This window comes from Pseudophryne corroboree, chromosome 9, assembly GCF_028390025.1.
Source record: "Pseudophryne corroboree isolate aPseCor3 chromosome 9, aPseCor3.hap2, whole genome shotgun sequence".
NCBI classification, from domain to species: Eukaryota; Metazoa; Chordata; class Amphibia; order Anura; family Myobatrachidae; genus Pseudophryne; species Pseudophryne corroboree.
This window is the reverse complement of record NC_086452.1, coordinates 470,779,954-470,924,132: the sequence shown is the minus strand read 5'-3', so window position 1 is coordinate 470,924,132 and position 144,179 is coordinate 470,779,954. Positions and strand designations below refer to the sequence as shown.

The 144,179-nt window shown below is 49.5% G+C and overlaps 3 protein-coding genes across 6 annotated transcripts in view; 1 reads left to right on the top strand and 2 right to left on the bottom strand.

Annotated features, from left to right (window-relative positions):
- DNAH1 (dynein axonemal heavy chain 1) overlaps window positions 1-881 on the bottom strand; it is a 240,603-nt gene extending 239,722 nt beyond the window's left edge. For 2 of the 3 annotated variants that reach the window (XM_063941354.1, XM_063941356.1), the window contains exon 1: window positions 781-881. The gene's annotated coding sequence lies outside the window, so the exon portion shown is untranslated. Of the gene's footprint in view, window positions 1-697 lie in introns of all 3 variants that reach the window. The other variant, XM_063941355.1, reaches the window with a different exon arrangement.
- An 82,443-nt stretch (window positions 882-83,324) lies between these two features.
- On the bottom strand, window positions 83,325-126,644 carry GLYCTK (glycerate kinase). Of its 2 annotated transcripts, XM_063941352.1 has the most exons (6): window positions 126,539-126,644; window positions 124,478-124,715; window positions 109,183-109,563; window positions 102,290-102,441; window positions 84,635-84,810; window positions 83,325-84,313 (listed from the first exon to the last, which is right to left on the bottom strand). In XM_063941352.1, the coding sequence occupies exons 3-6, from the start codon at window positions 109,545-109,547 to the stop codon at window positions 83,438-83,440; spliced, it is 1,569 nt and encodes a 522-aa protein (XP_063797422.1). In that variant the 5' UTR covers window positions 109,548-109,563; window positions 124,478-124,715; window positions 126,539-126,644; the 3' UTR covers window positions 83,325-83,437. The 2 variants fall into 2 exon arrangements, with proteins under 2 accessions (XP_063797422.1, XP_063797421.1); XM_063941351.1 differs by lacking the exons at window positions 124,478-124,715; window positions 126,539-126,644 and adding an exon at window positions 112,065-112,223.
- Window positions 126,645-126,722: 78 nt separating this feature from the next.
- On the top strand, window positions 126,723-140,177 carry WDR82 (WD repeat domain 82). The gene is given in 10 exon segments (XM_063941353.1): window positions 126,723-127,487; window positions 128,460-128,557; window positions 129,049-129,115; window positions 129,897-129,996; window positions 130,083-130,199; window positions 135,596-135,751; window positions 135,836-135,880; window positions 135,882-135,906; window positions 135,982-136,124; window positions 138,762-140,177. Coding segments are annotated over 10 exon segments (942 nt in total). The 5' UTR covers window positions 126,723-127,326; the 3' UTR covers window positions 138,792-140,177.
- Window positions 140,178-144,179: the final 4,002 nt, after the last annotated feature.

The window sequence follows — 144,179 nt, the reverse complement described above, 5'->3', positions numbered from 1 at the left end:
CGGTGCACACAGGAGCTCACACTCTATGGGGGGGAGATCTATGAAGCGTGCAGGGAAGAGAAGGTGCAGCCCCCGGTGCACACAGGAGCTCACACTCTATGGGGTGGAGATCTATGAAGCGTGCAGGGAAGAGAAGGTTCAGCCGCCGGTGCACACAGGAGCTCACACTCTATGGTGGGGAGATGTATGAAGCATGCAAGGAAGCGAAGGTGCAGCCGCCGGTGCACACAGGAGCTCACACTCTATAGGGGGGAGATGTATGAAGCGTGCAGGGAAGAGAAGGTTCAGCCGCCGGAACGCACGGGTGCTCACACTCTATGGGGGGGGGGGGGGGGGGGGGTGATGTATGAAGCGTGCAGGGAAGAGAAGGTTCAGCCGCTGGCGCGCACAGGAGCTTACACTCTATGGGGGGAGATGTATTGAAGCGTGCAGGAGAGAGAAGGTGCAGCCCCCGGTGCACACAGGAGCTCGCACTCTATGGGGGGGAGATGTATGAAGTGTGCAGGGAAGAGAAGGTTCAGCCGCCGGTGCGCACAGGAGCTCGCACTCTGGGCCTAATTTAGACCTGATTGCAGCAGCAGATTTGTTAGCAGTTGGGCAAAACCATGTGGAGTGCAGGTGGGGCAGATGTAACATATGCAGAGAGAGTTAGATTTGGGTTGCCATGGGCAACTTCTCTGTTACCACAGCTTCGTACCTCTCCCCCTGTGTGCCCTGAGACAGGAGGTGCCGCGCAGGGAGCACCGGGACTGTATACCGGGAGCAGTGACTGTACGTTACCTGCACCCGCCGCCGCCGCTGTGTCCGTATCCCGGCAGGAGGACGCTGAGCGTTGCTAGGGAGGTACCACGTGCGCCCGCCCCGGGGGAGGAGTCACCACTACCGCTCCACCCCCTGCACACGTGTTTGGTAGCGCTCACCCTACTGCCCCCTATTCTCCTGTGTGACCGAGCTCTGCCTCATAGTACATAGCAGCAGCCGCGTACTACAGGAGCTGACGGGACCAGCGGCCACTGCCCGGCGTCTTCACCTCACACGCTGCCCGGACTCCACCAGCCTCCCACCCCGGACCCAGCCTCATCCCGCCACCTCAGGACCCAGCCTCATCCCGCCACCTCAGGACCCAGCCTCATCCCGCCACCTCAGGACCCAGCCTCATCCCGCCACCTCAGGACCCAGCCTCATCCCGCCACCTCAGGACCCAGCCTCAGCCCCCAGCCTCAGCCCCTCACCCTGGAATCCAGTCTCAGCCCGCCACTCTGAGGACCCTGCCTCTGCCCCAGGACCTAGCCTCTGTCCACCATCCCGAGGACTCAACATCAGCCCCTCATCCCGTGACCCTGCCTCAGCCTACCACCCTCAGGACCCAACCTCTGCCCACCACCCTGTGGATCCAACCTTATCTCCTCAACCCGGTACCCAGCCTCAGCCCGCCACCCCAAAGACCCAACCTCATCCCACCACCCCAAGGACCCAACCTCAGCCTGCCACCCCAAGGACCCAGCCTCAGCGGACCCAGCCGCAGCCTCTCACACCGGGACCCAGCCTCAGTTGACCCAGCCGCAGCCTCTCACCCCGGGACCCAGCCGCAGCCTCTCACCCCGGGACCCAGCCGCAGCCTCTCACCCCGGGACCCAGCCGCAGCCTCTCACCCCGGGACCCAGCCGCAGCCTCTCACCCCGGGACCCAGCCGCAGCCTCTCACCCCAGGACCAAGCCGCAGCCTCTCACACTGGTACCCAGCCGCAGCTCCTCCACCGTGGGATCCATCCTCAGCCCACCACTCTGAGCTCTGCCCACCATCCCGAGGACCCAGTCTCAGCCTCTCACCCCGGGACCCAGTCTCAGCCTCTCACCCCGGGACCCAGCCGCAGCCTCTCACCCCAGGACCAAGCCGCAGCCTCTCACCCTGGTACCCAGCCGCAGCTCCTCCACCGTGGGATCCACCCTCAGCCCACCACCCTGAGCTCTGCCCACCATCCCGAGGACCCAGTCTCAGCAACAGCCTCTCACCCCGGGACACAGCCTCAGCCTGCTACCTCGTGGACCCAACCTCCGCCCTCCACCGTGGGATCCAGCCTCAGCCCACCATCCCAAGGACTCAACCTCAGCCCCTCACCCAGGGACCCAGCCTTAGCCTGCTACCCTGAGGACCCAATTACATCCTGCCTTCCCGTGGGCCCAACCTCTGGCAGCGATCCCGTGGACCCAACCTTGGCCCTTTACCTTGGTAGCCAACCTCAGCCCGCCACCCCAAGGACACAACCTCAGCCCGCCACCCCAAGGACACAACCTCAGCCCGCCACCCCAAGGACACAACCTCAGCCCCCCACCCCAAGGACACAACCTCAGCCCCCCACCCCAAGGACACAACCTCAGCCCCCCACCCCAAGGACACAACCTCAACCCCCCACCCCAAGGACACAACCTCAACCCCCCACCCCAAGGACACAACCTCAACCCCCCACCCCAAGGTTAGCAAACTCGGCAGAGTTCATTGAAGAATGTCTGATTATAAGGAGACTTCAGTGGTTGCTGCATGTAAGATCACAAGTGACCACTGTGTTACAACAGCTTCTCCAGGAACACTAAGCGCACCCACAGGAGCCGGAGGCAGGGACCTAGGTGACAATGATGGCAGAAAACAAGCTTCCCCTTCAACTAGTAGTACTGACAAGGATGGATGTGGAACTCTGCAGGCAATTGTCCCCTCCAGAAGTGCCCCTGTCCCAATATGGATGGTGCTACACCAACTTCCAAAGTTTGATGGATATAACATGAAGGTGTGGGATTGGCAAGATAGTGTACAAAGACTAGCTAACCTGTGCCAGGTAACAGAGGAAATGCAGGCAGATTTTGTGCTGTATGCCCTCGAGGGAGAAGCTCGCAGGACTGTGGTGCTGAGTCCAATGGAGCAACGAGACACGATGGAGAAGATCTTCAAGATTCTTAAAATCTATGGGATCCAGTCATCGATTGCAGTGCTGCGAATGAAATTCTTCACCCGAGTGCAGCGAGATAGTGAGACCGCTTGTGAGTTCGGCAGCGCACTGCGGGAACTGATGGAGGAGATTGAGTGGAGGGGCGATAAAGGACTCCAGGCAATGGGAGACATGGATAGCTTACTGCGGGATCAATTCACCATGGGCCTCCGCAATGTGTACCTACGGAATTTACTGCTTGCCGACCAATACAAAGATCCGGCTCAAACTTTTGTCCGTGCGTGGGTAAGGGTAAAAGATATAGAAAGAGATGACGATGACCCCTACATGGTGGCACAGCAGTGCCCACAAACACCGGCCAAAGCCACCAAGGAAGAGCCATGTTCTCTGGAAAGTTATGTGAGGAACTTGAGGGATTCGCTGCTGGCATTGAAAGAGGAGGTTACACAACTGAAGCAGGAAGTGAAGTCATTGAGTAAAGGACACGGTGTTGATAAAGACCCTCAAAGGCGAGAGGCAGAGAAAACTCGCTGTTGGAGATGTGGGCACTTCGGTCACTTTTCCCGGCACTGCCAGGAGATGTAAACTAGGATCTCTCATGGCCATGGGACAATCCGTGAGCAAAGGACGAGTGAGGCCCACAATAAATAAGGTTACTGCTATTCGAGGATAGAAAACGCCCAGCACTGTTACAGAATTAGGGGTTTCCTTTGCCTGGATGTCTATTATCAGGGGTGCTGCTGCAGCTATAAATGGAACTATGGGGAACTAAGCAAAGAAAACTTCCGCTCATTGCTGTCTTACTTTGAGAAAACATTCATGCCCTCCACACATGGGAATCTTTTGAGTATTGAGAGCTGTTCTTGCCCAAGTGTGAGATGGAAAGGAACTGGTTATTGCATCTTGCAGTCAACGACTAAGAAATGGAACAGAGTACAAATGACCACAGTTCATTCAAGCTGTAACTGTGCTAAATCGTTAGGTCTGTGATGGAGAAGGTCTCCCGTACTGTTAGAAATTGTCACCAACAACCTTTCTCTACCCTACCAAGAGACTCCATAGCCTCTAAGGCCTGATTCCTAAGCCTTGCTTCAGTCCTGGGCCTCACCAAGCCCATATCCTTGTTGGCTCACACAGCATTATGAGTTGCCTCCAGCCTCGCACCGTCAGCTTCAGACTACAGCCACACATCCTCATTCATCTTATGCCCACTCAAACCTATGTCTCGCTAGTCCCCAGTCTTAACTTTCAGGCCTTTTGAGCCATAGACCTCCATTTTATTGGTTTATCCCTACTCCCTGTGTTATATTGTTATTCTTGTGAGTGTTACAATGTTACTGTGCATTTCTGTACCATGTTCATGTTTTAAGACCCTCATATAGCTGGCACCCCGATCAGCGGCCAACATTGATTGGGGAAATTTAGCATTTTAAAAATGTAAGATTCCCCAATCCTGGTACTGATTGGGGGATCGGTATTATTAAACTTGTTTAATATTCCCGATTTTCCAACCAGACATTGGACCGTTGCCCCAATACATCTATGATGTATGGTCGCCTTGAGCTGGTTGCTTATGTAGGACAGTTGTCAGGCTCTGCACAAGCAGTACCAGAGCTTATTGGCCAAGTTAGCATAGGGATAGATCAGGTAGAAAGGGGTGTTTTAGTTGCTTACCGATTATAGTTTGTTGAGGCACGTTCACGGTGGTGCCCTCGTCTCGCGGAACTGCCTTCCCACTTTCACTACAGCAACATGAGCCCCAGTGTGCGAGACAAGGGTCCTCATCTCTTACCTCCTCAGGGTAGCTCAGACATCCCCCCCCCCCCCCCTCCCCTGGCTCAGATGCTGGAGGATGTTTGTGTTATATTGAACTTAATTAGTACTTTACTGTTGTATTTGTGACTGTAAATTTATTTTACATGGTAAATGCTACATTTGTATTAATAACTCTGTCCATAGACAAACTGTCTTATGTATATGACAATTAAAGTACTATTTTTTTGTGTAAGAATTGCGCAGTCGCTTTAGCATTTAGCACTAACACTACCTGGCGCATATACTGCTGCTTTCTCCCGATATAACCCAGGCACATATACTACTGCTCTCTCCTGGTGTAACTCGGGCACATATACTACTGCTCTCTCTCAGTGTAACCCAGGCACATATACTACTGCTCTCTCCCGGTGTAGCCCAGGCACATATACTACTGCTCTCTCCCGGTGTAGCCCAGGCACATATACTACTGCTCTCTCCCGGTGTAACCCAGGCACATATACTACTGCTCTCTCTTGGTGTAACCCAGGCACATATACTACTGCTCTCTCCCGGTGTAGCCCAGGCACATATGCTACTGCTCTCTCCTCGTGTCACCCAGGCACATATACTACTGCGCTCTCCCGCTGTAGCCAGGCACATATACTACTGCTCTCTCCCGGTGTAACCCAGGCACATATACTACTGCTCTCTCCCGGTGTAACCCAGGCACATATACTACTGTTCTCTCCCGGTGTAACCCAGGCACATATACTACTGCTCTCTCCCGGTGTAACCCAGGCACATATACTACTGCTCTCTCCCGGTGTAACCCAGGTACATATACTACTGCTCTTTCCCGGTGTAACCCAGGTACATATACTACTGTTCTCTCCTGGTGTAACCCAGGCACATATACCATTCCTCCCAACTGTCCCGATTTTTGCGGGACAGTCCCGTTTTTTTGGGACTGTCCCATGTTCCACCCGCGGGCTGCAGTGTCCGCGGTGTGGAAGAGGAAGTTGGGAGGCTCCTGTCATCGCTGCCAGCGGTGAATAGACGCTGTGCGCATGCGCACAGCGTCTATTCAGTGAAGACGGGGAGAGGGGGCATGCCAGCGGCTCACAGAGCGCTGGTCATGCCCCCTTTAGTGATGAAAAACGGGGGCGTGACTCGCGATCGCGGCAGTGCCGTGAGGCCACGCCCCCTCTTTGAGCCCACAGAATGTTGGGAGGTATGCATATATTACTGTTCTCTCCTCGTGTAACCCAGGCACATATACTACTGCTCTCTCCCGGTGTAACCCAGGCACATATACTACTGCTCTCTCCCGGTGTAACCCAGGCACATATACTACTGTTCTCTCCCGGTGTAACCCAGGCACATATACTACTGTTCTCTCCCGGTGTAACCCAGGCACATATACTACTGTTCTCTCCCGGTGTAACCCAGGCACATATACTACTGTTCTCTCCCGGTGTAACCCAGGCACATATACTACTGTTCTCTCCCGGTGTAACCCAGGCACATATACTACTGTTCTCTCCTCGTGTAACCCAGGCACATATACTACTGTTCTCTCCTCGTGTAACCCAGGCACACATACTACTGTTCTCTCCTCGTGTAACCCAGCCACATATACTACTGTTCTCTCCTCGTGTAACCCAGCCACATATACTACTGTTCTCTCCTCGTGTAACCCAGGCACATATACTACTGCTCTCTCCTTGTGTAACCCAGCCACATATACTACTGTTCTCTCCTCGTGTAACCCAGACACATATACTACTGTTCTCTCCTCGTGTAACCCAGGCACATATACTACTGCTCTCTCCTTGTGTAACCCAGGTGCAAATTCTATGGTCCAGCACATTTTATGCCTGTGTTTTTGGTGCAAAATGACTGTTAATAATAATAATTTTATTTCTCTGACGTCCTAGTGGATGCTGGGGACTCCGTAAGGACCATGGGGAATAGACGGCTCCGCAGGAGACTGGGCACATCTAAAGAAAGCTTTAGGACTATCTGGTGTGCACTGGCTCCTCCCCCTATGACCCTCCTCCAAGCCTCAGTTAGATTTCTGTGCCCGGCCGAGCTGGATGCACACTAGGGGCTCTCCTGAGCTCCTAGAAAGAAAGTATATGTTAGGTTTTTTATTTTACAGTGAGACCTGCTGGCAACAGGCTCACTGCAGCGAGGGACTAAGGGGAGAAGAAGCGAACCTACCTAAGTGGTGGTAGCTTGGGCTTCTTAGGCTACTGGACACCATTAGCTCCAGAGGGATCGAACACAGGACCCGACCTCGTCGTCCGTTCCCGGAGCCGCGCCGCCGTCCCCCTTACAGAGCCAGAAGCAAGCAGGTCCGGAAAATCGGCGGCTGAAGACTTCTGTCTTCTCCAAGGTAGCGCACAGCACTGCAGCTGTGCGCCATTGCTCCTCATGCACACCACACACTGCGGTCACTGATGGGTGCAGGGCGCTGGGGGGGGGGGCGCCCTGAGCAGCAATATTAACACCTTGGCTGGCAAACTGACACCATATATAACCCCAGAGGCTATATAGGTGTATATTAACCCCTGCCAGATATATTAAAATAGCGGGAGAAAGCCCGCCGAAAAAGGGGCTAAGCCATCTCCCTCAGCACACTGGCGCCATTTTCCCTCACAGTTTTGCTGGAGGGATCGCTCCCTGGCTCTCCCCTGCAGTCCTGCACTACAGAAAGGGTTAAAAAGAGAGGGGGGGCACAAAATTAGGCGCAGTATAGAATATATATGCAGCTATAAGGGAAAACACTCTCTATAGGTGATATCCCTGTGATATATAGCGCTCTGGTGTGTGCTGGCATACTCTCCCTCTGTCTCCCCAAAGGGCTTTGTGGGGTCCTGTCCTCTGTCAGAGCATTCCCTGTGTGTGTGCTGTGTGTCGGTACTGCTGTGTCGACATGTATGATGAGGATAATGATGTGGAGGCGGAGCAAATGCCTGTGAATGGGATGTCACCCCCTGCGGGGTCGACACCGGTGTGGATGGACTTATGGAAGGAATTACGTGACAGTGTCAACTCCTTATATAAAAGGTTTGACGACATAGGACAGCCGGCTACTCAGCTTGTGCCTGTCCAAGCGTCTCAAATGTCATCAGGGGCTCTAAAACGCCCGCTACCTCAGATGGCAGAAAACAGATGTTGACACGGATACCGACTCCAGTGTCGACGACGATGAGACTAGTGTACTTTCCAATAGGGCCACCCGTTACATGATTGAGGCAATGAAAAATTTATTACACATTTCTGATAATACCCCAGGTACCACAAAAAAGGGTATTATGTTTGGTGAGAGAAAACTACCAGTAGTTTTCCTGCATCTGAGGAATTGATATGAGGTGTGTGAGGAAGCGTGGACTTCCCCCGATAAGAAATTGATCATTTCTAAGCAGCGTACCCTTTCCCGCCAGAGGATAGGTCACGTTGGGAAATACCCCCTAGGGTAGATAAAGCGGTTACACGCTTATTAAAAAAGGTGGCACTACCGTCACGGATACGGCCGCCCTGAAGGACCTGCTGATAGAAAGCAGAAAACTACCCTTAAAGCTATATACACACACACGGGCATTATATTGAGACCTGCTATTGCCTCGGCATGGATGTGCAGTGCGGCAGCTGCGTGGTCAGATTCCCTGTCGGATAATATTTATACTATAGATAGGGACAATATTTTGCTGAAGATAGAGCATATAAAAGACGCTGTCTTATACATGCGTGATGCACAGAGGGATATTTGCCGACTGGCATCACAAATAAGTGCTATGTAAAACCATTGCCGCCAGGCGGGGGTTATGGACTCGGCAATGGTCGGGCGATGCCGATTCAAAACGGCACATGGAAGTTTGCCCTATAAGGGGGTGGAACTGTTTGGGGATGGTCTTTCAGACCTCGTTTCCACAGCTACGGCTGGGAAATCAAAACTTTTGCCACAAGCTACCCCACAGCAAAAGAAAGCACTGTATTATCAGGTACAGTCCCTTCGGCCCCAGAAAAGTAGAGGGCTAGAGGCTCATCTTTTCTGCCAAGAGGAAAAGGTAGAGGGAAAAAGCTGCAGCACACAGCTAGTTCCCAAGAGCAGAAGTCCTCCCCTGCGTCCGGTAAGTCCACAGCATGACGCTGGGGCTGCTCAGGCGGACCCGGGTACGGTGGGGGCCCGTCTCAGAAATTTCAGCGCACAGTGGGCTCTCTCACAGGTGGATCCCTGGGTTCTTCAAACAGTATCTCAGGGGTACAGGCTGGAATTCGAGACGTCTCCCCCCCGCCATTTCCTAAAATCTGCCGTACCGGCAACTCCCTCTGCCAGGGAGGCAGTGTTGGTGGCTGTCCAAAAACTGTATTCACAGCAAGTGATTATCAAGGTACCCCTCCTTCAACAGGAAAAGGGTTACTATTCCACAATATTTGTGGTACCGAAACCGGACGGTTCGGTGAGACCCATCTTAAATTTAAAATCCTTGAACACATATAACAAAAGATTCAAGTTCAAGATGGAATCGCTCAGGGCGATTATTGCGAACCTGGACGAGGGGGATTACAGGGTCTCTCTGGACATCAAGGATGCTTACCTACATGTCCCCATTTACCCTCCTCACCAGGAGTACCTCAGGGTTGTGGTACAGGACTGTCACTATCAGTTCCAGACGCTGCCGTTTGGATTATCCACGGCACCGAGGGTCTTTACCAGGGTAATGACCGAAATGATGATACTCCTTCGCAAGAAGGGAGTTTTAATTATCCCGTACTTGGACGATCTCCTGATAAGGGCAAGGTCCAAGGAGCAGTTGGTAGTGGGAGTAGCACTTTCTCGGGAAGTGCTGCAACAGCACGGCTGGATTCTTAATATTCCAAAGTCACAGCTGGTCCCGACGACACGTCTTCTGTTCCTGGGAATGATTCTGGAAACAGACCAGAAAAAAGTGTTTCTTCCAGTGGAAAAAGCCGAGGAGTTGTCATCTCTAGTCAGAAACCTCCTAAGACCGGGACAGGTGTCGGTACATCAATGCACACGAGTCCTGGGAAAAATGGTAGCTTCATACGAAGCAATTCCATTCGGAAAGTTCCACGCAAGGATTTTCCAGTGGGACCTGTTGGACAAATGGTCCGGGTCCCATCTCCAGATACAGCAGCGGATAACCCGGTCGGCAAGAGCCAGGGTGTCGTTGCGGTGGTGGCTGCAGAGGGCTCATCTACTAGAGGGCCGCAGATTCGGAATACAGGACTAGGTCCTGGTAAACACGGATGCCAGCCTTCGGGGCTGGAGTGCAGTCACACAGGGAGTAAAATTCCAAGGACTGTGGTCCAAACAGGAGATTTCACTTCACATAAATTTTCTGGAGCTAAGAGCCATTTACAAGGCCCTAAGCCAAACAAGGCCCCTGCTTCAAAACCAGCCGTACTGATCCAATCAGACAACATCACGGCGCTCGCCCATGTAAACAGGCAGGGCGGCACAAGAAGCAGGAGGGCAATGGCAGAAGCCACAAGGATTCCCCGTTGGGCGGAAAATCACGTGGTAGCACTGGCAGCAGTGTTTATTCCGGGAGTGGACAACTGGGAAGCAGACTTCCGCAGCAGACTCCACCCGGGAGAATAGGGACTTCATACAGAAGTCTTCCAAATGCTGGTAAACCGTTGGGAAAGACCACAGGTGGACATGATGGCGTCCCGCCTCAATAAAAAAGATATTGCGCCAGGTCAAGGGAACCTCAGGCGATCGCTGTGGACGCTCTAGTGACACCGCGGGTGTACCAGTCGGTTTATGTGTTCCCTCCTCTCCCTCTCATACCCAAGGTACTGAGGATAATAAGAAAAATAAGAATTTACTTACCGATAATTCTATTTCTCGTAGTCCGTAGTGGATGCTGGGACTTCCGTAAGGACCATGGGGAATAGCGGCTCCGCAGGAGACTGGGCACAAAGTAAAAGCTTTAGGACTAGCTGGTGTGCACTGGCTCCTCCCCCTATGACCCTCCTCCAAGCCTCAGTTAGGATACTGTGCCCGGACGAGCTTACACAATAAGGAAGGATTTTGAATCCCGGGTAAGACTCATACCAGCCACACCAATCACACCGTACAACCTGTGATCTGAACCCAGTTAACAGTATGATAAAACTTAGGAGCCTCTAAAAAGATGGCTCACAACAATAAACAACCCGATTTTTTGTAACAATAACTATATACAAGTATTGCAGACAATCCGCACTTGGGATGGGCGCCCAGCATCCACTACGGACTACGAGAAATAGAATTATCGGTAAGTAAATTCTTATTTTCTCTGACGTCCTAGTGGATGCTGGGACTTCCGTAAGGACCATGGGGATTATACCAAAGCTCCCAAACGGGCGGGAGAGTGCGGATGACTCTGCAGCACCGAATGAGAGAACTCCAGGTCCTCCTCAGCCAGGGTATCGAATTTGTAAAATTTTGCAAACGTGTTTGCCCCTGACCAAGTAGCTGCTCGGCAAAGTTGTAAAGCCGAGACCCCTCGGGCAGCCGCCCAAGATGAGCCCACTTTCCTTGTGGAATGGGCTTTAACAGATTTTGGCTGTGGCAGTCCTGCCACAGAATGTGCAAGCTGAATTGTACTACAAATCCAACGAGCAATCGTCTGCTTAGAAGCAGGAGCACCCAGCTTGTTGGGTGCATACAGGATAAACACCGAGTCAGATTTTCTGACTCCAGCCGTCCTGGAAACATATATTTTCAGGGCCCTGACTACGTCCAGTAACTTGGAGTCCTCCAAGTCCCTAGTAGCCGCAGGTACCACAATAGGTTGGTTCATGTGAAACGCTGAAACCACCTTAGGGAGAAATTGAGGACGAGTCCTCAATTCTGCCCTGTCTGAATGAAAAATTAGGTAAGGGCTTTTATATGATAAAGCCGCCAATTCTGAGACACGCCTGGCTGAAGCCAGGGCTAACAGCATTACCACTTTCCATGTGAGATATTTCAAGTCCACAGTGGTGAGTGGTTCAAACCAATGTGATTTTAGGAACCCTAAAACTACATTGAGATCCCAAGGTGCCACTGGTGGCACAAAAGGAGGCTGTATATGCAGTACCCCCTTGACAAACGTCTGAACTTCAGGCACTGAAGCCAGTTCTTTCTGGAAGAAGATCGACAGGGCCGAAATTTGAACCTTAATGGATCCTAATTTTAGGCCCATAGACAGTCCTGCTTGCAGGAAATGTAAGAAACGACCCAGTTGAAATTCCTCTGTGGGGGCCTTCTTGGCCTCACACCACGCAACATATTTTCGCCAAATGCGGTGATAATGTTTCGCGGTTACATCCTTCCTGGCTTTGATCAGGGTAGGGATGACTTCATCTGGAATGCCTTTTTCCATCAGGATCCGGCGTTCAACCGCCATGCCGTCAAACGCAGCCGCGGTAAGTCTTGGAACAGACAAGGTCCCTGCTGGAGCAGGTCCTTTCTTAGAGGTAGAGGCCACGGATCCTCCGTGAGCATCTCTTGCAGTTCCGGGTACCAAGTTCTTCTTGGCCAATCCGGAGCCACGAGTATAGTTCTTACTCCTCTCTTTCTTATGATTCTCAGTACTTTTGGTATGAGAGGCAGAGGAGGGAACACATACACCGACTGGTACACTCTGCTGAGGAAGTCTGCTTCCCAGTTGTCCACTCCCGGAATGAACACTGCTGACAGTGCTACCACATGATTTTCCGCCCAGCGGAGAATCCTTGCAGCTTCTGCCATTGCCCTCCTGCTTCTTGTGCCGCCCTGTCTGTTGACGTGGGCGACTGCCGTGATGTTGTCCGATTGGATCAATACCGACTGACCCTGAAGCAGAGGCCTTGCTTGACTTAGGGCATTGTAAATGGCCCTTAGTTCCAGGATATTTATGTGAAGAGACGTTTCCATGCTTGACCACAAGCCCTGGAAATTTCTTCCCTGTGTGACTGCTCCCCAGCCTCTCAGGCTGGCATCCGTGGTCACCAGCATCCAATCCTGAATGCCGGATCTGCGGCCCTCTAGAAGATGAGCCCTCTGTAACCACCACAGGAGAGACACCCTTGTCCTTGGAGATAGGGTAATCCGCTGATGCATCTGAAGATGCGATCCGGACCATTTGTCCAGCAGATCCCACTGAAACGTTCTTGCATGGAATCTTCCGAATGGAATCGCTTCGTAAGAAGCCACCATTTTTCCCAGGACTCTCGTGCATTGATGCACTGACACCTGGCCTGGTTTTAGGAGGTTCCTGACTAGCTCGGATAACTCCCTGGCCTTCTCCTCCGGGAGAAACACCTTTTTCTGGACTGTGTCCAGAATCATCCCCAGGAACAGTAGACGTGTTGTTGGAATCAGCTGTGATTTTGGGATATTTAGAATCCACCCGTGCTGACGTAACACTACCTGAGACAGTGCTACTCCGAACTCTAACTGTTCCCTGGACCTTGCCCTTATCAGGAGATCGTCCAAGTAAGGGATAATTAAGACGCCTTTTCTTCGAAGAAGAATCATCATTTCGGCCATTACCTTGGTAAAGACCCGGGGTGCCGTGGACAATCCAAACGGCAGCGTCTGAAACTGATAATGACAGTCTTGTACCACAAACCTGAGGTACCCTTGGTGAGAAGGGAAGATTGGGACATGGAGATAAGCATCTTTGATGTCCAGAGATACCATATAGTCCCCTTCTTCCAGATTCGCTATCACTGCTCTGAGTGATTCCATCTTGAACTTGAACCTTTTTATGTAAGTGTTCAAGGATTTTAGATTTAAAATTGGTCTCACCGAGCCGTCCGGCTTCGGTACCACAAACAGCGTGGAATAATACCCCTTTCCCTGTTGTAGGAGGGGTACCTTGATTATCACCTGCTGGGAATACAGCTTGTGAATAGCTTCCAATACTGCCTCCCTGTCGGAGGGAGACGTTGGTAGAGCAGACTTCAGGAATCTTCGAGGGGGAGACGTCTCGAATTCCAATTTGTACCCCTGTGATACTACCTGCAGGATCCAGGGGTCCACTTGCGAGTGAGCCCACTGCGCGTTGAAATTTTTGAGACGGGCCCCCACCGTGCCTGAGTCCGCTTGTAAAGCCCCAGCGTCATGCTGAAGACTTGGCAGAAGCGGGGGAGGGCTTCTGCTCCTGGGAAGAGGCTGCCTGGTGCAGTCTTTTTCCTCTTCCTCTGCCCCGGGGCAGAAATGAGTGGCCTTTTGCCCGCTTGTTCTTATGGGAACGAAAGGACTGAGTTTGAAAAGACGGTGTCTTTTTCTGCTGAGAGGTGACCTGGGGTAAAAAGGTGGACTTTCCAGCCGTTGCCGTGGCCACCAGGTCTGATAGACCGACCCCAAATAACTCCTCCCCTTTATACGGCAATACTTCCATATGTCGTTTGGAATCTGCATCACCTGACCACTGTCGCGTCCATAACGCCCTTCTGGCAGAAATGGACATCGCACTCACTCTTGATGCCAGGGTGCAAATATCCCTCTGTGCATCACGCATATATAGTAATGCATCCTTTAAATGCTCTATAGTTAATAATATACTGTCCCTATCCAGGGTATCAATATTTTCAGTCAGGGAATCCGACCAAGCCACTCCAGCGCTGCACATCCAGGCTGAGGCGATTGCTGGTCGCAGTATAACATCAGTATGTGTGTATATACCTTTTAGGATATTTTCCAGCCTTCTATCAGCTGGTTCCTTGAGGGCGGTCGTATCAGGAGACGGTAACGCCACTTGTTTTGATAAGCGTGTGAGCGCCTTATCTACCCTAGGGGGTGTTTCCCAACGTGCCCTAACCTCTGGCGGGAAAGGGTATAGTGCCAATAATTTGTTAGAAATCAGCAGTTTTTTATCGGGGGAAACCCACGCCTTATCACACACCTCATTTAATTCATCTGATTCAGGAAAAACTACTGGTAGTTTTTTCACACCCCACATAATACCCTTTTTTGTGGTACTTGTAGTGTCAGAAATGTTCAATGCCTCCTTCATCGCCGTGATCATGTAACGTGTGGCCCTACTGGACATTACGTTCGTCTCCTCACCGTCGACACTGGATTCAGTATCCGTGTCTGGGTCTGTGTCGACCATCTGAGGTAACGGGCATTTTAGCGCCCCTGACGGTGTCTGAGACGCCTGAATAGGCACTAACTGATTTGCCGGCTGTCTCATGTCGTCAACAGTTTTTTGCAAAGTGCTGACATTGTCACGTAATTCTTTAAATACAACCATCCAGTCAGGTGTCGACTCCCTAGGGGGTGACATCACTAACACAGGCAATTGCTCTGCTTCCACATCATTTTCCTCCTCATACATGTCGACACAATCGTACCGACACCCAGCACACACACAGGGAATGCTCTGACAGAGGATAGGACCCCACTAGCCCTTTGGGGAGACAGAGGGAGAGTTTGCCAGCACACACCAGAGCGCTATATATATTCAGGGATAACCTTATATAAGTGTTACTCCCTTTATAGCTGCTGTATTATATATTAGCTGCCAATAGTGCCCCCCTCTCTTGTTTTACCCTGTTTCTGTAGTGTAGTCTGCAGGGGAGAGTCAGGGAGCCGTCCTTCCAGCGGAGCTGTGAAAGAAAATGGCGCTTGTGTGCTGAGGAGATAGGCTCCGCCCCCTTCACGGCGGCCTTTTCTCCCGCTTTTTTCTGGAAAACTGGCAGGGGTTAAATGCATCCATATAGCCCAGGAGCTATATGTGATGCATTTCTTTAGCCACATAAGGTTTTTATCAAGTTTTATTGCGTCTCAGGGCGCTCCCCCCCAGCGCCCTGCACCCTCAGTGACCGGAGTGTGAAGTGTGCTGAGAGCAATGGCGCACAGCTGCAGTGCTGTGCGCTACCTTATCTGAAGACAGGAACGTCTTCTGCCGCCGCTTTCTCCGGACCTCTTCGCTCTTCTGGCTCTGTAAGGGGGCCGGCGGCGCGGCTCCGGGACCCATCCAGGCTGAACCTGTGATCGTCCCTCTGGAGCTAATGTCCAGTAGCCAAGAAGCCCAATCCACTCTGCACGCAGGTGAGTTCGCTTCTTCTCCCCTTAGTCCCGCGCTGCAGTGAGCCTGTTGCCAGCAGGACTCACTGAAAATAAAAAACCTAAGTATACTTTTACTTCTAAGCAGCTCAGGAGAGCCACCTAGATTGCACCCTTCTCCGCCGGGCACAAAATCTTAACTGAGGCTTGGAGGAGGGTCATAGGGGGAGGAGCCAGTGCACACCAGCTAGTCCTAAAGCTTTTACTTTGTGCCCAGTCTCCTGCGGAGCCGCTATTCCCCATGGTCCTTACGGAAGTCCCAGCATCCACTAGGACGTCAGAGAAAAGAGGAGTAAGAACTATACTCATTGTTCCGGATTGGCCAAGAAGGGCTTGGTACCCGGAACTTCAAGAAATGATCTCAGAGGACCCATGGCCTCTGCCACTCAGACAGGATCTGCTGCAGCAGGGGCCCTGTCTGTTCCAAGACTTACCGCGGCTGCGTTGACGGCATGGCGGTTGAACACCGGATCCTGAGTGAAAAAGGCATTCCGGAGGAAGTCATTCCTACCCTGATCAAAGCCAGGAAGGATGTCAGCCTGAAGTTCAGACGTTGTAAGGGAGTGCTGCATATTCAGCCCCTTTTTGTGCCCCCAGTGGCACCTTGGGATCTCAATGTGGTTTTGGAGTTCCTGGAATCACATTGGTTTGAGCCACTTAAAACCGTGGATTTGAAATATCTCACATGGAAAGTGGTCATGTGTTGGCTCTGGCTTCGGCCAGGCGTGTGTCAGAATTGGCAGCTTTGTCATGAAAAAGCCCTTACCTGACTTTCCATATGGATAGGGCAGAGTTGAGGACTCGTCCTCACTTTCTCCCTAAGGTGGTATCAGGTTTTCACTTGAACCAACCTATTGTGGTGCCTGCGGCTACTAGGGACTTGGAGGATTCCAAGTTACTGGACGTAGTCAGGGCCCTGAAAATGTATATTTCCAGGACGGCTGGAGTCAGGAAAACTGACTCGCTGTTTATCCTGAATGCACCCAACAAGCTGGGTGCTCCTGCTTCTAAGCAGACTATAGCGCGCTGGATTTGTAGCACTATTCATCTTGCGCATTCTGCGGTGGGACTACCGCAGCCTAAATCTGTAAAAGCCCATTCCACAAGGAAGGTGGGCTCATCTTGGGCGGCTGCCCGAGGGGTCTCGGCTTTATAACTTGGCCGAGCTGCTACTTGGTCAGGGGCAAACACGTTTGCAAAATTATAAAAATTTGATACCCTGGCTGAGGAGGACCTGGAGTTCTCTCATTCGGTGCTGCAGAGTCATCTGCACTCTCCCGCCCGTTTGGGAGCTTTGGTATAATCCCCATGGTCCTTACGGAGTCCCCAGCATCCACTAGGACGTCAGAGAAAATAAGATTTTACTCACCGGTAAATCTATTTCTCGTAGTCCGTAGTGGATGCTGGGCGCCCATCCCAAGTGCGGATTGTCTGCAATACTTGTAAATAGTTATTGTTACACAAATCGGGTTGTTATTGCGAACCATCTATTCAGAGGTTCCATTGTTATCATACTGTAAACCGGGGTTCCTATCACGAGTTATATGGTGTGATTGGTGTGGCTGGTATGAGTCTTACCCGGGATTCAAAATCCTTCCTTATTGTGTCAGCTCTTCCGGGCACAGCGTCCTAACTGAGGCTTGGAGAAGGGTCATAGGGGGAGGAGCCAGTGCACACCAGATAGTCCTAAAGCTTTCTTTAGATGTTCCCTGTCTCCTGCGGAGCCGTCTATTCCCCATGGTCCTTACGGAGTCCCCAGCATCCACTACGGACTACGAGAAATAGATTTACCGTTGAGTAAAATCTTATTTTATATAGCGCTCTTTCTGCAAAAGGATGTTCACGCCAGGATTTTTTTTGGACAGGGTATTGATCACTGATGGAACATTTTAATTTACATTTTTAATTTTAATTTCAAGGGGCAAAAAATGGGTTGTATATTATGAATTGTGGGCAGTAATGTGTGGCACAGGACTGTATGTAAGATTTCAACTTTTCCTACCCAACCATCATGCTGTTCTAGATAGAAAAATTGCTGAATAAAGTATAATGTAATTAGTCTTTTTAGGATTAAAGGAAAGGGAAATTGTTACATTAAAAATATCAGCTAGGAAATGATCAATGCTTAGAAATGATTTAAGCATAGTAAATATATATGTCTAATATATATTTCTCTGACGTCCTAGTGGATGCTGGGAACTCCGTAAGGACCATGGGGAATAGCGGCTCCGCAGGAGACTGGGCACAACTAAAGAAAGCTTTAGGACTACCTGGTATGCACTGGCTCCTCCCACTATGACCCTCCTCCAGACCTCAGTTAGAATCTTGTGCCCGGCTGAGCTGGATGCACACTAGGGGCTCTCCTGAGCTCCTAGAAAGAAAGTATATTTTAGGTTTTTTTATTTTACAGTGAGATCTGCTGGCAACAGACTCACTGCAGCGAGGGACTAAGGGGAGAAGAAGCGAACCTACCTAACTGGTGGTAGTTTGGGCTTCTTAGGCTACTGGACACCATTAGCTCCAGAGGGATCGACCGCAGGACCCGACCTTGGTGTTCGTTCCCGGAGCCGCGCCGCCGTCCCCCTTACAGAGCCAGAAGCATGAAGATGGGCCCTCATTCCGAGTTGATCGGTCGCAAGGCGATTTTAGCAGAGTTACACACGCTAAGCCGCCGCCTACTGGGAGTGAATCTTAGTTTCTTAAAATTGCGACCGACGTATGCGCAATATTGCGATTACTAACTACTTAGCAGTTTCAGAGTAGCTTCAGACTTACTCTGCCTGTGCGATCAGTTCAGTGCTTGTCGTTCCTGGTTGACGTCACAAACACACCCAGCGTTCGCCCAGGCACTCCCACCGTTTCTCCGGCCACTCCTGCGTTTTTTCCGGAAATGGTAGCGTTTTCAGCCACACGCCCCTGAAACGCCGTGTTTCCGCCCAGTAACACCCATTTCCTGTCAATCACATTACGATCGCCGGAGCGAAGAAAAAGCCGTGAGTAAAAATACTTTCATCATAGTAAAGTTACTTGGCGCAGTCGCAGTGCGAACATTGCGCATGCGTACTAAGCGGATTTTCACTGCGATGCGATGAAAAATACCGAGCGAACAACTCGGAATGAGGGCCATGGTCCGGAAAATCAGCGGCAGAAGACTTTGGTCTTCACCAAGGTAGCGCACAGCACTGCAACTGTGCGCCATTGCTCCTCATGTACACCTCACACTCCGGTCACTGATGGGTGCAGGGCGCTGGGGGGGGGGGGGGCGCCCTGAGGGCAATATTACACACCTTGGCTGGCAAATCTACACCATATATAGTCCCAGCGGCTATATAGGTGTAGATTAATACCCCTGCCAGAGTTATAAAAACGCGGGAGAAGTCTGCCGAAAAAGGGGCGGGGCTATCTCCCTCAGCACACTGGCGCCATTTCTCCCTCACAGTTCCGCTGGAAGGAAGCTCCCTGGCTCTCCCCTGCAGTCTACAACTACAGAAGGGCAAAAAAGAGAGGGGGGGCACTAAATTTAGGCGCAGTATATATATAGCAGCTATAAGGGGATATAATTCAGTTAGTCCCTGTATTATATAGCGCTCTGGTGTGTGCTGGCATGCTCTCTCTCTGTCTCCCCAAAGGGCTTTGTGGGGTCCTGTCCTCTGTCAGAGCATTCCCTGTGTGTGTGCTGTGTGTCGGTACGGCTGTGTCGACATGTTTGATGAGGAGACTTATGTGGAGGCGGAGCAGATGCCTATAAATGTGATGTCACCCCCTGCGGGGCGGACACCTGAGTGGATGGACTTATGGAAGGAATTACGTGAAAGTGTCGACTCCTTACATAAAAAATTTGACGAAATGCCAAATGCGGGACAGCCGGCTTCTCAGCTCGTGCCTGTCCAGGCGTCTCAAAGGCCATCAGGGGCTCTAAAACGCCCGCTACCTCAGATGGCAGACACAGATGTCGACACGGATACTGATACCAGTGTCGACGACGAAGAGACTAATGTAATGTCCAATAGGGCCACTCGTTACATGATTGAGGCAATGAAAAATGTATTACACATTTCTGATATTACCCCAGGTACCACAAAAAAGGGTATTATGTTTGGGGAGAAAAAACTACCAGTGGTTTTTCCCCCTTCTGAAGAATTAAATGAAGTGTGTGAAGAAGCGTGGGCTTCCCCCGATAGAAAATTGGTAATTTCTAAAAGGTTACTAATGGCGTACCCTTTCCCACCAGAGGATAGGTCACGTTGGGAGACACCCCATAGGGTGGATAAAGCGCTCACACGCTTGTCAAAGAAGGTGGCACTACCGTCTCCGGATACGGCCGCCCCAAAGGAGCCTGCTGATAGAAAGCAGGAGGCTATCCTGAAGTCTGTATATACACACTCAGGCATTATACTGAGACCAGCTATTGCTTCAGCATGGATGTGCAGTGCTGCAGCTGCGTGGTCAGATTCCCTGTCGGAAAATATTGACACCCTAGACAGGGACACTATATTGCTAACCATAGAGCATATAAAAGACGCAGTCTTATACATGAGAGATGCACAGAGGGATATTTGCCGGCTGGCATCTAAAATAAGTGCAATGTCCATTTCTGCCAGGAGAGGCTTATGGACTCGGCAGTGGACAGGGGATGCAGATTCCAAAAGGCAAAGGAAGTTTTGCCCTATAAGGGTGAGGAGTTATTCGGGGATGGTCTCTCAGACCTGGTTTCCACAGCAACAGCTGGGAAGTCAGCATTTTTGCCCCATGTTCCCTCATAGCCTAAGAAAGCACCGTATTATCAGGTACAGTCCTTTCGGCCCCAGAAAAGCAGGCGGGGAAAAGGTGGTAGGGCAGAGGTAGGGGGAAAAAGCTGCAACAAACAGCCGGTTCCCAGAAGCAAAAGTCCTCCCCCGCTTCCTCCAAGTCCGCCGCATGACGGTGGGGCTCCACAGGCAAAGCCAGGTTCGGTGGGGGCCGCCTCAAAATTTTCAGCGATCAGTGGGCTCGCTCACGGGTGGATCCCTGGATCTTTCAAGTAGTATCTCAGGGGTACAAGCTGGAATTCGAGATGTCTCCCCCCCCGCCGTTTCCTCAAATCTGCCTTGCCGACAACTCCCTCAGGCAGGGAGGCTGTGCTAGAGGCAATTCACAAGCTGTATTCCCAGCAGGTGATAGTCAAGGTGCCCCTACTTCAACAAGGACGGGGTTACTATTCCACAATGTTTGTGGTACCGAAACCGGACGGTTCGGTGAGACCCATTTTAAATTTGAAATCCTTGAACACATATATAAAAAAATTCAAGTTCAAGATGGAATCGCTCAGGGCGGTTATTGCAAGCCTGGACGAGGGGGATTACATGGTATCCCTGGACATCAAGGATGCTTACCTGCATGTCCCCATTTACCATCCTCACCAGGAGTACCTCAGATTTGTGGTACAGGATTGTCATTACCAATTCCAGACGCTGCCGTTTGGGCTGTCCACGGCACCGAGGGTATTTACCAAGGTAATGGGCGAAATGATGATACTCCTTTGAAAAAAGGGAGTTTTAATTATCCCGTACTTGGACGATCTCCTGATAAAGGCGAGGTCCAAGGAGCAGTTACTGGTCGGGGTAGCACTATCTCGGGAAGTGCTACAACAGCACGGTTGGATTCTAAACATTCCAAAGTCACAGCTGGTTCCTACGACACGTCTCCTGGGGGTGGTTCTGGACACAGACCAGAAAAAAGTGTTTCTCCCGGAGGAGAAAGCCAAGGAGCTGTCATCTCTAGTCAGAGGTCTCCTGAAACCAAAACAGGTATCGATGCATCACTGCACGCGAGTCCTGGGAAAAATGGTAGCTTCCTACGAAGCAATTCCATTCGGCAGGTTCCATGCAAGAACTTTTCAGTGGGACCTGTTGGACAAGTGGTCCGGATCGCATCTTCAGATGCATCGGCTGATAACCCTGTCTCCAAGGACCAGGGTGTCTCTGCTGTGGTGGCTGCAGAGTGCTCATCTTCTAGAGGGCCGCAGATTTGGCATACAGGACTGGGTCCTGGTGACCACGGATGCCAGCCTTCGAGGCTGGGGGGCAGTCACACAGGGAAGAAACTTCCAGGGACTATGGTCAAATCAGGAGTTTTCCCTACACATAAATATTCTGGAACTAAGGGCCATTTACAATGCCCTAAGTCATGCAAGACCCCTGCTTCAAAACCAGCCGGTACTGATTCAATCAGACAACATCACGGCAGTCGCCCATATAAATCGACAGGGCGGCACAAGAAGCAGGATGGCGATGGCAGAAGCCACAAAGATTCTCAGATGGGCGGAAAATCACGTGATAGCACTGTCAGCAGTGTTCATTCCTGGAGTGGACAACTGGGAAGCAGACTTCCTCAGCAGGCACGACCTCCACCCGGGAGAGTGGGGACTTCATCCAGAAGTCTTCCAAATGCTGGTAAACCGTTGGGAAAGGCCACAGGTGGACATGATGGTGTCTCGCCTCAACAAAAAGTTACAAAGATACTGCGCCAGGTCAAGGGACCCTCAGGCGATAGCTGTGGACGCTCTAGTGACACTGTGGGTGTACCAGTCGGTTTATGTGTTCCCTCCTCTGCCTCTCATACCAAAGGTACTGAGAATAATAAGAAGGCGAGGAGTAAGAACGATACTCGTGGTTCCGGATTGGCCAAGAAGAGCCTGGTACCCAGAACTTCAAGAAATGATATCAGACAGGATCTGCTACAGCAGGGGCCCTGTCTGTTCCAAGACTTACCGCGGCTGCGTTTGACGGCGTGGTGTTTGAACACCGGATCCTAAAAGAAAAGGGCATTCCGGAGGAAGTCATTCCTACGCTGATTAAAGCTAGGAAAGAAGTAACCGCAAACCATTATCAACGCATTTGGCGAAAATATGTTGCGTGGTGTGAGGCCAGGAAGGCCCCAACGGAGGAATTTCAGCTGGGTCGATTTCTGCACTTCCTACAGTCAGGAGTGACTATGGGCCTAAAATTGGGTTCCATTAAGGTCCAGATTTCGGCTCTGTCGATTTTCTTCCAGAAAGAACTGGCTTCACTGCCTGAAGTTCAGACTTTTGTAAAGGGAGTGCTGCATATTCAGCCCCCTTTAGTGCCTCCAGTGGCACCTTGGGATCTCAACGTGGTGTTGAGTTTCTTAAAATCACATTGGTTTGAGCCACTTAAAACCGTGGATTTAAAATATCTCACGTGGAAGGTGGTCATGCTATTGGCCTTGGCTTCGGCCAGGCGTGTGTCAGAATTGGCGGCTTTGTCGTGTAAAAGTCCTTATCTGATTTTCCATATGGATAGGGCAGAATTGAGGACTCGTCCACAGTTTCTCCCTAAGGTGGTATCAGCTTTTCATTTGAACCAACCTATTGTGGTGCCTGCGGCTACTAGGGACTTGGAGGATTCCAAGTTACTGGACGTAGTCAGGGCCTTGAAAATTTATGTTTCCAGGACGGCTGGAGTCAGGAAAACTGACTCGCTATTTATCCTGTATGCACCCAACAAGCTGGGTGCTCCTGCTTCTAAGCAGACTATTGCTCGCTGGATTTGTAGCACAATTCAGCTGGCGCATTCTGCGGATGGACTGCCGCATCCTAAATCTGTAAAAGCCCATTCCACGAGGAAGGTGGGCTCTTCTTGGGCGGCTGCCCGAGGGGTCTCGGCTTTACAACTTTGCCGAGCTGCTACTTGGTCAGGGGCAAACACGTTTGCAAAATTCTACAAATTTGATACCCTGGCTGAGGAGGACCTTGAGTTCTCTGATTCGGTGCTGCAGAGTCATCCGCACTCTCCCGCCCGTTTGGGAGCTTTGGTATAATCCCCATGGTCCTTACGGAGTTCCCAGCATCCACTAGGACGTCAGAGAAAATAAGATTTTACTCACCGGTAAATCTATTTCTCGTAGTCCGTAGTGGATGCTGGGCGCCGGGATGGGCGGATTGTCTGCAATACTTGTATATAGGTATTTTACTCACCGGTAAATCTATTTCTCGTAGTCCGTAGTGGATGCTGGGCGCCGGGATGTGCGGATTGTCTGCAATACTTGTATATAGTTATTGCCTAACTAAAGGGTTATTGTTGAGCCATCTGTTGAGAGGCTCAGTTATAGTTCATACTGTTAACTGGGTATAGTATCACGAGTTATACGGTGTGATTGGTGTGGCTGGTATGAGTCTTACCCGGGATTCAAAATCCTTCCTTATTGTGTCAGCTCTTCCGGCCACAATATCCTAACTGAGGTCTGGAGGAGGGTCATAGTGGGAGGAGCCAGTGCACACCAGGTAGTCCTAAAGCTTTCTTTAGTTGTGCCCAGTCTCCTGCGGAGCCGCTATTCCCCATGGTCCTTACGGAGTTCCCAGCATCCACTACGGACTACGAGAAATAGATTTACCGGTGAGTAAAATCTTATTTTCTCTAGCATCCATAAGGGATATTGGGGACAGAATTAGTACAGTGGGGTATAGATGGGTCAAAAGGAGCCAGTGCATTTTACATTTCTTCCACTGGGTGTGCTGGCCCCTCCCCTCTATGCCTCCTCCCACAGCTCAGTTTAGAAAAAAAGTGCCCTCAGGAGAGGATGCACAGTCTGAAGCTCCAGAGTTTTTTCGTCATTTTCTTTTTAAGTTTTTATTTATTTCGGTATGCTGTTTGGGTAACAGTATACTTGCGCCGTGGGAGTTAGGGAAGGCGGTCACCGGCCTCTTGAGGTGCAGAGCCGCTTCCCCGCTGCAGGACCAGCGTCCTGAGGGGCTATTTGTTCAGTGGGGCATGGCACCTTGGCTGTCGCAGCCTCAGCATGCCGCACACCCCTAATACTGCCTGAGGGTGATCATTGGTGGTGAGTACCAACCGGGGGACCTGCTAGGGGAGTCCCCAGGTTTACTGTGCGGCTGACAGCGCGGGTGTGAACGGGTCCCTCCTGGGGGGGGCCCGCTATGGCCTCCGCATGAGACTGGCTAATATGAGGTAAACCAAGCATTTACGTGAGGTTTTTACAACTTGGGAGACTTGGCCAATATAAGAAGTAGCTCCGGCGCCATGGAGGGGGGCGGAGCTACACGAGAGCGGGCTGAGTGGCATTTTGGCGCCTACCTCTGCATGGCAGCAGCAGCAGCCTCCACAGCTTCTCCACATATTCCCTGGATCACTGGTACCGGGTAGAGAGGGGGCGAGCCGCTATACTACTGCACAATAACAATCCCTCTGAGGGATTTTATCAGTAACAGTCTCACTGTGTTTACACATAAAGAACGCTGACAGCCTCACTGGGGTCCTCTCCTATGTCTCCTCCCACATGCAATAGGGCAGGCTTGCAATATATCAATATCAGGCTCTGTTGTATGTGTATTATACCTGTTTTTCTCATACGTCCTAGAGGATACTGGGGATGCTTCAAGAACCATGGGGTATAGACGGGATCCGCAGGAGACATGGGCACACTATAAGACTTTGAATGGGTGTGAACTGGCTCCTCCCTCTATGCCCCTCCTCCAGACTCCAGTTAGATTCTGTGCCCAGTGAGACTGGATGCACACTGAGGAGCTCTCCAGAGTTTCTCAGAAAAAGACTTTTATTAGGTTTATTATTTTCAGGAAGACCTGCTGGCAACAGGCTCCCTGCATCGTGGGACTGAGGGGAGAGAAGTCAGACCTACTTCTCTGAGTTCAAGGGCTCTGCTTCTTAGGGCTGTAACACACACTCCGGTTTTTCCCGGATGGCAAAAAGCCGGACAAAGTTTGTCCGGCTTTTTGCCATCCGGGAGAAACCGGCAGTGTCTGTCACACAGGACGGCTTTGAGCCGTGTGTGATGCTGTGCGCATGCGCAGCATCAGACACGGCTTCAGAAAAAACCATTGTGTGTGAAAGCTCCCCTTCACACACATGGTTTACTGGCTCCAAGGACGGCCCGGCGGCCGCCCGGCCGCCGGACCTTCCAGTGGTGAGACCCGGCTGCAACCCGGCAGCCGGGCCGGGGCCGTGCAGTGTGAAGGGACCCTACCCCTCACACTGTTAACTACAATGCCGGCACGGGAAAAAGCCGTCCGGCTTTTTCCCGGCCGGCAACAACCGTGTAGTGTGTTTTAGCCCTTAGGCTACTGGACACCATTAGCTCCAGAGGGTTCGATCACTTGGTGCGCCTAGCTGCTTGTTCCCGAAGCCGCACCGTCACCCCCCTCACAGAGCCAGAAGACAGAAGCTGAGTGAGTAAAGGAAGATCAGAAGACTTCAGTGACGGCAGAAGACGCCTTTTGAGGTACCGCGCAGCGGGCCCGCTGCGCGCCATGCTCCCACATGAGAACGGCACTGCAGGGTGCATGGCGCAGGGGGGGGGCGACCTGGGCAGCATAGGACCCTCAAATAGCACTGGCAGATGTGTAAACAGTGCCTAGGCACTAATTACGGACCCCCGCCAGTATAAATATGTGATTTAAGCGGGACTGAAGCGCGCCATGAAGGGGCGTGGCTTAGCCCTCAGCTCTGACCAGCGCCATTTTCTCTTCACAGAAGCTGCAGAGACGCTGAGCATGGCCTTCTACACTACTGTACAAGTAACGGTGCAAAACGGTGGGGGGGGCACAAGTGATTTGGTGCTAATTACTTATATATAAAAGCGCTAACAGGTCTGGGCAGTCTTTTACTCGCTTCAGTACCGGGATAGGCGCTGGGTTGAGAGCTGGCAGAACTCCCTCTGTGTCTCCCTTACAAGCTTTGTTGTGGGTCTGTCTCCTATAGCCCAGTGTGGTTGTGGGTGTCGGTACGTGTGTGTCGACATGTCTGAGGCTGAGTGCTCTTCCCAGGAGGAGCCTGGAGTGGAGACAGAAAAGACTGTGAGAGTGACCGTGTTGGCACCGCCGACGGATGATTGGGTAAATATGTTGAGTGTTTTGAATGCAAATGTGGCTCAGTTATCTAAGAGATTTGATAAATCTGAGTCTAAGAACTAGACATGGAGAAAATCCATGGAGGATGCATTGTCACAAACTCAGACCCCTTCGGGTCACAGAAACGTGCTTTTACCCAGATAGCAGATACAGATACCGACACGGACTCTGATTCCAGTGTCGACTATAGTGATGCCAGATTGAAGCCAAAACTGGCTAAGAGCATTCAGTACATGATTGTGGCGATAAAAGAAGTGTTGCATATTACAGAGGACCCTGCGGTTCCTGATTACTAGGGTCTGTATGTATAAAGGAAAGAAACCTGAGGTAACGTTTCCTCCCTCTCATGAACTGAACGCTCTTTTTGAAAAGGCTTGGGAAAATCCTGACAAGAAGATACAGGTTCCCAAAAGAATTCCAGTGACATATCCATTTCCATTTGGGGACAGGGAAAAGTGGGAGTCAACCCCCACGGTAGACAAAGCTTTATCGCGTCTGTCCAAAAAGGTGGCGCTTCCGTCTCCTGACACGGCATCCCTAAAGGATCCTGCAGATCGTAAGCAGGAAAATACACTAAAATGCATTTGTCACTACGGGTTCGCTACTCAGACCTGCAGTTGCTGCGGCATGGGTGAGTAGCGCTATTGAAAAGTGAGCAGATAACTTGTCATCTGAGATAGATACTCTGGACAGGGATAACGTGCTTTTGACTCTGGGTCACATCAGGGACGCTGCAGCATATTTAAAAGAAGCTGTAAGGGATATTGGCCTTTTGGGATCAAGGGCCAATGCCATGGCAGTCTCAGCTAGGAGAGCATTGTGGATTCATCAATGGAATGCTGATGCTGACTCTAAGAAGGCGATGGAGTCGTTACCGTTTAACGGTAGTGTCTTGTTTGGTGACGGCCTCACTGACCTGGTATCTACGGCTACCGCGGGTAAGTCGTCATTTTTACCTTATGTTCCTGCGCAACAGAAGAAAACGCCCCACTATCAGATGCAGTCCTTTCGGCCCAATAAATACAAAAAAGGACGAGGGTCCTCCTTCCTTGCTGCGAGAGGAAGAGGAAGGGGAAAAAGGTCACAGGCTGTGGCAAGTTCCCAAGAGCAGAAGTCCTCTCCGGCTTCTACCAAATCCACCGCATGACGCTGGGGCTCCTCTGCGGGAGTCCGCACCGGGGGGGCACGTCTCAAACTTTTCAGTCAGGTCTGGGTGCCCTCGGACCTGGATCCTTGGATATTAGAAATAGTAACCCAAGGATACAGATTACAGTTTCAAGACGTGCCCACTCACTGATTTTTCAAATCGGCCTTGCCAGCTTCTCTTCCAGAAAGGGAGATAGTATGCGCTGCAATACTAAAGCTGTGTCAAAATCAAGTTATTGTCACGGTACCCCCGTCACAACAGGGGGAAGGCTTTTAGTCGTCGAGCCTGTTCGTGGTCCCGAAGCCGGATGGCTCAGTCAGACCGGTTCTGAACCTAAAATCCCTCAATTTCTTTCTAAAAAAATTCAAATTCAAGATGGAATCTCTCCGAGCAGTGGTCTCCAGTCTGGAGGAGGAGGATTTAATGGTGTCGGTCGACATAAAGGATGCCTACTTACATGTCCCCATATATCCTGCACATCAGGCTTACCTGAGGTTTGCTGTTCAGAATTGTCATTACCAATTTCAGACGTTGCCGTTTGGTCTGTCCACGGCTCCGAGGATTTTCACCAAAGTAATGGCGGAAATGATGGTTCTCCTGCGCAAGCAGGGAATCACAATTATCCCGTACTTGGACAATCTCCTCATAAAGGTGAGATCCAAGGAGCAATTGCTGAAAAATGTTGCGCTCTCACTGACGATTCTGCAACAACATGGTTGGCTCCTAAACTTGCCAAAATCACAGTTGGTTCCGACGACACGGCTGTCGTTCCTGGGTATGATTCTGGATACAGAATTACAGAGAGTTTTTCTTCCAGTGGAAAAGGCTCTGGAAATACAGAACATGGTAAAACAGATTCTGAAACCAGCAAAGGTGTCTGTTCTTCAATGCACTAGGTTGCTGGGGAAGATGGTGGCGGCCTATGAGGCCATTCCGTATGGCAGGTTCCATGCCAGGGTGTTTCAGTGGGATCTGTTGGACAAGTGGTCCGGGTCTCACCTGGACATGCACCGGAAAATAATCCTATCTTCCAGGACCAGGATCTGCCTTCTGTGGTGGCTGCACAGTTCTCATCTTCTGGAGGGACGCAGGTTCGGGATTCAGGATTGGATCCTGGTGACCACAGATGCAAGTCTCCGAGGCTGGGGAGCAGTCACACAGAGGAAAAATTTTCAGGGAAAGTGGTCAAGCCAGGAGGCTTGTCTGCACATAAACATTCTGGAATTAAGGGCCATTTACAACGGCATTCTGCAAGCAGAACATCTTCTTCGCGGTCTGCCCGTCTTGATTCAGTCAGACAACGTAACAGCAGTGGCGTACATAAACCGCCAGGGCGGAAGAAGGAGCAGAGCGGCGATGGCCGAGGCCACGAAGATTCTTCGCTGGGCGGAAAGACATGCCAGCGCTCTGTCAGCAGTCTTCATTCCAGGAGTGGACAACTGGTAAGCAGACTTCCTCAGCAGACACTATCTCCATCCAGGAGAGTGGGGTCTTCATAGAGAGGTCTTTGCAGAAGTGACAAGTCATTGGGGAATTCCTCAAGTAGACATGATGGCGTCCTGCCTCAACAAGGAACTACAGAGATATTGTTCCAGGTCAAGGGACCCTCAAGCGATGGCGGTGGACGCCCTAGTGACACCGTGGGTATTTCCGTCGGTATATGTGTTCCCTCCACTTGCACTCATTCCAAAGGTGATAAAGATTATAAGAAGAACAAGGGTTCAGCCGATACTCATTGTTCCAGATTGGCCAAAAAGGGCTTGGTATCCAGATCTTCAGGAGTTGCTCATAGAAGATCCCTGGCCTCTTCCTCTTCGGGAGGACCTGTTGCAACAGGGACCGTGCGTGTATCAAGACTTATCGCGGCTGAGTTTGACGGCATGGTGGTTGAACGCCAAATCCTAGCCCGGAAGGGTATTCCCAGTGAAGTCATTCCCACTCTTCTTCAGGCTAGAAAAGAAGTAACGGCAAAGCATTACCACCGTATTTGGAGGAAATATGTGTCTTGGTGTGAATCCAAGAAGGCTCCTACGGAACAATTTCAACTGGGGCGTTTACTCCATTTTTTGCAAGCAGGTGTGGATGCGGGCCTAAAGTTAGGCTCCATTAAAGTACAGATTTCGGCCTTGTCGATATTTTTTTTTCAGAAAGAATTGGCCTCCCTTCCAGAAGTTCAGACCTTCGTGAAAGGCGTGCTACACATCCAACCTCCATTTGTGCCTCCTGTGGCACCGTGGGATCTTAATGTGGTATTGCAGTTCCTGCAATCGCATTGGTTTGAACCTTTGCGTAAGGTTGAGTTAAAATTCCTTACTTGGAAAGTAGTCATGTTGTTGGCCTTGGCATCCGCAAGGCGGGTGTCTGAGTTGGCGGCTTTGTCTCACAAAAGCCCCTATTTAATCTTCCATGCTGATAGAGCGGAGGTGAGAACTCGTCAGCAATTTCTGCCAAAAGTGGTTTCATCTTTTCACGTGAACCAGCCTATTGTGGTGCCTGTGGCTACTGACGCCCTGGCGGAATCAAAGTCTCTCGATGTGGTCAAAGCTTTGAAAATCTATGTCGCCAGGACGGCTCAGATTAGGAAAACAGAGGCTCTGTTTGTCCTGTGGGCTCCCAACAAGATTGGGGCTCCTGCTTCTAAGCAGACTATTGCACGCTGGATCTGTAATACGATTCAGCAGGCTCATTCTACGGCAGGATTGCCGTTACCGAAATCGGTGAAAGCCCATTCTACCAGAAAGGTGGGCTCATCCTGGGTGGCTGCTCGAGGGGTCTCGGCGTTACAACTTTGCCGAGCTGCTACTTGGTCGGGATCAAACACCTCTGCGAAGTTCTACAAGTTTGATACCCTGGCTGAGGAGGACCTCTTGTTTGGTCAATCGGTACTGCAGAGTCATCCGCACTCTCCCGCCCGTTCTAGAGCTTTGGTATAAACCACATGGTTCTTGAAGCATCCCCAGCATCCTCTAGGACGTATGAGAAAATAGGATTTTAATACCTACCGGTAAATCCTTTTTTCTTAGTCCGTAGAGGATGCTGGGCGCCCGTCCCAGTGCGGGCTGTATCTGCAGTTTGGTTATGGTTATGGTTACGCTCCTGTTGAGTTGAGTTCAGTCAGTCTGATGTTGCATGCATTGTTGTTGAATGCCATGTTATACGGCGTGTTTGAGGTGTGAGCTGGTATGTGTCTCACCTTAGTTTTAAAATAATTAAATAAATCCTTTTCCTCGAAATGTCCGTCTCCCTGGGCACAGTTCCTATAACTGGAGTCTGGAGGAGGGGCATAGAGGGAGGAGCCAGTTGACACCCATTCAAAGTCTTATAGTGTGCCCATGTCTCCTGCGGATCCCGTTTATACCCCATGCTTCTTGAAGCCTCCCCAGCATCCTCTAGGGACAAAGAGAAAAGGATTTACCGGTAGGTATTAAAATCCTATTTTCTGATTCACAATGGCAAAACAGAAGTCATGCTGTGTATATAATGCCAGATTCTCTCCTAGTTCATCTAGCTCCATATCATGTGAGCAGTGTAGTCAGCCATCTCTGAATGCTGATAACAATGTGGGGGAGAGTCCAGAGCCCTCCTGGTTGGGGGCTATCAAAACTACGATGTCTGATATGTCGTCTCAGCTCACTGCAAATGCCAATAAGACTCAGGAACTGCAACAAGCAGTGGAAAGTCTAACTGCCAAACATCCCCCCCTGTCTACTAAGGGTGCACATAAACGTGCTTTACCTGCACTCCTATCAGATACTGATGATGATATACAGGATGATGTGGACCCCATAAGTGGGGATTATTCCCCCACCCAGGGTATTGAGCCCCTTACATTGGCTATTAGGGATGTGTTAAAGCTCCCCCTGGAGGATGCTACTACTCAGCAGTCATTTTTCCTCCCACAGGATAATAGCAGTCACATTTCCTGATTCCAAGGAATTGGATGAATTATTTAAATTAGCCTGGAAGAATCCAGATAAAAAAATTTCAGGTGTCAAAACAGTTTTTGCATACTTTCCCCTTTGCCCCTGAAGGCAGAAAATTCTGGGAAGAGTCTCCAGCAGTAGACGTCTCAGTCTCTTGCCTTTCTAAAAAGGCGGTACTCCCTGCTCCGGGCTCCTTTACTGTAAAGGACCCGGCAGATAGAAAAATTGAGACCACTCAAATCTATTTACATTGCTGCAGGTGTTGCTCAAAGGCCGGTCATTGCAGGTTGCTGGATGACATACGCAATTCATTCCTGGGCTAATCAAATTAAGGAAGGTCTCTCGGGTGATATGACCTTAGTTAATACTGTTACTTTCCTAACTCACATTGAGGACACGGCAAGAGTCCTCTGTGACTCCCTTAAAGAGATTAACCCTCATTCCGAGTTGTTCGCTCGTTAGTTATTTTCGCAACGGAGCGATTAGCCGCAAACTGCGCATGGGCAATGTTCGCAGTGCGTCTGCGCCAAGTAAATTTGCAAAAAAGTTTGGTATTTTACTCACTGCTTAACGAAGAAATTTCATCGTTCTGGTGACCGGAGTGTGATTGACAGGAAGTGGGTGTTTCTGGGCGGAAACTGGACGTTTTTTGGGAGTGTGCGAAAAAACGCAGCCGTTTCTGGGAAAAACGCGGGAGTGGCTGGAGAAACGGGGGAGTGTCTGGGCGAACGCTGGGTGTGTTTGTGACGTCAAACCAGGAACGAAACTGACTGAACTGATCGCAGTGGCAGAGTAAGTCTCGAGCTACTCAGAAACTGCAAAGAAATTTCTTTTCGCAATTCTGCTATTCTTTCGTCCGCAATTCTGCAAAGCTAAGATTCACTCCCAGTAGGCGGCGGCTTAGCGTGTGCAAAGCTGCTAAAAGCAGCTAGCGAGCGACCAACTCGGAATGAGGGCCATTGGCAATATTAATGCTAGGACCACGGCTATGGCTGTGTCTGCACGCAGAGCCATATGGTTGCGTCAGTGGATTGCTGATGCTGACTCCAAACGTAATGTGGAATCTCTTCCCTACACAGGGGAATATCTCTTTGGAGGTGAATTTGACGCATGGATTTCCAAAGCTACTGCTGGAAAATCCATGTTTCTCCCTTTGGGGGCTCCACCTGCTAGACGTACCTATCCGGGACCGTCTACTCAGTCTTTTCGGTCCTCCAGATTTCATTCTAGGGCCAGAGGGGCCTCTAACGCAGCTAGAGGCTCCAAAGGAAAACCTAAAAAAACAGCCGTTGCTGGATCTCAGGACCAGAACACCAGTTCTGCTCCCGCTAAGACTTCAGCATGACAGTGCCCACCTACCCCGAGGAGATCTTGTGGTGGGAGCACGATTATGTCACTTCAGCCACATCTGGGACGGTTCCTGCCAAGATGCTTGGGTAAGGGACCTTATCTCTCAGGGTTACAAGCTTGAGTTCGACGGTACTCCTCCCCAACGATTTTTCAAATCAGGCTTACCAGCTTTGGAAAGTATGCGTGGTACGTCACTACTGGCCATAAACAAGTTGGTCCAGTCCCAGGTCATTGTTCCAGTACCCCTACTACAACAAGGACAGGGTTACTACTCCAGTCTGTTTGTAGTACCAAAACCAGACGGGTCTGTGAGACCCATTCTGAATCTGAAGTCCTTGAATCCTCACCTGAAGGTTTTCAATTTCAAGATGGAATCTTTGACAGCGGTGATCGCAGGCCTGGAACAACAGGAATTCCTAGTGTCCCTGGATATCAAGGACGCTTACCTGCATATCCCAATTTGGCCTCCTCATCAGGCCTATCTGAGGTTTGCCCTACTGAATGATCACTACCAGTTTTAGGCGTTACCTTTCGGCATGTCTACAGCTCCGAGGGTGTTCACGAAGGTGATGGCAGAAATGATATTTCAACTCAGAGTCCAGGGGGTCAATGTAGTCCCTTACCTGGACGATCTCCTGATAAAAGTAAGTTCCAGGGAGCTTCTATTGCTCCATATAGATCGCACTATCCAACTTCTGTCTCACCACGGGTGGATCCTCAATCTGCAGAAGTCCCACCTGGAACCGTCTCAGCGACTCCTGTTTCTGGGAATGCTACTGGTTACTGTAGTTGTCACTGACCTGGGCTGAGAGAATTGGGTACTCGGGGATTCTTCCAATGGTCGGGAAGAGGAACCGTAGCTGTTTCGCAATAAAGACGGACGGATGTAGGTTTTCCTCATGCAGCTTTATTAATAATAGATACTTGAGAACAATGCCAGAAACCACGGAAGGAAATGGGTGATAATGAATGAACAATGTTGGGATCACGAAATGAAGGATTGATGACTTGAAAGCAATGCTGAAGAACTCTGAATGAGGAAATGAAAGATGATTTGAGAACGAGGCTGAAGAATTCTGAAGAAAAGAATGATGATTTGAGAATGACGCTGAAGAACTCTGTATGGAGAAACGAATGATGATTGGAGAACGATGCTGAAGAACTCTGTCAGTGAGAACTGAAATCGCACTCACAATGCTGGGAGTCTGGGCATGCACTTACAGTGCTGGAGACTGGGAACACACTTGCAGTGCTGGAGACTGGGAACACACTTGCAGTGCTGGAGATTGGGAACACACTTGCAATGCTGGAGACTGGGAACACACTTGTAGTGCTGGAGACTGGGAGCACACTTGCAGTGCTGGAGACTGGGAGCACACTTGCAGTGCTGGAGACTGGGAGCACACTTGCAGTGCTGGAGACTGGGAACACACTTGCAGTGCTGGAGACTGGGAACACATTCGCAGTGCTGGAGACTGGGAACACACTTGCAGTGCTGGAGAATGGGAACACACTTGCAGTGCTGGAGACTGGGAACACACTTGTAGTGCTGGAGACTGGGAGCACACTTGCAGTGCTGGAGACTGGGAACACACTTGCAGTGCTGGAGACTGGGAACACATTCGCAGTGCTGGGGACTGGGAGCACACTTGCAGTGCTGGAGACTGGGAGCACACTTGCAGTGCTGGAGAGAGACTGGGAACACACTTGCAGTGCTGGAGACTGGGAACACACTTGCAGTGCTGGAGACTGGGAACACACTTGTAGTGCTGGAGACTGGGAACACACTTGTAGTGCTGGAGACTGGGAGCACACTTGCAGTGCTGGAGACTGGGGAGACTGGGAGCATACTTGCAGTGCTGGAGACTGGGAGCACACTTGCAGTGCTGGAGACTGGGGAGACTGAGAGCACACTTGCAGTGCTGGAGACTGGGAGCACACTTGCAGTGCTGGAGACTGGGAACACACTTGCAGTGCTGGAGATTGGAAACACACTTGCAGTGCTGGAGACTGGGAGCACACTTGTAGTGCTGGAGACTGGGAGCACACTTGCAGTGCTGGAGACTGGGAGCACACTTGCAGTGCTGGAGACTGGGAGCACACTTGCAGTGCTGGAGACTGGGAGCACACTTGCAGTGCTGGAGACTGGGAACACACTTGCAGTGCTGGAGACTGGGAGCACACTTGCAGTGCTGGAGACTGGGAACACACTTGCAGTGCTGGAGACTGGGAACACACTTGCAGTGCTGGAGACTGGGAACATATTTGCAGTGCTGGAGAATGGGAACACACTTGCAGTGCTGGAGACTGGGAACACACTTGCAGTGCTGGAGACTGGGAACACACTTGCAGTGCTGGAGACTGGGAACACACTTGCAGTGCTGGAGACTGGGAACACACTTGCATTGCTGGAGACTGGGAACACACTTGCAGTGCTGGAGACTGGGAACACACTTGTAGTGCTGGAGACTGGGAACACACTTGTAGTGCTGGAGACTGGGAGCACACTTGCAGTGCTGGAGACTGGGGAGACTGGGAGCACACTTGCAGTGCTGGAGACTGGGAGCACACTTGCAGTGCTGGAAACTGGGGAGACTGAGAGCACACTTGCAGTGCTGGAGACTGGGAGCACACTTGCAGTGCTGGAGACTGGGAACACACTTGCAGTGCTGGAGATTGGAAACACACTTGCAGTGCTGGAGACTGGGAGCACACTTGCAGTGCTGGAGACTGGGAGCACACTTGCAGTGCTGGAGACTGGGAGCACACTTGTAGTGCTGGAGACTGGGAGCACACTTGCAGTGCTGGAGACTGGGAGCACACTTGCAGTGCTGGAGACTGGGAGCACACTTGCAGTGCTGGAGACTGGGAGCACACTTGCAGTGCTGGAGACTGGGAACACACTTGCAGTGCTGGAGACTGGGAGCACACTTGCAGTGCTGGAGACTGGGAACACACTTGCAGTGCTGGAGACTGGGAACACACTTGCAGTGCTGGAGACTGGGAACACACTTGCAGTGCTGGAGAATGGGAACACACTTGCAGTGCTGGAGACTGGGAACACACTTGCAGTGCTGGAGACTGGGAACACACTTGCAGTGCTGGAGACTGGGAACACACTTGTAGTGCTGGAGACTGGGAGCACACTCGCAATGCTGGAGACTGGAAACACACTTGTAGTGCTGGAGACACACATAGGTCACACACACTGGGGCCAGTGGTGGCAGACTACACACATAGGACACACACACTGGGGCCAGTGGTGGCAGGCTACACACATAGGACACACACACTGCGGCCAGTGGTGGCAGGCTACACACATAGGACACACACACTGGGGGCAGTGATGGCAGGCTACACACATAGGACACCCACTGGGGCCAGTGGTGGCAGACTACACACATATGACACACACACTGGGGCCAGTGGTGGCAGGCTACACACATAGGACACACACACTGGGGCCAGTGATGGCAGGCTACACACATAGGACACACACACTGGGGCCAGTGATGGCAGGCTACACACATAGGACACACACACTGCGGCCAGTGGTGGCAGACTACACACATAGGACACACACACTGGGGCCAGTGGTGACAGACTACACACATAGGTCACAGACAGACACTCCTACCTTTTATCCTGCCTTTCCTCCGAGCTCCCAGCCACCTCTAAACTCACTCTTCCCACCAAAGCGCTTTGCCAGTACCCCCATCACTCCCCCTCCAAACTTCCAGCTGCTCCCAGTCCCGGTGTGCAGGGGTAGGGGGGCGGACAGGGGGAGTGATCCGCTGCAGCCACAGCAAAGTTGTCTTCATGTCTGCCCTGCACTGATTAATGTATACTATGCTCTGCGCCGCGGTTCTGCTGCCCACCCCGGCTCTCAAGCTCCGCCCCATTGTGTCTGGACTCCCGCATGCGCGGTAATGAGTACACTCAGGGCTGGGGAATTCCGGGGGACTGGGAGGGCTCTCCGGGGTAGCGGGACACTTACCGAGGAAACGAGAGCCTCCCGCAGAATGCGGGAGTGTCGGTAAGTATGGAGCACACTTGCAGTGCTGGAGACTGGGAACACACTCGCAGTGCTGGAGACTGGGAACACACTCGCAGTGCTGGAGACTGGGAACACATTCGCAGTGCTGGAGACTGGGAACACACTTGCAGTGCTGGAGACTGGGAACACACTTGCAGTGCTGGAGACTGGGAACACACGTGCAGTGCTGGAGACTGGGAACACACTTGCAGTGCTGGAGACTGGAAGCACACTTGCAGTGCTGGAGACTGGGAACACACTCGCAGTGCTGGAGACTGGGAACACATTCGCAGTGCTGGAGACTGGAAGCACACTTGCAGTGCTGGAGACTGGGAACACACTTGCAGTGCTGGAGACTGGGAACACACGTGCAGTGCTGGAGACTGGGAACACATTTGCAGTGCTGGAGACTGGGAACACACTCGCAGTGCTGGAGACTGGGAACACATTCGCAGTGCTGGAGACTGGAAGCACACTTGCAGTGCTGGAGACTGGGAACACACTTGCAGTGCTGGAGACTGGGAACACACGTGCAGTGCTGGAGACTGGGAACACACTTGCAGTGCTGGAGACTGGAAGCACACTTGCAGTGCTGGAGACTGGGAACACACTCGCAGTGCTGGAGACTGGGAACACATTCGCAGTGCTGGAGACTGGAAGCACACTTGCAGTGCTGGAGACTGGGAACACACTTGCAGTGCTGGAGACTGGGAACACACGTGCAGTGCTGGAGACCGGGAACACACTTGCAGTGCTGGAGACTGGAAGCACACTTGCAGTGCTGGAGACTGAGAACACACTCGCAGTGCTGGAGACTGGGAACACACTCGCAGTGCTGGAGAACGGGAACACACTTGCAGTGCTGGAGACTGGGAGCACACTTGCAGTGCTGGAGACTGGGAACACACTTGCAGTGCTGGAGACTGGGAACACACTTGCAGTGCTGGGAACACACTTGCAGTGCTGGAGACTGGGAACACATTCGCAGTGCTGGAGACTGGGAACACGTTCGCAGTGCTGGAGACTGGGAACACACTTGCAGTGCTGGAGACTGGGAACACACTTGCAGTGCTGGAGACTGGGAACACATTTGCAGTGCTGGAGACTGGGAGCACACTTGCAGTGCTGGAGACTGGGAGCACACTTGCAGTGCTGGAGACTGGGAACACAGTTGCAGTGCTGGAGACTGGGAACACAGTTGCAGTGCTGGAGACTGGGAACACACTTGCAGTGCTGGAGACTGGGAACACACTTGCAGTGCTGGAGACTGGGAACACACTTGCAGTGCTGGAGACTGGGAACACACTTGCAGTGCTGGAGACTTGGAACACACTTGCAGTGCTGGAGACTGGGAACACACTTGCAGTGCTGGAGACTGGGAACACACTTGCAGTGCTGGAGACTGGGAACACACTTGCAGTGCTGGAGACTGGGAACACACTTGCAGTGCTGGAGACTGGGAACACACTTGCAGTGCTGGAGACTGGGAACACACTTGCAGTGCTGGAGACTGGGAACACACTTGCAGTGCTGGAGACTGGGAACACACTTGCAGTGCTGGAGACTTGGAACACACTCGCAGTGCTGGAGACTGGGAACACACTCGCAGTGCTAGAGACTGGGAACACATTTGTAGTGCTGGAGACTGGGAACACGGAGGGCTAGGGAACACTCCTTCTTGAACTGCAGCATGAGCCTAGGGACAGCTGTGAAGCGACGATACTCAGGCACCAGAGCTTTGCCCGGCGTCTCCCTTTAAACTTCCTGCTCTGTTTCTATTGGCCGCTGCGGTCACTTGACGGCCGACACACATCCCTGGCCCAGCGACGGAGCACACAGCGGAGGGGTAAGCGCGGCGCCCGCCGCTGTCCCTTTGTGACAGTAGCATAGAAGGTGTTCCTCACAGAGGAAAAGGTGAGAACACTTCAAGAAATGGTTTGCATGGTACTCCGACCAGCTCGAGTCTCCATTCATCTTTGCATAAAAGTATTGGGAAAGATGGTGGCCTCGTACGAGGCAATTCAATTCAGAAGGTTTCATGCCAGACCGTTCCAATTGGACATCCTGAACAAGTGGTCCGGTTCCCATCTTCAGATGAACCGGATGATTCGGTTGTCACCCCAGGCCAGGATTTCCCTCCTGTGGTGACTACAGTCTTCCACCCTGCTGGAAGGATGACGCTTTGGAATTCAGGATTGGATCCTCCTCACGACGGATGCGAGTCTAAGAGGATGGGGAGCTGTCACCCAAGGGGCGCAGTTCCAGGGCAGGTGGTCTGCCCAAGAGGCCCTAATTCCAATCAACATTCTGGAACTCCGGGCTATCCACGGGGCTCTGCTTCAGGCGTCTCCTCTACTACGGGATCAGGCGATCCAGGTGCAGTCGGACAACGCCACGGTGGTGGCTTACATCAATCGACAAGGAGGGACAAAAAGCAGGGCCTGAATGCGCGAAGTGTCAAGAATACTCCTCTGGGAATAAAGAAATGCAAAAGCACTGTCCGCAATCTTCATTCCTGGAGTGGACAACTGGGAGGCGGACTTCCTAAGTCACCATAACCTCCGAGCAGGGGAGTGGGGACTACACCCTCAGGTGTTCCAACTGATCATTGACAGGTGGGGTTGCCCACAGATCGACTTGATGGCCTCTCGTCTCAACAAGAAGCTTCGCTGCTATTGCTCATGAACCAAGGACCCTCAGGCGAGCGCAGTGGATGTGCTGACTTTGCCTTGGCCTTACCAGCTGGTCTACTGTTTCTTCCGATTCCTCTGATGCCAAGGGTGCTCAAGCGGATCAGAAATCAAAGAGTGGAAGCAATCTTGATTGGCCCCGAAGAGCATGGTACACGGCTCTACTGGACTTGTCCGTAGAGGCCCCTTGGCCTCTACCACTAAGAATGGATCTTCTTCAACAAGGACCGTTCGTCTATCCGGACTTACGGCGGCTTCGTTTGACGGCATGGAAGTTGAGCGGAACATCCTAGCTCACAAAGGGCTTTCCAAAAAGGTCATTGCCACTATGGTGCAAGCCAGAAAACCTGTGATGTCAAAACACTATCCTCATATCTGGCGGAGATATGTCTCGTGGTGCGAGGAGCACAAATTTCCCTCTGCAGAATTCAACTTGGGAAGGTTTCTCCATTTCCTGTAGGCTGGAGTGGATAAAGGCTTGCGTCTGGGACCCATTAAGGTCTGTCACAACAGAGGGTCTGAGTTGACAGGAGGAAGCCTCAGTTGTAGGGGCTGAGATGAATTTAAACTTGGGAGGTTTAATCAGACCCCTGGACATGTAAGTGTTAGTGTAGAAGGATTGCCCAAAGGTGTGACCATGACAACCAGGATTTAAAAGTCAATAAAAGTTTTATTAACAAAACTTCGTATATACACAGCAGAGAGAAATGAGTAAAAATATGCAGTGATTAAATGAAACAGTTCCTGGATCACCATAAGCTTGGCTGGAGCCACAGGGTACTGGTAGGATAAGGTACAGATCTTAAAGTCCCAGTGATGGATTGTCCTTACCAGACCCGTCTGTAGTAGTGAGTGTAGCCAAGGAACACGTCAGCAGATGTAATACTTGGAGCTGGTAACACTGTAGCTGAGAAGACTGCTGTGGATGCTGGATGGAACCAGCCAGGTGATGGAGACACGGAGTGGATGCTGGATGGAACCAGCCATGTGGTGGAAACACGGAGTGGATGCTGGATGGAACCAGCCAGGTGGTAGAATGAAGCGAGGGAGCGTGGATACAGGAAAGATGATATGTGGATACCGGTGGTTTGTGGATACTGCTGGGATGTAGGTATCCGCTGGAACAACACCGGCACTTTAAGAAAGCTGGATACTGCTGGAAGCTGACCGCTGGAAGCAGATGGATCTGTAGCTGGAAGCTGGAGTAGTCACAGAGGACTGCAGAGTCAGGCTGCACCGCAAGGTGGTAGGCAGGTGCGGGTCTCTTAGTGGAGGCTGGAGACAGGAGCTGGAACCTGGAGAAACAATCACAGGAGAGAGACTGGAAACAAGGTTTGACAACCAAAGCACTGACGATTTCCTGGTTCAGGCACAGGATATTTATACCTGCAGCAAGGCAGGCATTGGCTGAGCAATTATGCAGATTCCAGTAGAGCAGCGGATTGGTGGAAACTGAGGCATGTGACTAAAACCAACATGGCTGCGCCCATGTTAGCACTTGGAGGGAAAGTCAGTTTGAGAAACCATGTGGAAATTCGGCAGCAATGGCGGCGCAGGCCGCAGAGGGCAGGAGACGCCACACTGGCAACTTGCATACTGAAACCACATGGATGACAGCGGAGGCCGCGGCAGACATGAGACGCCACACTGACAACCTGTAATCTGGAAACACAGGAGCGGCGGCGGAGGCCGCAGAGGGCTGGAGACGCCATTCAGAAATCAAACATGACGCCGCCGTGACAGCGTCTCAGAGTGACAGGAGGGAGATGCAGAGCGTGGACATGAGTAACACAGGTGAGATCCGGCCCTGGAACGCTGAGCCAGCCTCAGGAGACATCTGAATGGCAAATAATGGCGTCCAGATACCCGGATCGTGACAAGGTCCGGATTTCAGCTCTTTCCATCTTCTTTCACAAGAAGTTGGCTGTCTTGCCGGAAGTTCAGACTTTCTTGCAAGGGGTGCTTCACATACAACCTCCTTTTGTGCCGCCTACGGCACCTTGGGATCTGGATGTGGTGTTACGCTTTCTACAGTCCTCCTGGTTTGAACCTCTGACGACGGTAGAAGATAATTACCTCACGTGGAAAACGGAGATGATACTGGCCCTGGCTTCTGCTAGGCGTGTCTCAGAATTGGGGGCCTTGTCGTGCAAAAGTCCGTACTTGGTCTTTTATGAGAACAGAGCGGAGCTCAGGACTAGACAGCAGTTTCTGCCGAAGGTGATCTCCACGTTTCACTTGAATCAGCCTATTGTGATTCCGTCCGGTTCTGACACTTCTGCTCTTCCGGAGGCATTGGATGCAGTGCGAGCCTTGCAAATCTATGTCAAGAGGACGGCTCGGATCAGAAAGACGGATTCCTTGTTCGCGCTGTATGATGCGTGGAAAAAGGGTTCAAAGCAGTCCATTGCTCGTTGGATTAGGCTTACTATCCAACAAGCCTATGCGTCAGCAGCCTTACCGGTTCCACAGTCTCTGAAGGCCCACTCTACGAGATCGGTGGGTTCTTCCTGGGCAGCTGCTCGAGGAGTCTCGGCCCTGCAACTATGCTGAGCTGCTACCTGGTCAGGGACGAACACCTTTGTGAAGTTCTACAAGTTTGATACCCTGGCCAAAGAGGATACCCAGTTTGGGCAGGTGGTACTGCAGTTGTCTCCGCCCGTTCCAGCCCTTTCTGGAAGCTTTGGCACGTCCCCATCGTACTAATTCTGTCCCCAATATCCCTAATAGATGCTAGAGAAAATAGGATTTTAAATACCTACCAGTAAATCCTTTTCTCATAGTCCATAAGGGATATTGGGCGCCATCCTCTGTGCGGTGACTTTCTGCAGGTTCTCTGTTACGTGTTCCTGTTCAGCTGTTGCTGTTAACTTAGCCAGCAAAGTCTGGCAACATTGGGGGTAATTCAGAGGTGATCGGAGCAGCAAATTTGTTAGCAGTCGGACAAAACCATGTGCACTGCAGGGGAGGCAGATATAACATTTGCAGAGAGCGTTAGATTTGGGCGGGTTATATTGTTTCTGTGCAGGGTAAATACTGGCTGATTTATTTTTCCACTGCAATTTAGATTTCAGTTTGAACACACCACACCCAAATCTAACTCTCTCTGCACATGTTACATCTGCCCCACCTGCAGTGCACATGGTTTTGTCCGACTGCTAACAAATTTGCTGCTGCAATCAACTCTGAATTACCCCCATTATGTATTGGTGTGCTGGTGTGTGAATCTTACCACTCATTGTTATGTTAATGTTCCTTCTCTCAAGTATGTCCTTCCTCCTTCGGGCACTGTTTTACCTATAACTGCCTGTGGGAGGGGGCATAGAGGGGAGGAGCCAGCACACCCAGTGGAAGAAATTTAAAGTGCACTGGCTCCTTTGGACCCGTCTATACCCCATCGTACTAATTCTGTACCCAATATCCCTTATAGACTACGAGAAAAGGATTTACCGGTAGGTATTTAAAATCCTATTATCTATAAGCAAGAAGTTGTGTAGATACTGTGAGTTAAAATTAAGTAGGGTACATGCAGAAAGGTATTGTCATAGTTTTAATTATCAGATGTGAGTCAGGACCTGTGGACTGGGCTTGATGAATAATACTGGAATTAGGGTGAGTACCAGATGCTTACTCATGGAATAAAACTAGCCTGAGAAAACGACCTTGCATCATCAAAGAGGTCGGAAACCACTGGAGACCCCCCCTGTATGTACCTACTGTAGAACCAATTGAGAGGAACTTCCCCCCAGACTGAGTGCACAGGCAATGGTGCTGGAACCAGTACTTGAGAACTAAGGAGCAAAATAGGAGATAAACAGGTAACCAATAGCCCACCTGGAATCCACTTATGTATGATACACCCTGGATACCAGAGCTGGCTGCCTGGAGCCTAAACCCTCAGAGAGGGACAACGATCCACTTATGTACGATACACCCTGGATACCAGAGCTGGCTGCCTGGAGCCTAAACCCTCAGAGAGGGACAACGATCCACTTATGTACGATACACCCTGGATACCAGAGCTGGCTGCCTGGAGCCTAAACCCTCAGAGAGGGACAACGATCCACTTATGTACGATACACCCTGGATACCAGAGCTGGCTGCCTGGAGCCTAAACCCTCAGAGAGGGACAACGATCCACTTCCCAAGTCCCAGAGTTAACCACCCTAGTGGAAACTCCAAGTGAACCCCAACACTCAGGGGTGTATTTACTGCTAGACTCTGGTTGCTATGAGCAACATCTTCACTTCTAAAAATTCCAGACCTTAGTAAATATACCCCAATGTATCTGAACTCCTCAGGATACTGTGGTAATAGGTCAGGTAGAACAGCCTGGAGCAGGCTTGATCTGGACTGGAACTGGTGTAATAGAGTTGGTAGGACTGGACAGAAACTGGAGGAAGACAGGAGGTGGAACTGGAGTTGTGTAGCAGGCTGGACTGGAACCGGTGAGGTGGAGCAGGCTTTACCGGACTGGAACCAGAGTTGTGTAGCAAGCTGGACCAACTGGAGGCAGCAAACGGAAAACTGGCTGGAAGAGCAAGCGGACCACTGGCTGGAAACAGTAAACTAAACAGAGACTGGACCGGACTAGAACCGGAGGATGACAGCAGTGCTGAACACTGGATGGAAATAGCAGTCTGGGGTCCTTACTCAGGTTGGTTAGCAAACCAAAAAAACTTAGAAACTGGGCAAAACCATGTTGCACTGCAGGTGGAGCAGTTGTAACATGTGCAGAGAGAGAGTTAGATTTGGATGTGCAGAGAGAGTTAGATTTGGGTGGACTGTGTACAAACTTAAATCTAATTTGCAGTGTAAAAATAAAGCAGTTAGTATTTACCCTGCACAGAAACAATATAATCCACCCAAATCTCTCTCTCTCTGCACATGTTACATCTGCCCCCACCTGCAGTGCACATGGTTTTGTCCATTAACATTTTTTTTGCTGTGCTGCGATCAGATCTGAATTAGGTCCACAGTCATGGGGACAGATAGTGACTGGATATTCACGGATCACATTAATAAATCACCGCCTGACAGGGTATGAACATCTAAGTGCCAGATTTGTGACAGTTATCAAATAGGGATATAGGTAATTAAGTTTTGGATATGATAAAGTCCTATTCTGATTAAAACCACAGAAGTATTCTGTATAAGTTGTACAGGTTCTCCTGCTTAGACCATACAGTCATCAGATGGACAATGGCCCTCATTCCGAGTTGATCGGTCGCAAGGCGAATTTAGCAGAGTTACACACGCTAAGCCGCCGCCTACTGGGAGTGAATCTTAGCTTCTTAAAATTGCGACCGATGTATTCGCAATATTGCGATTACTAACTACTTAGCAGTTTCAGAGTAGCTTCAGACTTACTCTGCCTGTGCGATCAGTTCAGTGCTTGTCGTTCCTGGTTGACGTCACAAACACACCCAGCGTTCGCCCAGGCACTCCCACCGTTTCTCCGGCCACTCCTGCGTTTTTTCCGGAAACGGTAGCGTTTTCAGCCACACGCCCCTGAAACGCCGTGTTTCCGCCCAGTAACACCCATTTCCTGTCAATCACATTACGATCGCCGGAGCGAAGAAAAAGCCGTGAGTAAAAATACTTTCTTCATAGTAAAGTTACTTGGCGCAGTCGCAGTGCGAACATTGCGCATGCGTACTAAGCGGATTTTCACTGTGATGCGATGAAAAATACCGAGCGAACAACTCGGAATGAGGGCCCATGATCCAGTCTAGGCCAATTCAGCGGTCACTGTAACCATAGATTTACTATTTTCCTCATCATTGCAAATCTGCTTTTCACGTGTTGACCTCCTTACATTCAGAATAACAACCTGATCATTGACGTTTTATACTATGTATGTAAATCTGCTCCTGTACACGTGATACATGCTACCCCAGCTTGTATGTGGGGTCCGTATACTGAAACACAGGTATCCAGTAAGAAGGTCAATGTCAGGAATCAGCGTTTGGCACAGCGATACTTACCAGTGCGCTGGAGTGCAAGCCTGCAGAGGTCGGGAGGTCAGGCTGGTGACCAGTCATCAGAAGACCTTTGCTGCTCACAGTACATAATATCCTGTCCCTGCTGTGTTCCCGCCATCTCCAATGCATGGGCACCGCCATGACACCTGCGGTCAGCTGATTCCAGATCCTCCAACCATGAGCACTGCAATATTCAGCTGACTTAGTCTTCCAATCCCTGCGGACCAAGGGGGATAAAAGGGAAGATCTGCCAGACAGTAATTGCCTTGAACAACGCCGCTTACTAGAGCTACGTCTCCTGGCTCCAGTCCTCTGAGATTTTGCTGTCTATACAGCATTCCTGTGTCTTCACCTGTGTTGTGGAACTACAGACCTCAGCCTGCACCTGTGTCTTATAGGCCCTACACACTGGGCGATAATACTCAAAGATATGAACGATCTCGTTCATTAATGGATGAGATACCGTTCATATCTTTGAGTGTGGAGGCACCAGCGATGAACGATGCGTGGCCCCGCGCTCGTTCATCGCTGGTGCCACATTGGCTGTGCATGCAGGCCAATATGGACGATCTCGTCCATATTTGCCTGCACTTCTATGGAGCCATGTGAACTTCCCCTGTCCCCTATCACTGCCCCCCCCCCCCCTGCTGCCGGGCCGCCCGTCGGCTGTATCCGCCGTCGGGCTGCTCGGCGGCGGTTCGCTCAATGTGTAGGGCCCTTATGTCTTCTTGTGTTTGTACTAGCAGTGTGCAGTACTACTGGTGCAATGCTCATTACCTGCTTGCTTCTGCAATACTCCAGCTCTTGAGTGCAATCCATCTACGCTGAAACGCTCTGGTTTCCGACCACTCCTACTAAGTTGTTTCAGTTCCCCACTGTACTACTTCACACAGTTCACTAAGACCTTGGCTCTAATCTATACCTCAGAGTGTACCAGCGACCATCGGTTCCTAGATCGATATTCCAGAGTCTCCAGTTTCCAGACAGATATTCCAGCTACCATCGGTTCACAGACCGATATTCCAGAGTCTCCAGTTTCCAGATTGATATTCCAGCTACCATCGGTTCACAGACAGATATTCTAGAGTCTCCGATTATTACATCGATGTTCCAGCTACCATCGGTTCCCAGACCGTTATTCCAGACCATCGGTCCAGCTATTTTATCGTCATCTGCTGCAAGTCCTTTGACTCCATCCAGTTCCTTTATCAACTACTGTATTACGCCCAAGCCATACTACTGCTCATACACAGGAGTTATCGCAAACCACCCAGGTTCTTACATAAGACTTCCGCCACTGACTCACCAGCGCCACCTCCGGGAACACAAAGATCACCACCTGACAGTCAACAGTGACCATGTGGATACTTATAATGCTGATATGGTTCAAAATGTCAACATCTTCAAACTGTCGACTGGATCACAATGTCGATATCTGAAATGTCACCATTTTGAGGATGCAGATTGTTAGGGTCAGATGCTGCCAGGAGGATTAGGCTGTGTGTGGGAGGGGGGATTTAGGGTTAGGCATTAGTTGGACGGTTGGGGGGGGGGGGGGGAGTACTACTAAACGGAACACTGCTCCGGCGATCAGGCACCTGTGCTGGAATTGATGTTCACATGATTGTCGAGTCCTAGAAGAAGATGTTGGAACCACTGAAGCCACGAGACAAGGTAAGATACTGCTATACCACCAGGGAATGCTCGCCAACAGTTCATCATGTCTATATAACATCCATGGAGACTTGATAACTGTCAACCATTCATATCCAACCCCGAAACACCTTGTAGTGGTGCTGTCACAATCCCAATTAATTTTCATTAATGCACCAAGTGATTCCTCATGCCTTATCTCCTGTACTGCCGGGCTCCTTCAGCCTTACTACAGATTTCAGCTTCCATGCTCCTTTGCCTTCTGTGTAAGACTGTGTTACTGCTGCAGCACTTCCCAGACTGATTGTACACCTGTGTAGTCTCCAGATTGCATCAGTGATCTCAGATCAGCTAATAACTAGTGATACAAACTCCTGTGTGCAGTACTGTGTTCTGAACTTATAGAATGATGCCAGCATCCATTCCAAGATGTTTAGGCTTTAGTTCTTTCTCGGCCTGCTAGGCCACAATAACTTCAGAGCCTACCCTGGAGTACTGCCATGATAGGTCCTGGTCAGCTGTCTTTGCAAAGTCCAATCAGGTAGCTTTTCCCCGTCATGTGTTCCTTTCAGCCTATCACCGGAGAGCAAGGGGTATATATTCCAGCTCCAAGCACTGGGAAGCTGTCAGTGCTTTGTTGTCCTCAAGCCTGTAGAGAGTGCCTGCAATCTCCTGCTTAATGAGACAGTGCATTACCAACTTCAGCGCTTCCTGACTTCCATCTCCAGGATATCTGCAAACCTGCACTGCTAGTGATCTCATCTCCAGGATATCTGCAAACCTGCACCGCTGGTTATCTCATCTCCAGGATATCTGCAAACCTGCACCGCTGGATATCTCATCTCCAGAATATCTGCAAACCTGTACTGCTGGTTCAGTCCCAGCTTCCGGCTATCCTGTACTGCTGGTTCAGTCCCAGCTTCCAGCTATCCTGTACTGCTGGTTCAGTCCCAGCTTCCAGCTATCCTGTACTGCTGGTTCAGTCCCAGCTTCCAGCAATCCTGTACTGCTGGTTCAATCCCAGCTTCCAGCAATCCTGTACTGCTGGTTCAATCCCAGCTTCCAGCAATCCTGTACTGCTGGTTCAATCCCATCTTCCAGCAATCCTGTACTGCTGGTTCAATCCCAGCTTCCAGCAATCCTGTACTGCTGGTTCAATCCCAGCTTCCAGCTAACCAGCTATTCTGTACTGCTGGTCCTATCCCAGCTTCCAGCTATCCTGTACTGCTGGTTCAATCTCAGTTTCCAGCAATCCTGTACTGCTGGTTCAATCCCAGCTTCCAGCTATCCTGCACTGCTGGTTCAATCCCAGCTTCCAGCTAGCCTGTACTGCTGGTTCAATCCCAGCTTCCAGCTATCCTGCACTGCTGGTTCAATCCCATCTTCCAGCAATCCTGTACTGCTGGTTCAATCCCAGCTTCCAGCTATCCTGCACTGCTGGTTCAATCCCAGCTTCCGGCTATCCTGTACTGCTGGTTCAGTCCCAGCTTCCAGCTATCCTGCACTGCTGGTTCAATCCCAGCTTCCAGCTATCCTGCACTGCTGGTTCAATTCCAGCTTCCAGCTATCCTGCACTGCTGGTTCAATCCCAGCTTCCGGCTATCCTGTACTGCTGGCTCAATCCCAGCTTCCGGCTATCCTGCACTGCTGGTTCAATCCCAGCTTCCGGCTATCCTGTACTGCTGGTTCAATCCCAGCTTCCGGCTATCCTGTACTGCTGGTTCAATCCCAGCTTCCAGCAATCCTGTACTGCTGGTTCAATCCCAGCTTCCAGCAATCCTGTACTGCTGGTTCAATCCCAGCTTCCAGCAATCCTGTACTGCTGGTTCAATCCCAGCTTCCAGCAATCCTGTACTGCTGGTTCAATCCCAGCTTCCAGCAATCCTGTACTGCTGGTTCAATCCCAGCTTACAGCAATCCTGTACTGCTGGTTCAATCCCAGCTTCCAGCTATCCTGCACTGCTGGTTCAATCCCAGCTTCCAGCTATCCTGCACTGCTGGTTCAATCCCAGCTTCCAGCTAGCCTGTACTGCTGGTTCAATCCCAGCTTCCAGCTATCCTGCACTGCTGGTTCAATCCCAGCTTCCAGCTAGCCTGTACTGCTGGTTCAATCCCAGCTTCCACAAATCATCCTCTACCATAGGTGTCATCCAACTAACCATTGCACTGGTATCCCCAGTGTTCCAGCAACCCCATAGTTGTACTGACACCTGTGACCAGCCATAGACTCTAGCCAAACCTGCCATGAGCAGACCGTATATTGGCCCTCATTCCGAGTTGTTCGCTCGTTAGATTTTTTCGCAACATTGCGATTAGTCGCAAACTGCGCATGCGCATTGTTCGCAGTGCGCCTGCACCGAGTAAATTAGCACAAAAGTTTGTTATTTTACTCACGGCCTAACAAAGTTTTTTTCATCGTTCTGGTGATCGGAGTGTGATTGACAGGAAGTGGGTGTTTCTGGGCGGAAACTGTCCGTTTTATGGGAGTGCGCGGAAAAACGCGGGAGTGTCTGAAGAAACGGGAGAGTGTCTGGGCGAACGCTGGGTGTGTTTGTGATGTCAAACCAGGAACGAAACTGACTGAACTGATCACAGTGTAGGAGTAAGTCCCGAGCTACAAAGAAACTGCTAAGAAATTTCTATTCGCAATTCTGCTAATCTTTCGTTCGCAATTCTGCTAAGCTAAGATACACTCCCAGTAGGCGGCGGCCTAGCGTGTGCAATGCTGCTAAAAGCAGCTAGCGAGCGAATAACTCGGAATGAGGGCCATTACTGTAAGCCTGCACAGTTCTGTTCTCAGTTCTCCAGCCAACCAGTAACGAGACCGCGTCCTGTTCCACAAATAATAACAGCCGTGACCGGTGCCTCCTGATCATTTAATCTGGTCCTTGTGATGAGACAGGAGCCATAACTTTATATGCAATTATATGATTTGAAATTTCAGATATAAAGTTGTCTCTTAGATACTACTTGTGAATTAAATAGAAGAAATGGGTGACCTCTGGCGCAAAGATTGAGTCTGCCCAATCTAAATCCCTCAATTACCTTCCCCAACAGGCAACAAAATTAAATACAAACAAGTCAAAGATGCGGGATAGATCTAAGGCGCCACCAAAACAGACTAGACATATATGACAAGCCAATGCTATCAGAGGTTAATATAAATTAAGATATTACTGATTCCTCTTGTGTGTGTGATGTCCTTCAATATCTCTTCACTCATTGTTCACCAAAAGTCCACAAGGTCACATAAAATAAAGAAATAAGGTGCAATGTGTAGTATTATTTTACAATGCAGTATTCTCCATTCAGTGTCCAGAAACAGAGCCCTGACGTGATGTTCTGCTTATCAGATAAGAGGATAGGATCTCGCCACCATTCCGAATATAAAAATGAGCGTACCAAGGGGGTAATTCTGACCCAATCGCACGCTGCAGTTTTTCGCAGCGTAGCGATCGGGTCAGATCTGCGCATGCGCCGGCGCATGGCCGCCCGTCGCTACACTACGATCGCCTCTGCCTGATTGACAGGCAGAGGCGGTCGATGGGCGCAGGCGTGACCGGACCGTGCGGGGAGTGGCCAGCAGCGGCTGCCTGACGTCACACGCAGCCACAGCGGGCCAGGGAGTGAAGAGTAGCTCCCGGCCAGCACGCTAAAGCTGCGCTGGGCGAGCGCTACTCTTGCAGTGCAAAGGCATCGCCGCTGTGCGATGCCTTTGCACTTCTGCGGGGGGGGGGGGGGGGGGGAGCCGGCACTGACATGCGGGGTGTACTAGCCCTGTGCTGCAAAATCCTTAGCTCAGCTCTGCGTCACCCAGTTACAGTACTGCAGGTCCTGGTCATGTGATTGGTGGGACCAATCACTAGTTAAGGTGCTCTATTTAAAGCAGGAAGTCCTGGCAGTACACGGCCAGTACCAGAACTCTCACAGAGGCTTAGGGATACATTTCCTAAGAATCGTGTTTGTAGTCTCGGATGTGTTTGCCCATTTTTGCAAACTCACAGGTTACTCACAGCCAATCAGCAGCCTGTTATCATGATAGTGGCTACTGATTGGCTGGCAGCCAGTAACATTATCTGATAACTTTTTAAACCTCCCCTTCTGTTCCCTCCTATTAACCACTTTTCTCCTTCATCCACTAGGGTACACTTGAGCATATAGACCTGGGGTCAGGGAACTTTTTTACCTTTTACCCCAAAATATATTTAGATACGCCGACGTCACCCCCTTGATTTGAAAGGAAGGAAATCATATATTATTGTGCATATAAACTGGTTATCACTGTTTATATGGCATTTCTGAGATACTGAGTATAAATTCAGCAAAAATCGTTCCCCTGATGAAGTCCCCAGTGGACGAAACTCGTTGAGTTCTATGAACGATTTCATCTTTACTATTGAGTACAGATTCTTATCATGGATTAATATACATGCTATGTATGACATGTAATTGTACAATTTTAGATTTTAATAAATATATTTTATAAGGTTAACTTGTCTGCTGCTTAGAAATCCTAATTAATTGTAAAAACACTGTATTGTGCGCACCCTCAGAAAAACTGTTATATATATATATATATATATATAATATAATATATAAAATTATTATTATTATTATTATTATTAATTTTTTTTTTTTTGCCAATTATTTTTTGCCAATGAATGGGTTAATTGACACTTTCTCACCAAAACACCAGATTGAATGTGAGAAAGATGGATGAGGGGGGAGGGGGGGGACGACACACACACGACATTTAGGAGGCAGATGGTCACATCTTCACCTCAGTAATGTCAGTGGGAATTTCCCACTGTTATGTGGCCACTGTCTGATCCTGTGGAACTCCGTCAGCGGTCAGACACAGAACACTTCAAGTTCTGTGTGGGTTGGTGGGCCGCGGGCGGGAGGACAGGACAGCGCAGGACGGGCGGGCGTGAGGGAGCGCGGTGTGACGTCAGCACATCACATCGCGAGCCGGCCGGTGCTGGATGGGGCTGTGTCTCGGCAGCGCGACTGTCCATTACCCCCAGGAATTTCATTTTTACCCCATTTGGGGTAATTTACCCCTGTTCCCCGACCACTGATATAGACAAAGGGTATAGACGGGTGGATAACTGGCGCCTGGCACTTTATTTTTTTCAGGAAGTGTAGCTGGCTCCTCCCCCTCTATATCCCTCCGAGTCCAAGCCCAGTTTAGATCAGTGCCTGAAGGTTCCAGGTGCTACAAGGGAGTCTCCAGCCCTTTTTCCATTTTACTTTATTTCTTTTGCTTGATCTTTACTGAAGACTCAACAGGAAGGCCGTATGCCGCTGCAGGACTGTCTGCAACAGGGAAAGCCTCCGGGGGAACCCTTCACAGCTTACTGAAAAGCTTGTGTCCGGGTCTCCGGCCACAGGATACACTGACCCTGGGGACCCAACACAGCTTATTGAGGAATATGTGGTCAAAGAGAAGCAAGTCTTGTCCCTCACCACACAATGGCACCTAAGTACAACTTAAATTAATGTAATATTTATTTCTAAACATTTGACCTCGGGGCGCCGTGAAAACAATTCTGATACTCTGGGCATGATTCATAAAAGTTTGGGAACCACTGCACTATGGGGGTGATTCAGACCTGATCACTGTGCTGCTAATGTTGCTGACCTGCAATCGTATAGTCGCTGCCCAAGGGGGAGTGGAAATTCGCCCGTGCAAGTGTGCAATCGCATGCGGGCAGCTGCAAATCCGTTCACACCTTACTTAGTGTGTGCAGTCTCTGCGCAGCCCAGGACTTACTCCTATAGTGCGAGAAGGTGCAGCCGGCGGTGCACACAGGAGCTCACACTCTATGGGGGGAGATGTATGAAGCGTGCAGGGAAGAGAAGATGCAGCTGCCGGCGTACACAGGAGCTCACACGCTATGGGGGGAGAAGTATGTAGCGTGCAAGAAAGAGAAGGTGCAGCCGACGAACACAGGAGCTCACACTCTATGGGGGGAGAAGTATGAAGCGTGCAAGAAAGAGAAGGTGCAGCCGACGAACACAGGAGCTCACACTCTATGGGGGGAGATGTATGAAGCGTGCAAGAAAGAGAAGGTGCAGCCGACGAACACAGGAGCTCACACTCTATGGGGGGAGATGTATGAAGCATGCAGGGTAGAGAAGGTGCAGCCGCCGACGCGCACAGAAGCTCACACGCTATGGGGGGAGAAGTATGTAGCGTGCAAGAAAGAGAAGGTGCAGCCGACGAACACAGGATCTCACACTCTATGGGGGGAGAAGTATGAAGCGTGCAAGAAAGAGAAGGTGCAGCCGACGAACACAGGAGCTCACACTCTATGGGGGGAGATGTATGAAGCGTGCAAGAAAGAGAAGGTGCAGCCGACGAACACAAGAGCTCACACTCTATGGGGGGAGATGTATGAAGCATGCAGGGTAGAGAAGGTGCAGCCGCCGACGCGCACAGAAGCTCACACGCTATGGGGGGAGAAGTATGAAGCGTGCAAGAAAGAGAAGGTGCAGCCGACGAACACACAGAAGCTCACACTCTATGGGGGAAGATGTATGAAGCGTGCAGGGAAGAGAAGGTGCAGCCGCCGACGCACACAGGAGCTCACACTCTATGGGGGAAGATGTATGAAGCGTGCAGGGAAGAGAAGGTGCAGCCGCCGGTGCGCACAGGAGCTCACACTCTATGTGGGCAGATGCATGAAGCGTGCAGGGATGAGAAGGAGTAGTCGCCGGCGCGCAGAGGAGCTCACACTCTATGGGGGGAGATGTATGAAGCGTGCAGGGATGAGAAGGAGTAGTCGCCGGCGCGCACAGGAGCTCACACTCTATGGGGGGAAATGTATGAAGCGTGCAGGGATGAGAAGGTGTAGTCGCCGGCATGCACAGGAGCTCACACTCTATGGGGGGAGATGTATGAAGCATGCAGGGAAGAGAAGGTGCAGCCGTCGGTGCACACAGGAGCTCACACTCTATGGGGGGAGATGTATGAAGCGTGCAGGGAAGAGAAGATGCAGCTGCCGGCACGCACAGAAGCTCACACTCTATGGGGGGAGATGTATGAAGCGTGCAAGAAAGAGAAGGTGCAGCCGCAGACGTGCACAGGAGCTCACACTCTATGGGGGGAGATGTATGAAGCGTGCAGGGATGAGAAGGAGTAGTCGCCGGCGCGCACAGGAGCTCACACTCTATGGGGGGAGATGTATGAAGCATGCAGGGTAGAGAAGGTGCAGCCGCCGACGCGCACAGGAGCTCACACTCTATGGGGGAAGATGTATGAAGCATGCAGGAAAGAGAAGGTGCAGCCGCCGACGCACACAGGAGCTCACACTCTATGGGGGAAGATGTATGAAGCGTGCAGGGAAGAGAAGGTGCAGCCGCCGGTGCGCACAGGAGCTCACACTCTATGGGGGCAGATGCATGAAGCATGCAGGGATGAGAAGGAGTAGTCGCCGGCGCGCACAGGAGCTCACACTCTATGGGGGGAGATGTATGAAGCGTGCAGGGATGAGAAGGTGTAGTCGCCGGCACGCACAGGAGCTCACACTCTATGGGGGGAGATGTATGAAGCATGCAGGGAAGAGAAGGTGCAGCCGCCGGCGCGCACAGGAGCTCACACTCTATGGGGGGAGATGTATGAAGCGTGCAGGGTAGAGAAGGTGCAGCCGCCGACGCGCACAGGAGCTCACACTCTATGGGGGAAGATGTATGAAGCATGCAGGAAAGAGAAGGTGCAGCCGCCGACGCACACAGGAGCTCACACTCTATGGGGGAAGATGTATGAAGCGTGCAGGGAAGAGAAGGTGCAGCCGCCGGTGCGCACAGGAGCTCACACTCTATGGGGGCAGATGCATGAAGCATGCAGGGATGAGAAGGAGTAGTCGCCGGCGCGCACAGGAGCTCACACTCTATGGGGGGAGATGTATGAAGCGTGCAGGGATGAGAAGGTGTAGTCGCCGGCACGCACAGGAGCTCACACTCTATGGGGGGAGATGTATGAAGCGTGCAGGGAAGAGAAGGTGCAGCCGCCGGTGCACACAGGAGCTAACACTCTATGGGGGGAGATGTATGAGGCGTGCAGGGATGAGAAGGAGTAGTCGCTGGCGCGCACAGGAGCTCACACTCTATGGGGGGAGATGTATGAAGCGTGCAGGGAAGAGAAGGTGCAGCCGCCAGTGCACACAGGAGCTGACACTCTATGGGGGGAGATGTATGAAGCGTGCAGGGTAGAGAAGGTGCAGCCGCCGACGCGCACAGGAGCTCACACTCTATGGGGGAAGATGTATGAAGCATGCAGGAAAGAGAAGGTGCAGCCGCCGACGCACACAGGAGCTCACACTCTATGGGGGAAGATGTATGAAGCGTGCAGGGAAGAGAAGGTGCAGCCGCCGGTGCACACAGGAGCTCACACTCTATGGGGGGAGATGTATGAAGCGTGCAGGGATGAGAAGGTGTAGTCGCCGGCGCGCACAGGAGCTCACACTCTATGGGGGGAGATGTATGAAGCGTGCAGGGATGAGAAGGTGTAGTCGCCGGCGCGCACAGGAGCTCACACTCTATGGGGGGAGATGTATGAAGCGTGCAGGGAAGAGAAGGTGCAGCCGCCAGTGCACACAGGAGCTGACACTCTATGGGGGGAGATGTATGAAGCGTGCAGGGATGAGAAGGTGTAGTCGCCGGCACGCACAGGAGCTCACACTCTATGGGGGGAGATGTATGAAGCGTGCAGGGAAGAGAAGGTGCAGCCGCCGGTGCACACAGGAGCTGACACTCTATGGGGGGAGATGTATGAGGCGTGCAGGGATGAGAAGGAGTAGTCGCTGGCGCGCACAGGAGCTCACACTCTATGGGGGGAGATGTATGAAGCGTGCAGGGATGAGAAGGTGTAGTCGCCGGCACGCACAGGAGCTCACACTCTATGGGGGGAGATGTATGAAGCATGCAGGGAAGAGAAGGTGCAGCCGCCGGCGCGCACAGGAGCTCACACTCTATGGGGGGAGATGTATGAAGCGTGCAGGGTAGAGAAGGTGCAGCCGCCGACGCGCACAGGAGCTCACACTCTATGGGGGAAGATGTATGAAGCATGCAGGAAAGAGAAGGTGCAGCCGCCAACGCACACAGGAGCTCACACTCTATGGGGGAAGATGTATGAAGCGTGCAGGGAAGAGAAGGTGCAGCCGCCGGTGCACACAGGAGCTCACACTCTATGGGGGGAGATGTATGAAGCGTGCAGGGATGAGAAGGTGTAGTCGCCGGCGCGCACAGGAGCTCACACTCTATGGGGGGAGATGTATGAAGCGTGCAGGGATGAGGTGTAGTCGCCGGCGCGCACAGGAGCTCACACTCTATGGGGGGAGATGTATGAAGCGTGCAGGGAAGAGAAGGTGCAGCCGCCAGTGCACACAGGAGCTGACACTCTATGGGGGGAGATGTATGAGGCGTGCAGGGATGAGAAGGAGTAGTCGCCGGCGCCCACAGGAGCTCACACTCTATGGGGGAGATGTATGAAGCGTGCAGGGAAGAGAAGATGCAGCCACAGGCGTGCACAGGAGCTCACACTCTATGGGTTAGAGAAGCAGTGGAAATAGTGGAGAAGATGCCCATGGCAACCAATCAGCTGCTATGTATAATGTTATACACTGAAATGTTACTTCAAGCTGATTGGTTGCCATGGGCAACTTCACTGTTACCACTGCTTCATACCTCTCCCCCTGTAGTGGCAGCGGCCGGTGCAGGGTAGGGAGCCGCCATGTCCGTGTCCCGGCAGGAGGACGCTGAGCGTTGCTAGGTAGGTTCCACGTGTGCCCGCCCCGGGGGAGGAGTCACCGCCCCACTCCACCCCCTGCACACGTATGCCCCCCCCCCCTTTCCTTCCCGCACACGTGTTTGGTAGCGCTCACCCTGCTGCCCCCTGTGTGACCGAGCTCAGCTTCACAGTACAAAGCAGCAGCCGCGTACTACCGGAGCTAAAGGGGACCAGCGGCCACCACCCGGCGCCTCCACCTCACACGCTGCCCGGACTCCACCAGCCTCAGCCTCCCATCCCGGGACCCAACCGCAGCTCCTCACCCCGGGACCCAGCCTCAGCCCGCCACCTCAAGGACCCAGCCTCTGCCCTCCACCCTGGGATCCAGTCTCAGCCCGCCATTCTAAGGACCCTGCCTCTGACCCAGGACCCAGCCTCCCATCCCGGGACCCAACCGCAGCTCCTCACCCCGGGACCCAGCCTCACCCCTCCACCCCGGGACCCAGCCTCAGCCCCTCACCCCAGGACCCAGCCTCTTTCCTCCACCCTGGGATCCAGTCTCAGCCCGCCACTCTAAGGACCCTGCCTCTGACCCAGGACCCAGCCTCCCATCCCGGGACCCAACCGCAGCCGGGACCCAGCCTCACCCCTCCACCCCGGGACCCAGCCTCAGCCCCTCACCCCGGGACCCAGCCTCAGCCCCTCACCCCAGGTCCTAGCCTCTGCCCTCCACCCTGGGATCCAGTCTCAGCCCCTCACCCCAGCCCACCACCTCAAGGACCCAGCCTCTGCCCTCCACCCAGGGATCCAGTCTCAGCCCACCACTCTAAGGACCCTGCCTCTGACCCAGGACCTAGCCTCAGTCCACCATCCCGAGGACTCAACATCAGCCTCTCATCCCGGGACCCAGCCTCAGCCTACCACCCTCAGGACCCAACCTCTGCCCACCACCCTGTGGGCCTAACCTCTACCCGCCACCCCGTGGACCCAACCTTATCCCCTCAACCCGGTACCCAGCCTCAGCCCGCCACCCCAAAGACCCAACCTCAGCCTGCCACCCCAAGGACCCAACCTCAGCCTGCCACCCCAAGGACCCAACCTCAGCCCGCCACCCCAGGGACCCAACCTCCGCCCGCCACCCCAAGGTTAGCGAACTCGGCAGAGTTCATTGAAGAATGTCTGATTATAAGGAGACTTCAGTGGTTGCTGCATGTAAGATCACAAGCGACCACCGTGTTGGAACAGCTTCTCCAGGAACACTAAGCGCACCCACAGGAGCCGCAGGCAGGGACCTAGGTGACCATGATGGCAGAAAACAAGCTTCCCCTTCAACTAGTAGAACTGACATGGATGGACATGGAACTCTGCAGGCAATTGTCCCCTCCAGAAGTGCCCCTGTCCCAATATGGATGGTGTTACACCAACTTCCAAAGTTTGATGGATATAATATGAAGGTGTGGGATTGGCAGGATAGTGTACAGAGACTAGCTAACCTGTGCCAGGTAACAGAGGAAATGCAGGCAGATTTCGTGCGGTATGCCCTCGAGGGAGAAGCTCGCAGGACTGTAAGGGTGAGGCCAATGGAGCAACGAGACACGATGGAGAAGATCTTCAAAATTCTTAAAATCTATGGGATCCAGTCATCTGTTATAGAGCTGAAAAAGACATTCTTTACCCGAGTGCAGCATGATCACGAGACCACTCATGAGTTCGCCAGCGCACTGCAGGAACTGATGGTGGAAATTGAGTGGAGGGACCCTGGAGGACTCCAGTTTCTGGGAAAGGTAGATGCCTTACTGCGGGATCGTTTCACCATGGGCCTCCGCAGTGTGTACCTGCGGGATATACTGCTTGCCGACCAAGACAAAGATTCAGCGCAAACTTTTATTCATGCATGGACAAGGGTAAGAGCTATTGAAAGCGACGATGATGCCCTGTACATGGTGGCCCAGCAGTGCCCACGAACATCGGCCAAAGCCACCAAGGAAGAGCCATGTCCTCTGAAAAGTTGTTTGAGGGACTTGAGGGATTCGCTGGTGGCATTGAAAGAGGAGGTTACACAACTGAAGCAGGAAGTGAAGTCATTGAGTAAAGGACAAGGTGTTGATAAAGACCCTCAAAGGCGAGAGGCAGAGAAAACTCGCTGTTGGAGATGTGGGCAGCTTGGGCACTTTTCCCGGCACTGCCAGGAGCTTTAAACTAGGATCTCTCATGGCCATGGGACAACCCGTGAGCAAAGGATGACTGAGGCCCACAATAAATAAGGTTTCCACAATTCGAGGATAGAAAACGCCCAGTACTGTTACAGAATTAGGGGTTTCTTCTGCCTGGATGTCTATTATTAGGGGTGCTACTGCAGCTATAAATGGTATTGTGGGGAACTATGCCTAACAACTCCCCCAGTGCTGTCTTACTTTGAGAAACCATTCATGCCCTGTATACATGGGAATTTCTTGAGTATTGAGAGCTGTTCTTGCCTACGTATGAGATGGAAAGGAACTGGTTATTGCATCATCCAAAGCCTCTAGTAAATGGAACACAATAGAAATGACCACAGTTCATTCAAGCTGTAACTGTCCTAAATCGTTAGGTCTGTGATGGAGAAGGTCTCCCGTACTGTTTGAAATTGTCACCAACAACCTTTCTCTATCCTAATAAGAGACTCCATCGCCTCTAAGGCCTGATTCCTAAGCCTTGCTTCAGTCCTGGGCCCAAGCCTAACCAAAGCCCTATGCTTGAAGGCTCACACAGCATTATGGGTTGCCTCCAGCCTCGTCCCGTCAGCCTCAGACTACAGCCACATATCCTCATTCATCTAAGGCCCACTCATACCTAGTTCTTGCTAGTCCCCAGTCTTAACTCTTGGGCCTTCTGAGCTATAGACCTCCATTCTATTAGTTTATCCCTACTCCCTGTGTTATACTGTTATTCTTGTGAGTGTTACAATGTTACTGTGTATTTCTGTACCATGTCCATGTTTAATATTCCCGATCTTCCGACCCGACATTTGACCATTTGCAAAATACATTTATGACGTATGGTCGCCTTTAGCTTGTTGCTTATGTAGGATAGTTGTCAGCCCCTGTGCACAAGCAGTGCCAGAGCTTATTGTCCAAGTTGGAATAGGGCTAGATCGGGTAGAAAGGGGTGTTTTAGTTGCTTACCGATTTTAGTTTGTTGAGGCACGTTCACGGTGGTGCCCTCGTCTCGTGGAACTGCCTTTCCACTTTCACTACAGCAACATGAGCGACAGTGTGTGAGACAAGGGTCCTCATCAGACATACACCAACCCCCCAATCCCCTGCTTTGGCTCAGATGCTGGAGGATTTTTATGTTCTATTGAACTTAGGACCCTATTCAGTAAGGATTGCAAATTCAGCTTTTTAGCAGAATTTGCAATCCTTTGACTCGCATGCTGACCGTCGATCACCCCTCTGCGACCACGCATTATTTGCAAATGTACCACAATTAGTGCGTGGTCGCAGAAATTAGGGAAGCCTCCTGCTCCTACTCCCGTCGCCATCTTTTTGATTGGTGCGGCTGCAATAACACTGCCGCCATGCCCCAATCGCACCGCAAGGCCCCCGTTCCCTGCTACCACCCCCCACAAAGCGCCGTCTAAGCCTTGGAAATGGAGCGTTGCCGCCCCACAAAACGCCTCTGCCTGTCAGTCATGCAGAGGCGTTTGTAGTTACCGTGGGTCACCCGCAGTACAAGCGTGCGCATGTGCAGGACGGATTCAGCTCTTGCGTCCACGGGGCGAACACAAAAATTCTGGTTGGATCGCAATTTGCGATCCAACTTGAATTAGCCCCCTAGGGCCTAATTCAGACCTAATCGCTAAAGCAAAATCTTTCTCTAATGGGAAAAACCATGTGCACTGCAGGGGAGGCAGATGTAACATGTGCAGAGAGAGTTAGATTTGGGTGGGTTACATTGTTTCTGTGCAGGGTAAATACTGGCTGCTTTATTTTTCCACTGCAATTTAGATTTCAGTTTGAACACACCCCACCCAAATCTAACTCTCTCTGCACATGTTACATCTGCCCCAACAGCAGTGCACATGGTTTTGCCCATGAGATAAAAATGTTGCTGTTGTGATCAAGTCTGAATTAGGCCCTAAATTAGTACTTTACTGTTGTATTTGTGACTGTAAATGTATTTTACATGGTAAATGCTACATTTGTATTAATAACACTGTCCACAGACAAACTGTCTTATGTATATGACAATTAAAGTACTATTTTTTGTGTAAGAATTGTGCAGTCACTTTAGCATTTAGCACTAACACTTCTTGGCGGCGCATATACTGCTCTTTTCTCCTGGTGTAACCCATGCACATATACTACTGCTCTCTCCCTATGTAACCCAGACACATATACTACCGCTCTCTCCTGGTGTAACTCAGGCACATATACTACTGCTCTCTCCCTGTGTAACCCAGGCACATATACTACTGCTCTCTCCCGGAGTAACCCAGGCGCATATACTACTGCTCTCTCCCGGTGCAACCCAGGCGCATATACTACTGCTCTCTCCCTGTGTAACCCAGGCACATATACTACTGTCTCTCCAGGTGTAACCCAGGCACATATACTACTGTCTCTCTCCAGGTGTAACCCAGGCACATATACTACTGTCTCTCTCCAGGTGTAACCCAGGCACATATACTACTGTTCTCTCCCGGTGTAACCCAGGCACATATACTACTGCTCTCTCCCGGTGTAACCCAGGCACATATACTACTGCTCTCTCCCAGTGTAACCCAGGCACATATACTACTGCTCTCTCCCAGTGTAACCCAGGCACATATACTACTGCTCTCTCCCTGTGTAACCCAGGCACATATACTTCTGCTCTCTCCCGGTGTAACCCAGGCGCATATACTTCTGCTCTCTCCCGGTGTAACCCAGGCGCATATAATTCTGCTCTCTCCCGGTGTAACCCAGGCACATATACTACTGCTCTTCTCTCCCGATGTAACCCAGGCACATATACTACTGCTCTTCTCTCCCGGAGTACCCAGGCACATATACTACTGCTCTCTACCGGTGTAACCCAGGCACACCTCCTGGTGTAAATCAGGCACATATACTACTGCTCTCTCCCGATTTAAATCAGGCACATATACTACTGCTCTCTCCCGGTGTAATCCAGGCACATATACTACTGCTCTCTCCCGGTGTAAATCAGGCACATATACTACTGCTCTCTCCCGGTGTAATCCAGGCACATATACTACTGCTTTCTCCCGGTGTAAATCAGGCACATATACTACTGCTCTCTCCCGGTGTAATCCAGGCACATATACTACTACTCTCTCTCCCGGTGTAACCCAGGCACATATACTACTGCTCTCTCCCGGTGTAACCCAGGCACATATACTACTGCTCTTCTCTCCCGGTGTAACCCAGGCACATATACTACTGCTCTCTCCCGGTGTAACCCAGGCACATATACTACTGCTCTCTCCCGGTGTAACCCAAGCAAATATACTACTGCTCTCTCCCGGTGTAACCCAGGCACATATACTACTGCTCTCTCCCGGTGTAACCCAAGCAAATATACTACTGCTCTCTCCCGGTGTAACCCAGGCACATATACTACTGCTCTCTCTCCCTGTGTAACCCAAGCAAATATACTACTGCTCTCTCCCGGTGTAACCCAGGCACATATACTACTGCTCTTCTCTCCCGGTGTACCCAGGCACATATACTACTGCTCTCTCCCGGTGTAACCCAGGCATATATACTACTGCTCTCTCCCGGTGTAAATCAGGCACATATACTACTGCTCTCTCCCGGTGTAACCCAGGCGCATATACTACTGCTCTCTCCCGGTGTAACCTAGGCACATATACTACTTCTCTTCTCTCCCGATGTAACCCAGGCGCATATACTACTGCTCTCTCCCGGTGTAACCTAGGCACATATACTACTTCTCTTCTCTCCCGATGTAACCCAGGCACATATACTACTGCTCTTCTCTCCCGGTGTACCCAGGCACATATACTACTGCTCTCTCCCGGTGTAACCCAGGCACACCTCCCGGTGTAAATCAGGCACATATACTACTGCTCTCTCCCGGTGTAAATCAGGCACATATACTACTGCTCTTTCCCGGTGTAATCCAGGCACATATACTACTGCTCTGTCCCGGTGTAAATCAGGCACATATACTACTGCTCTCTCCCGGTGTAATCCAGGCACATATACTACTGCTCTCTCCCAGTGTAAATCAGACACATATACTACTGCTCTCTCCCGGTGTAATCCAGGCACATATACTACTACTCTCTCTCCCGGTGTAATCCAGGCACATATACTACTGCCCTCTCCCGGTGTAACCCAGGTACATATACTACTGCTCCCTCCAGGAGTAACCCAGGCGCAAATAGTATAGTCCAGCACATTTTATGCCTATGTTTTTGATGCAAAATTGATATTGATGTTCACGCCAGGATTTTTTTCGGACAGGGTATTGATCACTGAAGGAACATTTTAATTTCAAAGGGCAGAAAAAGGCTTGCGTATTATGAAATGTGGGCAGTAATGTGTGGCACAGTACTATATGTAAGATTTCAGTTTTTCCTATCCAACCATCATGCTGTTCCAGGTAGGAAATTGGCCAATAAAGTATTATTTCATAAGTAATTTTAAGATTAAACCATAGGGCAATTGTTACATAAAAATATAATCTGCTAGGAAATGATCAATGCTTAGAAATGATTTTAACCATAGTGAATAGCAGATGGCCTGTAATACAGAAGACTTGTTTGAAAGCAGACTGGAAACTTGACACTTGAAAGCACTAGAATAGTCAATATATCTGGACTCCTCAGGATACTGTGGTAACAGCTCAGGTAGAACCAGACTGTAACCGGAATGAAGGTAACAGACTGGATCAGGCTTGATCCGGACTGGAATTGGTGTAATACAGTTCGTATAACTGGACAGGAACTGGAGGAAGAAAGCAGGTGGAACTCGAGGTGTGTAGCAGGCTGGGCCAGACTGAAACCAGAGAGGTGGAGCAGGCTTTACCAGACTGGAACCAGAGGAGTGTTGCAAGCTGGACCGACTGGAGGCAGCAAACTGACCACTGGCTGGAAGAAGCAAGCGGACCACTGGCTGGAAACAGTAAGCTGAACAGAGGCTGGACCGGACTGGAACCAGAGGATAACCGCAGTGTTGAATACTGGATGGAAATGGCACACTGGGTCCCTGGAAATAGTGGTGAGCTACACGGTGGAGATAACAGCCTCACAGGTAACAGGGTGGAAGCAGGTCACTCAGATCCCAGGAGCAGAGGCGCAAGTTCAGGCATCAAATCAGGACAGGAGGCACACAAGAGAATGAGCACACATAGTTTTAAATAGGGGATAGGACACAGTCATGTGGACAGATAGTGACTGGATATTACACTCACCTGATCAGGACCATCATAGGGAAGCACTGACATCTGCTTGACACAGCACGGCTCACATTAATAAAGCACCGCCTGACAGGGTATGAATGTCTAAGTGCTAGGTTTGTGACCGTTATCAAATAGAGATTTAGGTAATAAGGTTTTTTGTATGTGTATATGATAAAGGTGGTCATTCCAAGTTGATCGCTAGCTGCTTTCGTTCGCTTTGCAGCGATGAGGCACACTCGCGTCGTACTAATGCAACGAACGATGTAGTTTCACACAAGGTTCTAGCGAAGCTTCTCAGTCGCACTGCTGGCCGCAGAGTGATTGACATGAAGTGGGCGTTTCTGGGTGTCAACTGACTGTTTTCAGGGAGTGTTCGGAAAAACGCAGGCGTGTCAGGAGAAACGCAGGCGTGGTTGGGCGAACGCAGGGCGTGTTCGTGACGTCAAAACAGGAACTGAACAGTCTGAAGTGATCGCAAGCGCTGAGTAGGTTTTGAGCTACTCTAAAACTGCACTAAAAAAGTTTGCTGCCGCTCTGCGATCCTTTTGTTCGCACTTCTGCTAAGCTAAAATACACTCCCAGTGGGAGGCGGCATAGCGTTTGCACGGCTGCTAAAAACTGCTAGCGAGCGATCAACTCGGAATGACCACCAAAGTCCTATTCTAAACCACATAACTATACTGTATAAGTTTGTACAGGTTCTCCTGACAATACATTCATCAGATGGACAATGATCCAGTCTAGGCCAGTCCAGCTGTCACTGTAACCATAGATTTACTATTTTCCCCACGATTTTCGGGTTAGGCTGTGGCTAAGGTTAGGTATACTCACCTCATCATTGCAAATCTGCTTTTCACATGTTGACCTCATTACATTCAGAATGACAACCTGAACACTAACGTTTTGTACCACACCCAATCATGTATTTAAATCTGCTCCTGTACACTTCATACATGCTACCCCAGCCTGTACGTGGGGTCCACATACTGAAACACAGGTATCCAGTAAGAAAGTCAATAGTAACCATCTGGATACTTATAATATCGATATGGTTCAAAATGTCAACATCCTCAAACTGTCGACGGATTCACAATGTTGATATCTGAAATGTCACCATTGTGAGGATGCACAGGGTTAGGTGTCGCTGGGAGGATTAGGCTGTGTGTGGGAGGGGGGATTTAGGGTTAGGGGGAGCACTACTTGCCGAAAATCTGCTCAGACATCTGTGCTTGAACTGATGCTCACAAGACCATTGGGTCCCAGAAGAAGGTGCTGGAAGCAATGCAGCCACCGGGACAAGGTAAGATACTGCTGTACCACCAGGGAATGCTCGCCAACAGTTCATCATGTCTATATCACATCCGTGGAGACTTGATAACGGTCAACCATTCATATCCAACCCCCAAAACACCTTGTAGTGGTGCCTCCTGATGATTCGGTCTGGTCTATGTGGTGAGACAGGAGCCATAACCTTATATGCAATTATATATGCCGTGTATGTCCTATACAGTGATTTCAATGTTGATTTAAAAGTTCAGATATAAAGTTGTCTCTTAAACACCATTTGTGAATTGGAGCATCCTTATTCCTCATCCAGGGTGGGATGTATTAACATACATCGCCGCCTATTGCAGCGATGTTGATCACTTATGTACTAACATATGCGATTAACATCGCAATACGGTGACGGAGGCCCCCGTGATACCTGTGAGGTGGTATGCGGGGGGTCTGCGTCACTTCCCTGGGGTCTCCAGCTGCTCACCTGCCAGGAAGCAGCAGCGGGCTGTCCGGGGTGCCGCCTCCTCCTGCGGCCGGAAGGGTTGCTAGGGGAAGGAGGAGCTTAGCTTCCGGGCCAGGGCTTCCTTGAAGAAGGTATGCCGGGGAAAGGGGGGTCGGCGATAAGAAGCCCATAGGCTTCTATAAGGTATCGCCATCCAAAGATGGCAAAAACGCAGCGGACGTGGGTTAGTACATACGAAAATGAGATAAAACGGGGGTTTTATCGCATTTTCCCTTTAGTACATCCCGCCCCCAGTGCATTCCAATGTTTTTACAGTATGTTATAAAAAAAAAAAAATTCTGCTGCAAAACCCTTAGTACAGCTCTGCGTCACCCAGCAGGTCCTGGTCATGTGATTGGTGAGACCAATCACTAGTCAAGGTGCCCTATTTAAAGCATGAAGTCCAGGCAGTACATGGCCAGTACCAGAACTCTCACAGAGGCTTAGTAGTAAATTTAGTAAGTATCGTGTTTGCACTCTCGGGTGGGTTTACCCATTTTTGCAAACTGTTGATAGACAGTCAGGCTACTCACAGCCAATCAGCAGCCTGTTACCATGATAGTGGCCAATGATTGGCTGGCAGCTATTGATAACCTTATCTGATAACTTTTTAAACCTTCCCTTCTGTTACCTCCTGTTAACCACTTATTCCTTTACATGTTTCATACTGTATGAACCAAGGCCAGTGTTTTTCTTCTTTTTTGCTTTTACCTTGTATTCAGAGAATTTGGAAAAATCTATCTATTCATCCTTCAGGCGTCAACCGAAGTAATACCCGAGATTGAAATCGGATCACACAAGCAGACCTCCGTGAAGGCTGGCCCAACACATACAGTACACTCAATCATTCATTCATACGATGGCCAACAAGGTTGTAAGTCTTTTAAATAAACAGTATGAGACATTATATAAATTATTGAAATGTCCAGTCAAGGTTTAGATAATAATAACTTATACATAACAATTCAAGAATATAAAATAAAGTAAAAAAACATACAAAGAAAATAAGATTTTACTCACCGGTAAATCTATTTCTCGTAGTCCGTAGTGGATGCTGGGAACTCCATAAGGACCATGGGGAATAGACGGGCTCCGCAGAAGACTGGGCACTCTAAAAGAAAGATTAGGTACTATCTGGTGTGCACTGGCTCCTCCCACTATGACCCTCCTCCAGACCTCAGTTAGGATACTGTGCCCGGAAGAGCTGACACAATAAGGAAGGATTTTGAATCCCGGGTAAGACTCCTACCAGCCACACCAATCACACCGTATAACTCGTGATACTATACCCAGTTAACAGTATGAAATATAACTGAGCCTCTCAACAGATGGCTCAACAATAACCCTTAGTTAGGCAATAACTACATACAAGTATTGCAGACAATCCGCACTTGGGATGGGCGCCCAGCATCCACTACGGACTACGAGAAATAGATTTACCGGTGAGTAAAATCTTATTTTCTCTGACGTCCTAGTGGATGCTGGGAACTCCGTAAGGACCATGGGGATTATACCAAAGCTCCCAAACGGGCGGGAGAGTGCGGATGACTCTGCAGCACCGAATGAGAGAACTCAAGGTCCTCCTCAGCCAGGGTATCAAATTTGTAGAATTTAGCAAACGTGTTTGCCCCTGACCAAGTTGCAGCTCGGCAAAGTTGTAAAGCCGAGACCCCTCGGGCAGCCGCCCAAAATGAGCCCACTTTCCTCGTGGAATGGGCTTTTACTGATTTAGGATGCGGCAATCCAGCCGCAGAATGCTCCAGCTGAATTGTGCTACAAATTCAGCGAGCAATAGTCTGCTTAAAAGCAGGAGCACCTATTTTGTTGGGTGCCTACAGGATAAAAAGCGAGTCAGTTTTCCTGACTCCAGCCGTCCTGGAAATATAAATTTTTAAGGCCCTGACTACGTCCAGTAACTTGGAATCTTCCAAGTCCCTAGTAGCCGCAGGCACTACAATAGGTTGGTTCAAGTGAAAAGCTGATACCACCTTAGGGAGAAACTGGGGACGAGTCCTCAATTCTGCCCTATCCATATGGAAAATCAGATAAGGGCTTTTACATGACAAAGCCGCCAATTCTGATACACGCCTGGCCGAAGCCAAGGCCAATAACATGACCACTTTCCACGTGAGATATTTCAAATCCACAGTTTAAAGTGGCTCAAACCAATGTGATTTTAGGAAACTCAACACCACGTTGAGATCCCAAGGTGCCACAGGAGGCACAAAAGGGGGCTGAATATGTAGCACTCCCTTTACAAATGTCTGAACTCCAGGCAGTGAAGCCAGTTCTTTCTGGAAGAAAATCGACAGAGCCGAAATCTGGACCTTAATGGAACCCAAGTTTAGGCCCATAGTCACTCCTGACTGTAGGAAGTGCAGAAAACGACCCAGCTGAAATTCCTCTGTTGGGGCCTTCCTGGCCTCACACCACGCAACATATTTTCCCCAAATACGGTGATAATGGTTTGCGGTTACTTCTTTCCTGGCTTTTATCAGCGTAGGAATGACTTCCTCCGGAATGCCCTTTTCCTTTAGGATCCGGAATTCAACCGCCATGCCGTCAAACGCAGCCGCGGTAAGTCTTGGAACAGACAGGGCCCCTGCTGTAGCAGATCCTGTCTGAGCGGTAGAGGCCATGGGTCCTCTGATATTATTTCTTGAAGTTCTGGGTACCAAGCTCTTCTTGGCCCATCCGGAACCACGAGTATCGTTCTTACTCCTCGTTTTCTTATTATTCTCAGTACCTTTGGTATGAGAGGCAGAGGAGGGAATACATAAACCGACTGGTACACCCACGGTGTCACTAGAGCATCCACAGCTATTGCCTGAGGGTCCCTTGACCTGGCGCAATATCTAGTTTTTTGTTTAGGGGGGACGCCATCATGTCCACCTGTGGCCTTTCCCAACGGTTTACCAACAGTTGGAAGACTTCTGGATGAAGTCCCCACTCTCCCGGGTGTAGGTCGTGTCTGCTGAGGAAGTCTGCTTCCCAGTTGTCCACTCCCGGAATGAACACTGCTGACAGTGCTAAGACGTGATTTTCCGCCCATCGGAGAATCCTTGTGGCTTCTGCCATCGCCATCCTGCTTCTTGTGCCGCCCTGACGGTTTACATGGGCGACTGCCGTGATGTTGTCTGATTGGATCAGTACCGGCTGGTTTTGAAGCAGAGGCCTTGCCAGACTTAGGGCATTGTAAATGGCCCTCAGTTCCAGAATACTTATGTGTAGGGACGACTCCTGACTTGACCAAAGACCTTGGAAATTTCTTCCCTGTGTGACTGCCCCCCAGCCTCGAAGGCTGGCATCCGTGGTTACCAGGACCCAGTCCTGTATGCCGAATCTGCGGCCCTCTTGAAGATGAGCACTCTGCAGCCACCACAGTAGAGATACCCTGGTCCTTGGAGACAGGGTTATCAGCCGATGCATCTGAAGATGCGATCCCGACCACTTGTCCAAGAGGTCCCACTGAAAGGTTCTTGCATGGAACCTGCCAAATGGAATTTTGCTTCGTAAGAAGCTACCATTTTTCCCAGGACTCGTGTGCAGTGATGCACCGATACCTGTTTTGGTTTCAGGAGGTCTCTGACTAGAGATACCAGCTCCTTGGCTTTCTCCTGCGGGAGAAACACTTTTTTCTGTTCTGTGTCCAGAACCATCCCCAGGAACAGTAGGCGTGTGGTAGGAACCAGCTGTGACTTTGGAATGTATAGAATCCATCCGTGCTGTTGTAGCACTTCCCGAGATAGTGCTACTCCGACCAACAACTGCTCCTTGGACCTCGCCTTTATAAGGAGATCGTCCAAGTACGGGATAATTAAAACTCCCTTTTTTCGAAGGAGTATCATCATTTCTGCCATTACCTTGGTAAAGACCCTCGGTGCCGTGGACAGTCCAAACGGCAGTGTTTGGAATTGGTAATGGCAATCCTGTACCACAAATCTGAGGTACTCCTGGTGAGGATGGTAAATGGGGACATGTAGGTAAGCATCCTTGATGTCCAGGGATACCATGTAGTCCCCCTCCTCCAGGCTTGCAATAACCTCCCTGAGCGATTCCATCTTGAACTTGAATTTTTTTATGTATGTGTTCAAGGATTTCAAATTTAAAATGGGTCTCACCGAACCGTCCGGTTTCGGTACCACAAACATTGTGGAGTAGTAACCCCGTCCTTGTTGAAGTAGGGGCACCTTGACTATCACCTGCTGGGAATACAGCTTGTGAATTGCCTCTAGTACAGCCTCCCTGCCTGAGGGAGTTGTCGGCAAGGCAGATTTGAGGAAACGGCGGGGGGGAGACGCCTCGAATTCCAGCTTGTAACCCTGAGATACTACTTGAAGGATCCAGGGATCCACCTGTGAGCGAGCCCACTGATCGCTGAAATTTTTGAGGCGGCCCCCCACCATACCTGGCTACGCCTGTGGAGCCCCCGCGTCATGCGGTGGACTCAGAGGAAGCGGGGGAAGAATTTTGATTCTGGGAACTGGCTGACTGGTGCAGCTTTTTCCCTCTTCCCTCGTCTCTGTGCAGAAAGGAAGCGCCTTTGACCCACTTGCTTTTCTGAAGCCGAAAGGACTGTACCTGATAATACAGTGCTTTCTTAGGCTGTGAGGAAACCTGAGGTAAAAAATTTTCTTCCCAGCTGTTGCTGTGGATACGAGGTCCCAGAGACCATCCCCAAACAATTCCTCACCCTTATAAGGCTCTATGTGCCTTTTAAAGTCAGCATCACCTGTCCAGTGTCGGGTCTCTAATACCCTCCTGACAGAATGGACATTGCATTAATTCTGGATGCCAGCCGGCAAAATATCCCTCTGTGCATCCCTCATATATAAGACGACGTCTTTAATATGCTCTTATGTTCGCAAAATAGTATCCCTGTTTGACAGGGTCACAGACCACGCTGCAGCAGCACTATCTGCAGGTCTCAGTCTAGTACCTGAGTGTGTAAATACAGACTTCAGGATAGCCTCCTGCTTTTTATCAGCAGGTACCTTCACAGTGGCCGTATCCTAAGACGGCAGTGCCACCTTTTTTGACAAACGTGTGAGCGCCTTATCCACCCTAGGGGATATCTCCCAGCGTAACTTATCCTCTGGCGGGAAAGGGTACGCCATCAGTAACTTTTTAGAAATTACCAGTTTCTTATCGGGGGAACCCACGCTTTTTCACACTTCATTCACTCATTTGATGGGGGAACAAAACACTGCCTGCTTTTTCTCCCCAAACATAAAACCCTTTTTTAGTGGTACTTGGGATAATGTCAGAAATGTGTAACACATTTTTTATTGCCGGGATCATGTAACGGATGTTCCTAGTGGATTGTGTATATGTCTCAACCTCGTCGACACTGGAGTCAGACTCCGTGTCGACATCTGTGTCTGCCATCTGAGGGAGCGGGCGTTTTTGAGCCCCTGATGGCCTTTGAAACGCCTGGGCAGGCGCGGGCTGAGAAGCCGGCTGTCCCACAGCTGTTACGTCATCCAGCCTTTTATGTAAGGAGTTGACACTGTCGGTTTATACCTTCCACCTATCCATCCACTCTGGTGTCGGCCCCACAGGGGGCGACATCACATTTATCGGCATCTGCTCTGCCACCACATAAGCCTCCTCATCAAACGTGTCGACACAGCCGTACCGACACACCGCACACACACAGGGAATGCTCTGACTGAGGACAGGACCCCACACAGCCCTTTGGGGAGACAGAGAGAGAGTATGCCAGCACACACCAGAGCGCTATATAATTTAGGGATTAACACTATATTGAGTGAATTTTTCCCAATAGCTGCTTGTATATACAATATTGCGCCTAAATTTAGTGCCCCCCCTCTCTTTTTAACCCTTTGAGCCTGCAAACTACAGGGGAGAGCCTGGGGAGCTGTCTTCCAGCTGCACTGTGAAGAGAAAATGGCGCCAGTGTGCTGAGGGAGATAGCTCCGCCCCTTTTTCGCTGACTTTTCTCCCGCTTTTTAATGGATTCTGGCAGGGGTATTTATCACATATATAGCCTCTGGGGCTATATATTGTGATATATTTGCCAGCCAAGGTGTTTTTATTGCTGCTCAGGGCGCCCCCCCCCAGCGCCCTGCACCCTCAGTGACCGGAGTGTGAGGTGTACATGAGGAGAAATGGCGCACAGCTGCAGTGCTGTGCGCTACCTTGGTGAAGACTGATGTCTTCTGCCGCCGATTTTCCGGACCTCTTCTTGCTTCTGGCTTTGTAAGGGGGATGGCGGCGCGGCTCCGGGAACGAACACCAAGGCCAGTTCCATGCGGTCGATCCCTCTGGAGCTAATGGTGTCCAGTAGCCTAAGAAGCCCAAGCTAGCTGCAAGCAGGTAGGTTCGCTTCTTCTCCCCTTAGTCCCTCGATGCAGTGAGCCTGTTGCCAGCAGGTCTCACTGTAAAATAAAAAACCTAAAATAAACTTTCTTTCTAGGAGCTCAGGAGAGCCCCTAGTGTGCATCCAGCTCGGCCGGGCACAGAAATCTAACTGAGGTCTGGAGGAGGGTCATAGTGGGAGGAGCCAGTGCACACCAGATAGTACCTAATCTTTCTTTTAGAGTGCCCAGTCTCCTGCGGAGCCCGTCTATTCCCCATGGTCCTTACGGAGTTCCCAGCATCCACTAGGACGTCAGAGAAAACATTTATAGTTGCGTGTCTCAGTAGCATCTTTCATCTTGAGTCTTCCTATGAATTGAGCTCACTTCAGCTCTGATATTTATCTTGTCAGATGATGTCACCAAGACTCGTCTGTACATCCAATGGAAATTAACCTTGACCATACCCTATGCCAGTGGTTCTCAAACTGTGCGCCGTGGCACCCTAGGGTGCCTTAGGACACTTGCAGGGGTGCCCTAGGTTGGTGGTTCAGGATCAATTAAAATTATTTATGGTCAATGTTAATAGGCAAAACCAGCGCTGGTGGCTGTCAATCATAAAATATGTGGACAAACAGACGCAAATCTTGCCCCTCACCACACAATTAAACCTAAAGATAACATATAAACATAATTTACTTAATTTTATATTTCTTTCTAAATTTCTCAATAAGAAACTTTTGGCCTAGGGGTGCCGTGAAAAAAAATAAGAATTTACTTACCGATAATTCTATTTCTCGTAGTCCGTAGTGGATGCTGGGACTTCCGTAATGACCATGGGGAATAGCGGCTCCGCAGGAGACTGGGCACAAAAGTAAAAGCTTTAGACTAGCTGGTGTGCACTGGCTCCTCCCCCTATGACCCTCCTCCAAGCCTCAGTTAGGATACTGTGCCCGGACGAGCGTACATAATAAGGAAGGATTTTGAATCCCGGGTAAGACTCATACCAGCCACACCAATCACACCGTACAACCTGTGATCTGAACCCAGTTAACAGTATGATAAACGTAGGAGCCTCTGAAAAGATGGCTCACAACAATAAACAACCCGATTTTTTTGTAACAATAACTATATACAAGTATTGCAGACAATCCGCACTTGGGATGGGCGCCCAGCATCCACTACGGACTACGAGAAATAGAATTATCGGTAAGTAAATTCTTATTTTCTCTGACGTCCTAGTGGATGCTGGGACTTCCGTAAGGACCATGGGGATTATACCAAAGCTCCCAAACGGGCGGGAGAGTGCGGATGACTCTGCAGCACCGAATGAGAGAACTCCAGGTCCTCCTCAGCCAGGGTATCGAATTTGTAAAATTTTTCAAACGTGTTTGCCCCTGACCAAGTAGCTGCTCGGCAAAGTTGTAAAGCCGAGACCCCTCGGGCAGCCGCCCAAGATGAGCCCACTTTCCTTGTGGAATGGGCTTTAACAGATTTTGGCTGTGGCAGTCCTGCCACAGAATGTGCAAGCTGAATTGTACTACAAATCCAACGAGCAATCGTCTGCTTAGAAGCAGGAGCACCCAGCTTGTTGGGTGCATACAGGATAAATAGCGAGTCAGATTTTCTGACTCCAGCCGTCCTGGAAACATATATTTTCAGGGCCCTGACTACGTCCAACAACTTGGAGTCCTCCAAGTCCCTAGTAGCCGCAGGCACCACAATAGGTTGGTTCATGTGAAACGCTGAAACCACCTTAGGGAGAAATTGAGGACGAGTCCTCAATTCTGCCCTGTCTGAATGAAAAATTAGGTAAGGGCTTTTATATGACAAAGCCGCCAATTCTGAGACACGCCTGGCTGACGCCAGAGCTAACAGCATGACCACCTTCCATGTGAGATATCTTAATTCCACAGTGGTGAGTGGTTCAAACCAATGTGATTTTAGGAACCCTAAAACTACATTGAGATCCCAAGGTGCCACTGGTGGCACAAAAGGAGGCTGTATATGCAGTACCCCCTTGACAAACGTCTGAACTTCAGGCACTGAAGCCAGTTCTTTCTGGAAGAAGATCGACAGGGCCGAAATATGAACCTTAATGGATCCTAATTTTAGGCCCATAGACAGTCCTGCTTGCAGGAAATGCAGGAAACGACCCAGTTGAAATTCCTCTGTGGGGGCCTTCTTGGCCTCACACCACGCAACATATTTTCGCCAAATGCGGTGATAATGTTTCGCGGTTACATCCTTCCTGGCTTTGATCAGGGTAGGGATGACTTCATCTGGAATGCCTTTTTCCATCAGGATCCGGCGTTCAACCGCCATGCCGTCAAACGCAGCCGCGGTAAGTCTTGGAACAGACAAGGTCCCTGCTGGAGCAGGTCCTTTCTTAGAGGTAGAGGCCACGGGTCCTCCGTGAGCATCTCTTGCAGTTCCGGGTACCAAGTTCTTCTTGGCCAATCCGGAGCCACGAGTATAGTTCTTACTCCTCTCCTTCTTATGATTCTCAGTACTTTGGGTATGAGAGGCAGAGGAGGGAACACATACACCGACTGGTACACCCACGGTGTTACCAGAGCGTCCACCGCTATTGCCTGAGGGTCCCTTGACCTGGCGCAATATCTGTCCAGTTTTTTGTTGAGACGGGACGCCATCATGTCCACCTTTGGTTTTTCCCAACGGTTTACAATCACTTGGAAACCTTCTGGGTGAAGTCCCCACTCCCCCGGGTGGAGGTCGTGTCTGCTGAGGAAGTCTGCTTCCCAGTTGTCCACTCCCGGAATGAACACTGCTGACAGTGCCACCACATGATTTTCCGCCCAGCGGAGAATCCTTGCAGCTTCTGCCATTGCCCTCCTGCTTCTTGTGCCGCCCTGTCTGTTGACGTGGGCGACTGCCGTGATGTTGTCCGATTGGATCAATACCGACTGACCCTGAAGCAGAGGCCTTGCTTGACTTAGGGCATTGTAAATGGCCCTTAGTTCCAGAATATTTATGTAAAGAGACGTTTCCATGCTTGACCACAAGCCCTGGAAATTTTTTCCCTGTGTGACTGCTCCCCAGCCTCTCAGACTGGCATCCGTGGTCACCAGCATCCAATCCTGAATGCCGAATCTGCGGCCCTCTAGAAGATGAGCACTCTGTAACCACCACAGGAGAGACACCCTTGTCCTTGGAGATAGGGTTATCCGCTGATGCATCTGAAGATGCGATCCGGACCATTTGTCCAGCAGATCCCACTGAAAAGTTCTTGCATGGAATCTTCCGAATGGAATTGCTTCGTAAGAAGCCACCATTTTTCTCAGGACTCTCGTGCATTGATGCACTGACACTTGGCCTGGTTTTAGGAGGTTCCTGACTAGCTCGGATAACTCCCTGGCCTTCTCCTCCGGGAGAAACACCTTTTTCTGGACTGTGTCCAGAATCATCCCCAGGAACAGTAGACGTGTTGTTGGAATCAGCTGTGATTTTGGGATATTTAGAATCCACCCGTGCTGACGTAGCACTACCTGAGACAGTGCTACTCCGAACTCTAACTGTTTCCTGGATCTTGCCCTTATCAGGAGATCGTCCAAGTAAGGGATAATTAAGACGCCTTTTCTTCGAAGAAGAATCATCATTTCGGCCATTACCTTGGTAAAGACCCGGGGTGCCGTGGACAATCCAAACGGCAGCGTTCGCTATCACTGCTCTGAGTGATTCCATCTTGAATTTGAACCTTTTTATGTAAGTGTTCAAGGATTTTAGATTTAAAATTGGTCTCACCGAGCCGTCCGGCTTCGGTACCACAAACAGCGTGGAATAATACCCCTTTCCCTGTTGTAGGAGGGGTACCTTGATTATCACCTGCTGGGAATACAGCTTGTGAATAGCTTCCAATACTGCCTCCCTGTCGGAGGGAGACGTTGGAAGAGCAGACTTCAGGAATCGGCGAGGGGGAGACGTCTCGAATTCCAATTTGTACCCCTGTGATACTACCTGCAGGATCCAGGGGTCCACTTGCGAGTGAGCCCACTGCGCGTTGAAATTTTTGAGACGGGCCCCCACCGTGCCTGAGTCCGCTTGTAAAGCCCCAGCGTCATGCTGAAGACTTGGCAGAAGCGGGGGAGGGCTTCTGCCCCTGGGAAGAGGCTGCCTGGTGCAGTCTTTTTCCCCTTCCTCTGCCCCGGGGCAGAAATGAGTGGCCTTTTGCCCGCTTGTTCTTATAGGAACGAAAGGACTGAGTTTGAAAAGACGGTGTCTTTTTCTGCTGAGAGGTGACCTGGGGTAAAAAGGTGGACTTTCCAGCCGTTGCCGTGGCCACCAGGTCTGATAGACCGACCCCAAATAACTCCTCCCCTTTATACGGCAATACTTCCATATGTCGTTTGGAATCTGCATCACCTGACCACTGTCGCGTCCATAACGCCCTTCTGGCAGAAATGGACATCGCACTCACTCTTGATGCCAGGGTGCAAATATCCCTCTGTGCATCTCGCATATATAGTAATGCATCCTTTAAATGCTCTATAGTTAATAAAATACTGTCCCTATCCAGGGTATCAATATTTTCAGTTAGGGAATCCGACCAAGCCACTCCAGCGCTGCACATCCAGGCTGAGGCGATTGCTGGTCTCAGTATAATACCAGTATGTGTGTATATACCTTTTAGGATATTTTTCAGCCTTCTATCAGCTGGTTCCTTGAGGGCGGCCGTATCAGGAGACGGTAACGCCACCTGTTTTGATAAGCGTGTGAGCGCCTTATCTACCCTAGGGGGTGTTTCCCAACGTGCCCTAACCTCTGGCGGGAAAGGGTATAGTGCCAATAATTTGTTAGAAATCAGCAGTTTTTTATCGGGGGAAACCCACGCTTTATCACACACCTCATTTAATTCCTCTGATTCAGGAAAAACTACTGGTAGTTTTTTCACACCCCACATAATACCCTTTTTTGTGGTACTTGTAGTGTCAGAAATGTTCAATGCCTCCTTCATTGCCGTGATCATGTAACGTGTGGCCCTACTGGACATTACGTTTGTCTCCTCACCGTCGACACTGGATTCAGTATCCGTGTCTGGGTCTGTGTCGACCATCTGAGGTAACGGGCGTTTTAGCGCCCCTGACGGTGTCTGAGACGCCTGAACAGGCACTAACTGATTTGCCGGCTGTCTCATGTCGTCAACAGTTTTTTGCAAAGTGCTGACATTGTCACGTAATTCTTTAAATACGACCATCCAGTCAGGTGTCGACTCCCTAGGGGGTGATATCACTAACACAGGCAATTGCTCTGCTTCCACATCATTTTCCTCCTCATACATGTCGACACAATCGTACCGACACCCAGCACACACACAGGGAATGCTCTGATAGAGGACAGGACCCCACTAGCCCTTTGGGGAGACAGAGGGAGAGTTTGCCAGCACACACCAGAGCGCTATATATATACAGGGATAACCTTATATAAGTGTTACTCCCTGTTATAGCTGCTGTATTTATATATTAGCTGCCAATAGTGCCCCCCTCTCTGTTTTACCCTGTTTCTGTAGTGCAGGACTGCAGGGGAGAGTCAGGGAGCCGTCCTTCCAGCGGAGCTGTGAAAGAAAATGGCGCTTGTGTGCTGAGGAGAAAGGCTCCGCCCCCTTCACGGCGGCCTTTTCTCCCGCTTTTTTACGGAAAACCGGCAGGGGTTAAATGCATCCATATAGCCCAGGAGCTATATGTGATGCATTTCTTTAGCCATATAAGGTTTTTACAGTGTTTTATTGCGTCTCAGGGCGCTCCCCCCCAGCGCCCTGCACCCTCAGTGACCGGAGTGTGAAGTGTGCTGAGAGCAATGGCGCACAGCTGCAGTGCTGTGCGCTACCTTATTTGAAGACAGGAACGTCTTCTGCCGCCGATTTCTCCGGACCTCTTCGCTCTTCTGGCTCTGTAAGGGGGCCGGCGGCGCGGCTCCGGGACCCATCCAGGCTGAACCTGTGATCGTCCCTCTGGAGCTAATGTCCAGTAGCCAAGAAGCCCAATCCACTCTGCACGCAGGTGAGTTCGCTTCTTCTCCCCTTAGTCCCACGATGCAGTGAGCCTGTTGCCAGCAGGACTCACTGAAAATAAAAAACCTATTTAAACTTTTACTTCTAAGCAGCTCAGGAGAGCCACCTAGCTTGCACCCTTCTCGTTCGGGCACAAAAATCTAACTGAGGCTTGGAGGAGGGTCATAGGGGGAGGAGCCAGTGCACACCAGCTAGTCTAAAGCTTTTACTTTTGTGCCCAGTCTCCTGCGGAGCCGCTATTCCCCATGGTCAGTCCGGGGGAAGTCCCAGCATCCACTAGGACGTCAGAGAAATTCTGATACTCTAGGGCACAGGTTCTCAAACTCGGTCCTCAGGACCCCACACAGTGCATATTTTGCAGGTCTCCTCACAGAATCACAAGTGAAATAATTAGTTCCACCTGTGGACCTTTTAAAATGTGTCAGTGAGTAATTAATACACCTGTGCACCTGCTGGGTTACCTGCAAAACATGCACTGTGTGGGCTCCCGAGGACCGAGTTTGAGAACTCCTGCTCTAGGGCACCGTGACTCAGAAAAGTTTGGGAACCACTTCTCTATGCACGTCGTACTATTCATAGCCCTGGCTTATATTCAACTTAGCTTTGTCCCTCAACTCTACTTATTCAATGTTCAGCAGCCATTTTACTTTCTAACTTCACCTTTCCGCTGCTTACCCTACATGACTTGCTTGTCGGCCATTTTATAACTTCATATGTTTTTAGGAGCCATTTTAAATAACTTTCCAGAACTTAATGAGATATCTTGCATTATTTATATATTCTGATTCCTAAAAGAACTACTCTTTTATTAATACATAACTATCTTAAAATTCACATGTTGCTAATATATCTCAGTAATGTATATCTGTTTAGCTGTAACAATTAGTATTTTTTTATTAGTACATGCATATGTATTTACAGTATGTATCTAAGTGGTATATTTACTAATCCTTGGATGGAGATAAAGTCAATGGAGATAAAGTACCAGCCAATCAGCGCCTAATATTTTCAATCCCAGCCTGTGACATGCCAGGTAGTTGCTGATTGGCTGGTACTTTATCTCTGTGCACTTTGGGGGTCATTCTCAGTTGATTGCTCGCTGCCGTTTTTCGCAGCGATCAGGTCTAAACTGCGCATGCGTATGCACCGCAATGCGCATCGTACGGGTACAAAGCGGATCGTTGCTGAGCGATGGATTGTACGAAGAATCCGTTCGCACAGCCGATCGCAAGGAGATTGACAGGAAGAGGGCGTTTGTGGGTGTCACCTGACCGTTTTCTGGGAGTGGTAGGGAAAATGCAGGCGTGGCTAAGCGTTTGCAGGGCGGGTGTCTGACATCAATTCCGGCACCAAAAAGACTGAAGTGATCGCAGCGGCTGAGTAAGTTCAGACCTACCCAGAAACTGCACAAAATGTTTTTGCAGAGCTCGGCTGCAAAGCCGTTCGCGCACTCCCCCGTGGGCGGCGACTATGCGTTTGCACGGCTGCAAAAAGTAGCTAGCGATCAACTCGAAATGAACCCCATTATCTCAATCCAAGGCTTAGTAAAAAGACCCCTAAATCTAGACTATATGGACAAAAGTATTTGGACGCCTGACCATTATACCAACAGGGACTGTAATGACATTGTATTCCAATACATATACTTCAATATGGAGTTGTTCCCCCTTTTCAGCTATAACAGTTTTCACTCTTCTTCGAAGGCTTTCTTCAAGATTGGAGTGTTTCTGTGGGAATTTGTTCCCATTCCTTCTGTAGAGCATTTATGAGGTCAGGCACTGATGTTGGACAAGAAGACCTGGCTTGCAATCTCCAGTTCATCCCAAAGGTGCTCGATGGGGTTGAGGTCAGTGCTCTGTGTGGGTCAGTCAAGTTCTTCCACACCAAACTCATCAAACCATCGGTGGGATGTAATGCTGTAATACTGTAAGTTATATTATTAGAAAGTGGAAGCGTTTAGGAACAGCAGCAAGTTAGCCACGATGCGGAAGACCACGTAAAATCACAGAGCGGTGTCAACGACTGCTAAGGCGCATGGTGCGTAAAAGTTACCAACGCTCTGCTGATTCCATAGCGGAAGAGTTCTAAACTTCCACTGGCATTAATGTAAGCACAAAAACCGTGTGACAGGAGCTTAATGGAATGGGTTTCCATGGCCGAGCAGCTGCACGCAAGCCTCACTTCACCAAGTCCAGTGCCAGGCGTCGGATGGAGAGGTGTAAAGCACGCTGACACTGGACTTTGGCAGTCAGATGGGTGAGTGTGGGTTTGGCGGATGCCGGGAGAACGTTACCTGCCTGACTGCTTAATGCCAACTGTGTTCTGACATTAATGCCAATAGAAATTTGGAAATCTTTAGCTTTGGAATCAGCAGAGCGTTGGCGACTTTTACCCACCATGCACCTCAGCAGTCGTGGACACCGCTCTGTGATTTATGTGGTCTTCTGCATCATGGCTAAGTTGCTGCTGCCCTAAATGCTTCCACTTTCTAATAATATCACTTACAGTTGGAATATCCAGCAGGGATGACATTTCATGAACTGTCTTATTGCAAAGGTGGCATCTTATCACAGTACCGTTGGGACGGCCTTTGAGGGGTTGGGGGGCCTGGGTGGCGTCATGGTGTGGCGTGCCAAACGGAGGCATGTCGGCAGCGTTTTTGGAGCAGCTGTCAATCACAAATCAATGCAGTCACAGTTAATATTTTAGTAAAAGACTAATGATAATTGCGGTCAATTAATCCTTGAGGTCCATGTAATATTTATTTTATGTATATAAATAAGTAGAGGCATATTTCTGCTATATCACTATACAAGTGCTAAAAAACACGGGGTTCCGTCCTTATAGCTCCTCCATGTCCGGCATGGGTCAGGATTGTGTGTTTATTATTCTCAATGGAGTAGAGGACAGACCTGCACTGGGGAAGGTGAGTATGTACATTTTTTCCTTCATATAGCGGGATTTTACTGGACAAGAGGACCGACCGGTGGCGGGGACAAGGTAAGTACGTGTGAGTGTATGTAGTAAAGTTTTACTGTCTATGGTGTTATTGTCTTGTGGTTATTTTAATATTTCTTTTACAGGGGGACTGTAGGTACCAGCAGACCCTTAATGCCTTGCATGCTGGTACTTGTGGTTCACCAAGTACCAACATGCATGAGAGGCTTGCTGGAACCAGTAGTCTTCCTGTAAAAGACAGTATTATTTAACTTTTACTAAAAGCTATCAACTCCGTGTCTGCCACCCAGAGGTGCCGGGGTAGCCCCAGGCTTCACCCTAGCCCTGGGGGATCCTTTGGAGGGGGACAATTTTATTGCGGTGGCCCCCACTTTCTGAGGAATCCCAGGGCTGGGGATACTAGTTGGGGGGGATGAATGCTTTGGCTGGGGGACCCTATCAAGTGTGTCCCTGGCTGTAGCATTATCCCCTCAATAGTAAGAGCCCTGTGCTGGTGCTGGAAATACGGAGGACCCCTAAAAAAAAAAAAGTTCCCCGTACTTCCACCACCAGATCCAGCTCAAGAGCATAGTGCTGGTTCATTGAAACACGAGCCCCATGCCCCCCCCCCCACCCCCCCCCCCCCATCCCCATGATTCCTCAACCAGGACTGGCTCTTAAAGCCAATGCTGGTTATGCTGTGGGGGATGGAGGGAGGGGGGGGGGGGGGACACAAATACAATCCCATACGCCATCAAAAAACACTATTCATAGTAAATTTCCGTGTTTGTTTCAGGAAATTTGCCTGTGTATGGTTGATCACCAGCGCATGTAATCTCGGGCAAACTCATCCCAAAAGATGATTATTAATAAATGGACCCCTTAGTACCTGGGCTCCTGGTTCCTGCATTTTAGTTCATGTAAGAGTGCCCCTACACTGGAGATCCTGCTAACCTGCATCAGTGTCCCTACACTGTGTATTCTTAAAAACCGGCGTCAGTGTCCCTACACTGTATATTCCGAAAACCTGCATTAGTGTCCCTGCACTGTATATCCTGAAAACCTGCATCAGTTTCCCTACACTGTATATCCTGAAAACCTGCATCAGTTTCCCTACACTGTATATCCTGAAAACCTGCATCAGTGTCCCTACACTATATATCCTGAAAACCTGCATCAGTGTCCTTACACTGTATATCCTGAAAACCTGCATCAGTGTCCCTACACTGTATAGCCTGAAATTTTGCCTTAATGTTCCTACAAGATATATCCTGAAACCAGCACCTGTATTCAAGTGCCTAGATACTGGCAATCCTAAAAACCTGCATTTTTCTCCAGTGCCTACACCTTGGCTTATTCCCTCGGAGAAGCTTATAATGGTCATTTGTATCTGCAATCCAGCAGCCGTGGTGCTCTCTGTACTGCAGCAGTCCATCTCCTCGCCCTCTACTGGTATGGGTGAGGAACTGCATTATTAGGCCATCAAGCTTCTCTTACACACCAGTATACCCAGCTAGCTCAAAGGGTCCCATTCCACATCTCAACCCTCCTGGTGCCGTGACATCATCTAAACACCTTACCTCCTCTGGGATCTCACACACCCTTCACTTAACCCAGTGGCCGTGTTCTGATACGTGTGTGCCTGATGTGTTGTTGCAGGTGTAGTCACGCACCCCAGTAATCACACCGCACCCGTAGCCTAAGGTTGTTTATTAGTGCAATATGTACTTTTTTATTTGCATATATATGTCAAGTACTTGCTGGATGTTGCGTGTCACTTTTGGCCATTGTCCTCTGGAATGAGAGTCATTGTAGGTGTCTCCGTACCAGCAGCATCTGCACATCCATCACGTTGGTCCCAGTTAATCCCGTTACCAGGAGATACTTGCCGTCGCGGAAGTGACTGAAGAAGCCATTTGAATCACTGAGGATTAGGGAATGATCGGCATCCAGACCACTCTCCAGAGCATGTGTCACCAGCTGCGGGTAGGCGAAAGCCCCAGCGGCCTCGGTGGGTCCGTCCTGACCGTCTGTGCCCCCACTCAGGAATATTACCTCACAGCCCTTCATGGTAGTCTGATCTTTGTGCCACTCTGTGGCCACCCGCAGCGCCAGCTCCTGGTTTCTGCCTCCTTTGCCCTTTCCCTGAACCTGGACCGTGGTCTCGCCCCCAAAGAGGACGCAGATGGCATCTACGTTCCCGGACGCTTTCAGCTCCTGCAGGCGGCCCGCAAGGTTCAGGTCGGGAATGTCCATCTGAGAAGCCAGAGCCAGGAGGTCTTGTTCCATCTCCTGCTGCTGAGGACTGGACATCAGAACCGAGCAGATGACTTCGGCCAAGAGGGCATAAAAACGTGAGACGCATTTAACATCCCCACTGATGGCAGTAGAGAGGAGCAGGGTAACGTAACCCAACGTCTTAGCCTCCTCCTCTGCCTCGCGCAGTGCAATGAGGTTGGACCCAATGAGAATGTTGTGGACGTGGCTGAAATGGTCAGGGTGTTCCACGTGTGACCTGGAGCGCAACACTTCCTCTACCGCCTCCGGCATGGAGTCTCTCAGTCCGTACTTACTCAGTATCTGCAGGCAGTCCTCTGTGCTGTGAGAGCTGCAGACGGTGGGGCTACTCGCAATGACTTCCAGGTCATCTCCAATAACATCAGACAGGATCAGGCTGACCACCTGGACAAGGCAGAATCTGCATCAGTGTCTGAGAGAGAAACTTAGAGGAAACACATAACCCTATGGTTCTACTATAAGCAGAGTGTCGCAGATGTGGTGCGGACTGCGTCATCATGGTCTAACCAACGCACTCCAAGGTAACCATCCAACTTCCTGCTGTCTCTGCAAGCCTATGCATGCCCCCTGAGATCGAGGTAGACCTGCAGCAGGCGTTTTGTCTGTAAGCGAGGACTACACTTTACGAAGGAACATTTGCTACCTGTATGAATGCCTGAAGTCAATTACCATACAGGAAAAGCGGTCACCCCCTCATATACTGACCTGGGCGGGGTGCGCTACCCTAGCCAGTCCTCCACCTTTCAGCTCTGACAGGGCTCTCCGCAGAGTGTTCAGCTCCTGTATGGTTGCACCTCTCAGAGCCAGCTGCTGGGTCACTGTCTGTTTGTCCTGCAGGGTTAGGGGTGGTACAGGTGCTGGCAGGAGGGCCGAACCTCCACCTGGGGACAGAAAGTTGGCATGAGACCTGTTCAACATCATTGCTACGAACAAATACAGCCAGCACCTCGTTATCAGGCTACATTTACAGACGGAAGATCTCTTTACACTGTAACGCCTACACGTCTACAGTTTCTCTACTACTGTGGCTATCTGAAGCTCTGGTGTCCAAATGGATTATATAGATTTCATTTAGGATCATGACATTTTTTCAATAAATAATTGGGGGCGGGATTAAGGGGAATTGGGTATAAGGATTAGGGGTTAGAAATGGCGATTTAGGTTAGTAATTGTCTGCAATTGGGGATTGGGATTGATGATGGTGTCTATTAAGGAATTGGGGATAAGGATTGAGGTTAGGAACTGTCCGGCTGCAGTCAGACATTGGGGGAGCTGGAGATGAAGATTTGGGTTAGGAGTTAGAGACGGGTTAGAGATTGCTGTTTGGGGTTACTGATTGGGGTTAGTAAATGAGAACTGGGGTTAAGAATTGGGGGCTGGGGTTAGAGATTTAGGTTAAAGTTTGGAATTAGAAAATGGGCGGCTAGAGAAAAAGATTGCGGATTAAGAATTAGGGACAGGGATGAAGAATTGGGAGTAGGGATTTAGGTTAGTGAATGGCGTAAAAGATTGGGTTTATGAATTGAGAACTGGGTTAGATATAGGGACAAGAATTAAAGCTGGTACACACTGGCGATATATCATGGGCGCGTCAGTGGGTGTGTACCTCTGATATGTCTAAGAATGACGTTGTTACAGACCTATCGCGTCGGGCCTGTAGCGCAGCTTATGGCCGATATACTGTATCTGCAAATATATCGGCACAAGGTGATGTGTGTATAGCGATCAGCCGACTGCCCATACTTTTGCTGTAGAGGCCGCCGGTGACTGACAACACAACTGGGCGGACATTTACACGTCAGGCACAATACATCGGGCAGACGATCGGTAAGTGTGTATTACCAAACGTCAGATCCGTTAGTCTAGTGTGCACCCAGCACAAGAAGCGGGTGATGTCATTTAGGAATTAGAGGTGGGTTAGGGATTGGAGTTACAGGCTTAGATCTTTCTTGCCTAAATAAGGTAGAGCCAAAATTAGGCACACTAAATATTCTACACCATGCCATATTGCACACTATTGCCTTAACGCTTCACTAAATTTCTCTTTGCAACGTGTATGTGACTTTTCCACCAATACTGGCACACCCCTTCCCCCTGTGTACAGTATACAGTACATACTATCATACATCAGAGAGGCCCAGTGATAACCTCTGCTCTTCCTGTCACCTGAGATGAGCACCAGCAGTAATTACCACACCCCTTCCCCCCTGTGTACAGTATACAGTACATACTATCATACATCAGAGAGGCCCAGTGATAACCTCTGCTCTTCCTGTCACCTGAGATGTGCACCAGCAGTAATTACCACACCCCTCCCCCCCTGTGTACAGTATACAGTACATACTATTATACATCAGAGAGGCCCAGTGATAACCTCTGCTCTTTCCGTCACCTGAGATGTGCACCAGCAGTAATTACCACACCCCTCCCCCCCTGTGTACAGTATACAGTACATACTATCATACATCAGAGAGGCCCAGTGATAACCTCTGCTCTTTCCGTCACCTGAGATGTGCACCAGCAGTAATTACCCCATCCCTTCCCCCTGTGTACAGTATACAGTACATACTATCATACATCAGAGAGGCCCAGTGATAACCTCTGCTCTTCCCGTCACCTGAGATGTACACCACCAGTAATTACCCCATCCCTTCCCCCCGTGTACAGTATACAGTACATACTATCATACATCACAGAGGCCCAGTGATAACCTCTGCTCTTCCCGTCACCTGAGATGTACACCACCAGTAATTACCCCATCCCTTCCCCCCGTGTACAGTATACAGTACATACTATCATACATCACAGAGGCCCAGTGATAACCTCTGCTCTTCCCGTCACCTGAGATGTGCACCAGCAGTAATTACCCCATCCCTTCCCCCTGTGTACAGTATACAGTACATACTATCATACATCAGAGAGGCCCAGTAATAACCTCTGCTCTTCCTGTCACCTGAGATGTGCACCACCAGTAATTACCACACCCCTTCCCCCCGTGTACAGTATACAGTACATACTATCATACATCAGAGAGGCCCAGTGATAACCTCTGCTCTTCCTGTCACCTGAGATGTGCACCAGCAGTAATTACCACACCCCTTCCCCCCGTGTACAGTATACAGTACATACTATCATACATCAGAGAGGCCCAGTGATAACCTCTGCTCTTCCTGTCACCTGAGATGTGCACCACCAGTAATTACCACACCCCTTCCCCCCGTGTACAGTATACAGTACATGTAAAACAAAAAGATGGTTACAGACTAGCGCTATTATAAAGTATTAAAACTTTAAAACAGGAACTTGAAATAAGAATCTCCTCATCCGGAACACCATTCAACTGTTCCATTCAACGAGTTCCTATAAAGGTATCTTTCACTCGTGGGTGTCAGGTGTCTGGTCACTTAAAACAAGCTGGACTTTTAGAATATCACTTACATTGTTATCCTGTCTCGCGTGCACATAAAGGTATCTTTTGTGTCTCTCACGATGCAGACGGCAGGAAACAAAACAGACTGGTTTTTCTGGTGAATGTCCACGATTTTATTCATCCGATAAAAACAACAGTCAATTAAAAGTATTGGCAGCAACTTCAACTTGAATAATTATGTGCACGCGAGACAGGATAACAATGTAAGTGATATTCTAAAAGTCCAGCTTGTTTTAAGTGACCAGACACCTGACACCCACGAGTGAAAGATACCTTTATAGGAACTCGAGACAGAACTATAAAGTGAGTGTCTTTCTGATAAGCGGGGAAACAGTTGAATGGTGTTCCGGATGAGGAGATTCTTATTTCAAGTTCCTGTTTTAAAGTTTTAATACTTTATAATAGCGCTAGTCTGTAACCATCTTTTTGTTTTACATGTATTCGGCTTGTTGGGTTTTATGAGGGAAAATCCCATGAGTTACAGACCAGCAGCATAAAGCTTGGTAGCGCAGGGCTGCTCACACACTTTGTTTCTCCAGTATACAGTACATACTATCATACATCAGAGAGGCCCAGTGATAACCTCTGCTCTTCCCGTCACCTGAGATGTGCACCAGCAGTAATTACCACACCCCTTCCCCCCGTGTACAGTATACAGTACATACTATCATACATCAGAGAGGCCCAGTGATAACCTTTGCTCTTCCCGTCACCTGAGATGTGCCCCAGCAGTAATTACCACACCTCTTCCCCCTGTGTACAGTATACAGTACATACTATCATACATCAGAGAGGCCCAGTGATAACCTCTGCTCTTCCCGTCACCTGAGATGTGCACCAGCAGTAATTACCCCATCCCTTCCCCCTGTGTACAGTATACAGTACATACTATCATACATCAGAGAGGCCCAGTGATAACCTCTGCTCATCCCGTCACCTGAGATGTGCACCAGCAGTAATTACCCCATCCCTTCCCCCCGTGTACAGTATACAGTACATACTATCATACATCACAGAGGCCCAGTGATAACCTCTGCTCTTCCCGTCACCTGAGATGTGCACCAGCAGTAATTACCCCATCCCTTCCCCCTGTGTACAGTATACAGTACATACTATCATACATCAGAGAGGCCCAGTAATAACCTCTGCTCTTCCTGTCACCTGAGATGTGCACCACCAGTAATTACCACACCCCTTCCCCCCGTGTACAGTATACAGTACATACTATCATACATCAGAGAGGCCCAGTGATAACCTCTGCTCTTCCTGTCACCTGAGATGTGCACCAGCAGTAACTACCACACCCCTTCCCCCCGTGTACAGTATACAGTACATACTATCATACATCAGAGAGGCCCAGTGATAACCTCTGCTCTTCCTGTCACCTGAGATGTGCACCAGCAGTAATTACCACACCCCTTCCCCCCGTGTACAGTATACAGTACATACTATCATACATCAGAGAGGCCCAGTGATAACCTCTGCTCTTCCTGTCACCTGAGATGTGCACCAGCAGTAATTACCACACCCCTTCCCCCCTGTGTACAGTATACAGTACATACTATCATACATCAGAGAGGCCCAGTGATAACCTCTGCTCTTCCTGTCACCTGAGATGTGCACCAGCAGTAATTACCACAACCCTTCCCCCGTGTACAGTATACAGTACATACTATCATACATCAGAGAGGCCCAGTGATAACCTCTGCTCTTCCCATCACCTGAGATGAGCACCAGCAGAAATTACCACACCCCTTCCCCCCTGTGTACAGTATACAGTACATACTATCATACATCAGAGAGGCCCAGTGATAACCTCTGCTCTTCCCGTCACCTGAGATGTGCACCAGCAGTAATTACCACACCCCTTCCCCCTGTGTACAGTATACAGTACATACTATCATACATCAGAGAGGCCCAGTGATAACCTCTGCTCTTCCTGTCACCTGAGATGAGCACCAGCAGTAATTACCACACCCCTACCCCCCTGTGTACAGTATACAGTACATACTATCATACATCAGAGAGGCCCAGTGATAACCTCTGCTCTTCCCGTCACCTGAGATGTGCACCAGCAGTAATTACCCCATCCCTTCCCCCCGTGTACAGTATACAGTACATACTATCATACATCAGAGAGGCCCAGTGATAACCTCTGCTCTTCCCGTCACCTGAGATGTGCCCCAGCAGTAATTACCCCATCCCTTCCCCCCGTGTACAGTATACAGTACATACTATCATACATCAGAGAGGCCCAGTGATAACCTCTGCTCTTCCCGTCACCTGAGATGAGCACCAGCAGTAATTACCACACCCCTTCCCCCCTGTGTACAGTATACAGTACATACTATCATACATCAGAGAGGCCCAGTGATAACCTCTGCTCTTCCCGTCACCTGAGATGTGCACCAGCAGTAATTACCACACCCCTTCCCCCTGTGTACAGTATACAGTACATACTATCATACATCAGAGAGGCCCAGTGATAACCTCTGCTCTTCCCGTCACCTGAGATGTGCACCACCAGTAATTACCACACCCCTTCCCCCTTGTGTACAGTATACAGTACATACTATCATACATCAGAGAGGCCCAGTGATAACCTCTGCTCTTCCCGTCACCTGAGATGTGCACCAGCAGTAATTACCACACCCCTTCCCCCCTGTGTACAGTATACAGTACATACTATCATACATCAGAGAGGCCCAGTGATAACCTCTGCTCTTCCCGTCACCTGAGATGTGCACCAGCAGTAATTACCACACCCCTTCCCCCTGTGTACAGTATACAGTACATACTATCATACATCAGAGAGGCCCAGTGATAACCTCTGCTCTTCCTGTCACCTGAGATGTGCACCACCAGTAATTACCACACCTCTTCCCCCTGTGTACAGTATACAGTACATACTATCATACATCAGAGAGGCCCAGTGATAACCTCTGCTCTTCCCGTCAGCTGAGATGTGCACCACCAGTAATTACCACACCCCTTCCCCCCTGTGTACAGTATACAGTACATACTATCATACATCAGAGAGGCCCAGTGATAACCTCTGCTCTTCCCGTCACCTGAGATGTGCACCAGCAGTAATTACCACACCCCTTCCCCCTGTGTACAGTATACAGTACATACTATCATACATCAGAGAGGCCCAGTGATAACCTCTGCTCTTCCCGTCACCTGAGATGTGCACCAGCAGTAATTACCACACCCCTTCCCCCTGTGTACAGTATACAGTACATACTATCATACATCAGAGAGGCCCAGTGATAACCTCTGCTCTTCCCGTCACCTGAGATGTGCACCAGCAGTAATTACCCCATCCCTTCCCCCTGTGTACAGTATACAGTACATACTATCATACATCAGAGAGGCCCAGTGATAACCTCTGCTCTTCCCGTCACCTGAGATGAGCACCAGCAGTAATTACCCCATCCCTTCCCCCTGTGTACAGTATACAGTACATACTATCATACATCAGAGAGGCCCAGTGATAACCTCTGCTCTTCCCGTCACCTGAGATGAGCACCAGCAGTAATTACCCCATCCCTTCCCCCTGTGTACAGTATACAGTACATACTATCATACATCAGAGAGGCCCAGTGATAACCTCTGCTCTTCCCGTCACCTGAGATGAGCACCAGCAGTAATTACCACACCCCTTCCCCCCTGTGTACAGTATACAGTACATACTATCATACATCAGAGAGGCCCAGTGATAACCTCTGCTCTTCCCGTCACCTGAGATGTGCACCAGCAGTAATTACCCCATCCCTTCCCCCTGTGTACAGTATACAGTACATACTATCATACATCAGAGAGGCCCAGTGATAACCTCTGCTCTTCCCGTCACCTGAGATGTGCACCAGCAGTAATTACCCCATCCCTTCCCCCTGTGTACAGTATACAGTACATACTATCATACATCAGAGAGGCCCAGTGATAACCTCTGCTCTTCCCGTCACCTGAGATGTGCACCACCAGTAATTACCCCATCCCTTCCCCCCGTGTACAGTATACAGTACATACTATCATACATCACAGAGGCCCAGTGATAACCTCTGCTCTTCCCGTCACCTGAGATGTGCACCAGCAGTAATTACCCCATCCCTTCCCCCTGTGTACAGTATACAGTACATACTATCATACATCAGAGAGGCCCAGTAATAACCTCTGCTCTTCCTGTCACCTGAGATGTGCACCACCAGTAATTACCACACCCCTTCCCCCCGTGTACAGTATACAGTACATACTATCATACATCAGAGAGGCCCAGTGATAACCTCTGCTCTTCCTGTCACCAGAGATGTGCACCAGCAGTAATTACCACACCCCTTCCCCCCGTGTACAGTATACAGTACATACTATCATACATCAGAGAGGCCCAGTGATAACCTCTGCTCTTCCTGTCACCTGAGATGTGCACCACCAGTAATTACCACACCCCTTCCCCCCGTGTACAGTATACAGTACATGTAAAACAAAAAGATGGTTACAGACTAGCGCTATTATAAAGTATTAAAACTTTAAAACAGGAACTTGAAATAAGAATCTCCTCATCCGGAACACCATTCAACTGTTCCATTCAACGAGTTCCTATAAAGGTATCTTTCACTCGTGGGTGTCAGGTGTCTGGTCACTTAAAACAAGCTGGACTTTTAGAATATCACTTACATTTTTATCCTGTCTCGCGTGCACATAAAGGTATCTTTTGTGTCTCTCACGATGCAGACGGCAGGAAACAAAACAGACTGGTTTTTCTGGTGAATGTCCACGATTTTATTCATCCGATAAAAACAACAGTCAATTAAAAGTATTGGCAGCAACTTCAACTTGAATAATTATGTGCACGCGAGACAGGATAACAATGTAAGTGATATTCTAAAAGTCCAGCTTGTTTTAAGTGACCAGACACCTGACACCCACGAGTGAAAGATACCTTTATAGGAACTCGAGACAGAACTATAAAGTGAGTGTCTTTCTGATAAGCGGGGAAACAGTTGAATGGTGTTCCGGATGAGGAGATTCTTATTTCAAGTGCCTGTTTTAAAGTTTTAATACTTTATAATAGCGCTAGTCTGTAACCATCTTTTTGTTTTACATGTATTCGGCTTGTTGGGTTTTATGAGGGAAAATCCCATGAGTTACAGACCAGCAGCATAAAGCTTGGTAGCGCAGGGCTGCTCACACACTTTGTTTCTCCAGTATACAGTACATACTATCATACATCAGAGAGGCCCAGTGATAACCTCTGCTCTTCCCGTCACCTGAGATGTGCACCAGCAGTAATTACCCCATCCCTTCCCCCCGTGTACAGTATACAGTACATACTATCATACATCACAGAGGCCCAGTGATAACCTCTGCTCTTCCCGTCACCTGAGATGTGCACCAGCAGTAATTACCCCATCCCTTCCCCCTGTGTACAGTATACAGTACATACTATCATACATCAGAGAGGCCCAGTAATAACCTCTGCTCTTCCTGTCACCTGAGATGTGCACCACCAGTAATTACCACACCCCTTCCCCCCGTGTACAGTATACAGTACATACTATCATACATCAGAGAGTCCCAGTGATAACCTCTGCTCTTCCTGTCACCTGAGATGTGCACCAGCAGTAACTACCACACCCCTTCCCCCCGTGTACAGTATACAGTACATACTATCATACATCAGAGAGGCCCAGTGATAACCTCTGCTCTTCCTGTCACCTGAGATGTGCACCACCAGTAATTACCACACCCCTTCCCCCCGTGTACAGTATACAGTACATACTATCATACATCAGAGAGGCCCAGTGATAACCTCTGCTCTTCCTGTCACCTGAGATGTGCACCAGCAGTAATTACCACACCCCTTCCCCCCGTGTACAGTATACAGTACATACTATCATACATCAGAGAGGCCCAGTGATAACCTCTGCTCTTCCTGTCACCTGAGATGTGCACCAGCAGTAATTACCACACCCCTTCCCCCCTGTGTACAGTATACAGTACATACTATCATACATCAGAGAGGCCCAGTGATAACCTCTGCTCTTCCTGTCACCTGAGATGTGCACCAGCAGTAATTACCACAACCCTTCCCCCGTGTACAGTATACAGTACATACTATCATACATCAGAGAGGCCCAGTGATAACCTCTGCTCTTCCCGTCACCTGAGATGAGCACCAGCAGTAATTACCACACCCCTTCTCCCCTGTGTACAGTATACAGTACATACTATCATACATCAGAGAGGCCCAGTGATAACCTCTGCTCTTCCCGTCACCTGAGATGTGCACCAGCAGTAATTACCACACCCCTTCCCCCTGTGTACAGTATACAGTACATACTATCATACATCAGAGAGGCCCAGTGATAACCTCTGCTCTTCCTGTCACCTGAGATGAGCACCAGCAGTAATTACCACACCCCTTCCCCCCTGTGCACAGTATACAGTACATACTATCATACATCAGAGAGGCCCAGTGATAACCTCTGCTCTTCCCGTCACCTGAGATGTGCACCAGCAGTAATTACCCCATCCCTTCCCCCCGTGTACAGTATACAGTACATACTATCATACATCAGAGAGGCCCAGTGATAACCTCTGCTCTTCCCGTCACCTGAGATGTGCCCCAGCAGTAATTACCCCATCCCTTCCCCCCGTGTACAGTATACAGTACATACTATCATACATCAGAGAGGCCCAGTGATAACCTCTGCTCTTCCCGTCACCTGAGATGTGCACCAGCAGTAATTACCACACCCCTTCCCCCTGTGTACAGTATACAGTACATACTATCATACATCAGAGAGGCCCAGTGATAACCTCTGCTCTTCCTGTCACCTGAGATGTGCACCACCAGTAATTACCACACCTCTTCCCCCTGTGTACAGTATACAGTACATACTATCATACATCAGAGAGGCCCAGTGATAACCTCTGCTCTTCCCGTCACCTGAGATGTGCACCACCAGTAATTACCACACCCCTTCCCCCCTGTGTACAGTATACAGTACATACTATCATACATCAGAGAGGCCCAGTGATAACCTCTGCTCTTCCCGTCACCTGAGATGTGCACCAGCAGTAATTACCACACCCCTTCCCCCTGTGTACAGTATACAGTACATACTATCATACATCAGAGAGGCCCAGTGATAACCTCTGCTCTTCCCGTCACCTGAGATGTGCACCACCAGTAATTACCACACCCCTTCCCCCCTGTGTACAGTATACAGTACATACTATCATACATCAGAGAGGCCCAGTGATAACCTCTGCTCTTCCCGTCACCTGAGATGAGCACCAGCAGTAATTACCACACCCCTTCCCCCCTGTGTACAGTATACAGTACATACTATCATACATCAGAGAGGCCCAGTGATAACCTCTGCTCTTCCCGTCACCTGAGATGTGCACCAGCAGTAATTACCCCATCCCTTCCCCCTGTGTACAGTATACAGTACATACTATCATACATCAGAGAGGCCCAGTGATAACCTCTGCTCTTCCCGTCACCTGAGATGTGCCCCAGCAGTAATTACCCCATCCCTTCCCCCTGTGTACAGTATACAGTACATACTATCATACATCAGAGAGGCCCAGTGATAACCTCTGCTCTTCCCGTCACCTGAGATGTGCCCCAGCAGTAATTACCCCATCCCTTCCCCCTGTGTACAGTATACAGTACATACTATCATACATCAGAGAGGCCCAGTGATAACCTCTGCTCTTCCCGTCACCTGAGATGAGCACCAGCAGTAATTACCCCATCCCTTCCCCCTGTGTACAGTATACAGTACATACTATCATACATCAGAGAGGCCCAGTGATAACCTCTGCTCTTCCCGTCACCTGAGATGAGCACCAGCAGTAATTACCCCATCCCTTCCCCCTGTGTACAGTATACAGTACATACTATCATACATCAGAGAGGCCCAGTGATAACCTCTGCTCTTCCCGTCACCTGAGATGAGCACCAGCAGTAATTACCACACCCCTTCCCCCCTGTGTACAGTATACAGTACATACTATCATACATCAGAGAGGCCCAGTGATAACCTCTGCTCTTCCCGTCACCTGAGATGTGCACCAGCAGTAATTACCCCATCCCTTCCCCCTGTGTACAGTATACAGTACATACTATCATACATCAGAGAGGCCCAGTGATAACCTCTGCTCTTCCTGTCACCTGAGATGTGCACCAGCAGTAACTACCACACCCCTTCCCCCCGTGTACAGTATACAGTACATACTATCATACATCAGAGAGGCCCAGTGATAACCTCTGCTCTTCCTGTCACCTGAGATGTGCACCACCAGTAATTACCACACCCCTTCCCCCCGTGTACAGTATACAGTACATACTATCATACATCAGAGAGGCCCAGTGATAACCTCTGCTCTTTCCGTCACCTGAGATGTGCACCACCAGTAATTACCACACCCCTTCCCCCCGTGTACAGTATACAGTACATACTATCATACATCAGAGAGGCCCAGTGATAACCTCTGCTCTTCCTGTCACCTGAGATGTGCACCAGCAGTAATTACCACACCCCTTCCCCCCTGTGTACAGTATACAGTACATACTATCATACATCAGAGAGGCCCAGTGATAACCTCTGCTCTTCCTGTCACCTGAGATGTGCACCAGCAGTAATTACCACAACCCTTCCCCCGTGTACAGTATACAGTACATACTATCATACATCAGAGAGGCCCAGTGATAACCTCTGCTCTTCCCGTCACCTGAGATGAGCACCAGCAGTAATTACCACACCCCTTCCCCCCTGTGTACAGTATACAGTACATACTATCATACATCAGAGAGGCCCAGTGATAACCTCTGCTCTTCCCGTCACCTGAGATGTGCACCAGCAGTAATTACCACACCCCTTCCCCCTGTGTACAGTATACAGTACATACTATCATACATCAGAGAGGCCCAGTGATAACCTCTGCTCTTCCTGTCACCTGAGATGAGCACCAGCAGTAATTACCACACCCCTTCCCCCCTGTGTACAGTATACAGTACATACTATCATACATCAGAGAGGCCCAGTGATAACCTCTGCTCTTCCCGTCACCTGAGATGTGCACCAGCAGTAATTACCCCATCCCTTCCCCCTGTGTACAGTATACAGTACATACTATCATACATCAGAGAGGCCCAGTGATAACCTCTGCTCTTCCCGTCACCTGAGATGTGCCCCAGCAGTAATTACCCCATCCCTTCCCCCTGTGTACAGTATACAGTACATACTATCATACATCAGAGAGGCCCAGTGATAACCTCTGCTCTTCCCGTCACCTGAGATGTGCACCACCAGTAATTACCACACCCCTTCCCCCTTGTGTACAGTATACAGTACATACTATCATACATCAGAGAGGCCCAGTGATAACCTCTGCTCTTCCCGTCACCTGAGATGTGCACCAGCAGTAATTACCACACCCCTTCCCCCCTGTGTACAGTATACAGTACATACTATCATACATCAGAGAGGCCCAGTGATAACCTCTGCTCTTCCCGTCACCTGAGATGTGCACCAGCAGTAATTACCACACCCCTTCCCCCTGTGTACAGTATACAGTACATACTATCATACATCAGAGGCCCAGTGATAACCTCTGCTCTTCCTGTCACCTGAGATGTGCACCACCAGTAATTACCACACCTCTTCCCCCCCGTACAGTATACAGTACATACTATCATACATCAGAGAGGCCCAGTGATAACCTCTGCTCTTCCCGTCACCTGAGATGTGCACCACCAGTAATTACCACACCCCTTCCCCCCTGTGTACAGTATACAGTACATACTATCATACATCAGAGAGGCCCAGTGATAACCTCTGCTCTTCCCGTCACCTGAGATGTGCACCAGCAGTAATTACCACACCCCTTCCCCCTGTGTACAGTATACAGTACATACTATCATACATCAGAGAGGCCCAGTGATAACCTCTGCTCTTCCCGTCACCTGAGATGTGCACCACCAGTAATTACCACACCCCTTCCCCCCTGTGTACAGTATACAGTACATACTATCATACATCAGAGAGGCCCAGTGATAACCTCTGCTCTTCCCGTCACCTGAGATGAGCACCAGCAGTAATTACCACACCCCTTCCCCCCTGTGTACAGTATACAGTACATACTATCATACATCAGAGAGGCCCAGTGATAACCTCTGCTCTTCCCGTCACCTGAGATGTGCACCAGCAGTAATTACCCCATCCCTTCCCCCTGTGTACAGTATACAGTACATACTATCATACATCAGAGAGGCCCAGTGATAACCTCTGCTCTTCCCGTCACCTGAGATGTGCCCCAGCAGTAATTACCCCATCCCTTCCCCCCGTGTACAGTATACAGTACATACTATCATACATCAGAGAGGCCCAGTGATAACCTCTGCTCTTCCTGTCACCTGAGATGTGCACCAGCAGTAATTACCACACCCCTTCCCCCCGTGTACAGTATACAGTACATACTATCATACATCAGAGAGGCCCAGTGATAACCTCTGCTCTTCCTGTCACCTGAGATGTGCACCAGCAGTAATTACCACAACCCTTCTCCCGTGTACAGTATACAGTACATACTATCATACATCAGAGAGGCCCAGTGATAACCTCTGCTCTTCCCGTCACCTGAGATGAGCACCAGCAGTAATTACCACACCCCTTCCCCCCCGTGTACAGTATACAGTACATACTATCATACATCAGAGAGGCCCAGTGATAACCTCTGCTCTTCCCGTCACCTGAGATGTGCACCAGCAGTAATTACCACACCCCTTCCCCCTGTGTACAGTATACAGTACATACTATCATACATCAGAGAGGCCCAGTGATAACCTCTGCTCTTCCTGTCACCTGAGATGAGCACCAGCAGTAATTACCACACCCCTTCCCCCCTGTGTACAGTATACAGTACATACTATCATACATCAGAGAGGCCCAGTGATAACCTCTGCTCTTCCCGTCACCTGAGATGTGCACCAGCAGTAATTACCCCATCCCTTCCCCCTGTGTACAGTATACAGTACATACTATCATACATCAGAGAGGCCCAGTGATAACCTCTGCTCTTCCCGTCACCTGAGATGTGCCCCAGCAGTAATTACCCCATCCCTTCCCCCTGTGTACAGTATACAGTACATACTATCATACATCAGAGAGGCCCAGTGATAACCTCTGCTCTTCCCGTCACCTGAGATGTGCACCACCAGTAATTACCACACCCCTTCCCCCTTGTGTACAGTATACAGTACATACTATCATACATCAGAGAGGCCCAGTGATAACCTCTGCTCTTCCCGTCACCTGAGATGTGCACCAGCAGTAATTACCACACCCCTTCCCCCCTGTGTACAGTATACAGTACATACTATCATACATCAGAGAGGCCCAGTGATAACCTCTGCTCTTCCCGTCACCTGAGATGTGCACCAGCAGTAATTACCACACCCCTTCCCCCTGTGTACAGTATACAGTACATACTATCATACATCAGAGAGGCCCAGTGATAACCTCTGCTCTTCCCGTCACCTGAGATGTGCACCACCAGTAATAACCACACCTCTTCCCCCTGTGTACAGTATACAGTACATACTATCATACATCAGAGAGGCCCAGTGATAACCTCTGCTCTTCCCGTCACCTGAGATGTGCACCACCAGTAATTACCACACCCCTTCCCCCCTGTGTACAGTATACAGTACATACTATCATACATCAGAGAGGCCCAGTGATAACCTCTGCTCTTCCCGTCACCTGAGATGTGCACCAGCAGTAATTACCACACCCCTTCCCCCTGTGTACAGTATACAGTACATACTATCATACATCAGAGAGGCCCAGTGATAACCTCTGCTCTTCCCGTCACCTGAGATGTGCACCACCAGTAATTACCACACCCCTTCCCCCCTGTGTACAGTATACAGTACATACTATCATACATCAGAGAGGCCCAGTGATAACCTCTGCTCTTCCCGTCACCTGAGATGAGCACCAGCAGTAATTACCACACCCCTTCCCCCCTGTGTACAGTATACAGTACATACTATCATACATCAGAGAGGCCCAGTGATAACCTCTGCTCTTCCCGTCACCTGAGATGTGCACCAGCAGTAATTACCCCATCCCTTCCCCCTGTGTACAGTATACAGTACATACTATCATACATCAGAGAGGCCCAGTGATAACCTCTGCTCTTCCCGTCACCTGAGATGTGCCCCAGCAGTAATTACCCCATCCCTTCCCCCTGTGTACAGTATACAGTACATACTATCATACATCAGAGAGGCCCAGTGATAACCTCTGCTCTTCCCGTCACCTGAGATGAGCACCAGCAGTAATTACCCCATCCCTTCCCCCTGTGTACAGTATACAGTACATACTATCATACATCAGAGAGGCCCAGTGATAACCTCTGCTCTTCCCGTCACCTGAGATGTGCACCAGCAGTAATTACCACACCCCTTCCCCCCGTGTACAGTATACAGTACATACTATCATACATCAGAGAGGCCCAGTGATAACCTCTGCTCTTCCTGTCACCTGAGATGTGCACCAGCAGTAATTACCACACCCCTTCCCCCCGTGTACAGTATACAGTACATACTATCATACATCAGAGAGGCCCAGTGATAACCTCTGCTCTTCCTGTCACCTGAGATGTGCACCAGCAGTAATTACCACACCCCTTCCCCCCTGTGTACAGTATACAGTACATACTATCATACATCAGAGAGGCCCAGTGATAACCTCTGTTCTTCCTGTCACCTGAGATGTGCACCAGCAGTAATTACCACACCCCTTCCCCCTGTGTACAGTATACAGTACATACTATCATACATCAGAGAGGCCCAGTGATAACCTCTGCTCTTCCTGTCACCTGAGATGAGCACCAGCAGTAATTACCACACCCCTTCCCCCCTGTGTACAGTATACAGTACATACTATCATACATCAGAGAGGCCCAGTGATAACCTCTGCTCTTCCCGTCACCTGAGATGTGCCCCAGCAGTAATTACCCCATCCCTTCCCCCTGTGTACAGTATACAGTACATACTATCATACATCAGAGAGGCCCAGTGATAACCTCTGCTCTTCCCGTCACCTGAGATGTGCACCACCAGTAATTACCACACCCCTTCCCCCTTGTGTACAGTATACAGTACATACTATCATACATCAGAGAGGCCCAGTGATAACCTCTGCTCTTCCCGTCACCTGAGATGAGCACCAGCAGTAATTACCACACCCCTTCCCCCCTGTGTACAGTATACAGTACATACTATCATACATCAGAGAGGCCCAGTGATAACCTCTGCTCTTCCCGTCACCTGAGATGTGCACCAGCAGTAATTACCACACCCCTTCCCCCTGTGTACAGTATACAGTACATACTATCATACATCAGAGAGGCCCAGTGATAACCTCTGCTCTTCCTGTCACCTGAGATGTGCACCACCAGTAATTACCACACCTCTTCCCCCTGTGTACAGTATACAGTACATACTATCATACATCAGAGAGGCCCAGTGATAACCTCTGCTCTTCCCGTCACCTGAGATGTGCACCACCAGTAATTACCACACCCCTTCCCCCCTGTGTACAGTATACAGTACATACTATCATACATCAGAGAGGCCCAGTGATAACCTCTGCTCTTTCCGTCACCTGAGATGTGCACCAGCAGTAATTACCACACCCCTTCCCCCTGTGTACAGTATACAGTACATACTATCATACATCAGAGAGGCCCAGTGATAACCTCTGCTCTTCCCGTCACCTGAGATGTGCACCACCAGTAATTACCACACCCCTTCCCCCCTGTGTACAGTATACAGTACATACTATCATACATCAGAGAGGCCCAGTGATAACCTCTGCTCTTCCCGTCACCTGAGATGAGCACCAGCAGTAATTACCACACCCCTTCCCCCCTGTGTACAGTATACAGTACATACTATCATACATCAGAGAGGCCCAGTGATAACCTCTGCTCTTCCCGTCACCTGAGATGTGCACCAGCAGTAATTACCCCATCCCTTCCCCCTGTGTACAGTATACAGTACATACTATCATACAACAGAGAGGCCCAGTGATAACCTCTGCTCTTCCCGTCACCTGAGATGAGCACCAGCAGTAATTACCCCATCCCTTCCCCCTGTGTACAGTATACAGTACATACTATCATACATCAGAGAGGCCCAGTGATAACCTCTGCTCTTCCCGTCACCTGAGATGTGCACCAGCAGTAATTACCCCATCCCTTCCCCCTGTGTACAGTATACAGTACATACTATCATACATCAGAGAGGCCCAGTGATAACCTCTGCTCTTCCCGTCACCTGAGATGAGCACCAGCAGTAATTACCACACCCCTTCCCCCCTGTGTACAGTATACAGTACATACTATCATACATCAGAGAGGCCCAGTGATAACCTCTGCTCTTCCCGTCACCTGAGATGTGCACCAGCAGTAATTACCCCATCCCTTCCCCCTGTGTACAGTATACAGTACATACTATCATACATCAGAGAGGCCCAGTGATAACCTCTGCTCTTCCCGTCACCTGAGATGTGCCCCAGCAGTAATTACCCCACCCCTTCCCCCTGTGTACAGTATACAGTACATACTATCATACATCAGAGAGGCCCAGTGATAACCTCTGCTCTTCCCGTCACCTGAGATGAGCACCAGCAGTAATTACCACACCCCTTCCCCCCTGTGTACAGTATACAGTACATACTATTATACATCAGAGAGGCCCAGTGATAACCTCTGCTCTTCCCGTCACCTGAGATGTGCACCACCAGTAATTACCACACACCCCTTCCCCCCTGTGTACAGTATACAGTACATACTATCATACATCAGAGACGCCCAGTGATAACCTCTGCTCTTCCCGTCACCTGAGATGAGCACCAGCAGTAGATGGTTCTCCTCCAACCTCTCAGCCAGGTCCCGGATCTCCCCTGCAGCTCTTATTGCGGCCTCGTCAGGCATATTGTTTGCGGCTCCTTCCATCACACGGACTCGCGACCCAGGAGACAGCAGCATATCCCTGTGACAATACACTTTATACAGCCTGAGTATCAGAGAGGCCCTTTGGTATACGTGACGTGCTGCAGTGCCAGCGTCCACCATTACTGAGGTTGGTTATCAGGAATAAATGATAAATGCAGCCCAAATATTACATTTCAAGTATGAGATTTCCAACAGATGGGAGTACTGTGGTTTATATAGTTCTATCAATGCACATTCTGAGACCTATCCCGTAGATAACGGTGAGGAAAGGTGTGCAACAAGACGTGCTTCCATTACCTATAGTAGATAACACATAGCGGAGGCGGCCATTTTGTTGTACATGTATATCTATGTCAAGTATTACCATCTATACTGTCTCAGCCCACAAACTGCTTTCCTGCACCAATCATAGGTCAGAAAAATAAGATTTTACTCACCGGTAAATCTATTTCTCGTAGTCCGTAGTGGATGCTGGGAACTCCGAAAGGACCATGGGGAATAGCAGCTCCGCAGGAGACTGGGCACAACTAAAGAAAGCTTTTAGGTCACCTGGTGTGCACTGGCTCCTCCCACTATGACCCTCCTCCAAGCCTCAGTTAGGACACTGTGCCCGGACGAGCTGACATAATAAGGAAGGATTTTGAATCCCGGGTAAGACTCTTACCAGCCACACCAATCACACCGTATAACTCGTGATACTATATCCAGTTTAACAGTATGAAAACAACGGAGCCTCTCAACAGATGGCTCAACAATAACCCTTTAGTTAACAATAACTATGTACAAGTATTGCAGACAATCCGCACTTGGGATGGGCGCCCAGCATCCACTACGGACTACGAGAAATAGATTTACCGGTGAGTAAAATCTTATTTTCTCTGACGTCCTAGTGGATGCTGGGAACTCCGAAAGGACCATGGGGATTATACCAAAGCTCCCAAACGGGCGGGAGAGTGCGGATGACTCTGCAGCACCGAATGAGAGAACTCAAGGTCCTCCTCAGCCAGGGTATCAAATTTGTAGAATTTTGCAAACGTGTTTGCCCCTGACCAAGTAGCAGCTCGGCAAAGTTGTAAAGCCGAGACCCCTCGGGCAGCCGCCCAAGATGAGCCCACCTTCCTTGTGGAATGGGCTTTTACTGATTTAGGATGCGGCAGTCCAGCCGCAGAATGCGCCAGCTGAATTGTGCTACAAATCCAGCGAGCAATAGTCTGCTTAGAAGCAGGAGCACCCAGTATGTTGGGTGCATACAGGATAAATAGCGAGTCAGTTTTCCTGACTCTAGCCGTCCTGGAAACATAAAGGCCCTCATTCCGAGTTGATCGGTCGCAAGGCGAATTTAGCAGAGTTACACACGCTAAGCCTACGCCTACTGGGAGTGTATCTTAGCTTCTTAAAATTGCGACCGATGTAATCGCAATATTGCGATTACAAACTACTTTGCAGTTTCTGAGTAACTTCAACCTTACTCTGCCTGTGCGATCAGTTCAGTGCTTGTCGTTCCTGGTTTGACGTCACAAACACACCCAGCGTTCGCTCAGACACTCCCCCGTTTCTCCAGCTACTCCTGCGTTTTTTCCGGAAACGGTAGCGTTTTCATCCACACGCCCATAAAACGCCGTGTTTCCGCCCAGTAACACCCATTTCCTGTCAATCACATTACGATCGCCGGAGCGATGAAAAAGCCGTGAGTAAAAATACTATCTTCATTGTTAAATTACTTGGCGCAGTCGCAGTGCGAATATTGCGCATGCGTACTAAGCGGATTTTCATTGCGATGCGATGAAAAATACCGACCGATCAACTCGGAATGAGGGCCAAAGTTTCAAGGCCCTGACTACGTCCAGTAACTTGGAATCCTCCAAGTCCCTAGTAGCCGCAGGCACCACAATAGGTTGGTTCAAGTGAAAAGCTGATACCACCTTAGGCAGAAAATGGGGACGAGTCCTCAATTCCGCCCTATCCATATGGAAAATCAGATAAGGGCTTTTACATGACAAAGCTGCCAATTCTGACACACGCCTGGCTGAAGCCAAGGCCAATAACATGACCACTTTCCACGTGAGATATTTTAGACCCACGGATTTAAGTGGCTCAAACCAATGTGATTTTAAGAAACTCAACACCACGTTGAGGTCCCAAGGTGCCACTGGAGGCACAAACGGGGGCTGAATATGCAGCACTCCTTTCACAAACGTCTGAACTTCAGGTAGTGAAGCTAGTTCTTTCTGGAAGAAAATCAACAGAGCCGAGATCTGTACCTTAATGGAGCCTAATTTCAGGCCCATAGTCACTCCTGCTTGTAGGAAATGCAGAAATCGACCTAGTTGAAATTCCTCTGTTGGGGCCTTTTTGGCCTCACCCCAAGCAACATATTTCCGCCATATGCGGTGATAATGCTTTGCAGTTACATCTTTCCTGGCTTTAATCAGCGTAGGAATGACTTCCTCCGGAATGCCCTTTTCCTTCAGGATCCGGCGTTCAACCGCCATGCCGTCATACGCAGCCGCGGTAAGTCTTGGAACAGACAGGGCCCCTGCTGCAGCAGATCCTGTCTGAGCGGCAGAGGCCATGGGTCCTCTGAGATCATCTCTTGAAATTCCGGGTACCACGCTCGTCTTGGCCAATCCGGAACCACAAGTATTGTTCTTACTCCTCGTTTTCTTATTATTCTCAGTACCCTTGGTATGAGAGGCAGAGGAGGGAACACATAAACTGACTGGTACACCCACGGTGTCACTAGAGCGTCCACAGCTATCGCCTGAGGGTCCCTTGACCTGGCGCAATATCTCTCTAGTTTTTTGTTTAGGCGGGACGCCATCATGTCCACCTGTGGCCGTTCCCATCGACTTACAATCAGCGTGAAGACTTCTGGATGAAGTCCCCACTCTCCCGGGTGGAGGTCGTGCCTGCTGAGAAAGTCCGCTTCCCAGATGTCCACTCCCGGAATGAACACTGCTGACAGTGCTAGTACGTGATTTTCCGCCCATCGGAGAATCCTTGTGGCTTCTGCCATTGCCATCCTGCTTCTTGTGCCGCCCTGTCGAATTTACATGGGCGACTGCCGTGATGTTGTCTGACTGGATCAGTACCGGCTGGTGTAGAAGCAGGGATTTTGCCTGACTTAGGGCATTGTAAATGGCCCTTAGTTCCAGAATATGTATGTGTAGGGAAGTCTCCTGACTCGACCATAGTCCTTGGAAGTTTCTTCCCTCTGTGACTGCCCCCCAGCCTCGAAGGCTGGCATCCGTGGTCACCAGGACCCAGTCCTGTATGCCGAATCTGCGGCCCTCTAGAAGATGAGCACTCTGCAGCCACCACAGCAGAGACACCCTGGTTCTTGGAGACAGGGTTATTAGGCGATGCATCTGAAGATGCGATCCGGACCATTGGTCCAACAGGTCCCACTGAAAGATTCTGGCATGGAACCTGCCGAAAGGAATTGCTTCGTAAGAAGCCACCATCTTTCCCAGGACCCGCGTGCAGTGATGCACCGATACCTGTTTTGGTTTCAGGAGGTCTCTGACTAGAGATGACAGCTCCTTGGCTTTCTCCTCCGGGAGAAACACTTTTTTCTGGACTGTATCCAGAATCATACCCAGGAACAGTAGACGTGTCGTCGGAACCAGCTGTGATTTTGGAATATTCAGAATCCAACCGTGCTGGTGTAGCACCTCCTGAGATAGTGCTACTCCCACCAACAACTGCTCCTTGGACCTCGCCTTTATTAGGAGATCGTCCAAGTACGGGATAATTAAAACTCCCTTTCTTCGAAGGAGTATCATCATTTCCGCCATTACCTTGGTAAACACCCTCGGTGCCGTGGAGAGTCCAAACGGCAGCGTCTGGAATTGGTAATGGCAATCCTGTACCACAAATCTGAGGTACTCCTGGTGAGGATAGTAAATGGGGACATGCAGGTAAGCATCCTTGATGTCCAGGGATACCATGTAATCCCCCTCGTCCAGACTTGCAATAACCGCCCTGAGTGATTCCATCTTGAACTTGAATTTTTTATGTATGTGTTCAAGGATTTCAAATTTAAAATGGGTCTCACCGAACCGTCCGGTTTCGGTACCACAAACAATGTGGAATAGTAACCCCGTCCTTGTTGAAGTAGGGGCACCTTGATTATCACCTGCTGGGAATACAGCTTGTGAATTGCCGCTAGCACAGCCTCCCTGTCTGAAGGAGTAATCGGCAAGGCAGATTTTAGGAACCGGTGGGGTGGAGACGCCTCGAATTCCAGTTTGTACCCTTGAGATACTATTTGCAGGATCCAGGAATCCACCTGTGAGCGAGCCCACTGATCGCTGAAATTTTTGAGGCGGCCCCCCACCGTACCTGGCTCCGCCTGTGGAGCCCCACTGTCATGCGGCGGACTTGGAAGAAGCGGGGGAGGACTTTTGCACCTGGGAACCTGCTGTTTGTTGCAGCCTTTTTCCCCTACTTCTGCCTCTGGACAGAAAGGACCCGCCTTTTCCACGCCTGTTTTTCTGAGTCCGAAAGGACTGTACCTGATAAAACGGCGCCTTTTTAGGCTGTGAGGGAACATGGGGTAAAAATGCTGACTTCCCAGCAGTTGCTGTGGAAACTAGGTCCGAGAGACCATCCCCAAATAACTCCTCACCCTTATAAGGCAAAACTTCCATGTGCCTTTTTGAATCTGCATCCCCTGTCCACTGGCGAGTCCATAAGCCTCTCCTAGCAGAAATGGGCAATGCACTTATTTTAGATGCCAGCCGGCAGATCTCCCTCTGTGCATCTCTCATGTATAAGACTGAGTCTTTTATATGCTCTGTGGTTAGCAGAATAGTGTCCCTGTCTAGGGTGTCAATATTTTCTGACAGGGAATCTGACCACGCAGCGGCAGCACTGCACATCCATGCTGACGCAATAGCTGGTCTAAGTATAATGCCTGAGTGTGTATATACAGACTTCAGGATCGCCTCCTGCTTTCTATCAGCAGGTTCCTTGAGGGCGGCCGTATCCGGAGACGGTAGTGCCACCTTTTTAGACAAACGTGTGAGCGCTTTATCCACCCTAGGGGGTGTCTCCCAACGTGACCTATCCTCTGGCGGGAAAGGGAACGCCATTAGTAACTTCTTAGAGATTACCAATCTTTTATCAGGGAAAGCCCACGCTTCTTCACACACTTCATTTAATTCTTCTGATGGGGGAAAAACTACGGGTAGTTTTTTCTCCCCAAACATAATACCCTTTTTAGTGGTACCTGGGTTTATATCAGAAATTTGTAACACCTCTTTCATTGCTTCAATCATGCAACGAATGGCCTTAGTGGACATTAGACTAGACTCATCGTCGTCGACACTGGTGTCAGTATCCGTGTCGACATCCGCGTCTGCCATCTGAGGTAGCGGGCATTTTAGAGCCCCCGATGGCCTTTGAGACGCCTGGACAGGCACGAGCTGAGAAGCCGGCTGTCCCGCATTTGGCATGTCGTCAAATTTTTTGTGTAAGGAGTCGACACGTGCACGCAATTCCTTCCATAAGTCCATCCACTCAGGTGTCTGCCCCGCAGGGGGTGACATCCCTTCTATGGGCATCTGCTCCGCCTCCACATCATTATCCTCATCAAACATGTCGACACAGCCGTACCGACACACCGCACACACACAGGGAATGCTCTAACAGAGGACAGGACCCACAAAAGCCCTTTGGGGAGACAGAGTGAGAGTATGCCAGCACACACCAGAGCGCTATATAATGCAGGGACTAACTGAATTATGTCCCCTATAGCTGCTGTTATATATACTGCGCCTAAATTTAGTGCCCCCCCTGTCTTTTTTACCCTTTTCTGTAGTGTAGACTGCAGGGGAGAGCCAGGGAGCTTCCTTCCAGGGAGCTGTGAAGGAGAAATGGCGCCAGTGTGCTGAAGGAGATAGCTCCGCCCCTTTTTCGCTGACTTTTCTCCCGCTTTTTTATGGATTCTGGCAGGGGTAATTATCACATATATAGCCTCTGGGGCTATATATTGTGGTATTTTTGCCAGCCAAGGTGTTTTTATTGCTGCTCAGGGCGCCCCCCCCTAGCGCCCTGCACCCTCAGTGACCGGAGTGTGAAGTGTGTATGAGGAGCAATGGCGCACAGCTGCAGTGCTGTGCGCTACCTTGGTGAAGACTGATGTCTTCTGCCGCCGATTTTCCGGACCTCTTCTTGCTTCTGGCTCTGTAAGGGGGACGGCGGCGCGGCTCCGGGACAGAACACCAAGGCCAGTTCCATGCGGTCGATCCCTCTGGAGCTAATGGTGTCCAGTAGCCTAAGAAGCCCAAGCTAGCTGCAAGCAGGTAGGTTCGCTTCTTCTCCCCTTAGTCCCTCGCTGCAGTGAGCCTGTTGCCAGCAGGTCTCACTGTAAAATAAAAAACCTAATTATATACTTTCTTTTTAGAAGCTCAGGAGAGCCCCTAGTGTGCATCCAACCTCGGCCGGGCACAAAATCTAACTGAGGCTTGGAGGAGGGTCATAGTGGGAGGAGCCAGTGCACACCAGGTGACCTAAAAGCTTTCTTTAGTTGTGCCCAGTCTCCTGCGGAGCCGCTATTCCCCATGGTCCTTTCGGAGTTCCCAGCATCCACTAGGACGTCAGAGAAATTACATTTCTACATCAGCCATTGCGTGTGTTTTCCCCAGGTAACTCCACATTTGAAAATCATTTTATAAGACAAAATGTTTTATTACGGCTGCTAGTGCTTAATAATATAATGCTTAATAATAATAATAATAATAATAATAATAATAATAATAGTATTGGGTAATACCTTTTTCCGGCTTGCTTTAGGCTGTCCTCCATTCCTTGTGGTATACTAATCACCCCCTGCACCAAATGCCTTCCCACAATCCGTTCTGCAGCAGCTGCCATGCCCAGCACCGCTTTTCCAAACCCCACCATGAAGAGGTTCTTGTCCAGGGTGAACTCCTTCCCACCACACTCCAGGACCGAGGAGCTGCCCGTCTCCCTCACAGCCAGGGCCCTCCGTAACATGCGGGGAGGTAAGACGGCAGAGACCGCACTCCAAAATATACGGTGAGCATCTTCCTGTAGGGAGGCCATGTTCCGTACAGCACCGCGTGACTTACAGGAGAGGACACGTCGCAGGTTTACACCGCCTAATATCCTGGCCATGGGGGAAGTGAGATACCTGCAGAGAGAGCAGTAGGAATAATGTCATATAGATGAGCTGTGTTACAGTACCAATAGACTGTAATGCTTAGAGATCTGGGGCTAGACCGCTCATCAGTGTCCGTGGGAGAGGACAGTCTTACTAGGACGAACCAACAACAAAACCTTTCTTTGTTCATGATGACCAGAATGTTGCCTCTGCTAGCAAGATCAAGCATGCAGCGCCAGACTAGTGACACACATTAGGAGACTAACAGGACGTGTTCGAGGTGGGCAAACTGAACAGTTCCCAGAATTTGGAATGAAAAGCGTCAGTGTCTCTAGTGCTTGGCTGTCCCACTGCTCCATTTGCATTATCATCACTACAAAAGGGAATCTATTTAATTTGCCCATCCCAACACTTTTCTTAGCACTGGCTGCTCCAAAAGGCAAAGATGAGCAGCAGAAATTGTGCACAAAACTGGGGAAATGCCAAGTGGATATTTATCCTGTGACAATAACACAGATAATGGCTTTGTGTTATATATGGTACTGTATATTACTATGTCCCAGGATATATAAAGATTGCATGGACTTGCTAAACCATTAGGGATCTATCCAAGTAGGCGCAATCTGCAAAAACGAGTTTGTTTCATGAAACTCGCTTACATCTCATGAATACGCACACTGAGACAGCGAGATCCAATTAGAAATGACAATTCACCATATTCGTGGCAAGTTTGCGCGACTACTCTACGTAAAACTACCTGGCAAAAATGTGCAGAAACCATCCTGGACCACCAAAGAGTGACAAATGAGATAGCAGGACCATATAGATGGAAGTTAAGGCCCATATAGATGGGCCGATGCAGGAGAGATCTGTGCTGAGCGTGCGGGGGAAGACAGGGGGTGGGGGTGCTCACTTCACCCAGCAGGTGAAGTGAGCGACCCGCTAGATTGGCCAATCTAGCACCAGCGATAGCGATGCACTATCGCTGTTAGGGCTACACATGGAGCGATCTTGCTGAAAATCTAAGCAATCTAGCCAGATTGCTTAGATTATTGCTCCGTGTGTATTCCCCTTTAGTGACCATAGAGAGCTGGACCATATAGAAGGCTGTTAGTGACCATAGAGAGCTGGACCATATAGAAGGCTGTTAGTGACCATAGAGAGCAGGACCATATAGATGGAAGTTAGTGACCATAGAGAGCTGGACCATATAGAAGGCTGTTAGTGACCATAGAGAGCTGGACCATATAGAAGGCTGTTAGTGACCATAGAGAGCTGGACCATATAGAAGGCTGTTAGTGACCATAGAGAGCAGGACCATATAGAAGGCTGTTAGTGACCATAGAGAGCTGGACCATATAGAAGGCTGTTAGTGACCATAGAGAGCAGGACCATATAGATGGAAGTTAGTGACCATAGAGAGCTGGACCATATAGAAGGCTGTTAGTGACCATAGAGAGCTGGACCATATAGAAGGCTGTTAGTGACCATAGAGAGCAGGACCATATAGATGGAAGTTAGTGACCATAGAGAGCTGGACCATATAGAAGGCTGTTAGTGACCATAGAGAGCTGGACCATATAGAAGGCTGTTAGTGACCATAGAGAGCTGGACCATATAGAAGGCTGTTAGTGACCATAGAGAGCAGGACCATATAGAAGGCTGTTAGTGACCATAGAGAGCTGGACCATATAGAAGGCTGTTAGTGACCATAGAGAGCAGGACCATATAGATGGAAGTTAGTGACCATAGAGAGCTGGACCATATAGAAGGCTGTTAGTGACCATAGAGAGCTGGACCATATAGAAGGCTGTTAGTGACCATAGAGAGCTGGACCATATAGAAGGCTGTTAGTGACCATAGAGAGCAGGACCATATAGAAGGCTGTTAGTGACCATAGAGAGCTGGACCATATAGAAGGCTGTTAGTGACCATAGAGAGCAGGACCATATAGATGGAAGTTAGTGACCATAGAAAGCTGGACCATATAGAAGGCTGTTAGTGACCATAGAGAGCAGGACCATATAGAAGGCTGTTAGTGACCATAGAGAGCTGGACCATATAGAAGGCTGTTAGTGACCATAGAGAGCAGGACCATATAGATGGAAGTTAGTGGCCATAGAGAGCTGGACCATATAGAAGGCTGTTAGTGACCATAGAGAGCTGGACCATATAGAAGGCTGTTAGTGACCATAGAGAGCAGGACCATATAGATGGAAGTTAGTGACCATAGAGAGCTGGACCATATAGAAGGCTGTTAGTGACCATAGAGAGCTGGACCATATAGAAGGCTGTTAGTGACCATAGAGAGCTGGACCATATAGAAGGCTGTTAGTGACCATAGAGAGCAGGACCATATAGAAGGCTGTTAGTGACCATAGAGAGCTGGACCATATAGAAGGCTGTTAGTGACCATAGAGAGCAGGACCATATAGATGGAAGTTAGTGGCCATAGAGAGCTGGACCATATAGAAGGCTGTACAAAATAAGCAGTAATTAGAGAACAGTAAATGAGGTAGAATGCATGTAACCTGTAGCAGGTCTGCTGTAGAGCCTGGTGGTTATCCCTCTACATCACAGCATGGCAACGCTTATCCTCCTGTCTTATATCTTCCTCCTGACGCTCCATCTCCTAGATCTGGGCACAGATCAGCAGGAGCTCTCACAGAAGCGTGAATACCATGCAACGGACTTTCCAGCGTCTAAAGTCCACTATTTATTTACCCTCCTGAAGGCCAAAACTTTCACGGTTACATTAATAATTAGCAAGTGCCTGTTAGCAGTATAATTGGGAAGGTAAGACCTTGCATTTGTTAAATGGCCGGTAAGCTGACAACCCAGGTAGTTGCTTCTTTTAAAACAATGGGGGTCATTCCGAGTTGATCGCTCGCTAGCTACTTTTTGCAGCCGTGCAAACGCATAGTCGCCGCCCACAGGGCCTGTGCAGCCGAGCGGGACGAATTTTTTTTTGCAGTTTCTGAGTAGCTCTGGACTTACTCAGCCGCTGCGATCACATCAGCTTGTTCGAGTCCGGAATTGACGTCAGACACCCGCCCTGCAAACGCTTGGACACGCCTGCGTTTTTCCAACCACTCCCAGAAAACGGTCGGTTGTCCCCCACAAACGCCCTCTTCCTGTCACTCTCCTTGCGATCGGTTGTGCAAATGGATTGTTCGTTAAATCCATCGCCCAGCAACGATACGCTGTGTACCCGTACGACGCACCTGCGCATTGCTGTGCATACGCAGTAGTGGCCTGATCGCTGCGCTGCGGAAAAAAACGGCAGCGAGCGATCAACTCGGAATGACCCCCAATGTGTAATTTGTTGACAATGACTGGAGATGTCTTTCCTTCCCCTCAGGCCATAAGCTTGAGATGCAAAATATATCGCCCGCAGCTTCATTCCAAGAATAGAGAGGAATAATTAGCCAGGTAACCGTATTCTGAGATGTTGACGGATAGGACCTACGCGTATACAGGGTGAGGCAAAGAAACCTTCCAGATTATAGGGTAACATAAAATGCATGGTACGTGCTATTCAAACTTGCATGGAATACAGTTTATGCTATTCAAAATAATCTAATAGTGCAGGGAACACAGTTTCTTTTCCACTGGTTTTGAATATATTATCCAGATGGTGGTCTTCATTCCGGATACACATTTGTAGCCAATTTCTGAAGTTGCGCATCACTCGGCGGCTCAGTTCCGGCGTTAACGCTGCAATCTCCTGACGAAGCTCACTGTCATTGGTCTGGTTACGTTACCAAGCAGAGGCTTCATTACTGGGCGGAAAACAATCCTCATCAGCTCCATGAGAGGCCTCTACATCGCCAACGGGGCCACCTGACAGCTGAGGTCTGCTCACAAAAACTAATGAACTGAAGGCTGCTATACGCCAAGAAATGACCGTATCATATTCATATCCAACTGAAAATAAACCATATTCCTTGCACTGTTACATTATGTACTAACATTTGGAATAGCATTTACCTTGTCTTCTTTCTAAACCTTTAAAATCTGAGAGGTTATTTTGCCTCACCCTTTAGATACACTGCGCGTGGGCGGTGCACTCAGAGAAATCAGCACGGGGCCACAAATCCCAGAATGGGCAGAATTATGATGTAGACATGTAAAGAGCCGGTGTGGTGTGATTTGTCGACATTCAGAAGACCACAGGTTCTGAATGCTGACAGTCAGAAAGTCGACAAGTAGACATTTTTTCCATGATGATCTAACTGTGATTGTCGACTTAATGACCGTATCTGCCTCCTGGCTGTCGAGAAGTCGACTGGATACCGTAAATAGGTCTGTGCACAGCCCATAGCCAGGCGCAAGAGCTGGCTAATTAAAGAAACAACACAAAATAGTTCTAAATGTATTAAGTATATATTACTAATATATATATATATATATATATATATATATATACTGCTCAAAAAAATAAAGGGAACACTAAAACAACACATCCTAGATCTGATTGGATTAAATATTCTTATTAAATACTTTGTTCTTTACATAGCTGAATGTGCCGACAACAAACTCACACAAATATTATCAATGGAAATCAATTTTATTAACCCATGGAGGTCTGGAATTGGAGTCACACTCAAAATTAAAGTGGAAAAACACACTACAGGCTGATCCAACTTTGATGTAATGTCCTTAAAACAAGTCAAAATGAGGCTCAGTAGTATGTGTGGCCTCCACGTGCCTGTATGACCTCCCTACAACGCCTGGGCATGCTCCTGATGAGGTGGCGGATGGTCTCCTGAGGGATCTCCTCCCAGACCTGGACTAAAGCATCCGCCAACTCCTGGACAGTCTGTGGTGCAACGTGGCGTTGGTGGATGGAGCGAGACATGATGTCCCAGAAGTGCTCAATTGGATTCAGGTCTGGGGAACGGGCGGGCCAGTCCATAGCATCAATGCCTTCGTCTTGCAGGAACTGCTGACACACTCCAGCCACATGAGGTCTAGCATTGTCTTGCATTAGGAGGAACCCAGGGCCAATCGCACCAGCATATGGTCTCACAAGGGGTCTGAGGATCTCATCTCGGTACCTAATGGCAGACAGGCTACCTCTGGCGAGCACATGGAGGGCTGTGCGGCCCCCCAAAGAAATGCCACCCCACACTATTACTGACCCACTGCCAAACCGGTCATGCTGGACGATGTTGCAGGCAGCAGAACGTTCTCCTTGGCATCTCCAGACTCTGTCACGTCTGTCACATGTGCTCAGTCAGAACCTGCTTTCATCTGTGAAGAGCACAGGGCGCCAGTGGCGAATTTGCCAATCTTGTGGACGTCGGGCCCTCATACCACTCTCCTGGAGTCTGTTTCTGATCGTTTGAGTAGACACATGCACATTTGTGGCTTGCTGGAGGTCATTTTGCAGGGCTCTGGCAGTGCTCCTCCTGTTCCTCCTTGCACAAAGGCGGAGGTAGCGGTCCTGCTGCTGGGTTGTTGCCCTCCTATGGCCTCCTCCACGTCTCCTGATGTACTGGCCTGTCTCCTGGTAGCGCCTCCATGCTCTGGACACTACGCTGACAGACACAGCAAACCTTCTTGCCACAGCTCGCATTAATGTGCCATCCTGGATGAGCTGCACTACCTGAGCCACTTGTGTGGGTTATAGACTCCGTCTCATGCTACCACTAGAGTGAAAGCACCACCAGCTTTCAAAAGTAACCAAAACATCAGCCAGAAAGCATAGGAACTGAGAAGTGGTCTGTGGTCACCACCTGCAGAACAAATAAGAATTTACTTACCGATAATTCTATTTCTCGGAGTCCGTAGTGGATGCTGGGGTTCCTGAAAGGACCATGGGGAATAGCGGCTCCGCAGGAGACAGGGCACAAAAAAGTAAAGCTTTTACCAGATCAGGTGGTGTGCACTGGCTCCTCCCCCTATGACCCTCCTCCAGACTCCAGTTAGGTACTGTGCCCGGACGAGCGTACACAATAAGGGAGGCAATTTGAATCCCGGGTAAGACTCATACCAGCCACCCCAATCACACCGTACAACTTGTGATCTAAACCCAGTTAACAGTATGATAACAGAAAGAGCCTCTTAAAGATGGCTCCTTAACAATATAACCCGAATTTGTTAACAATAACTATGTACAGTATTGCAGATAATCCGCACTTGGGATGGGCGCCCAGCATCCACTACGGACTCCGAGAAATAGAATTATCGGTAAGTAAATTCTTATTTTCTCTATCGTCCTAAGTGGATGCTGGGGTTCCTGAAAGGACCATGGGGATTATACCAAAGCTCCCAAACGGGCGGGAGAGTGCGGATGACTCTGCAGCACCGAATGAGAGAATTCCAAGTCCTCTTTTGCCAGGGTATCAAATTTGTAGAATTTTACAAACGTGTTTTCCCCCGACCACGTAGCTGCTCGGCAGAATTGTAATGCCGAGACCCCTCGGGCAGCCGCCCAAGATGAGCCCACCTTCCTTGTGGAATGGGCCTTAACAGATTTAGGCTGTGGCAGGCCTGCCACAGAATGAGCAAGTTGAATTGTGTTACAAATCCAACGAGCAATCGTCTGCTTAGAAGCAGGGGCACCCAACTTGTTGGGTGCATATAGTATCAACAGCGAGTCAGATTTTCTGACTTCAGCCGTCCTTGAAATGTATATTTTTAAGGCTCTGACAACGTCCAACAACTTGGAGTCCTCCAAGTCGCCAGTGGCCGCAGGCACCACAATAGGTTGGTTCAGGTGAAACGCTGATACCACCTTAGGGAGAAAATGCGGACGAGTCCTCAGTTCTGCCCTATCCGAATGGAAGATTAGATAAGGGCTTTTATAAGATAAAGCCGCCAATTCAGATACTTTCCTGGCGGAAGCCAGGGCCAGTAACATAGTCACTTTCCATGTGAGATATTTAAAATCCACCTTATTCAATGGTTCAAACCAATGGGATTTGAGGAAATCTAAAACTACATTTAGATCCCACGGTGCCACCGGAGGCACCACAGGAGGCTGTATATGCAGTACTCCTTTAACAAAAGTCTGTACCTCAGGAACTGAGGCCAATTCTTTTTGGAAGAATATTGACAGGGCCGAAATTTGAACCTTAATAGATCTCAATTTGAGACCCATAGACAATCCTGATTGTAGGAAATGTAGGAAACGACCCAGTTGAAATTCCTCCGTCGGAACACTCCGATCCTCGCACCACGCGACATATTTTCGCCAAATGCGGTGATAATGTTTCGCGGTGACTTCCTTCCTTGCCTTAATCAAGGTAGGAATGACTTCTTCTGGAATGCCTTTCCCTTTTAGGATCTGGCGTTCAACCGCCATGCCGTCAAACGCAGCCGCGGTAAGTCTTGAAAGAGACAGGGACCCTGTTGTAGCAGGTCCCTTCTCAGAAGTAGAGGGCACGGGTCGTCCGTGACCAACTCTTGAAGTTCCGGGTACCAAGTCCTTCTTGGCCAATCCGGAGCCACTAGTATTGTTCTTACTCCTCTTCACCGTATAATCTTCAATACCGTTGGTATGAGAGGCAGAGGAGGAAACACATATACTGATTTGTACACCCAAGGTGTTACCAGTGCGTCCACAGCTATTGCCTGTGGATCTCTTGACCTGGCGCAATACTTGTCCAGTTTCTTGTTGAGGCGAGACGCCATCATGTCTACCATTGGTCTTTCCCAACAGTTTATTAGCATGTGGAAGACTTCTGGATGAAGACCCCCCTCTCCCGGGTGAATATCGTGTCTGCTGAGGAAGTCTGCTTCCCAGTTGTCCACGCCCGGGAAGAACACTGCTGACAGTGCTATTACGTGATTCTCCGCCCAGCGAAGAATCTTGGCAGCTTCTGCCATTGCACTCCTGCTTCTTGTGCCGCCCTGTCTGTTTACATGGGCGACCGCCGTGATGTTGTCCGACTGAATCAACACCGGTTTTCCTTGCAGGAGTGGTTCCGCCTGGCTTAGAGCATTTTAGATTGCTCTTAGTACCAGAATGTTTATGTGAAGAGACTTTTCCAGGTTCGTCCATACCCCCTGGAAGTTTCTTCCTTGTGTGACTGCTCCCCAACCTCTCAGGCTGGCGTCCGTGGTCACCAGGATCAAATCCTGTATGCCGAATCTGCGGCCCTCCAATAGATGAGCCTTTTGCAACCACCACAGAAGATATACCCTTGTCCTTGGCGACAGGGTTATTCGCAGGTGCATCTGAGGATGCGACCCTGACCATTTGTCCAACAGATCCCTTTGGAAAATTCTTGCATGGAATCTGCCGAATGGAATTGCTTCGTAAAAAGCCACCATTTTTCCCAGGACTCTTGTGCATTGATGTACAGACACCTTTCCTGGTTTTAGGAGGTTCCTGACAGGTCGGATAACTCCTTGGCTTTTTCCTCGGGAAGAAAAACCTTTTTCTGAACCGTGTCCAGAATCATCCCTAGGAACAGCAGACGTATCGTCGGAAAACAGCTGCGATTCTTGGAATATTTAGAATCCAGTCGTGCCGTCGAAGAACTACTTTAGATAGTGCTCTTCCGACCTCCAACTGTTCTCTGGAACTTGCCCTTTTTAGGTCGTGCAAGTAAGGGATAATTTAGATGCCTTTTTTCTTTGAAGAAACATCTTTTCGGCCATTACCTTGGTAAAAAGGCCCGGGGTGCCGTGGATAATTCAAACGGCATCGTCTGAAACTGATATTGACAGTTCTGTACCACGAACCAGAGGTACCCTTGATGAGAAGGACAAAATTTGGACATGGAGGTAATCCTTGATGTCCAGGGACACCATATAGTCCCCTTTTTTCCGGTTCGCTATCACTGCTCTGAGTGACTTTATCTCGATTTGAACCTTTTATGTAAGTGTTCAAAACATTTTAGATTTAGACTATGTGTCACCAAGCCGTCTGGCTTCAGTACCACAATATAGTGTGGAAAAATAATACCCTTTTCCTTGTCGTAGGAGGGGTACTTTGATTATCACCTGCTGGATATACAGCTTGTGAATTGTTTCCAATGCTGCCTCCCTGTCGGAGGGAGCCGTTGGTAAAGCAGACTTCAGGAACCTGCGAGGAGAAGATGTCTCGACTCTCCAATCTTTACCCCTGGGATAATACTCGTACGATCTAGGGGTCAACTTGCGAGTGATCCCACTGCGCCCTGAGACTCTTGAGACTACCCCCCCACCTTGAGTCCGCTTGCACGGCCCCAGCGTCATGCTGAGGACTTGGCAGACGCGGTGGAGGGCTTCTTTTCCTGGGAAAGGGCTGCCTGCTGCAGTCTACTTCCCTTACCTCTATGTCTGGGCAGATATGACTGGCCTTTTGCCTGCATGCCCTCATGGGAAAGGAAAGATTGAGGCTGAAAAGACGGTGTCTTTTTTAGCTGAGATGTAACTTGGGGTAAAAAAGGTTGGATTTCCCAGCTGTTGCTGTGGTCCCCAGGTCCGATGGACCGACCCCCAAATAACTCCTTCCCTTTATACAGCAATACTTCCATCTGCCGTATGGGATCTGTATCACCTGACCACTGTCGTGTCCCTGACATCTTCTGGGAGATATGGACAACGCACTTATCTTGATGCCAGAGAGCAAATATCCCTCTGTGCATCTCACATACATATATATAGAATGCATCCTATTAAATGCTCTACATGAATAAAATATTTTCAGTCAGGGAATCCGACCAAGCCAACCCAGCACTGCATCTCCAGGCTGATGGCGATCGCTGGTCGCAGTATAACCACCGTATGTGTGTATATACTTTTTAGGATATTTTTCCAGCTTCCTATCAGCTGGCTCCTTGAGGGCGGCCGTATCTGGAGACGGTAACGCCACTTGATAAGCGTGTGAGCGCCTTATCACCCTAAGGGGTGTTTCCCAACGTACCCTAATTTCTGGCGGGAAAGGGTATAACGCCAATATTTGCTATCGGGGTAACCCTACGCATCATCACACACTTCATTTTATTTTATCTGATTCAGGAAAAACTACAGGTAGTTTTTTCACTCCCACATAATACCCTTTCTTGTGGTACTTGTAGTATCAGAAACACGTAACACCTCCTTCATTGCCCTTAACGTGTGGCCCTAATGAGAAATACGTTTGTTTATTCACCGTCGACACTGTATTCAGTGTCCGTGTCTGTGTCTGTGTCGACCGACTGAGGTAAATGGGCGTTTTTAAAACCCCTGACGGTGTTTCTGAGACGCCTGGACCGGTCCTAATAGATTGTCGGCCGTCTCATGTCGTCAACCGACCTTGCAGCGTGTTGACATTCTCACGTAATTCTCTAAATAAGCCATCCATTCCGGTGTCGACTCCCTAGAGAGTGACATCACCATTACAGGCAATTTCTCCGCCTCCTCACCAACATCGTCCTCATACATGTCGACACACACGTACCGACACACAGCACACACACCGGGAATGCTCTGACAGAGGACAGGACCCACTAGCCCTTTGGGGAGACAGAGGGAGAGTCTGCCAGCACACACCAAAAACGCTATAATTATATAGGGACAACCTTATATAAGTGTTTCTCCCTTATAGCATCTTTTATATATATACAATATCGCCAAAATCAGTGCCCCCCCTCTCTGTTTTAACCCTGTTTCTGTAGTGCAGTGCAGGGGAGAGCCTGGGAGCCTTCTCTCCAGCTTTTCTGTGAGAGAAAATGGCGCTGTGTGCTGAGGAGATAGGCCCCGCCCCTTTTTCGGCGGGCTCGTCTCCCGCTATTTTTGAAGTTAGGCAGGGGTTAAATATCTCCATATAGCCTCTGTGGGCTATATGTGAGGTATTTTTTGCCTCTAATAAGGTTTTTATTTGCCTCTCAGAGCGCCCCCCCCAGCGCTCTGCACCCTCAGTGACTGTTGTGTGAAGTGTGCTGAGAGGAAAATGGCGCACAGCTGCAGTGCTGTGCGCTACCTTTAGAAGACTGCAGGAGTCTTCAGCCGCCGATTCTGGACCTCTTCTGTCTTCAGCATCTGCAAGGGGGCCGGCGGCGCGGCTCCGGTGACCATCCAGGCTGTACCTGTGATCGTCCCTCTGGAGCTTGATGTCCAGTAGCCAAGAAGCCAATCCATCCTGCACGCAGGTGAGTTGACTCCTTCTCCCCTCAGTCCCTCGCTGCAGTGATCCTGTTGCCAGCAGGAATCACTGTAACATAAAAAACCTAGCTAAACTTTCTCTAAGCAGCTCTTTAGGAGAGCCACCTAGATTGCACCCTTCTCGGCCGGGCACAAAAATCTAACTGGAGTCTGGAGGAGGGTCATAGGGGGAGGAGCCAGTGCACACCACCTGATCTGGTAAAAGCTTTACTTTTTTGTGCCCTGTCTCCTGCGGAGCCGCTATTCCCCATGGTCCTTTCAGGAACCCCAGCATCCACTTAGGACGATAGAGAAACTCCTTTATTGGGGATGTCTTGCTAATTGCTTATAATTCCCACCTGTTGTCTATTCCATTTGCACAACAGCATGTGAAATTGATTGTCAATCAGTGTTGCTTTCTAAGTGGACAGTTTGATTTCACAGAAGTGTGATTGACTTAGAGTTACATTGTGTTGTTTAAAGGTGGCCATCCACTACTCAGACTTGTCTGAACTGCAGATCTCATCAGATTTCTCTTGAGCTCTCCCGGGAGCTTCCCGGGAATCGGATCTGACCCTGGGCTTAATTTTCACTACATTCACTTCAGATGTATCTGATGCGATCTATCATGTGTCAGATCGCATCAGATATATCTGATGCACACATGCTACATGCGATTGATCTGATGCTGCTGCTGCCGCTGTTCCCCCTCTTGGTGGGTGGGAGTGGCCAGGGAGATGCCAGTCAAGTGACGCTTCAGATGAATCTGATCAGATACATCTGAAGAAAAAAAAACAATCCGATGTGCACCTGATTTCTTCAGATTCCGATAAATAGTTGGGGCAGCCTCAGAGATTTGTAGTTCAGACAAATCTGACACGGGAGTGCGCATCGGATCGGAAGAGCCATCCGATGTGACATTTTTCTTCAGATTTGACGGTCAGATGCGTCGAAATCTGAAGAAAACTGTCCAAATCGGACTAGTGGATGGGGGCCTTAAGTGTTCCCTTTATTTTTTTGAGCGGTGTGTGTGTGTGTGTATATATATATATATATATATATATATATATATATATGCACAGTACAGTAGGAGAAAGGGAAAGCACAAAAAAAAAAACACACGTCCATTTAAATCTGAAAATCCAAACTAAAATGACTGTGGGTGGTTTTGGAATATAAAAACAACATTTATTCAATAAAACATGAATACGCTGCAGTGTACCATACATAGGAATACATAGAGAGGAAAAGACCTGCCGCAGTGTTACATGTCACGGCCTCGTGAATCTGGAAGAAGCACAATAACACAGTCCTTGGGGAAGTTTGGGGCAGATGTATTAACCTGGAGAAGGCATAAGGAAGTGATAAACCAGTGATATGTGCATGGTGATAAAGGCACCAGCCAATCAGATCCATTATGTAAATTAACAGTTAGGATCTGATTGGCTGGTGCCTTTATCACCTTGCACATATCACTGGTTTATCACTTCCTTATGCCTTCTCCAGGTTAATACATCTGCCCCTCTGTGCCTTAATAACAGCAAATAAGACCTCAGTGGCTGCAGCTTATATTTACAGTCCCATGTTAACAATACACACGGAACTACAAGTCATAGGACCCAAACAGCTTTTAGCAAAACAATACTTGCCAGAGGGGTCTGTAGGTGCACCTGCCATAAGTACGATGAACACCACACTGACTGAGCCAAGGTGCAAGTTCTTTTTGTACAGCACCGTAGAGGTAAGTATCCCTACGCATTTTGGGGGTTATTCAGAGTTGTTAGCAAACCCAAAAAAGTTAGCAATTGGGCAAAACCATGTGCAGTGCAGGTGGGGCAGATGTAACATGTGCAGAGAGAGTTAGATTTGGGTGGGTTATATTGTTTCTGTGCAGGGTAAATACTGGCTGCTTTATTTTTACACTGCAATTTAGATGTCAGTTTGAACACACCCCACCCAAATGTAACTCTCTCTGCACATGTTACATCTGCCCTACCTGCAGTGCAGTACAGTTTTGCCCAATTACTAACTTTCTTGGTTTGCTAAGAACTCTGAATAACCCCCTTTGTCCCTATAATTAGTACCTTTATGACGAAGACTAACAGCTGTTACATTCTCACGGTTACATAATAAAAACCAACATTTACATTTATCGGAACGACTTATCTATCCAGTTGTCTACAAATAAAAAACAATGTACACAATATACTTCATATATTCTATAAGCATCATGTGATCATCTGGTCACCAAGAAACACATATAATGTATAAAGGTAAGAAAGCGTTCCTTACTGAACGACGTAAAACGATCAAACCTTAGTGCCGACGTCAGCTTACAATATATTACCCAGTCAGCTGATTAAAACAAACTTTAATGTGCAAATGTAATGGGCTCCCATTGGCTGGCCCCGGCGTGATGCTGGCAATACAGCTGCTAGATTTAAAGCGGCAATTAGTTTTAGGAGAAAACCAACCTGTTTTTGTTTTTTTTAAAAACTTATTACAGCTTTAAATCTAGCAGCTATATTGCTGGGAAAATCCGAGTCAATTAGCTTTAGGCCGAAGTTTTCTTTGCATAAAGTTATCATGTGAAATTACAGATCAGGATCTTACATGATCAAAACTCAATGTAAAGAAACTACAAGCAACTCGGTATTAGTAACAAGGCTTAATCATACAACGGTATTTATTATTATCCTTTATTTATACGGTGCCGCAAAGGGTCCGCAGGATCCTTACAGACCACTGCAGCTTATTAAGGAAGGCCCCTTGATAATGTTATAATTGGCATTAAAAAAGTTTTATAAAGTGGAGGGGCGTGGCTAAGGAGAGCATGGAGTAGCTGCTCAGACTGGGCGCTCTCCACCACATATATCCGGGCCGATTATCCTGAGGTACCCCCCCACCCACCCCCGAGCCTAAAATCATCTAACTGGTGGGGAAAGGTACCTGGACTCCTGTGGACCACACTGGCTGACCGCGGTGCGGTCTTTCTGTGCCTCTGAGCTCTTTCTCTCCTGGCTCCGTGGACCCAACATGGCGCCGTGACTTGCGGTCCCGGCTCTGGCGCCTGTCTCCCTTCATGGATCTGACGTCCCTGCGCTGTCTCCCCCCCTCGGCTTCCAAGCCGCAGAGACTCTGATCGCTGCTGCTTCCTGGTGCGGTCTGCTGCGCTACTGTATACCGCTGGACGGCGCCGCGGAGTGCCCGGTGAGTCGACCCCCCTCTGCAGGCCGTGCATGATGGAGCTGGGGGACACCTGAGAGACCAGATCCTGCTGCGGTGCCTTTCCTGTACTGCGGGGAGCGGCGGTCGGCCATTTTATAAGCGCCCACACACAGAGCCCTGGTTATGATCAACCCACGGAGCTGTGCCTCTCTATGCTCACAGCACCTTATAGACGCTCTCCTGTTTCTCTGTGTGCTTCACTGGGCATCCTTATAACAGCACTAGGGGGTCATTCCGAGTTGATCGCTAGCTGCTTTCGTTCGCTGTGCAGCGATTAGGCAAAAAAAAATTCAGTTCTGCGCATGCGTATGCGGCGCAATGCGCACGCGCAAAGTACTATTACAACGAACAATGTAGTTTCACACAAGGTCTAGCGATGCATTTCAGTTGCACTGGTGTCCGCTTAGTGATTGGCATGAAGAGGGCGTTTCTGGGTGTCAACTGACCGTTTTCTGGGCGTGTTTGAAAAAACGCAGGCGTGCCAGGAAAAACGCAGGCGTGCACACATGATATGTTTTGTATATTTCATCTACACTTTGCATATGGTTTTTGTTGTGTTTGTTTGTATGTCAGAAAAACCAAATAAAAAAGACTGAATTAAAAAAAAAAAAAGTTTTATAAAGTAAACAAAACCCATTTACCGCCACACACTCACCGGCTGCGCACTAGTTGTTGAGGAAAAGTCGCTTCCGCCCCCAGGCTCCTTCCCCAGCATCTGGGACCGCTGCCATCTGGCTGTTGGTACAGCTGCTGCAGCACCTCTTTCCTGTTGACTTTGGCTGTTCCCTCCTGAGCTGTTGCTCTGGATCAGGGCTGTAGGGTAGCAGGCACAGCGTTGGCACAGGACGCTGGGTATAACCAGCCGTATAATGTATTAGAGTGTCAGCTCTTATCTGTAGGTCACAGAAATACAGCAATTAATTGAAGGCAAACAACATATTTGGGGCAGAATGGTGTGCAGTATATTGCTCATAAATAGGCCCTAAGTGATTGTTACACATCCGTGTGAGCTACAAGCAGCTGGAATGCGAGAAGGTTCTACCACAATATACATGCTCTATATATACAGTCAAAACAGCTGCAATAAATTCATATACAGTATGCACATGAAATACTGCACCAATCCTGGTGGGTGTCTGAGCAAGGTGAGTACTGTAGGTGACCAACTGGGGAGGATGTAGACTCGTAGACTGCATTCAGCCAACCAAATAGGACTATATTTGACTAGGCAAAGTCAGAATACAAAGGGACGATGGCCTCCTACCGGCAAAGGAATGCAGTAGTCTAGGTAACACCACGGGTGTGGTTCATCAAATCGACAGTGTCTAGGTCGACAATGTTTAGGTCGACCACTATAGGTCGACAGTCACTAGGTCGACATGGATGGAAGGTCGACAGGGTTTCTAGGTCGACAGGTCTAAAGGTCGACATGAGGATTTTTTTTTTTTTTTTGGTGTCGTTTTCTTCGTAGAGTGACCGGGATCCCAAATTAGTACACCGCATCCCCTCGCATGGCTCGCTTCGTTCGCCATGCTTCGGGCATGGTGCCTTCGCTCCGCTACCGCTTCGCTCGGCACACTTTACCGTTCCAATCGTAGTCCACGTGGATCGTTAAGTATGAAAAAATTCAAAAAAAGAAGAAAAAAATGTGAAAAACTCATGTCGACCTTTAGACCTGTTGACCTAGCACATGTCGACCTAGAAACCCTGTCGACCTTCCATCCATGTCGACCTAGTGACTGTCGACCTATAGTGGTCGACCTAAACATTGTCGACCTAGACACTGTCGATCTTCAGACCGGATCCCAACACCACCCCTACCTGGCTGAGGCCGGAGGTACTGTATTCATGTGATTAGCAGTCTGTATAACACAACCATGCTGTTGTTATAGTACCACAGAAAACCCCTGTATAGTGCAATACAGCTGGCGCACTGTGTGCCAGTAAGAGATACATTTGCGCAGTCCTGAATTTTGTGCGGCGGAAGATGGATCCAGGCACAGTACGTGGATAGGTCTGGCACAGTTTCTGGCGTCACAGCCGTTGTCGCAATCTCTGGCGTTTTTATCAGCGTTGCGTTTTTGGAAGCCATTTTGTTCACTTTACAACCAACCCGATAAACGCACTGGGATTGACGACAGCGATCAGCACCAGTGATCATGCTACTGAGAACGGCTGCGAAACGCTTCAGCCGCAGGGTGGTCGCCCGGGGGCCCAGAAACACTGGGGGCCCACACACATATAGCTAAATCACCAGTGTGATGGTGGGCTCTGTGGCGTAATGTGAACTGGGGGGCACTACCTACACATTTGTAGCGCTGAGAGCATTCACACATTACACCTTATAATAACATCGCCGGTATATCATACTGACAATGTTATAGGTAGGGGCCCCAACAGGTTAGGTACCCCGGGGCCCCACAAACCTTAATGCGGCCCTTGCTGCTGTAATACAATATCTCTAATTCCAGATAAGGAACCCAGTAGCCTGCAGCAGGGACACAGGTGACAGGCAGATATCATGTATCAGGTCACTGTGGAGATGTAGCAATAATAGCAGTCACCCAGAAGCTGCCTCCTCAGAGGTCCCCAGTCCAGCAACATGGAGGAAGGGTCAGTGCCCAGGGGATGGAAGACCCCTGGCCAGCCTGGGCATGGAATGATTAGTAACACACTGAGATACATAATGTACAGCAGCAGCAGCTGACAGACTCACACTGACACAGCCTGGGCCAGGGAAATAGGGGGTAACTATGCCACACGCAACATGGCGGCCCCCATGGACCACAGACAGGGCGCCGCGGCCTTGGCATCCGAACATTCCACAGCACGCAGCGGCGCGCCGCACGCAACATGGCGGGTCTGACTGACGTCACGGAGCCGCCAGCCAATGGCGGGCGGCTGTTTTTTTCATGTGTTCCGTCGACGCGCGCTGCGGCCTCCCCTCCGGCTCCTGCGGCAACATGGCGGCGGCGGAGGAGACAATGAGCGCGGGCGGGAGGCGCCAACTCTGAGCCGCTGGTCACTGCCGTCCCCGTGTGCCGGCCTCCGGGAACCCGAGCTCCGTCACCCCCAGCCACGGGCCCCAGGGGGATCCGATCCCCCCCTACTGACACCCCGCGCAGCGGTCACCACACAGGGCCTGACAGCCAGGGGAGGGCCGGTGTGAGGTAACTTATTACCGCCCAGGCCCCATAGCTATACCCCAACCCCCCCCCCTCTCTCCCTGTACCCCAACACCCCCCCCCCATCTCTCTGTTCCCTAATACCTTTCCCTGTACCCCAACACTTACCCTTTTTCTGTCCCCAACATCTCCCCCCTCTCCCTGTACCCCTATATCCCCCCCACTGTGCCCCATCACCTCCCCCTGTGCCCCAGTACCTCCCATCCCCCTTCCATTTCCTCAGCTGCACCCCCCTATCCCCTGTGTTCCTGCATCCCCATATTCTGTGCCCCTCCCCCCTCCTGCACCGGGGCGCATCACCCTACCACCTGGGGCAGCCATGAAGCTGACGGACAACGTGCTGCGCAGCTTCCGGGTGGCGAAGGTTTTCCGCGAGAACTCCGATAAGATCAACTGCTTTGACTTCAGCCCCGGTGGGGAAACGGTCATTTCCAGCAGCGACGACGACTCCATCGTGCTGTACGACTGCCAGGAGGGCAAGTGAGTATTGGGGTCATTGTTATGGCTGCTGACTAGTACCCGCGATGGGGCGGTGATACACTGTTCGGTGTTTAATGATCGGTGGAGGCAGATACGCCGTAGCCTGCGGCGCATCCCCACCAATGGCTGCCACAGAGTGAGGTGGCGAGGGCAGGAGCCGGCGCGGTTGGGAGAAGAGAGACCTGTTGACCTGGTCAACGCCAGGACTAATATGCCAGTATACTGTAATATAAGCGTATACCGGTAAGAGACGGAACGGCGCTTCAGCTATGGGAGCCGGACAGTGACGCTAGAACTAGTATATGATGACTATGGTTTACACCAGGCATGTCCAAACTGCGGCACTCCAGCTGTTGTGAAACTACATATCCGAGCATGCCCTGACACTTTTTTGCTGTCAGAGACTGCTAAAGCTGTGTAAGGGCATGCTGGGATGTGTAGTTTCTCAACAGCTGGAGGGCCGCAGTTTGGACATGCCTGGTTTACACTAATCACCCGCCACCATGTGAGGTCATCACTTGTCTTTGGTAAAATGTCCGCCAGATCTTGGTCACTGGATGTAAACTTTCATGGTTGCTTGTTGATGTTTCTTGGTCTTGAGTATGGTGCCCTGCATGGCCCAAAATGACAAGTCTGCAACATTCCTCATGGCGGAGACATCTGTACAAAGGAAATCCCCTCCTGGTGTTTACCACGCTGGTGATTGCCTCCTTTATCCCCGTTGTCTGTGTGTGGCCGCCAGTTGGGAAAGCCTGAGATTGAGGGAGGGGCATCTTGGTTGGAAGGCCGCTGGGGAAGTGGGACGGGGGGGGGGGGGGGAGGCTCAGACGTGGTCAGTGAAGTGACTGGTAGGCTCCACGCTTAATCCAGACGGCTGCGGTCTTATTTGTATCCCATAGACACCAATACATCTCACTTTTATTATGACTCCGGGATTTTCGCCGTGTTTCATATTGTTTTCTGTTCTGACAGGCCCAAGAGGACGCTGTACAGCAAGAAGTACGGTGTGGACCTCATCCGATACACGCATGCAGCAAATACCGTGGTCTATAGCTCCAACAAAATTGATGGTACGCCTTTCCTGTGGTCCAGTGATTATATTCCATTTCCCTACATTTACGCTGCGCCGATTCTTGCGTTGCGTCCTTACAGCCGTTTATCTACTTTACTGTCGATGGTAGGTTACCTTCTTCAGGTGTGTCTTCGGTCAATGATAGGCTTATTCTACGGAGATGTCTTCGGTCGTACGCTTGGATCTGGGCTGAGGTAGTTGTTTGTACAGTTTAAGGGTCTGTGACATCACCCGCGGTTGGAGATAACTGTACAGGCTACTGCCTTGCCTGGGACATGCACCATCGGCGCAGAGTTCCTGCTCCGTTTGTGGATCAACAAACGTGTCTTCGCGTTGTGTGGTAACTCCTTCGCTTTCTACATTGTACCGGAGACTATTCTTTTATTTTTTATTTTTTTTATTTTTTTATACAACCCTATTTATTTGTAATGTATTTTATATATTGATGTTATGTTGCGTACAGCTAATTGCCTTACTTTCTTTCTGTAGATACCATCCGGTACCTCTCTCTTCATGATAATAAATATATCCGTTATTTCCCTGGCCACAGTAAAAGGTGAGTGACGGTTGTGAGGTGATATAACCAGCGTCTCGCTAGAGTTTGGCTCGGAAGAAATGATAAAAGGGAGTTGAGGCATTCCAAATATAATATTCAACTGAGATGATGCATTAAATATATATTTTGGAAAAGTTACGTTTAGTCGCTGCCATGTGAGAAGAGAAGTGTTCCGTTACGCTACAGGCTGTCACCCAGTGATCGTCACCCCTTTTTTTAAAAAGATTTTTTCCAAAGCATCTATAATAGAGGACTCTGGAAAGCAGAAGGCATTAGTTGGCTGTGTCCTGTTGCGGGATTCAATCTTAAGTGGAGACAACTGCTTACCAAGTGGTCAGCTCTGTTCCCCATTTACCCACAGACACCCGTGTCGCCAGATTTAAGTGGTGCGGCTGTTCGGTACTTGGTCCCGAATTCCCAGACTAATAGATCACAGCTAGTGCGATTGGACGAGAATTGTGGTTATTGTGCAGTTGCACTTTCCTCCAGTCCTGATGGGGTATCTGGATGTTCCAAGTCAGCTGTTGATCAACAGGTGTTTTCTGCCTGCGTACTGCAATTTGCAGTGGAACTGTCTGTCATTGCAGTGTATACAGACAACTGTATATGGCCAGTTCTGGTTTAGAATATTCTGGTTATTCTGACATCTGTTATCTACCTGAAATTCCCGCTATTCTGAGAAGGGTTAGGTGTGTTGTGTAGATAGGGAAATGTCTCCTTGTGTTTATCTTGGAGCTTTGACCTTCATAGACCTTCACTCAATGTCTCATTATTTTGACAGGGTCGTTGCGTTATCTATGTCTCCGGTGGATGATGCTTTTATTTCTGGGTCCTTGGATAAAACCATCCGCCTGTGGGACCTCCGGTCTCCCAACTGTCAGGTTAGTGACGTGGTTCTCTGATGTTTGTATGTTGTCAGGGCCTATCAAAGTCATCCGGCTGAGGGTATGTTCCTTCCTCCGTACAGGGTCTGATGCACTTACAGGGGAAGCCAGTGTGCTCGTTTGATCCAGAGGGTCTTATTTTTGCCGCAGGAGTTAATTCAGAGATGGTGAAGCTGTATGACCTTCGCTCCTTCGATAAGGTAAATCTAAAACGACCGGTCATGTGAGTTTTGTGTTTACTAGGACAGTTACGCTGGCCGCACACGATTCTATCCGGCCACCGCACGGTTGCTGCATAAACCTAATTGACAAATTGCACCGGACTTGTTATGGCCAAGCAGCTGGAGCTGACGGGCGGCTATTTGAGGTTGAAAAACAGTTGTCGGCGCGGACCAATATTCTTCCTCTTCCGAACACGTGTTTTATTATCTAAGGGGCCGCATGAGGCAGAGTTGGGCTGATTCTGAGACATCTAGTGTTCCCACTAGGCTGTGTCAGCAGGGTGCTGCGGCCTCCCCTAATGGTGGCTCCCCCTTCCCCCCTGAAACAGCCTGTCCTCTGCCAACCACACCCGCGGGTCGCAGTGCCCTACGTGTGGGAAATGTTACGATTAAGATCTCACTGCTGGATAGAGGGGGTAATTAAGACTGCATTGCGTCAGCGCGGGCGCACCCCGGGAGCCTCTGCCTGATTGGCAGGTAGAGGCGGGAGGGGGTGTGCCAATGGCCTTAGAACGCTGGTGGCTGGGCGCTCTCCGACAACGCAGGCGTGTCTGGACTGTTGGGGGGGGACGGGCCGCGGCCCTGCTTGACGTCACACGTAGCTGCTGCGACCCGGGACGCAGCGGGTAGCTCCCTGCCAGAGCACAGGAGCTGCGCAGGCAGGGAGCTACTCGCCGGGTGCAAAAGCATCGCCGCTGCGCGATGCTTTTGCACCAGTGCGGGGGGGGGGGGCAGAACCAGACATGTGGGGCGGACTAGCCCTGTGCTGGGCGTCTCCCCGCATGTCTGAGAAAATGATCGTAGTTGTGCTAAATTTAGCTCATCTACGATCAGGTCTAAATTAGGCCCTGAGTGTGGGGTCAGCCCAGCATCTCGGTAAGTGCTGGGCACTCCTCCAAGAGTGATGAACAGGGGGGCGTGTCATGAGACCACACCCCCTCCCTGAGTGATCAGATTTACCACACCGTGCCCTGTCCACTGCTCACCCTGGAGTGAACAATAGGCTTCTATTGCAATATGGTAACGTTTAGCTACGACGAGGACACCACTGCCTTCATTAAATTGGGCCCATATTCCTGTCTGTGCTGTATAATAAGATCTCAGCAGGGGCTTTTGGTGCGGTCACATATTACAACCAAATCTGCAGACATGTCCGATAATGATCTGCTGGAGCCAAACACGAGGCCGCATTGGATGAATTTGCTGAAATCCCCTCTGCATGTGGCTGGCTTTATTCTCAAGGTACCCAGAAACGCTGCTATTTGGTCTTCACTTTTTTTCTCTGACGTCCTAGTGGATGCTGGGAACTCCGTAAGGACCATGGGGAATAGCGGCTCCGCAGGAGACTGGGCACAAAAGTAAAGCTTTGGGACTACCTGGTGTGCACTGGCTCCTCCCCCTATGACCCTCCTCCAAGCCTGTTAGATTTTTGTGCCCGACCGAGCAGGGTGCAATCTAGGGGGCTCTCCTGAGCTTCTTAGAAAAAGTTAGTTTTAGGTTTCTTATTTTCAGTGAGACCTGCTGGCAACAGGCTCACTGCATCGAGGGACTAAGGGGAGAAGAAGCGAACCTGCCTGCTTGCAGCCAGCTTGGGCTTCTTAGGCTACTGGACACCATTAGCTCCAGAGGGATCGAACACAGGCCCAGCCTCGGAGTCCGGTCCCAGAGCCGCGCCGCCGGCCCCCTTACAGAGCCAGAAACAGAAGCCCTCTCCCGCCTCTGCCAAGTCCTCAGCATGACGCTGGGGCTTTACAAGCGGACTCAGGCACGGTGGGGGCCCGTCTCAAGAATTTCAGCGCGCAGTGGGCTCACTCACAAGTGGATCCCTAGATCCTTCAGGTGGTATCTCAGGGGTACAAATTGGAATTCGAGACGTCTCCCCCCTCGCCGTTTCCTAAAGTCTGCTTTACCGACGTCTCCCTCCGACAGGGAGGCGGTATTGGAAGCCATTCACAAGCTGTATTCCCAGCAGGTGATAATCAAGGTACCCCTCCTGCAACAGGGAAAGGGGTATTATTCCACGCTGTTTGTGGTACCGAAGCCGGACGGCTCGGTGAGACCTATTTTAAATCTAAAATCCTTGAACACTTACATACAGAGGTTCAAATTCAAGATGGAGTCACTCAGAGCGGTGATTGCGAACCTGGAAGAAGGGGATTATATGGTGTCTCTGGACATCAAGGATGCTTACCTCCATGTCCCAAGTTACCCTTCTCACCAAGGGTACCTCAGGTTTGTGGTACAGAACTGTCACTATCCGTTTCAGACGCTGCCGTTTGGATTGTCCACGGCACCCCGGGTCTTTACCAAAGTAATGGCCGAAATGATGATACTCCTTCGAAGGAAGGGAGTTTTAGTTATCCCTTACTTGGACAATCTCCTGATAAGGGCAAGATCCAGGGAACAGTTGGAAGTCGGGGTAGCACTATCTCAGGTAGTGTTGCGGCAGCACGGTTGGATTCTCAATATTCCAAAATCGCAGCTGATCCCGACGACGCGTCTTCTATTCCTAGGGATGATCCTGGACACAGTCCAGAAAAAGGTGTTTCTCCCGGAGGAGAAAGCCAGGGAGTTATCCGAGCTAGTCAGAAACCTCCTAAAACCAGGCCAAGTCTCAGTGCATCAATGCACAAGGGTCCTGGGAAAAATGGTGGCTTCCTACGAAGCAATCCCATTCGGCAGATTCCACGCAAGAACTTTCCAGTGGGACCTGCTGGACAAATGGTCCGGATCGCATCTTCAGATGCATCAGCGGATAACCCTGTCACCAAAGACAAGGGTGTCTCTCCTGTGGTGGTTACAGAGTGCTCATCTTCTAGAGGGCCGCAGATTTGGCATTCAGGACTGGGTCCTGGTGACCACGGATGCCAGCCTGCGAGGCTGGGGAGCAGTCACACAGGGAAGGAATTTCCAGGGCTTGTGGTCAAGCCTGGAGGCATCACTTCATATAAATATCCTGGAGCTAAGGGCCATTTACAATGCTCTAAGCCTAGCAAGACCGCTGCTTCAAGGTCAGCCGGTGCTGATCCAGTCGGACAACATCACGGCAGTCGCCCACGTAAACAGACAGGGCGGCACAAGAAGCAGGAGCTGCAAGGATTCTTCGCTGGGCGGAAAATCATGTGATAGCACTGTCGGCAGTGTTCATTCAGGGAGTGGACAACTGGGAAGCAGACTTCCTCAGCAGGCACGACCTCCACCCGGGAGAGTGGGGGACTTCACCCAGAAGTCTTCCACATGATTGTGAACCGTTGGGAAAAACCAAAGGTGGACATGATGGCGTCCCGCCTCAACAAAAAACTAGACAGGTATTGCGCCAGGTCAAGGGACCTTCAGGCAATAGCTGTGGACGCTCTGGTAACACCGTGGGTGTACCAGTCAGTGTATGTGTTCCCTCCTCTGCCTCTCATACCCAAGGTACTGAGAATTATAAGACGGAGAGGAGTAAGAACTATACTCGTGGCTCCGGATTGGCCAAGAAGGACTTGGTACCCGGAACTTCAAGAGATGCTCCCAGAGGACCCGTGGCCTCTACCTCTAAGAAGGGACCTGCTCCAGCAAAGACCCTGTCTGTTCCAAGACTTACCGCGGCTGCGTTTGACGGCATGGCGGTTGAACGCCGGATCCTGAAGGAAAAAGGCATTCCAGATGAAGTCATCCCTACTTTGATTAAAGCCAGAAAGAATGTAACCGCAAAGCATTATCATCGCATTTGGCGTAAATATGTTGCGTGGTGCGAGGCCAGGAAGGCCCCTACAGAGGAATTTCAACTGGGTCGATTCCTGCATTTCCTGCAAACAGGAGTGTCTATGGGCCTAAAATTGGGGTCCATTAAGGATCAAATTTCGGCCCTGTCGATTTTCTTCCAGAATGAACTGGCTTCAGTTCCTGAAGTTCAGATGTTTGTCAAGGGGGTACTGCATATACAGCCTCCTTTTGTGCCTCCAGTGGCACCTTGGGATCTCAATGTAGTTTTGGGGTTCCTAAAATCACATTGGTTTGAACCACTCACCACTGTGGACTTAAAATATCTCACATGGAAAGTGGTAATGCTGTTGGCTTCGGCCAGGCGTGTCAGAATTGGCGGCTTTCTCCTATAAAAGCCCTTACCTGATTTTTCATACGGACAGGGCAGAATTGAGGACTCGTCCTCAATTTCTCCCTAAGGTGGTTTCAGCGTTTCACCTGAACCAGCCTATTGTGGTACCTGCGGCTACTAGGGACTTGGAGGACTCCAAGTTGCTGGACGTAGTCAGGGCCCTGAAAATATGTTTCCAGGACGGCTGGAGTCAGGAAATCTGACTCGCTGTTTATCCTGTATGCACCCAACAAGCTGGGTGCTCCTGCTTCTAAGCAGACTATTGCTCGTTGGATTTGTAGTACAATTCAGCTTGCACATTCTGGGGCAGGCCTGCCACAGCCAAAATCTGTAAAAGCCCATTCCACAAGGAAGGTGGGCTCATCTTGGGCGGCTGCCCGAGGGGTCTCGGCTTTACAACTTTGCCGAGCAGCTACTTGGTCAGGGGCAAACACGTTTGCTAAATTCTACAAATTTGATACCCTGGCTGAGGAGGACCTTGAGTTCTCTCATTCGGTGCTGCAGAGTCATCCGCACTCTCCCGCCCGTTTGGGAGCTTTGGTATAATCCCCATGGTCCTTACGGAGTTCCCAGCATCCACTAGGACGTCAGAGAAAATAAGAATTTACTTACCGATAATTCTATTTCTCGTAGTCCGTAGTGGATGCTGGGCGCCCATCCCAAGTGCGGATTGTCTGCAATACTGGTACATAGTTATTGTTAACTAAATCGGGTTATTATTGTTGTGAGCCATCTATTCAGAGGCTCCTCTGTTATCATGCTGTTAACTGGGTTCAGATCACAGGTTGTACGGTGTGATGGTGTGATTGGTGTGGCTGGTATGAGTCTTACCTGGAATTCATGAATCCTTCCTTATTGTGTACGCTCGTCCAGGCACAGTATCCTAACTGAGGCTTGGAGGAGGGTCATAGGGGGAGGAGCCAGTGCACACCAGGTAGTCCTAAAGCTTTACTTTTGTGCCCAGTCTCCTGCGGAGCCGCTATTCCCCATGGTCCTTACGGAGTTCCCAGCATCCACTACGGACTACGAGAAATAGAATTATCGGTAAGTAAATTCTTTTTTTTATGCCTGTCCGCACCGTCTATGGGTTTGCTAAGGCAGCGGGTCCTGTTCTGCGTCTGATGTTCAGGAAATGTAACTGTGCTCTGTAAGATCTGGGTGCTTGGTCCATGTGCAGATTGCAAACCCATTCGCTTGCTCAGTCATGTTTGACTTTAGAGTCTCTTCAATTCCTCTGGTTCAGAAAATGACGACCGTTGCACATTTATATATTCAGGGTCCGTTTGCCACCTTCAAGATGAACTATGACCGCACCTGCGAATGGACGTCACTCAAATTTAGCAACGATGGAAAATTAATTCTTCTCTCTACCAATGGCGGCTTCCTGAGGCTAGTTGATGCGTTTAAAGGGGCCGTGTTACACACCTTTGGGGTAAGTAGTTTGTCAGGATGGGATTGGATAAAAAGGATGTGTAAGTGGATGAATCTGATTGTGATACATATGTCTCTCTGACAGGGTTATAACAACAGTAAAGCGGTCACGCTAGAAGCTTCGTTCACCCCCGGATTCTCAGTTCATTATGATCGGTAAGATGAGTAAGAATGGTCTTCTCCCTTGTTATGTGGCTCCTGGGCTGCTTCTCATCCTCTGTCTCTGTGCAGGGTCGGAAGATGGCAAGATCCACGTATGGAATGGAGAGAGCGGCATGAAAGTGGCCGTATTGGATGGCAAGCACACCGGACCCATCACCTGCTTACAGTTCAATCCCAAGTTCATGACCTTTGCAAGTGCTTGTTCCAATATGGTGAGCGAGGATTCTGAAAGTGTGGGGTCATCTTCTACCTGTGTGATGTGGGAAGTAGATTAGATAGAGAATCGCAGAGGCAGCTTGTAGACTGGATTACACAAACGTATGGAAGTAGTACTTTGAACGTAGCTAGCTATTGTGCATCTCCCCATCTCTATTCCTCTGTCTCATCTTTGTCCCTCCTTTATCTATATCTAATTTCTGCTGTTGTACATCTGTCTCTCTCTCTCATTCGTCATTCCCCATCTTTCATCTGTACCCCTGAGCTCGCTCATATATCTATATTACGAGGATGCAGGCACTGACAGGGGGTGTGCAGACCTGTACATCCATACAGCGCTAGGGGGAGAAGAGGGGCTATATGAGGCAGCCGGTGAGAGCTGGGAGAAGAGGGGCTATATGAGGCAGCCGGTGAGAGCTGGGAGAGGAGGGGCTATATGAGGCAGCCGGTGAGAGGCGGAGCTTTCCTCCAGCTCTGACTGCGCCACTGCTAAACATAATTCCTATCCCTGTAAATATGTATTGTAGCATGAAGCAGAGAAGAAGATGGAACATTTAATGTTCTGTTCTACACATTCCACTGTCGGCACATTGATGGGCATTTCATCTTATATGTAAACTGCAAAAATACATTTACCACAGTCTGTGGACAAATCAATGTCCTCCCTATCAGTCCATGTAAGAAATACCTGAACTAATTTGACCTTTTAGGATTGGCTGTGTGAACAGCATTTAGCAATCTAGTATTTGGGGAACTTTAGAGGGCGGAGGTGTCCTCTTCCTACACTCTGTACTGTTACGTATGTAACTTGTAAATGAATTCAGTGCATCCCTACTAAACATGTCAATTGGATAGCAGAGTCCGAATCCCACTTTGGATCTTTAAATAGGACACGCTTAAACTACTGTGTTATTTAAGCCAATAAAATCAAATATTATTCTGTGCAATGAAGGTTGCATGGAATTTGGGATTTACATTTAGTTGGAGAAAGACCAAGTGTTCGGCAAAGTCTACAGACGTTCGGTAAACTCCAAATCCATAGGTTGTGTTCTGCAGGCATCCAGTGCTGCCCGAGATGTAGCAGTGGCCAAACTCCCATCCCCCCCCCCCCCCCCCCCCCCCCCCCCCCCCCGTACAGGCCTGTGCTGCTAGCCATTCCTGCTACAGTAATCTGCAGTGAGTGGTAGTACTGTATACTATATGGTTAGATAAAATAGGGTGTAATGATGCTGAAATGTCTCCGGAATCCATTGAACCACTTATAACCACGAGATAAGCGCTGGCGGCTGTGGATGGGACATGTGACCTTTCCTGGCATTGTGTACGTGCAGCGAGCAGACTGCAATATGACCATAAACCTGAGGCTGCAACCAAGCGGAGTAATTGGCATTCATACTTTTCTACGGTTTCATTGTGAAACCTGCAAGATTGCAAATTACACACCTTACCTATCTGCATTTATTTCTAGAGCCAAGTACACACTCTAAATTATTGGGCCAATTTCCCAGTAATCTGGAGATCGGTCTGATTTATTGCGTAGTGTGTATGAACAATCGTTTTGGTGTTTCACCGATAAATGACCAATCTTGCCCACAAACACGATTGTGTTCAATTATCTGATCTAATGGACAGGACTGAATCTTGGCCACGGTCTTCCGATATCGACTAGTGTGTGCGCATTCTCCATAATCTCGCCCTATTTCCAGGTGTAAAAATCGGGTAGTGTGTGGTTAACACCCAATTGGGTGATTTCTCGAAAAGAAGTGTGTAGCACAGATATTGGGACCTTGCACTGGGCGAATCATCATACAGCTGGTCTTCCCAATAAAAAAGAAAAAAAAAACTGTACCTGGCTTTAGACCATCTGTAGTAGAGTGTGTTACCCGGGTTGAGTAAGAACGGTCTTTCAGCGGGAGGGAAGGACAATATGCTGCAGTAATAGAAAGTGAGGGTAAGCTATAGGTCTTAGTTTTTTATTACTATAGTATTACAGGTGTCGCTGTCTCCCCCACGTCCTTTACTTTTTATTTTTTTCTTAAACATATGTCACAACGCTGTAAACATAAACACAAAGGACGGTTACCATCAGCTCCGTGAAATTTAAATGCAGCTTTTGCAAAATAGATTGAATCTTCCTTTGCTTCCCGTTCTGCCATTTTATCAGCTGTGGGTAGATAGGTAGCTGTGGTAGGTGAAGGTCGTCCTGTGTAGCAGCCAGTGTATGTAGGGCAGTACATCGTTTTCAGGCAAAATTGGTCTCCAGGCAAATGGCGGACGCTGAAGCACGTTTTTGTATTCGTAAACAATAAGTCTAGTGCAAGTCCTGCAGAATACGGAGGTTGAGCACTTGTATCTGCTGCCCTGATGGAGAACCCATTAGCCAGGCTGCCAGTACATAGGAGCCAGTATTATCATGTGTAATGTATTTGATGCATTGGTCACACAATTTGAGACCTCAATCATCTGAAGGGTTTGAGAACGTAATAAATACACATGGGTGGACTTGCATATTTTTAGACTGAAAATATTTCACGTTGTACCAAAGTGCGTTATTGTGTCTCTGTATGTGCAACCAGATGGAATCTGTATTGTGAGCATGGTATCTAATCTGTAATGGTCTCTCCTGTCTACAGGCCTTCTGGCTGCCGACTATTGACGACTAGTTCACCAGTCACCCAGCCGGGGTAGCGAGAGCCCAGATGTTAAGCTAAAAGGATTCTGTTGGAGTCCTCTCTGAGTGCGGAGAATGAGTATGGACCTACCTGCAGGCTCCCCAGTATTACACCGCTTCCACAATAGACTGATAATTCTGCTTGCCAAACTGCCCAGTGCATGGTCCAGGTCATGCATCCGAAGATATATATATTACTACAGCGCAAATGTTGGATTATGAATCTACCGTGCAGTGTCTGTGAGATGTCCTGATCACATTAATTAATTTGGTTCGGTTTTTCTGTTAGGTCCTTTTTTAATTGCTGTGGAAACCTTTTTATATATTTCCTATTTGTATTAGTATATCTGGGGTGTGTCTGGCCCCACTCCTCTCTGCCGGGACCAGTTACACAATCCGCTCGCCCTATATTGCTGGGATATATACGGTCTGTATTAGTGTACCTGGGGTACGTCTGGCCCCACGCCTCTCTGCCGGGACCAGGTCCACAATCCGCTCGCCCTGTATTGCGGAGATATATCCTGCCTGTATTAGTGTACCTGGGGTACGTTTGGCCCCACGCCTCGTTACACAATCCGCTCGCCCTATATTGCTGGGTTATTTCAGACACCCATTGTGCAACTCTGATGAAATACAGCGAGGCTCTGAGTACGCGTATGTCATGTGACAGACGTGTATTTAGTTCCCTGAACGTTGGGGTGACCGCCCGCATTATTTTAAGTTTTACTTGGGATCTCTTGCGCAATGAAGGGACTAAATGTAACCCTTCTGGTTCAGTCATTTTATCTCCGTTTGTGCTTTGTGGACACGAGTGAGAGAAATATTCCCTGCATCCAGTGTTGTTGCCCTGACACCCTGTTGTACACCGGTCCGGAGGGCTCAGTGCCGTTACAGCCCTCGCCGTCCACGCCCAGTATATCGAAGGTGGGGCTTCCTCCCAGAAAACCTGAGTAAGCCGCAAGTAAAAGTTTCAGATTTTGTTTGTTGGTTCAACATTTAATTTCATTTTGTTTTATTTGGCTCCTGAAAGAGTTTGAGAATGGAGACTGCACGTGACAGCTGGTAATGTGGAGCATGCAGTATAGAAAGTGGCGCCGCAGCGCCACTTACCTTGCAGTATGTGAATGCCTGGTGTATAATACCTGTATAGCGCTACTTACTCTCTCAGCTTCAAGTATTTAAAGGGACATGGCTTGTGACACATGCTCATCTCCATCATCCCTAAGGGACTGTCCGCCAGCAGTATTTCTGGCTAACGTATTCCACAGCCGCACATTTTATACTGTCCAGCCGCACAAACAAATTGACATTTATTCGCCTGCGTGTACATAAGTGTTGTGATATTGTGAGTTTACTGCAATAAACATCCACAACCGTTTCTTGTATATAATGTTTTTTTTACACAAATAAAACAGTGATCAAAAAAGTTGTGTAAATTGTGATGTGTTCATTGCACAGCGGACGAGATGTGACGCGCCAGCTATTGGGGCAGGGAAATCGGGGTGAGCTGGAGAGCAGTGGCAGAGATCCTCGGTCTGACGGGCTGTGGTTATGAGCACCTCCTACTTTGGACGCCGGCAGCGCGTAGCCCATGCAGTACGTCACGTGTGGTGCGCTGGCTTGGTGGGTATATACGGTGTGTGATAGGCCGTCTGCACACATTACGCGTTGCTGTCATGGGTAAAAGGGGAGATTTACCCGAGCTGCAAAAAAATGATTATTGGCTTTCGGGCCAGGGTGGCGGTATTTCTGACACAGCGCAGTGTGAGCTGTTTGCATGCTGCTGCAGGGAAGGTGTATCGTGACTGGACAAATAGCACCATTGCCAATAACCAGCGTGGAAACTGCGGAGCACCACGTGCCATTGATGTGAGAGGGGAACGTCGGCTACGAAGGTGCGTGAGGGCCCACCCACGCGCTACAGTGCAGCAGCTCGGCGTCACAATGTACCTGGGGCTACCAGACGGGTGTCTAATATGACGGTTCAGCCCATCTCGCTGCTGTCCGTGCCGCACACAGCGGTTACTCCGGCTATTAGCTGGTGCTAATAATAATGTGACCAGACCATGTATATGGCTTAATATGTAGCTTTCATCATTCTGAAGTACTGCTTGGTCTTGTTGGGATAACGTCTGCGCTAATCTTCATGAAGCCTTATTAGTAGGTATTTATATATTAGGTATTTATATGGCGCACACACATTCTGCAGCGCAGGAGATCCGTTCCAGATGTTCACCTGAAGCCTGGTCTGGGACAGTACATGGAACTCTGCTCTTGAGAACAGATGGGAAATTAAAATCGATTATTTCAATATTTGGTTTTCACTTGTAAAAAATGGACATAGAAAATTTACTTTTGCTCGCTGAAAATTTCGTCTGACCAGACCCCCTTCAATCCCCTTTACTATTGCAGCTTACAGACATCTCTATGTAAATAAATCCTAGGCGGAAACTGAAATGGGAAGTGAGACGTACCTACCTACAGTTACTTACTGACCCAAATATGCCAGCACAGCCCAAGATTTTATCCCTGGAAAAGTCCATGTAGCCCGATATTAGGACATAATGGGTTCTATGTAGTAAGCCTTGGATAGAGATTAAGTGGACAGAGCCAAGCAGCTCCTAACTGTAATTTTTTTTCTGTCAGCCACTAGGGGACACTGGCACAACTTCAAGACTGTGGGGTGATGATGGTGGCTTACAGGGAACTGGCACTTTAATCTAAGAAGTGAAACAGGCTCCTCCCCCTCTATCCCCCATGATCCCTCAGTTTTGAATTTGTGCAGAGGGAGCCAGTCACTGCTGACTGAGCTGCTCCGTTATATTACTTTACTTTATTTAAAAAAAAATTTACAAAAATTCTTCTTTCTTGGGACTTAGTTCCCTTAGCTTTGTCACGCTCGGCGTAAGTTGTGGTTCCGACAACTGAATTTTGGCTGAAGGGACAGCTGCCTGTGAGGTGAGTAAACGAGGTGTCTGAATGTAATTCCTCCTCATGGGGTGAAGGCCTTACTAATTGTTAGCGTTGGCAGGAGAACGTAAAGAAAAGGAGGACACCTTGTATGCTATTGGATTCAATACTCATTCAATAGGATATGGTCCAATGATTCTGGGGGCAAACTTCTTGGAAGGGACCTTGAGTCTTAAGTTTCGAGTGGAAATCCAGACTTGATCCCCCACTTTGAGACTAGGGACAGCCTTCCGTATCCGATCTGAATTTTTTTTTTTTTTTTTTTTATTGGATGTTTTAAGCAAACTATAAAACCCCTTGCGCTATTTAGACTTAACTAGAGGCAACAGGACATGAATAAACTCAATAAAATAATTTATAAGATAATTTTATTATCTATAAAATCAATCAAATGTGAACACAGAAATAGTTCATCAACAAATGAAATAATTAATATGCGCATATAAATAAAACTATAACATTAATTAAATAATAATAAGACTACTAATTGAGCATAAGAGGTGGATCATATAACTAATAGTGACCACAGTGGGCTAAAAATTGATAATGTCCTTGTTTTTAATTCTCAAATAGGACAGTCCCATTAGATGTGCTCATGAATAATTCATGATTAGATATCATATGGTGTGATATATATGAAGCCTTTGTTTATATATATATATATATATATATAATCGATGAATAAACTTATCCAATTGCTCACATAAACAGATGGTTCTTTACTTATGGGATAACTGTTCAAAAGTCATGGAGGAATTGATATAACACCCGGGACTTTAGTGCATCGCAAGCACCTGTAGAATATAGCTCCCGTTTCAATTACCACGAATGGCGTCCTCCGTCTCCCACTGAAACTGGCTCTCGTACACACACCTTAACTGATTTGGAGAGAGAGATGTCAGTCCGGCTCCCGGAGCTCTGCGTACTGCAGGCGCTACAAGTTGATTCAGCTCCCGTCTTCAAGCCGCCGCATATAGCGTCCTCCCGTCTCCTGCTCGTCAGTCTCGGACAACACTGCACATCAATGCGGACAAACAGCCGATGTCCACCGGGTCACAAATAGGGCACTTTCTCTACTTTTAAGCAAAGCCTCATGAACTTTCTCCACATCTTAGTGAATTGCTGAAGGGCTAACTTTGCGGCAGGTACCTCGAGAGCTGGAAGAGATTGGAAAACGGGAACACGTGGATGAAGTCCACAATTCACATAAAAGGGTGTGGAATGGGTAGCGGAATGGTAAAGATTGTAAGCGAATTCAGCGAATGGAAGATAGTCCAGCCAATCGTCCTGAGAAGAAGACATGAAGATTCGTAAGAAAGTCTGTAAGTCTTGGTTTACTCTCTGTCTGGCCATCCGATTGAGGATGGTATGCAGAGGAGAAACTCCATTTCATTCCAATAGCTGAACTCCGTGCTCTCCAGAATTTAGCCACAAATTGAGGCCCTCAATTGGAAACAATCTCTTGTGGAAATCCATGTAAGCGGAAGATGTCTGATATGAACTATTTCGATAGCTGTGAAGCGGTTGGAAGACCTGTGAGTGGGACAAAGTGCTCCATTTTGGAAAATCTGTCCACAATGACCCAAATGGTGTTTCGTCCTCTGGAGACAGGCAGGTCAGTTTTATAAAGTCCATGGAGATGTGTGTCCAGGGTTTTTGTGGAACCAATAGCGGATGGAGAAGACCAGATGGTGATCCTCTTGGATTTTTATGTTGAGTGCACTTTGGGTAGGCAGCTATGAATTCCAAAACATCCGTCTTCAGATGAGGCCACCAGTAGGAGCGTTGGATGAATTTGAGTCCTGATGCTACCCGCATGTCCCGTACAAGGTTTAGGTATGAGCCCATGTGAGCAGCCTTTTTTTCTGAGTTCTGGTGCAACGAAGGTTCTTCCCGGTGGAGTAGTACGAGTTGCAGCAAAAGAGGCAGGATCCAGGATGAATTGTCTGCCCGGAAGATCTGTGGACTCATCTGAATTCAATGAATGAGAAAGTGCATCTGCTTTCAGATTAAGAGACGCTGGACGATAACTGAGCTTGAAAGAGAAACTGGAGAAGAGAAGTGCCCACCTGGCTTGCCGTGTGTTTAAACATCGGGCGGTCTGAAGATATAAAAGATTTGTGATCTGTGGTTACTGAGATTGGGTGCTGAGTTCCTTCCAGCAAGTACCTCCACTCCTCAAAAGCAAGTTTTATAGTAAGCAATTCTTGTTCCGCAATAGCGTAGTTTTGTTCTGCAGGAGAGAATCTTCGGGAAAAATAAGTGCAGGGATGAGCTTTCTGGTCCTTGAAGAACTGGAATTAGACGGCCCCCATTCTTACTGAAGAAGCATCCACCTCTACCTGAAAGGGACGACTGAGATCAGGTTGCCGAAGGATAGGGACTAACCTGAAAGCCTCTTTCAGAAATG

Bases quoted from the DNA above. Each gene is read 5' to 3' on its own strand.
- GLYCTK (XM_063941352.1), bottom strand. From the start codon at position 109,547: ATGGCCAGGATATTAGGCGGTGTAAACCTGCGACGTGTCCTCTCCTGT. The intron at 102,442-109,182 runs GTATTACCCAAT...GTATTGTCACAG, and splicing joins CTAAAGCAAGCCGGAAAAAG to GGATATGCTGCTGTCTCCTG. The intron at 84,811-102,289 runs GTGACGGGAAGA...TTCTGTCCCCAG, and splicing joins ACTGCTGGTGCTCATCTCAG to GTGGAGGTTCGGCCCTCCTG.